This window comes from Bufo bufo, chromosome 6, assembly GCF_905171765.1.
Source record: "Bufo bufo chromosome 6, aBufBuf1.1, whole genome shotgun sequence".
NCBI lineage: Eukaryota > Metazoa > Chordata > Amphibia > Anura > Bufonidae > Bufo > Bufo bufo.
In genome coordinates this window covers 355,444,367-355,588,545 of record NC_053394.1, presented here as the reverse complement: position 1 = coordinate 355,588,545, position 144,179 = coordinate 355,444,367, and the positions used below count along the sequence as shown (strand labels likewise).

The window sequence follows — 144,179 nt, the reverse complement described above, 5'->3', positions numbered from 1 at the left end:
CCTCTGCCCTCGCAAGGACTTCTTTTTCGGTGAAGGAACGCCTCACTTTGGATTGCTCTGCATTTATGCGGGCCTCTAGTAATCTTTCGCTCAGGGTGGAGCTTCTAGAGCATGATGATCTGTAGGACCGCGAGGAATGTTTGGATGAATGCGATCTGTGTGATCTAGTTTCTTGCAAATGAGAGATACGGAGTTCCACTTTATCTTTAGCATCCAGCACCATGGCGTCTCTTTGTCTGTCTATTGATTCTGCCTTGCACAATTCTGACGGGGCTTCTTCAATATTAGAGTCTTTTAGAAAGGTTATATACCTTGTGGACAGTCTCTTGTATCTTTCATGGGCTGCGTTCAGCCGCCCGACGGCAACTTGTAAGCTGGTGGCATCGCCTGAGGAGGACTTAAGTCCTGATATGAGGGAGGAAACTCGTTCCCATAGCTCTTCCAGGTTGTCACATAGCTCATCTTTCCTGGTGTGATAATTTTCTGTGATCTTTATAGTTGGTTTGAGAGAGCGCCTTGGTCGCGTGACTTGGTCTGCTGGAAGTGTGGTTTCTACCTCGAGCTCTTCATAATGATCAGTATCAGGTAGCATTTGTTTTGTTTCATCACTGGGGAACTGTACGAGGTCCTTTTCGGCCATTTTTATTTAAGGTGCGCTGTCTCTTTAAGAAAATGAACTTTTGAATTGGGGGCTGAAAATTGCTGTGCGGCTCAGATGAGGCACCCCGATGAGTTTCCCAAGGTGTTTTAAGTGAATGGCGGGGTTTTGGTTTGAGGGAGGCCCCGCGAGTGTGAACAGTCCTTATATCGTGGGAGCAAGGGTTAATATAGGATGTAGAAAGTGGCTTGGCGAGTAGTGGAGGACTTCCAGGCGAGAGTATATCTACTGCGGACACGCCGTGCTTCCCCTTAGACTTATGGGACGTTCACTGTTGCCGGGCAGATTTGCTGGGAGTGGGCCTGTTGCAGGGGAGGTTCCTGAGTGTGGCGCTGGGCTCTGAGGGAACCTGTAGCCGGCATTGGACATTCAGACGGGTATTTACTGGGGTATAAGGCTTTAAGGCAGTTTTTGACTGTTCTGTCCCCACATGAAGGCGATTGAAGGTGTAACTGATAATGACTTTGTGACTGTCCTACCTTCGTATCCAAGCAGTGGAGCAGACCGGACCGGCAGATGCTCAGGTTAGATGATCCAGACGTAGACATGAGGATGCAATCAAACGTGGGTTTATTTGATCCAGAGCAGTGTCATACAGTGATACAATACAGGAATGCAGTAGATGCTGTGATGTGGATGTCTTTTCTGAGGCTAACTGCTGAGGCAACTGCTGGTCAAAAACTGATGCCTTCACAAGCCGAGGTGTGTGTCTCCAGTCACAAAGGATGCAGCGCTGAAAAAAGGCTACAGGAAGTGACCAGGCCCAAGGCTGCTAAAACCACGCCCAGAGAAAACTTTATAGACAACGAACGAAGCGTGCAGCATACAAATTCCGGCCAGCAGATGGCAGCAGAGAACAATAGATTTAAACAACATAGGTAAAACAAGAAATAATACAGTGCAGAAATTCAATATGAAAGGAACAGCACAAATATCTTGGTCAAATGCCAACTTTGTATAAAAAAATGGGAAAAGTTGTCTTTTGCCGAGATATTTCTCTCACCCAGCATGAGTATATGTAAAAATACACCCCAAAACACATTGCCCAACTTCTCCTGAATACGGCGATACCACATGTGTGACACTTTTTTGCAGCCTAGGTGGGCAAAGGGGCCCACATTCCAAAGAGCACCTTTAGGATTTCACAGGTCATTTACCTACTTACCACACATTAGGGCCCCTGGAAAATGCCAGGGCAGTATAACTACCCCACAAGTGACCCCATTTTGGAAAGAAGACACCCCAAGGTATTCAATGAGGGGCATGGCGAGTTCCTAGAATTTTATATTTTTTGTCAAAAGTTAGCGGAAAATGATGATTTATTTTTTATTTATTTTTTTCCTTACAAAGTCTCATATTCCACTAACTTGTGACTAAAAATAAAAACTTCCATGAACTCACTATGCCCATCATGAAATACCTTGGGGTGTCTTCTTTCCAAAATGGGGTCACTTGTGGGGTAGTTATACTGCCCTGGCATTTTAGGGGCCGAATGCGTGAGAAGTGGCTTGAAATCAAAATCTGTAAAAAAATGGCCGGTGAAATCCGAAAGGTGCTCTTTGGAATGTGGGCCCCTTTGCGCACCTAGGCTGCAAAAAAAGTGTCACACATGTGGTATCTCCGTACTCAGGAGAAGTTGGGGAATGTGTTTTGGGGTGTCATTTTACATATACCCATGCTGGGTGAGAGAAATATCTTGGCAAAAGACAACTTTTCCAATTTTTTTATACAAAGTTGGCATTTGACCAAGATATTTATCTCACCCAGCATGGGTATATGTAAAATGACACCCCAAAACACATTCCCCAACTTCTCCTGAGTACGGCGATACCACATGTGTGGCACTTTTTTGCAGCCTAGGTGGGCAAAGGGGCCCACATTCCAAAGAGCGCCTTTCGGGTTTCACAGGTCATTTACATACTTACCACACATTAGGTCCCCTGGAAAATGCCAGGGCAGTATAACTACCCCCCAAGTGACCCCATTTTGGAAAGAAGACACCCCAAGGTATTCCGTGAGGGGCATGGCGAGTTCCTAGAATGTTATATTTTTTGTCACAAGTTCCCCAACTTCTCCTCAGTACGGTGATACCACATGTTTGGCACTTTTTTGCAGCCTAGGTGGGCAAAGGGGCCCACATTCCAAAGAGCACCTTTCGGATTTCACCGGTCATTTTTTACACATTTTGATTTCAAACTACTTACCACACATTTGGGCCCCTAGAATGCCAGGGCAGTATAACTAACCCACAAGTGACCCCATTTTGGAAAGAAGACACCCCAAGGTATTCGCTGATGGGCATAGTGAGTTCATAGAAGTTTTTTTTTTTGTCACAAGTTAGTGGAATATGAGACTTTGTAAGAAAAAATCATCATTTTCCACTAACTTGTGACAAAAAATAAAAAGTTCTATGAACTCACTATGCCCATCAGCGAATACCTTAGGGTGTCTACTTTCCGAAATGGGGTCATTTGTGGGGTGTTTGTACTGTCTGACCATTGTAGAACCTCAGGAAACATGACAGGTGCTCAGAAAGTCAGAGCTGCTTCAAAAAGCGGAAATTCACATTTTTATACCATAGTTTGTAAACGCTATAACTTTTACCCAAACCATATTTTTTTTACCCAAACATTTTTTTTTTATCAAAGACATGTAGAACAATAAATTTAGAGCAAAATTTATATATGGATGTCGTTTTTTTTGCAAAATTTTACAACTGAGAGTGAAAAATTTCATTTTTTTGCAAAAAAATCGTTAAATTTTGATTAATAACAAAAAAAGTAAAAATGTCAGCAGCAATGAAATACCACCAAATGAAATCTCTATTAGTGAGAAGAAAAGGAGGTAAAATTCATTTGGGTGGTAAGACCGAGCAATAAACCGCTAAAGTTGTGGAGTGCCGATTTGTAAAAAAGGGCCTGGTCTTTAGGGGGGTATAAACCTGTGGTCCTTAAGTGGTTAAAGGTTACCACCATTCCATATAATTTTTCTACTGAATATCCAGGTCCTCAATCTTTCCGCAAAGGTTTTTTCCCAGTGACAACTAGATGTTTTATCCAGGGGTCTCTCATTTTCCCCGTCTTGTCAGGCAGCTATTTACTGCACCATTATAGATTTGAATAGATTTGTACGGGGTTTGACTGTGAAGAAATACTTTGCGGACTGTCAGGATTCCACCCCAGCCCTCTCCAATGAGTCCACCTTGCCTGTGTGTGATACTGGTGTAGATGGTTTTGATGAGTTATGCCATTCATCTGTGTCCTCTTTTTCTTTTCAAGAATTGTCTAACTTATCCTTTTTACAGCAATCCCGTACTATTCCTGACTCTGATCCGGACAGTGATTTTGCACATAAGTTTACCACTCATAATTCTGGGTTCTATCCCATCCATTCACGCACTCCTGCCCTGGATCATTATCAGGAATCAATTATACGGGATTTATTTGCTCTACAAGGGGACACGCAATCACCTGGGGACACGCAATCACCTAGGGCAACTGTTTTCAACAACTTGTCATATATGGAGCGACAAGCCTTGTCCGAACTCGAGTCAATGCCCGACATTTCTATCAAATCGGCCGATAAGGGGGGAGCGGTGGTCATCTTGGATAAAGCTATCTATAAATCACAAAATATATTAATGTTAGAAGACAACTCTGTTTATGAAGAGCTTCCAGATGACCCCACTCCCCTCTTCCAGCAACAAATACAATGCCTCTTGGAGAAGGGTTTGGAGAGTGGTTATTTGAATCAACGTCAAAGAGACTTTATTGTTGTCCAATTTCCAGTGATCCCCATTTTCCACTCCCTTCCCAAGATACACAAGGGAGGCTTCCCTCCTTCAATGCGTCCTATTGTGTCGGGCATTGGCTCGTTTTCAGAACACCTCTCAGCCTGGGTTGATTCTTTGCTTCAGCCTCTGGTGCAGGAAATACCAGGTTTCCTGCAGGATACAAGGAGTGTTCTACAGGCTTTTTACAGCCTGAAGTGGGAGTCACGTTTTGCATGGATCACTGCAGACGTGATTTCCTTATACACCGTTATTCCACATGATTTGGCCATTAAGGCACTAAGTTGGTTTCTTGCTGTGTATTCAAATTTTTCTATTTCTTTTCAGGGCTACGTGTGCGATGTGTTTTTTTTTCTTTTAAAACATAATTTTTTTATGTTTAATGATAGGTTTTTCCTGCAATTATCGGGAGTTTCTATGGGAGCTAAATTCTCCCCTTCCCTGGCCAATGTGTATATGGCCTGGTGGGAACAGGCATTTCTATTCTCCCCGATTAATCCCTGGGCACCCTCTCTGGAGTGGTATGGCCGTTACATCGACGACCTGTTGTTTATATGGTCGGGCGATGTGGCGGCCATACCACTCTTTGAGGAATTTTTAAATTGCAACATGTGCAATTTGAAATTCACCCTGCATTCCCATGCTACTTGTATTTCCTTTTTGGATTTGTCTCTTGAGGGCGACGTGCGCACCAACTTAATTAATACCCGCACTTTCCGCAAAAAAACTGCGGGCAACACAATTCTCCATGCGGCGTCTTGCCATCCTCCTCATGTTGCTAAAAATATTCCCAAGGGTGAGTTTATTTGCATCAGACGAAACTGCACGAGCACGAGGGGGGCACGAGCCTCTCCAGTGTGGCTGCGGTGCCTTGGCAGCTATAAATGTGGGCATAAAATTTGTACGTGTTGCTCTTATATGCGACCTGGCAAGGAAGTTTTTTCCTATACCATGAATCAATGTTTTTCCATCAAACAATACATCAACTGTAACACCACTTATGTGGTGTATTGTATCTCATGCACTCTCTGTTCCCTCCAGTATATTGGTTGCACCACTAATGGCCTCAAGGTTAGACTGTGCAGGCACATCTCTGACATTCCTCATTCACATGCCAGAAATGTTTCAGCCTGCATTTCTGAGCGGTGCATGGCGGCGATACAGAGGGTTTAATTGTGCAAGGCCTGGAGAGGGTTACTCCACCATCAAGGGGTGGCAATTACAAAAAGAAGCTTTTGAATCGTGAGTCTTTCTGGATCTTCAAAATGGGGTCCATCGTACCAAGTGGACTCCATCGGAAACACGATTTGATGTTACATTATTGAATTTTTGATCCATGAACCATGTGTGTTCTTTTGTTTTACAAACCGATTCCAAAAAAGTTGGGACACTATACAAATCGTGAATAAAAACTGAATGCAATGATGTGGAGGTGCCAACTTCTAATATTTTATTCAGAATAGAACATAAATCACGGCACAAAAGTTTAAACTGAGAAAATGTACCATTTTAAGGGAAAAATATGTTGAATCAGAATTTCATGGTGTCAACAAATCCCCAAAAAGTTGGGACAAGGCCATTTTCACCACTGTGTGGCATCTCCCCTTCTTCTTACAACACTCAACAGACGTCTGGGGACCGAGGAGACCAGTTTCTCAAGTTTAGAAATAGGAATGCTCTCCCATTCTTGTCTAATACAGGCCTCTAACTGTTCAATCGTCTTGGGCCTTCTTTGTTGCACCTTCCTCTTTATGATGCGCCAAATGTTCTCTATAGGTGAAAGATCTGGACTGCAGACTGGCCATTTCAGTACCCGGATCCTTCTCCTACGCAGCCATGATGTTGTGATTGATGCAGAATGTGGTCTGGCATTATCTTGTTGAAAAATGCAGGGTCTTCCCTGAAAGAGATAACGTCTGGATGGGAGCATATGTTGTTCTAGAACCTGAATATATTTTTCTGCATTGATGGTGCCTTTCCAGACATGCAAGCTGCCCATGCCACACGCACTCATGCAACCCCATGCCATCAGAGATGCAGGTTTCTGAACTGAGCGTTGATAACAACTTGGGTTGTCCTTGTCCTCTTTGGTCCGGATGACATGGCGTCCCAGATTTCCAAAAAGAACTTCAAATTGTGACTCGTCTGACCACAGAACAGTCTTCCATTTTGCCACACTCCATTTTAAATGATCTCTGGCCCAGTGAAAACGCCTGAACTTGTGGATCTTGCTTAGAAATGGCTTCTTCTTTGCACTGTAGAGTTTCAGCTGGCAACGGCGGATGGCACGGTGGATTGTGTTCACTGACAATGGTTTCTGGAAGTATTCCTGAGCCCATTCTGTGATTTCCTTTACAGTAGCATTCCTGTTTGTGGTGCAGTGTCGTTTAAGGGCCCGGAGATCACGGGCATCCAGTATGGTTTTACGGCCTTGACTCTTACGCACAGAGATTGTTCCAGATTCTCTGAATCTTCGGATGATGTTATGCACAGTTGATGATGATAGATGCAAAGTCTTTGCAATTTTTCGCTGGGTAACACCTTTCTGATATTGCTCCACTATCTTTCTGCGCAACATTGTGGAAATTGGTGATCCTCTACCCATCTTGGCTTCTGAGAGACACTGCCACTCTGAGAAGCTCTTTTTATACCCAATCATGTTGCCAATTGACCTAATTAGTGTTAATTGGTCTTCCAGCTCTTCGTTATGCTCAAATTTACTTTTTCCAGCCTCTTATTGCTACTTGTCCCAACTTTTTTGGGATTTGTTGACACTGTGAAAATTGGAATCAACGTATTTTTCCTTTAAAATGATACATTTACTCGGATTAAACGTTTGATCTGTCATCTACGTTCTATTACAAATAAAATATTGACATTTGCCATCTCCACATCATTGCATTCAGTTTTTATTCACAATTTGTTTAGTGTCCCAACTTTTTCGGTTTGTAATTTATTATGCCTTTTAGCATGTGTTGTCAATTTAATTTAAAGGAGGAGCTTGTAGTTTGGGTGTCCACCTGTTCCTAGGTGGAGGCACTATATATCCAACCTCCTCCTCAGTATGTGTATGTCATGAGGAAGGATCGCTATTGTCCTTGATCCGAAACATGTAGACTGGAGTGTAACTGGCTTTTATCTGCACTGAAAAATAAAGGTAACATTTTAATCGAGCTGGACCTCTTTTTCTCCTTTCACCAGAGGTGGATGAAGAGGCCGCGACTGCAGCAGAAGAGGAAGCAGGAGGAGCCAGAGACCTTTCTTGGTTTTTGAGGTGTCTACTCAACTGCAGCTCGTGCTTTGCACTTAAATGCCTGGTCATGCAGGTTGTGCTCAGGTTGAGAATGTTTATGCCTCGCTCAGGGGCGGACCAAGAACCCTCAGGGCCCCCGGGCCAAATAAATCAAGGGCCCCCTTCCAGGCCCCACCCATGTTCCACCTTCAGCCACGCCCATGTCCCACCTCCAGCCACGCACTACACAAAGAACAAAAGTGCAATAATAATCAGTGCTGAGGGATATTGGCGCAAGGATCAATTAAGTAAATAAAGGGTCTTTATTTAACAGGGAGGGGGGTACGAGGCAGAGGCAAGGATCGTGGGCCATCGAGGGCGGCCTTTCTAGTAGAGGCTGTCAGTGTCCTTTAGAGAGTGTGTTAGAAAGAATCCCCCCCAGGCCCCATTACAATGGAGTCAGTCTAATAGACTTGGATGGGGGTCTTTCTAACAGAGGCCATCTCAGTGTCCATTAGAAAGAATCCCCTCCAGCCCCCATTAGAGACTACAACAGAGGGGACTCTTTCTAATGGGCCATCAAGGGCGGCCTTTCTGGCAGAGGACATCTCAGAGAGTGTTTTAGAAAGAGTCCCCCCCAGGTCACATTAGAGACTACAATGGCGTCTAATGGGTCCTGGAGGGGGGGTCTCTCCAACACTATGGTTCCCATTCACAATATAACAACACAACATAGCTCACTGATACCTAGGCCAAGTTGGCTCCTACCTTAATTACGGTTGGTGGCTGGCAGGCTGTGGCTTGCTGATTGGAAGGCTCTGGGCTTGCTGGCTGTGGGCTCACTGGTTGGCAGGCTGTGGGCTTGCTGGCTGTAGGCCTGTGGCTGGCTGGCTCTGGGCCTGGCTGGCTCTGACTGGGCCTGAGGCCTGGCTGGCTCTGGGCCTAGCTGGCTCTGACTGGGCCTGAGGCCTGGCTGGCTCTGGGGTTGACTGGCTCTGGGGCTGGGGCTGGCTATAATTAAAAATATAAATACCTAAATAACAATAAAATATAAACATCATGGGTATCACCCCGACCGAAAATGCCCATACTATTAAAATAGAACAAAAAAATTGGAACTTGGTCTAGGGTCTTCACTCACAGAGGTCAGCAGGGAGACCATGACCGGTCTGTGGGCTATATAGCCCCATCTTCAGCAAGTCATGATGCCTTGTGTGTTCTTAGGCGGCCGTGGCCTAAAAAAGAACACATCACAAGGCATCATGACTTGCTGTATGGGGCTGTATAGCCCACAGACCGGTCATGGTCTCCCTGCTGACCTCTGCAAGAGCGCGCATGGCCGGCTCTACACTGCGTGCAGAATTATTAGGCAAATGAGTATTTTGACCACATCATCCTTTTTATGCATGTTGTCTTACTCCAAGCTGTATAGGCTCGAAAGCCTACTACCAATTAAGCATATTAGGTGATGTGCATCTCTGTAATGAGAAGGGGTGTGGTCTAATGACATCAACACCCTATATTAGGTGTGCATAATTATTAGGCAACTTCCTTTCCTTTGGCAAAATGGGTCAAAAGAAGGACTTGACAGGCTCAGAAAAGTCAAAAATAGTGAGATATCTTGCAGAGGGATGCAGCACTCTTAAAATTGCAAAGCTTCTGAAGCGTGATCATCGAACAATCAAGCGTTTCATTCAAAATAGTCAACAGGGTCGCAAGAAGCGTGTGGAAAAACCAAGGTGCAAAATAACTGCCCATGAACTGAGAAAAGTCAAGCGTGCAGCTGCCAAGATGCCACTTGCCACCAGTTTGGCCATATTTCAGAGCTACAACATCACTGGAGTGCCCAAAAGCACAAGGTGTGCAATACTCAGAGACATGGCCAAGGTAAGAAAGGCTGAAAGACGACCACCACTGAACAAGACACACAAGCTGAAACGTCAAGAAATATATCAAGACTGATTTTTCTAAGGTTTTATGGACTGATGAAATGAGAGTGAGTCTTGATGGGCCAGATGGATGGGCCCGTGGCTGGATTAGTAAAGGGCAGAGAGCTCCAGTCCGACTCAGACGCCAGCAAGGTGGAGGTGGAGTACTGGTTTGGGCTGGTATCATCAAAGATGAGCTTGTGGGGCCTTTTCAGGTTGAGGATGGAGTCAAGCTCAACTCCCAGTCCTACTGCCAGTTTCTGGAAGACACCTTCTTCAAGCAGTGGTACAGGAAGAAGTCTGCATCCTTCAAGAAAAACATGATTTTCATGCAGGACAATGCTCCATCACACGCGTCCAAGTACTCCACAGCGTGGCTGGCAAGAAAGGGTATAAAAGAAGAAAATCTAATGACATGGCCTCCTTGTTCACCTGATCTGAACCCCATTGAGAACCTGTGGTCCATCATCAAATGTGAGATTTACAAGGAGGGAAAACAGTACACCTCTCTGAACAGTGTCTGGGAGGCTGTGGTTGCTGCTGCACGCAATGTTGATGGTGAACAGATCAAAACACTGACAGAATCCATGGATGGCAGGCTTTTGAGTGTCCTTGCAAAGAAAGGTGGCTATATTGGTCACTGATTTGTTTTTGTTTTGTTTTTGAATGTCAGAAAAGTATATTTGTGAATGTTGAGATGTTATATTGGTTTCACTGGTAAAAATAAATAATTGAAATGGGTATATATTTGTTTTTTGTTAAGTTGCCTAATAATTATGCACAGTAATAGTCACCTGCACACACAGATATCCCCCTAAAATAGCTAAAACTAAAAACAAACTAAAAACTACTTCCAAAAATATTCAGCTTTGATATTAATGAGTTTTTTGGGTTCATTGAGAACATGGTTGTTGTTCAATAATAAAATTAATCCTCAAAAATACAACTTGCCTAATAATTCTGCACTCCCTGTATATAGAGAATGCCTATTCTTTTGCGGACAAGTATAAGACATGCTGTCCGCATCTTTTGCAGCCCCATTGAAATGAATGGGTCTGTACCCGTTCCGCAAAATTGCAGAACGGGTACGGATCCGTTCATACGGCCGTCTGAATGGGCCCTTAAATGCAGGCAGTGGCCTAGCTAGCAGCCATGAAAATGTATCAAGGGCAGGCACAGCAGCATCCAACTTAGCTAGGCCACTTAGTTGGATGCTGCTGTGCTTGCCCTTGGTACATTTTTATCATGGCTGCTAGCTAGGCCCCCCTGCCTACATTTAATGGATGCTGCTGTGCCTGCCCATGGCCTTAGTACATTTTCATGGCTGCTAGCTAGGCCACTGCCTGCCTGCATTTAATGGAAGACTTCTCTCATCATTTACAACTTAGAAGATCACCGACAGACTCCAGTCCAGAGTTCAGACATCTGAGACACTGTATGATTCATCATCATCACACCACGTCACCACCTACCCTAACAGCTGTCCTGAGTTGACTCTCCTGTCCAGCTGTCTCCTGCTGCTGGCTGTGTGACCTGCGTTCAGCGTCTTCAATCTGGGGCTCTGGCTGAGGGCGGCTGACACACAGTCAGTCAGCTCACCTCTAGGTAGGACCTGCGGCTGCACTCCTGTCTCCTGCTTCCCGCCGCCACGGCACTGCTCGTCACGCACCCGTGGCCTGCCCTGAGCCCATGTTGCTGAGGCAGAGGGCAGTGCCAGTGGCGGCCAGGCTACCTATCACAAGCAGCAGACTGGGGATGGGCGGGACTCGGGAAGCTGCAGGCGCGCCGTGCAAGTGAGGTAAAGAAAATAAAAGAAAAAAAAGAAAAAAGATCATTCATTTTTTTCTGCCCTCCGCACACCCCAAAGGCCAGCCGGCGGGCCCCCTTCCCGGCCGGGCCTGTAAGGAAATATTCTTATCTTTCCCTTATATTGTACCTGAGGTACAAGACTTCGGTATTCAGCTTGATTTGATTCTTGTATCTGACGTCAGAGAGAGTGATAATGAAGCAAGACACACTGCTGTGTAGTTTCTAAATGACTCTTAGAATTTATTGATTTCGTGAGACTTATATAGTCCTAAATGACATGATGTTTAAGTTAAACAGTAACACATGTTTTTAGCCAGCTACACATTTATCTTATCTCTTTACCAGAGTCCAAGGCTATTCATAACATTCAAGCAAAAACCACTTAGTAATAGCTTTCATATGGACTTTCACCTGCCTGCGTTCGTAATATATTAATGTATAGAACATGATGTAATATAAGCTTATATAAAAAATATATGGTTTGGACTGAAATAGAACCCTTCAACCCCCTCTTAAAACCTATTTACATATATCTATATAATGTGGGTTTTTTATTTTGTTCCTTTCTAGTTTTTCCTTAGTTTGCTTGTAAGGCTTTAGGTATTTCATATACCCTTCAGGAGTATAATCCTCAGGCTTTTTTTGGGGTTGTGTTTAACTTTTCTATCTCTACCGGAGTATAGAGGAATGTTGGGTGTACCCCTCTTTCGGCCACATTGTTACATACGGCCAGAAGGGAGGGCACACACTGTAGACAACAGCAGAGACACTATTGCAGCGACCACGGCGAGTGCCACTCCTAAAACACACCTTATTTGACCAAAGTCAGGTATCCAACCAAAAAGCCAGTCCCACCAACCTTGGTCAACATCTTGTTTTATATGTTTTATCATCTCTTCTAGTTGGCCTATTTTATCTTTTATTCCACGGGAGTGATCTGATAAATTGAAACAACACATCCCTGGAACGCTGAGCATCCTATACCATGTTGAAGCAATAAATAGTCAATAGTTGCCCTATTCTACAAGATAGCCTTTTTCTATGATTGTATATCCAGCAGCATATCTTGCAGAATTGTACTAGTGACATTTATCTGTTTTACCATACAACAGGCAAGTTTTGATATTGTCCTGTGGTTATAAATGGCCAACCCTGGTACCCCTATCAAAGATACCCCTTAACTCATGTATTCTGCTCTAGAGAGGAGATTCACATTATAATCACAATTTTCTGGTAGCTGTAGAGAAGTTTCTCTCGTGTGTCGTGTCTGCATTGCTGGGAATAGTGGTATCATTGCTAATGTCAACCTAGCTATTGTACAGGGTCCCTCTGTAATATTGGCCGGTATATATGTGTGACTAGTATTTCCACAGGCCAATACCCATCCTGTTGGTAGAGGTACATGTTTGTCTAGGGATGGTACTGTTTTTGTAATAATACATTGCATATTTTTTTCTGATACTATCTTTTTACAACTTTCTAGATTTCTATCATATTACTTTGCAGAGTCTCATATGTAGGACAGTTATAACGAGCATGATAAGGATTTACATATCCATATTTAACATCATGATCCTGCAAATCTGTGTCATTCGATTGGGAACATAGGAGCCCTGTCCATACAGCTACTGGGGTGGGGACTGCAATTATCAAGGCACTACATTTCAGCCATCTCGAGGAATTTCCCGACTGCGTCATCTCGTTGGGGGTCAAGGCTGTCTGCCTCCGTTAGTACCCCTTCTGTATCTTCTTCGAGGTCGAGGTCAAGGCTGTCTGCCTCCGTTAGTACCTCTGGGTCTCGTTGGAGGTCAGGGCTGTCTGCCCCCGTTAGTACCTCCTGTCCTTCTTCAAGGCCAAGGCTGTCTGCCTCCGTTCCTGCCTCCTCTCTTTCTCTCACAAGCTTCACTCGGGTGGCGTGGATTCAAATTGGAGATTGTTCAGTCGGCACAGCTGTTCTGGTTACTGCAACCATGGTAGTAGGTGGGCCATATATGAAATCACCTTGAGCTCTTCCTTTCTTCAGTGTTTCGACCACCATCTCATCCCCCACCCTGTATGGGTGGGTGGGTTCCTGTGGAAAAGAGGGAGACTTACAAGCAACTTTGTCCTCAGTTTTGTTAAGTACCTGTATCAATTTGGTGACATAGTCTTCCCTAATCTGGTCTATGTCGCCTTCCTGTACCACTAGGGGGTGACTTGCCAAAGGAGTTGGAAAGGGCCTACCCATAAGGATTTCAATGCTGTTATGTCCCACTCCGTAGAAATGTGCTATTAAGATGGAAGCACTGTATTGGGGGAATGCATAACTTCCCCTCTTTGCAGACTAATTCTAATCCTATCTTAGGATTTTTCTGCAATACTGGATAACACCAGTCTTGCTGTTCCTGTTCAGTGGCATACCACTGAAGATCAGTAAGCATTTGCAACATCTCAGGGGTTGGAGGTGCCAGACATGGCATCTCCCAATGGTTACACAAACCTGTGGGGTTGCATTTGGCCACTCGTTTCGCCACCTTATCTGCCAGCGCATTGCCCTGTGAGACATGATCCTTACCATCTGCTGCCGTGAATCCTCTCCTCTGCCAAATCATACCATGGTCCCACACTACCTTATGTGCGCACCTACTCTCAGTATAGATGGTGACAGGTCTATCAGTATGTAGAATACATGACCTAGTGAGTGCAATGAGCTCAGCTGCCTGCTGTGTTGAGTGTGGATGTCCTTGAGTAGGCCTACAACATCATGAGTGGTGTGCAAAATGGTGTAATGTCACATTGTGAAAGGAGTTGCCAACTCTACCATCATAGCACAGGCTGCAAGAGAACACAGACATGCCGGCATCCCTTGAACAGAGGTGGGCATTACCTTTGAGAAAAATACACCAGGACGTAACTTGCCTCCGTTTTCTTGTGTCAGTACACCCGCCATGGTTTTACAATTTTGGCGTGCAAACATGTGGAAGGGCATATTATAGTCAGGTAGGCCCAGCCCTGGACTCGACATGAGTAAACATTTCAGATAATCAAATGCATTGTACATTTCAGAAGACCATTTAATCAAATCTGGATTTTCTTCCAGAGTGGCTTGCCTCAAAACATTGTCAATAGTGGGAGCAATCAGGAATCCATTGTCTACAGTAATTTATCATACCAAGGAAAGATAACATTTCTTTCTTGGTGTGCGGGGCAACCAAACCCGCAATAGACTGGACTCTTTCTGCGCCGATTCTCCTTTCACCTTTTGTGAGTACAAAGCCCAAGTATTCAACCTGCATTTTACACCATTGCATTTTCTTAAGTGTCACTTTGTGACCACATCCTGACAACCATTGTAAACCATCCTGAATGCTGGGCTCCGCTGACATGCTACACAGTAACAAATCATCGACATATTGCAGCAGCACAGAACCTTGGGGGGATGTACCATGGCTCTAACATTGCTTGGAGGACTATGCTGTACACTACAGGTGAATCAGCATATCCCTGGGGTCTGCACCAGGTCAGTTGGCGTCCGTCAAAGGAAAAAGCAAAAAGTAGTCTGGTTATCTTATCAACTGGGATAGAAAAGAATGCATTTTTCAGATCTATCACACAGCAAACAGCGTCTGCTGGAATGGCAGATAATGATTAAGTGACATCAGGTACAACAGGGGCTATAGGCACAATGATGTTGTTGATGGCCCTTAAATCCTGTACAAAGCGGGTAGCACCATCTGCCTTTGTCACTGGATTCACGGGCGTGCTGTAGGGTGAAATCACCTCTTCCAGGATTCCCTTTTGTAGGAATTCTTTTATCATTGGTCTAAGTCCATCAAGTTTCTCTTTTAACAGCGGGTATTGTTTCTGGAACACTGAGATGACACCTGGTTTCGCAGTAGCTTCGTAAGGTGTGCAATCTATGAATCCTGTGTCATATTCATTTGAATACCATAATGCAGGGTTAATGTTAAGTTCTGGGTGGTCCTGTATGTTTGCAAGAATCAGTGGCACTGGTGTAGAGATTGGAATGAGATCTGAGTGTACTCTTATGCCCTGATTCTTTGCTGATACCTGCAAGTCAAGCTTAATGAACAAATCTCTCCCTAATAGGCTGACTGGGCAATCTGGTATAATGCTGAATACATGATCTGTGATGTATTCCCTGTCCATGGTCTCGAGTGGTAGTGAGTCAGTTTTGAAAGGTTTTGTCAAAACCCCATTAATTCACATAGGAGGCTCACACTTCCTTCCTCCCACTCTTAGTCATCTAAGTCCACCCCTTTTAGTCGGACGCTGTGGTCCTCCTTTTTGTCTGTCATTAGTATCCTAGCTGTCCAAAAGAACAGAGCTCAGATGTTTAGCACAACACTTAACATGTAACACGTAACTTCAAACATTGAAACAAACAGATCTGACAATACAGACATGAACACACAAAGGCCCCATAAAAAATTTTCATTGACTTCAATAAAAAAATGTACAGCTTGATCAATGCTGTTGGCACCAATAAAAACCAAAAACTTCCAAAAAATAAATAAAAATTAAATTCTCAATGCGCATATTATATAAAAACAAAATACCGTATTCCATACACATTCACATACATTTTCATGTACTTAAAACAGCTCATAACCTCGCCCTCATACATAAAAACTGAATTGCACGCGCAGCTCTCAGGCTTCTTACATTTTTTAACTCCACTACAACTCAAAGCCATACCCATTCACATTCCACTGAATCATGTATCTTCCGACACAGTTAAAAAATGTCTTTGTTTCATTCCAAAACTTGCAGCACAGGCAAATACAGCTTTCCTGGAAACAGATATCCACACCACACACAGTTTGTTGCTGCGTTTTCCAATCTCTTCTGATTTTCCCTCTTTGATTAATCAACTCTTATAAACATAGAAACATAGAATGTGTCGGCAGATAAGAACCATTTGGCCCATCTAGTCTGCCCAATATATCTGAATCCTATGAATAGTCCCTGGCCCTATCTTATATGAAGGATAGCCTTATGCCTATCCCATGCATGCTTAAACCCCTTCACTGTATTTGCAGCTACCACTTCTGCAGGAAGGCTATTCCATGCATCCACTACTCTCTCTGTAAAGTAATACTTCCTTATATTACTTTTAAACCTTTGCCCCTCTAATTTAAAACTGTGTCCTCTTGTGGTAGTTTTTCTTCTTTTAAATATGCTCTCCTCCTTTACCGAGTTGATTCCCTTTATGTATTTAAAAGTTTCTATCATATCCCCTCTGTCTCTTCTTTCTTCCAAGCTATACATATTAAGGTCCTTTAACCTTTCCTGGTAAGTTTTATCCTGCAATCCATGTACTAGTTTAGTAGCTCTTCTCTGAACTCTCTCTAGAGTATCTATATCCTTCTGGAGATATGGCCTCCAGTACTGCGCACAATACTCCAAGTGAGGTCTCACCAGTGTTCTGTACAGCAGCATAAGCACTTCACTCTTTCTACTGTTTGTACCTCTCCCTATACATCCAAGCATTCTGCTGGCATTTCGTGCTGCTCTATTACATTGTCTTCCCACCTTTAAGTCTTCTGAAATAATTACTCCTAAATCCCTTTCCTGAGATACTGAGGTCAGGACTGTGTCAAATATTCTATATTCTGCCCTTGGGTTTTTACGCCCCAGGTGCATTATCTTGCACTTATCCACATTAAATTTCAGTTGCCAGAGTTCTGACCATTCTTCTAGTTTTCCTAAATCCTTTTCCATTTGGCGTTTCCCTCCAGGAACATCAACCCTGTTACATATCTTTGTGTCATCAGCAAAAAGACAAACCTTACCATCGAGGCCTTTTGCAATATCACTTATGAAGATATTAAACAAAATTGGTCCCAGTACAGATCCCTGTGGAACCCCACTGGTAACATGACCTTGTTTTGAATGTTCTCCATTGACTACAACCCTCTGTTGTCTGTCACTCAGCCACTGCCTAATCCACTCAACAATATGAGAGTCCATGCTCAATGACTGCAGTTTATTGATAAGTCTTTTATGTGGGACAGTGTCAAAAGCCTTACTAAAATCTAGATATGCGATGTCTACTGCACCTCCACCGTCTATTATTTTATTCACCCAGTCAAAAAAATCTATAAGATTTGTTTGACATGATCTCCCTGAAGTAAACCCATGTTGTTTTTCATCTTGCAATCCATGGGATTTTAGATGTTCCACAATCCTATCCTTTAATAGGGTTTCCATTAATTTGCCTACTATTGATGTCAGACTCACTGGTCTATAGTTGCTCGATTCCTCCCTACTACCTTTCTTGTGAATGGGCACGACATTTGCCAATTTCCAATCTTCCGGGACGACTCCTGTTACTAATGATTGGTTAAATAAATCTGTTAACGGTTTTGCCAGCTCACCACTAAGCTCTTTTAATAATTTTGGGTGTATCTCATCAGGCCCCTGTGACTTATTTGTCTTCACCTTAGACAGCAAACTTAGAACATCTTCCTCTGTAAAGATGTTCATTGCTCTGGGGTTTTTTATAATTACAAAATGCTAGCTTTTTATTTTTAATGATTTGGGCCACTTCTGCTGAGTACCACAGTGGTCTCTTCCTTTTTTTGCTTTTACTGACAAGTCTAATGCAATTTTCTGTTGCCTTCAATAATGCACCTTTTAAGTAGTCCCATTTCTCCTGGACTCCATGTAATCCGTTCCAGTCTGATAAGACTGGAACGGACAATATACATGTTATAATCACAGTCATTTTGTTAAAAGCCGGATTCCCACATTACACTGCTTGGGGAAGAAAATGACCAAACAATTCTTCATCTTGTATAATATATTACAGATTACTTACTCTGCCCGCTTCCCTTATCTCAGGAATGTGTTTGTGTGAAGGCGGGGGAAGTGGATTTCTGTAGCTAGATACATACAATACTTATCCATTAACTGATGCTGTCTGAAGTCCACGTGGAGATGTTCCGTTTAATGGTAAGCATTAGTCTATCAGATTGTTAATAAATGTGGAAATAATTAGACTGTCATTCTGGAGAACCAGTAGCCCTGCCTCCAATTTCCAGCAATCCACAAATCTCCAGAAATCAATAACGCTTTCTGAGGGTTTTTGCTTACATGCTACGGCTACTGGGAGTGAAGACTTTTGTTTAAATACCTCTATCATGTGTTTTTCTATCTCCTTTCATATAATCCATATCCCATGAAGGGTTAGGTTCAAAATACGGTCAGGCGGCAGTGTCGCCTAAGCATAGACCCTTGACCATGTCCATGTGATATATGCTATTGTCTCCTTCCCTGGGAAAGGGGTCTACCGCTTCCATTGCCTCTGTCCATTCTGCCAAATTATCTACCCATGAGTTAACAAGGTAATAATTTGTAGGACTGACTCGGGCAACATATTATTTACATGTTTCTCCTGGTTCTGGTTTAGGGTATTCTATCTTAGATTTTTGACTACCCATCATTAAAACTTATTTTCTTACAAAAAGAATTCAAAACACAGAATGTTAGTCTTGGGACGACAGCTGTACACTTACGACCCAGCTTGTCACTTCCTCTTATATAACTATTAGACAAAACAACTTATCATGCAAAACTTCTACAATTATCAAACAACTTATCATGCAAAAACTTCTACAATTATCTTATTAAGAATCAAATCAAGCTGTTAGACCTTCTGTTCCCTGAACAGATCTTTTACGGGACTCCCTGAGCCCTCTGAAGTGCACTTGTCTTGTTACTGGATTCCCTGAATCCTAAGGCAAAAACTCCCTGAGTTATGCTTACTGTATCCCTGACACAGTACTTCGAAGTCTAGCTAAGGGTCCCTTATGTACTTACTTGAATCAAGACGTGGTCAGTGCCCAGGGAATGGCCTAAAGGACAAAAATCAGTGTCTCTTCTTACCAAACATCAGGGATGACCTTCCCACTCCCGGACGAGCCCCCAAATTGTAAGGAAATATTCTTATCTTTCCCTTATATTGTACCTCAGGTACAAGACTTCGGTATTCAGCTTGATTTGATTCTTGTATCTGACGTCAGAGAGAGTGATAACGAAGCAAGACACACTGCTGTGTAGTTTCAAAATGACTCTGAGAATTTATTGATTTCGTGAGACTTATATAGTCCTAAATGACATGATGTTTAAGTTAAACAGTAACACGTGTTTTTAGCCAGCTACACATTTATCTTATCTCTTTACCAGAGTCCAAGGCTATTCATAACATTCAAGCAAAAACCACTTAGTAATAGCTTTCATATGGACTTTCACCTGCCTGCGTTCGTAATATATTAATGAATAGAACATGATGTAATATAAGCTTATATAAAAAATATATGGTTTGGACTGAAATAGAACCCTTCAGGGCCCTCCGCTCATTCCGCCCCTGGCCTCGTTTCAGGCTCTGATTGCACAGCGCGCAAACCACTCGTGTCTTGTCGCCAGCACATTGTCTGAAGAACTGCCACGCCAGGGAACTCCTTGGAGCTGGCTTTGGTGTGCTCGGTCCCTTGCTGCGGTGGGCAGTAGGAGGCGTACTGTCTAGAGGATGGCCGCTCCGCTTTTGCACCCTGCTCCCTCTTCTGTTGTGCTGGTGGCTCTGTGCGACCACCGCCTCTTCCTCCAAACTACATCGGTCACTCGCATGACCTTGATTCCATGTGGGGTCGAGGACCTCATCGTCCTCCACATCATCTTCCACCCAGTCTTCACCCCTGACTTCCTTGTCGGTCTTCACGCTTTTGAAAGCCCCAGCAGTTGGCACCTGTGTTTTGTCATCATCCGAGACGTGCTGCGATGGTCCTCCCATGTACTCATCTTGAAAAATAAGTGGTTAGGCATCGGCGCACTCAGTCTCTTCCACTTCTGGGGCAGGGCTAGGTGGATGGCCCTGGGAAACCCTGCTAACAGAGCAGGGCCGACGCCACCACCCGGCAAACCCGGGCAAATGCCGAGGCCCCCTGCTCCTGGAGGGGGCCCACTGTGCCCGCTCACTCCTGCAGCTTTGTCCTGCCTGTTTTGAATTCTAGGGCAGCTTACCCCAGCAATGCAGACAATTTTCGCCATGTGCACTGCTGGGGTAAGCGGCCCCAGAACTCAGAACAGGGTAGATGGAGTTTCGGTAGATGATTGATCCTATGCTAGAATGTAGTTGGTCACTGGTCACATGCTCCTTCATGGTCACATGACAAACCCTGACGGCAGCAGCAGCTTGTGGAAGGAGGAGGGGCTGTGCCTGCCTGCAAGATGCAGAGTGAGGGAGGATGTGCTGCTGGAGAACCAGAACTTGTGAGGGGAAGCATATGGAGCTCATATATGAGGGGGCAGGTGGAGCACTCAGGGGCAGTGGGGTTCAAGTGGAGTGGAATCTGGTGCAATTAAGGGGGTTTATCATACAGATCCAGGTGTATTCTGAGGGCCATGATGTGTGTGTCTGTCTGTCCCTGTGTGTGTGTCTGTCAGTCTGTCTGTCCCTGTGTGTGTGCCCCTTTCTGTGTCTATGGCCTCATGCACACCGGCCGTGGGCATCACTTGAATGGGTCTGCAATCGCTCAATGGGAAGCACTACGGAGTGCTTCTGTGGTGTTTCCGTCCGTGCCTCCGCACCGCAAAAAAATAGAACATGTTGTGCGGTGCGGCCGGATCATGGACCCATTCAGGTTGAATAGGTCTCAATCAGTCCCGGCCGCCGCACGGACGTTGCCAGTTCATTGGGGACCACAAATTGTGGTCCCCAATGCACGGAACGGAAGCATAACAGCAGTGTGCATGAGGCCTGAGGCATTGCTTAGACTCCATCCCACAGTCTAGCCAGTGCCTAATGGGTTACGTTTTAGACCACCTTGTGGTACATGTTGATAATTCCCTTTTAAACCTCAGTCCATGTTCCCTCAGTACTGGGAATCAGTGGGGGTCATATTAGAAGGTAACAAAAGGTTGGAGCATAACTAAAGGTGGAATTCCCTTTTAGATAGAAGTTGGTTGATGATTACACAGGTGTCTGTCCCTGTGTGTGTGTGTGTGTGTCTGTCCCTGTGTGTCTGTCCCTGTGTGTGTGTGTCTGTCCCTGTGTGTGTCTGTCCCTGTGTGTGTGTGTCTGTCCCTGTGTGTGTGCGTGTCTGTCCCTGTGTGTGCGTGTCTGTCCCTGTGTGTGTGTGTCTGTCCCTGTGTGTGTGTGTGTCTGTCCCTGTGTGTGTGTCTGTCCCTGTGTGTGTGTCTGTCCCTGTGTGTATTTGCGTGTCTGTCCCTGTGTGTGTTCGCGTGTCTGTCCCTGTGTGTGTGTGTGTTTCTGTCCCTGTGTGTGTGTGTTTCTGTCCCTGTGTGTGTGTGTGTGTGCGTGTCTGTCCCTGTGTGTGCGTGTCTGTCCCTGTGTGTGCGTGTCTGTCCCTGTGTGTGCGTGTGTCTGTCCCCGTGCGTGTGTGTGTCTGTCCCTGTGTGTGTGTGTCTGTCCCTGTGTGTGTGTGTCTGTCCCTGTGTGTGTGTCTGTCCCTGTGTGTGTGTGTGTCTGTCCCTGTGTGTGTGTGTCTGTCCCTGTGTGTGTGTGTGTGTCTGTCCCTGTGTGTGTCTGTGTGTGTGTGTCTGTCCCTGTGTGTGTGTGTGTCTGTCCCTGTGTGTGTGTGTGTGTGTGTCTGTCCCTGTGTGTGTGTGTCTGTCCCTGTGTGTGTGTCTGTCCCTGTGTGTGTGTGTCTGTCCCTGTGTGTGTGTGTGTGTGTCTGTCCCTGTGTGTGTGTCTGTCCCTGTGTATGTGTGTGTGTCTGTCCCTGTGTGTGTGTGTCTGTCCCTGTGTGTGTGTCTGTCCCTGTGTGTGTCTGTCCCTGTGTGTGTGTGTCTGTCCCTGTGTGTGTGTCACCATCACCATGCCCACAGTGTTCCCTTTGTCTTGACGCAGCTGCATCAGGACATTCTGTGCGGGGCAAGATGAAGATGGAAGAGGAGGCAGCACCGCCAGCATGGAGTCTGTGGTAGAGGCACACTAAGGACGCAGGTAACACTACTACATGATCTACACTAGTGTTATCTGTGGTTTACATAGGACTACAGGTAACACTATCACATTATCAGCACTAGTGTTATCTGTGGTTTTACATAGGACTGCATGTAACACTACTACATTTTCTGTACTCAGATAGCCATGACTGTGTTATCTATGCTGTTACATAGGACTGCAGGTGATATCTACTGTATTATCTGTACTCCGAGAGTTACCACTGTGTAAGGGGGCCCACTGAGACTTTATCGCCCAAGGGCCCACATGATCCTGGAGCCGGCCCTGTAACAGAGTCATCAAAAAGCAGAAGAGACTGCTGCATGACTTGGGGCTCAGACTGCTTAGCTGATTTGCAAAGGGGTGAGGTGAAAGACTGATGGACATCGGCTGCAGGTGCCAACTGTGGTCTTTCAGCAGGAGACTGGGTGGGAGACAATGTGAAGGAACTGGATCCACTGTCAGCAACCCAATCTACTATGGCCTGTACTTGTTCAGGCATCACCATTCGTAGAGCAGCATTAGGCCCGACCAAATACCGCTGCAGGTTTTGTCGCCTACTCGCACATGAGGAAGGGGTTTCACTTTTGCTTGTAGCTGGCACAGATCGACCACGTCCTCTCCCTGCAACAGGAGCTCCACCAGCAGCACCATGACCTGGGCCACGTCCCTTATTTGACGCTCTCCTCATATTTTTTGAATTTATGATCTTACCCTAAATGGGTGTTTAATTAATAGTAAAAAAGAATGACAGTATGTAATGGGTGTATCTCACAGGGCCTGAACCAGACTAGGCCTCAATGAAAGATTTCTTTGCCCAAAATGGCTGTATTTCGAATGGCTGAATTTCAAATGGCTAATTCAAACCCCTGTATGTAGAGGTAGTATCTCAGAGGGCCTGAACCTCTGTAGGCCTGAAGTAAATATATCTTTGCACAAAAAGGCTGTATTCCAAATGGCTGTATTTCAAATGCCTAATTCAAACCCCTGTATGTAGGGGGGTATCTCACACGGTCTGAACCTGGGTAGACCTGAAGTAAATATATCTTTGCAAAAAAGAGGCTGTATTTCAAATGCCTAATTCAAACCCCTGTATGTATAGAGGGGATCTCACACGCCCTGAATCAGTGTAGGCCTGAAGTAAATATATCTTTGCACAAAAAGGCTGTATTCCAAATGGCTGTATTTCAAATGCCTAATTCAAACCCCTGTATGTAGGGGGGTATCTCACACGGTCTGGACCTCTGTAGGCCTGAAGTAAATATATCTTTGCACAAAAAGGCTGTATTTCAAATGGCTGTATTTCAAATGCCTAATTCAAACCCCTGTATGTATAGAGGGGATCTCACACGCCCTGAATCAGTGTAGGCCTGAAGTAAATATATCTTTGCACAAAAAGGCTGTATTTCAAATGCCTAATTCAAACCCCTGTACGTAGGGGGGTATCTCACACGGTCTGATACCTTTGTAGGCCTGAAGTAAATATATCTTTGCACAAAAAGGCTGTATTTCAAATGGCTGTATTTCAAATGCCTAATTCAAATGCCTAAATTTTTGGAGCCCAAATGACTGTTTGTTTAACAACTGAATTTGACAGCAGTATATAAGACTGTAATTTCACACATGCTGATGCTGCAAGGCCTGAAAATAGTGTTTTTTGTCAATTAAGTGTGTTTTTCAAACCCCAGAAAATGATGGGTGTATTTCTAGCTTAAATTGCACACTGACTAATACAGATGTTGTAGATTGCCCAAAAAGTCTTTTTTTGCTAACAGAATATGAATGTGGAATATATTAAATTTGAATTTAACACTTGCAGATCTGGCAAATACTGTTTTTTGGGGAAGAAAGTGTGTTTTTCAAACCCCAGAAAATTATGAGTGTATTTCTAGCTTAAATTGCACACTGACTAATACAGATGTTGTAGATTGCACAAAAAGTATTTTTTTGCTAACAGAATATGAATGCTTTATATATTAAACTTGAATTTAACACTTGCAGATCTGGAAAATACTGTTTTTTGAGAAAAAAAAGTGTGTTTTTCAAACCCCAGAAAATGATGGGTGTATTTCTACCTTAAATTGCACACTGACTAATCCAGATGTTGTAGTTTGCCCCAAAAAAATGGTGATTTGTAATGTCCCAAAAGCTCAGATGCAGTGCTGGTGCACTGAGCATGCATAAAATGGCCGCCGCCACCCACCTAACTAACAGAATTCTAAAAGTTAGTATTTTTGGTCAATGAGCTCAGGGCAGGGTAAAACGATAGTGCCCTGCACCCACACAACTATTTGTCTGTAGATCGCTGAGTTAGATTCTCTTCTATGCTTTCCCTGAAATCACAAGTCCAGCAGCATCCTCTCCCTACACTTGTAACAGCAGAGTGACGTGCAGCGCTACGTGACCCAAGCTTATATAGAGCCTGGGTCACATGCTGCTCTGGCCAATCACAGCCATGCCATTAGTAGGCATGGCTGTGGTGGCCTCTTGGGGCAAGTAGTATGACGCTTGTTGATTGGCTGCTGTGCATAGAAACATAGAAACATAGAATGTGTCGGCAGATAAGAACCATTTGGCCCATCTAGTCTGCCCAATATACTGAATACTATGGATAGCCCCCGGCCCTATCTTATATGAAGGATGGCCTTATGCCTATCCCATGCATGCTTAAACCCCTTCACTGTATTTGCAGCTACCACTTCTGCAGGAAGGCTATTCCATGCATCCACTACTCTCTCAGTAAAGTAATACTTCCTTATATTACTTTTAAACCTTTGCCCCTCTAATTTAAAACTGTGTCCTCTTGTGGTAGTTTTTCTTCTTTTAAATATGCTCTCTTCCTTTACCGAGTTGATTCCCTTTATGTATTTAAAAGTTTCTATCATATCCCCTCTGTCTCTTCTTTCTTCCAAGCTATATATATTAAGGTCCTTTAACCTTTCCTGGTAAGTTTTATCCTGCAATCCATGTACTAGTTTAGTAGCTCTTCTCTGAACTCTCTCTAGAGTATCTATATCCTTCTGGAGATATGGCCTCCAGTACTGCGCACAATACTCCAAGTGAGGTCTCACCAGTGTTCTGTACAGCGGCATAAGCACTTCACTCTTTCTACTGCTTATACCTCTCCCTATACATCCAAGCATTCTGCTGGCATTTCGTGCTGCTCTATTACATTGTCTTCCCACCTTTAAGTCTTCTGAAATAATTACTCCTAAATCCCTTTCCTCAGATACTGAGGTCAGGACTGTGTCAAATATTCTATATTCTGCCCTTGGGTTTTTACGCCCCAGGTGCATTATCTTGCACTTATCCACATTAAATTTCAGTTTCCAGAGTTCTGACCATTCTTCTAGTTTTCCTAAATCCTTTTCCATTTGGCGTTTCCCTCCAGGAACATCAACCCTGTTACATATCTTTGTGTCATCAGCAAAAAGACAAACCTTACCAGCGAGGCCTTTTGCAATATCACTTATGAAGCTATTAAACAAAATCGGTCCCAGTACAGATCCCTGTGGAACCCCACTGGTAACATTACCTTGTTTTGAATGTTCTCCATTGACTACAACCCTCTGTTGTCTGTCACTCAGCCACTGCCTAATCCACTCTACAATATGGGAGTCCATGCTCAATGACTGCAGTTTATTGATAAGTCTTCTATGTGGGACAGTGTCAAAAGCCTTACTAAAATCTAGATATGCGATGTCTACTGCACCTCCACCGTCTATTATTTTATTCACCCAGTCAAAAAAATCTATAAGATTTGTTTGACATGATCTCCCTGAAGTAAACCCATGTTGTTTTTCATCTTGCAATCCATGGGATTTTAGATGTTCCACAATCCTATCCTTTAATAGGGTTTCCATTAATTTGCCTACTATTGATGTCAGACTCACTGGTCTATAGTTGCTCGATTCCTCCCTACTACCTTTCTTGTGAATGGGCACGACATTTGCCAATTTCCAATCTTCCGGGATGACTCCTGTTACTAATGATTGGTTAAATAAATCTGTTAACGGTTTTGCCAGCTCACCACTAAGCTCTTTTAATAATTTTGGGTGTATCTCATCAGGCCCCTGTGACTTATCTGTCTTCACCTTAGACAGCAAACTTAGAACATCTTCCTCTGTAAAGATACATGCATCAAACGATTTAATAGTCATTCTTTCTAGTGGAGGTCCTTCTCCTTTTTCTTTTGTAAAAACTGAACAGAAGTATTCATTAAGGCAGTCGGCTAGCCCTTTATTCTCTTCTACATACCTTCCGTCCTTTGTTTTTAATTTAGTTATTCCTTGTTTTAATTTCCTTTTTTCATTTATATATCTGAAGAATGTCTTATCCTCTTTTTTCATAGACTGAGCTAGTTTTTCTTCTGCCTGCGCTTTAGAAGTTCTTATAACTTGCTTGGCCTCTCTCTGCCTAATCTTGTAGATTTCCTTATCTTCATTGCTCTGGTTTTTTTTTCTAATTACAAAATGCTAGCTTTTTATTTTTAATGATTTGGGCCACTTCTGCTGAGTACCACATTGGTCTCCTCCTTTTTTTGCTTTTACTGACGAGTCTAATGCAATTTTCTGTTGCCTTCAATAATGCACCTTTTAAGTAGTCCCATTTCTCCTGGACTCCATGTAATCCGTTCCAGTCTGATAAGGACTCATTTATGACTAATTTCATTTTTGAAAAGTCTGTTTTTCTAAAATCTAAAACTTTTGTTTTTGTGTGGTGGGACTCTTTCACAGTTCTTATATTAAACCACACTGACTGGTGATCACTAGATCCCAAGGTTTCGCCTACAATGACATCATATACCGAATCCCCGTTTGTGAATACCAAATCCAAAATGGCCTCCCTCCGGGTTGGCTCCTCAACCACTTGTTGTAGAGATAACCCCAGTAGGGAATTTAGAATATCTGTACTCCTGGTAGAACTTGCTATTTTGGTTTTCCAGTTTATATCTGGAAGATTGAAATCTCCCATAATGATAACTTCTCCTTTCATTGTCATTTTAGCTATTTCTTCAACTAGTAGATCATCTAGTTCTTTAACTTGACCAGGTGGTCTATATATCACACCTACACGAGTTACTGCATGGTTAGCACACTGCAACGTAACCCAAACTGACTCTATGTTGGCCTCACCAACTTGTATTAGGTTAGATTTAATGCTATCTTTCACATACAGGGCCACTCCTCCTCCTTTCTTGCCTTCTCTGTCTCTTCTGTATAAAGAGTACCCTGGTATGGTTATGTCCCAGTCATTTCTTTCATTAAACCATGTCTCCGTAACAGCCACTAAATCTACATTCTCAGATGCCATTATTGACCCAAGTTCATTGATTTTTTTACCTAAACTGCGAGCATTTGTAGACAGGACTCTGAGCTTATCATTTCTTAACCTCTGTGCTTCTGACCTGTTCTGGCATTGTTTCGGGGGGCAATTGGACTCTTTTATTTTCACTCTTTTGCCCCCCCTTCCTAGTTTAAATACTCTTTCGCAAATTCTTGGAGCTGTTCACTAAGTACATTTGTTCCTTTGAGAGAAAGATGCAAACCATCTTTTTTGTACAGTTCCTTTCTATTCCAAGTAGAGCTATCATGAGAAACAAAGCCAAATCCTTGCTCTTGACACCATTTACCAAGCCATATGTTGAACTCCTTTATGCGCCTCTGCCTATCATTCTGAACATTATGCACAGGCAGAACTTCAGAAAATGAAATGGTGGATGCAAAATCCTGTACGTCATTACCAAGTGTGATAAAAGATTTTTTAACCTCTGACACTTCATTGCAAGCCAGGTCATTTGTCCCTAGATGGACAAGAACATCCACGTCCCCTTCCTGCTTTGCTTGCTTAACAATATTAATAATACGTCTTCTATCTCTTCTAGCAGTAGCCCCAGGGAGACATCTCACAAAACCATTTTCTTTAAGCTCCACACTTCTTATGATTGAATCACCCAGCAACAGCTGCATCCTTTGAGACTTCACTTTATCTTTTTTGTTGCATACATTAGACATAGGAGTCGATGGTTTCTCACCCTCTGTGCTTGAGTCCATATCCATGTTGTCCTTACATTCTGAGAGTGCTGCAAATGAATTATGGAGAACCACCGACTGTGGGACATGTCTTCTATCCACCACTCTAAGACTTCCAGAACCTACATTAACCCATCTGCCATTTCTGGGGGTCCTCTGTGGCAGTGGCATTGCAGCAGTCCTAGCTGGAGTTTGTTTAACAGATAATTTAAATATTTCAGCTTTCAAAAATGCAATTTCCTGCTGCAGTAAGGAGAACTGTCTACAGCCTTTCAACTGTCTGCAGCCTTTCAAAAAGCGCGAAGAAAGCGCCGAACACCGAACCCGAACCCGAACTTTTACGAAAATGTTCGGGTTCCGGTCCGGTGTCCAAAAATCCTAAAGTTTGGTACGAACCCGAACTTTACAGTTCGGGTTCGCTCAACCCTAGTTATCACTCATAAATGCTATTCTCTGCTACCCTCTGTATTGTAAGACACACGTGCTATTTCCTAAAGTTAAACAAAAAAATTAATAAATGTAAATGTGGAGATGCCCTGGTACAGAATTTGGACTAGTATTTCAGGTGTTTTCTCTGAGATTTCAAATGCTACATCTATTGTCTGGTTGGTAATACACGTGTTTTGAAATTATTCCCCCCACCCAACCCCTGCGCTGTTTTACTAGATTTGTTTAATACAAAACTAAAAAGGTTCAGGTTTGTCTGCTGGCTGAAATTTGACAAAATTTGTAACGAACCCGATTTGTTGCGAACTGGTACGTTCATCTCTACCCTGAGAAAGTGCACAACTCCTGAGCTGCCAGCTTGAAATAAATCAGAGCAAGTGGGGCAATGAATGGGCAGATCTCTGGATCCATGTGAGGTACAGGGCTGGTCTTAAGTTAGAAAGAAATCGTCATGTACTATATGATGTCTGATTTGCATTTTTTACATTGCTCATGGGATAACATATGAGCTACAACAAAATCTGACTAAGCCCTCACACTGATGTTAAAAATGAGACTTTAGCCAATATATCCTTATATGAAGGACATTCCGGAGCCCGTGCACCACGTCATGGTATCTCAGGTGGCACGGAACCTAACGCTAACCTACCTGTGCCATATGGGCAGTACCAGGGGCCAGTGGGCAAATTATAGAAGTGTAAGGTCCGAATCACAGCAAACAGCTCCCCTGGTACTGCCCATATGGCATAGGTAGGATAGCGTGAGGTCCCGTTCCACGTGAGATACCTTGATGTGTATGTCCTTCATATAAGGATATATTGGCTAAAGTCTCATTTTTAACATTAGTATGAGGGTTTAGTCAGATTTTGTTGATTGAATCCACCACAGTAGTGCACCTATTCTTCTAAATGTTTATTTGATATAGTCAACTACATCCACACATTTTGCACAAACCATGTGCAATGAGCTGGACCGGGGTATGCACTCCGACGCCAAATTATGCAATGGCTGGGTCAGATGTAGGTGATCGTCTATAGTTTTGTTCGTGACGCCAATTGCAGTGTGCGCAAGGTACTGTCGCAGGGCCCTTTAAGGTGTTGTAACTCACGCACCAGGTTAGGAATGCCAGAGTGGTGTAATGTCTCTGTATGGTAGTGGGTATAGTATCAACGGTGTCTCCTACCTGAGTACGGCTGGACTCCTGGATCCTGGATCACTTGCAATAAATTGAGTGTGGTGCTAGTAGGAGTAATAGAGGGATTTGCAGCAGTAATTGAGATCCAGACCTTTGGTAAAGTTCAAACTTGTCTTTACTGATGGTAACTTTCATCCAAGCAAGATACAGCTTTAGTCTTAGGTCCCAGCAGGTATTGGCAATGGTTGGCAGGAATTTATGCTTCTGCTCTCTCATGTACCCAGAGCTTGCAGGAAAGGACGTCTGCTTGTTAGCTCTATACTGTGGCAAGAATTTGGCTTCTACACTTTCTATCTTCTGCTTTATGGGGACTGACTAGCTGAGGAGGAATAGGGCTTCTCCTGGGTCTCTGGACTGTACTCACAGTTATCTTCACATCGTATGCTTTCTTCCTGGAATTCTGGAGTTGTCTGCTTGCTTCTTCCAGCTGAGGCTGCAAGGCTCAGGCTGGGGATGATGATCAATGTCTTAGCCGAGACAAGATCCTGGCTTTATTCCCTATATCTGGGAGCTCCTACACGCACAGCTTTACCCTAGCAGTGGTGAGTGGCACACTGACTTAACTTCCTTCCCTCACCATGAGGCAGGATATGGACACATTACTACACAACAAGGTCTGCAGCTAGTATGGGCAAACATGACCGGAATGCTCAATATTTCAATACAACAACAACCAAGAGAGTATATATAATTCCATCAATATAAAATATATATTTATTGATAATTTTTAAAAGAGTGTACAAAACACTGTCATAAACAACATAAAGTACGAGTTTCCAAAGTTGTAGTACCACATCTATAGCATCAAATTACTTGTGCAATAAAGCCACAACTTTGGATACTCGTACTTTATGTTGTTTATGACAGTGTTTTGTACACTCTTTTAAAAATTATCAATAAATATTTATTTTATATTGATGGAATTATGAATTATATATACTCTCTTGGTTGTTGTTGTAAGGATATGGACACAGTCCACTCTGCTTACAGAGGGGGGAGCCAAGCTGGAATGAACTATTCCAGCTCAGAAATACTAAACTGAACCTAGCTACTTGCCAGAACATTGCTGCCACCTGCTGGTAAACATGAAGAATGACAACAATATACATTTAACAAGGCTTATAATGCACAGTTGTGAGGTTATTATGTAAAATTACATCAGATGACAAAGTTAATTCTCTTAGCAGATTGTAGTGGGGTAAAAGAGTTTCGTAACACAACTCTGGGGAGTTACACATGGGGATAGTTTAATGAATCATAAAATAGTGTCCTGCATTTTGGAATACAGTATGAAGGCCTCACGTGTCCCGTGATGTGGATAGCCACTCTATAGGTATTCTAGACGGCTGTATGGGGAATTTAGGCAAGACGGCATCTGGATGGTGTAGCCCCCAACTTTGCAGTAAATGGAGTCCTTTTTCCAGGGAGGTGATGAGGTGCTGATCTCCATTTTTGGTCATGATAAACTTCTTTGGGAAGCCCCACTACGGAATCTCGTGGTGACAAAGGCTTTTGGTGAGGGGTAGTAGTTTTCTCCTTGCTGCCAAGATGGGCTGCGAGAGGTCTGCAAAGAGTGTTAGCTCTTGGAAGGGGTCAGGTAGCTTGCCTTTCTTTCTCACCGCCTGCATGAGCTGCTCCTTTATGTGATAAAAGTGGATACGTGAAATTGTATCCCTTGGTACTGAGTCAGGGAGAGATTTAGGCTTTGGTAGCCTGTGGGCCCTTTCAATAATTACATCCGTATCTGTAGCATGGAGTGTAGTGATGATCAGTTTCTGGAGAAATTTGACCAAGTTGGCTGGTGATACGGATTCTGGAATGCCGCAGAATTTTACATTGTTAAGCCGGTTCCGGTCTTCTTGGTCCGCCATTTTGGATTTCATGGACTCCATTTCCGCCTGTCTCGCGGTGGTGGGATTGAGAGCGCCATTGTTTGCCGTCGAAAAAAAGCTATAAGAAGCTTAGGAGCTTCTTTCTTACCCCGCTTGGGCATCTTTTGTGGAGTGGGGTTCTTAAAGGGGTTGATGGTTGCCAAGTTTTTGGTGAGCCACTGCTTTATAAGTCACTTTTGCAGGATGCCTGAAGGGAGCTCTTGAGCTAAGCAGTTATTGCGCTCCCAGTCCAGGCCACGCCCCCCCATATATATATATATATATTTAACGTGTATAAATATATATATTTACAGTTCATGTGTATAAATATATACATAGTAGAAAATAATAGACTGTAAACTTTGTATTGTTTTAATAAATTGATTTAATCATAATACCGTATATAGAGTTTTCAGTCGCCGCCACTGTAGTTCAGTACAGACACACAGTTCAGAAAGGTAAAGGAACAGAGAGATAGAGATAGGAAGTAGGCAAAGTCAGTAGTAGTTGCCTATTTTTTTATATTAATTATTAATATTAAATCCCAAATATTAATAATTGATATGTCCTATAACAGGGGCACTGTAGGGTGCTCTATTACTAATGAAGGGAATTATTATTGGTGGGGCTTTGAGGAGCACAATTACTATAGGGGGAACTATGTCTTTGGCACTATTATTTCTTCTGGATAGTATTTGGGGGTATTGGGGAGCACAGAGAGCAGCAAGATAAATCTTGTGGGACTTGAGGATGGGAAGAATGATAGAAAAGTGAGGAACCTAAGATGTCTATGCGTTAATCTCTGCAGAGATGGGGCACGGCTGAAATAAGTTGTGTAGGAGAAGATGAAAGAAAACATCTACATCAGAGTAGACGTCACCTGGGAGGCTCTGGATGTGAGAAGTATGTGCTGCTGTATAGTCCTGTATGTTTGATAGTGTCTATGCAGCAAGTAAAGCAATTAAGGCTACTTTCACACTTGCGGTAGCAGGGTCCGGCATTCTGTTCCAGTGGGGGAACAGCCTGCCGGATCCGTGCTAACGCTAGCCCACCATGCCACCAGAAGTCTGCTCCGGCCCCAATCACTATAATGCCTGCCGGACCCTGCTATCGCTAGTGTGAAAGTAGCTTAAAATCTTTAGTGCTAGTGCGAGCGGTGGGGTGTCGACTAGAGCCATATGCATTGGGGCTTGGGCCCTGGATCTTTTGAGACCCCAGCAATGCCACTGATTGGTGGTGTTTTATAATTTTTATACATTTTATTTTTTAAGATTTCTTTTAATTGCTGATTTCTCCTGTAACAGAGGCCAACATATTAGCCCCAGCTAAGGGGGAATACTGCTCCTGCAGCTGCATGATGTCCTTGCAACTGCTAAGGCTACTTTCACATCTGCATTTTTGCTGGATCCATCATGGATCAGCAAAAACACTTCCGTCGCGATAATACAACCTTCTGCATCCATTACGAACGGATCCGATTGTATTATCTCTAAAATAGCCATGACGGATCCGTCTCTAAAACCATTGTAAGTCAAGGGGGGGGCGGATAGTTTTTTGTGTCAGAGAAAACAAATCTGTCACAATTGAGAGTCATGACGGATCCGTCTTGCTCTGCATCCCAGGACGCACTCAAAAGCTCTGCTTGCAGTGTTTTTGTGTGCGTCATTGGAACACAATGAAACAGAACGGAATGCATTTTGGTGCACTCTGTTCCCTTCAGTTCAGTTTTGTCCCCATTGACAATGAATGGGGACAAAACTGAAGCGTTTTCCCCACTTTTGAGATCCTATGACGGATCTCAATAGCTGAAAGTGAAAGTGCAGATGTGAAAGTATCCTAACTTTGCAAGGACACCCAGAAATGTCCTTGTGTAGTTAAATGCAACACCCCCCCAGATGTATATAAATGGGCAGTCAACAACTGGTTAACATTGCCCAGTTTAATGAAGGCATTCTTCATAAGACAATTAACACGATCATCTAGTTCAAGTAGAATTGCCTCTCCACTCATTTTAAGGGTCCCCGCAGGGGATTACAATAAAGTAATATGGCAATATATTATAAGATTACAATATAGTCACATACAGCATGCAAAGAGCATGTAGTATTGAACATGGTAAACAACTTATTAAAATGCGAGCAGTCAAATTCAAGAGATATGTGTCCTTGTCTTCTGTCTTCTTGGAATGTGGGGGTGTTGATGGTAGGCTCGACGGGTCCTCAAGATATGAGGTCTTCTTGTTAAAAAAGTTTTTATGCGTATGTGTTAAGGCTGGGAGGGGGCCGGTACCTGTCTTAAGCAGTCCGGCTCTCCCAGGCAGCACGTCGGCATTCGGACGTCTGCTACTTCCCGGTGGGACGTCATCCGCAAGCGTCCTGCACGAGTCGGATCTCAGAGAAGCCGGGTGTACCTTTCCCTTCAGTCTGCAAGCTGTTCGGATCGTTTTCCAAGATAACTGGTTTGTTTGGGGAGCGTGGCAACGTGGAGGAGGGTAGGAGGGTGTGTAGAGAGGGGGAAGTGTGCCGGAGGATCGCTTCTCCTCAGTGCGTTCAGGCACATGCAATTCAAGTTTTGGCACCAGGGGGCAGCATTGTCACATAGTTGGAGCTCATTGCCTGTTCAGCACTCTCAGCATAACCTGTATCTAAGTTCATACAGGGGCTGCGAGTCATCTGGGCTCAGCAGGTCAAACTCTGGCAGCTGGGTCCTGGTGCCATTAACTGAGTTGATTACTTACAAGGTTGCTGCTTGTGCACATGTTTGACACTCATCACATACACTACATACATACCTTAGACACATAGTTCGCACATCAGGCAGTTTGACGAAAAAAAAAAAAAAAAAAAGGGTACAAGTGGATTGTTACATAAAGTAAAAAAAAAAAAGTCGGTTGTTCAAATAAAGAAAACAACAAAAAAAAAAAAGGGTACAAGTGGATTGTTGATTGTTGCATAAAGTAAAAAAAAAAAAAAAAAAAAGAGTGGGTTGTTCAAATAGAGAGAAAAAAAAAAAAAAAGTTAATTTTTTGGGATTTAAAACCTTTATCCACCAAGCTTCATCCATACACCTCTAGCATAGGTACATCCGCCAATACAGCTACACGCTCGCACGACATACACACCCCGTTTCATCTCGTAGACTAGTGTCATACGTCATACGGTCTGTTTTCCACAAATCCTATACTTACATACATCACCTACCACGTCTGTAGGTTCGTTAGCCCGCAGTATTCGTTTTTAATTAATCTGCCACGTCACAGATTCACACAAACTCGGGTTCGCTTCATACATCAGTGGAAATGACTATCATACTCCCTGTCAGCCTCGAAGGCTTTTCGTTCAATCGTTTCACGCTGCTGGGGGGGGGGGGGAGGGGAGGGGCTTAGATTTCGTCATCTTGTCTGTCAGCTTACGGGCAGCAGGTCGTAGGGTTAACAGGTTGTTTTATTTTTTCTCTTCTCTTTTTCTTTCTTCGTTTTTTTTTTTTTGTTGTTGTTTTGTGGTGTTTGTTGTGTTGTTTGCAGTGGTCTACGCCATCTGCAACTTCAGCCAGTGCAGGCTCCTGCATGTCTGTGTCACATGTTTTAGGGCACATCCGGTCACGGTCTGCACATTGAAGCCGGCGTGACTGAGCCGGGTGAATGTGGAGGCACTAGACCAGCTGCTGCGGCTTCATCCGGTTCAGCCGTTCCGTACATTCCTGGTGGAAGGGTTTTCACGGGGGTTTCACACTGGGCTCATCACCTTGCCCCAGCAGACTCATGAATGCCCCAACTTGCAGTCGCCTTCTAAACATGCTGGTCTGGTGGATTCACTCTTTGCAGTTGAGCTGGACAAGGGTTTCATCATTGGTCCTTTCCAGTCCCCTCCTTTCTGCACTGGAGGGTGAGCCCGGTGGGGGTGGTGCAGGGAAAATATTCCAATAAATTTCGTTTGATTTATGATTTGTCTGCTCCACATTCTTCCCACGTTCCAAGTCTCAACTCGTTGATTCCGTCCGAGGAATTTCCTTGAAGTATACTTCCGTAGACCAGGCTATCCAGGTCATTCTTCAGACAGGCATGGGGGCTTGGCTGTCCAAAGCAGATGTCTCTGATGCGTTCAAACTGCTGCCCATTAGCCCATCTCTCTGGCAGTGGCATGGCATCAAATGGAGAGATGCGTACTGGATTCACGCGCCATGTCAGCCAGTCTGCCACAAGACAAACTCGACAGAATCAAATCAGGTGTCCGTTCCTTGCTCATGTCTCAGGTTTGCACCAAGAGAGAATTGCAGTCTCTGTTGGGCATGTTAAACTTTGCCATGAGGATCATTCCTCAGGGTAGATCATTCATTTCAAGATTGCTAGTCTTATTACAACAGACCAGTGATTTGGACGCATCAGTGCATCTTAATGCGAATGCCCGAGCAGATCTGTTCATGTGGGACAGATTTCTCAGCGGGTGGAACGGCATTTCCATGTTTATTCCGAGGGCCACTTCTGATTCTCCACACGTATTTTCAGACGCGGCTGCCTCGGTAGGTTTCGCGGCCATATTTGGCTCACATTGGTTCGCCGGCTCATGGCCCACACACGTGCTACAGTTGCCGGGGTTTTCTCAGACGTCGGCATTGTTTGAGATCTATCCTATTGTAGCAGCTGCTATAGTCTGGGGGCATAGGTGGTCGGGTCACACGGTGGTTTTCCACACTGACAACATGGCGACCGCAGAGATCATTAACAAGGGCAGATCTAAATCGTTACTCATTATGTCTTTCATGCGTAGATTGACCTGGATAGCTCTGGAACAGGGGTTTCATTTTCATGCCCTGTTTTTGGACGGGGTCAGCAATGTTGCAGCTGATGCTTTATCTCGTTTAGATTTTTCTCGCTTTTTCTTACAGAACCCAGAAGCAGACTCAGTGGGCACCCCGGTACCGGACTGGCGGCTGCTGGTCTTGGATTAGACTCTCTGATGGTGGTCGCCAGTTCACTCATTACCAAGTCTTTGTCGGCCAGTACGTTGCGGTCGTACCGCCAAGCGTGGGTGGTTTTTTCGAACTTTCAGTTGGCATATCCTAGAGGTGACACAGGTCAGGTCAAGTATATGGTGGCTTTCGTGTCTTATTGTCATTCGGTATTGGCTTTATCCTACAACACCATTAGGCTATATTTGCCTGGGGTGCAGCATTTTTTGGCACTTCAAGAGCCAGACCGACCCTCTATATTTTCAGCTCACCCGATCAAGGCCATCCTCAGAGGCATTCAAAAAAGCCAGGTCACGGTCAAGTCAGTCCGTCGACCTATTACGGGGGACACGTTTCGTAGCCTGTCGGAAGTTCTCACATTGTCACCATTTAGAGTCCTTCCCAGCCTGGTGATCAAGGCGGCGATGTACTTGGCGTTTTACAGGTTTTTAAGACCAGGTGAAGTGACACAGGCCAGACAAGGGGCGGTGGCTCTCCGCAAGGGAGATTTAGTCACGATGGGCAGTAACTTTCATTTGCAGTTGCCTCACAACAAAACAAGGCAGGTAGGTCCCGGCCATGTAGTTAAGTTCTTCCAGACCACAAACGCATGGTGTCCAGTGACAGTCTTGGACAACCTCTTGCTGGCCCTTAGTCTTCACAGCCCCACCGACCCATTACTTCCATTCCCTGTTGGTCCACTGACGTCCAGCCAGTTCATCAAACATATTCGCATCCTGTTGACCAGTGTAGAATTGAATCCGGCTCAATTCTCGGGGCATTCTTTCCGCATCGGTGCGGCATCCACAGCGTCCAAGCATGGAGTCCCTGTGCATATCATCAAACACTTGGGGCGCTGGCGCTCGGGGTGCTTTGTACGGTATATCCCGGAGCCACAAGTGGAGCTGGTCCAAGCATTCAGTACATTGGCAGAGTAGCACCTCAGGCCAATCCTTCCCTCACTGGTGGGTTTTGCCCCCTTTTTCAGGCATACCGACCTAGTGAGGCCAAGGCACACCTCAGGCCAATTAGGTAGGGGGGTGGTGGTTGGGCATCTTCCACTCGTTTAGGTCCTGACCACAAGTGTTAAGGCTGGCCGCAGGCTAGCCTGGATTTGTGGGAGGGGCCGGTACCTGTCTTAAGCAGTCCGGCTCTCCCAGGCAGCACGTCGGCATTCGGACGTCCCCTGCCCTCCCATTCTTCATTCAGTCATTCAACCATCACATTCAGGGTATGCCCCCTTTTTCAGGCATACCGACCTAGTGAGGCCAAGGCACACCTCAGGCCAATTAGGTAGGGGGGTGGTGGTTGAGCATCTTCCACTCGTTTAGGTCCTGACCACAAATAAGTATAATTTTCTCAAGCACAACAGAATATATTATTAATATGAATGAAATTAGATTACAGGCAGGCAGGGTATCAGAAATGATTTATTTCTTTAAGGTTTTTCAGCATTTTGATCATTACATTATCACACATATGTATTTCTCAATGATTTATTAGCTAACTATCTATCCTACCTGTCTAGAAAAGGCCCCTTAGACTGCCTGTACTGCATGAAGTATACAGATAAGCTGCATAGATCATGGGATGTTAGACATCCATTCCTGGCCGCCTCATAGTAGCCATTTCATCTGAACATTCACACATCTTTATGGAGTTGTTGACAACACACACACACACATAATTATCTACCTAAAAGGATGACGACAGCCAGCCAGAGGTGCATCCCAACACAAGGACCACCCTGGAGTAATCCCCGGTGAAATCACGCTTTTAGGGCATTGACTCTTCTTGTAAGAGTGGTGCTCAAACTGCTAGGGTGCATCTGTGGGACCCTCTTTCAGAGATGATGTCCTCCACCCAACTCTCAAAAAGCTGAGGGGTCTTCAGGAGAGGTGGGCAGTCGAGCTGGGCTATCAGACGGTCAACTCTGTAGCTGTGATGTCATCCTTCCTACAAAATGGACATATCCACGCCCTCAACTAGGAATATAACATATTAATCATTTCCAGTCAATATTTGAATGTTATATCAATAGAGGAGAAGCAGGAAAGTGGAAAGAAAGCAGACATGAACCAAAACTCTGATAATGATTGATACAAGAAATCTGAGTTAATTCATTCCTGCCACATTTTCACCTCTTTTGATCATTACATTATCACCCATATATGCATTTATCATTGATTTGTTAGCTAACTATCTGTCCTAGCCGTCTAGAAAAGGCCCCTTAAACTGCATGTACTGCATGAAGTATTTAGGTAAGCTGTATACATCATGGGATGTTAGATATCCCTTTCTGAAAACCTCATAGTAGCCATTTCATCTGAACATTCCACTTTTTTATGGGGTTATTGACAGCACACACTTCATTTTCTACCTAAAAGGATGACGACAGCCAGCCAGAGGTGCATCCCAACACAAGGACCACCCTGGAGTAATCCCCGGTGAAATCACGCTTTTAGGGCATTGACTCTTCTTGTAAGAGTGGTGCTCAAACTGCTAGGGTGCATCTGTGGGACCCTTTTTCAGAGATGATGTCCTCCACCCAACTCTCAAAAAGCTGAGGGGTCTTCAGGAGAGGTGGGCAGTCGAGCTGGGCTATCAGACGGTCAACTCTGTAGCTGTGATGTCATCCTTCCTACAAAATGGACATATCCACGCCCTCAACTAGGAATTTAACATATTAATCATTTCCAGTCAATATTTGAATGTTATATCAATAGAGGAGAAGCAGGAAAGTGGAAAGAAAGCAGACATGAACCAAAACTCTGATAATGATTGATACAAGAAATCTGAGTTAATTCATTCCTGCCACATTTTCACCTCTTTTGATCATTACATTATCACCCATATATGCATTTATCATTGATTTGTTAGCTAACTATCTGTCCTAGCCGTCTAGAAAAGGCCCCTTAAACTGCATGTACTGCGTGAAGTATTTAGGTAAGCTGTATACATCATGGGATGTTAGATATCCCTTTCTGAAAACCTCATAGTAGCCATTTCATCTGAACATTCCACTTTTTTATGGGGTTATTGACAGCACACACTTCATTTTCTACCTAAAAGGATGACGACAGCCAGCCAGAGGTGCATCCCAACACAAGGACCACCCTGGAGTAATCCCCGGTGAAATCACGCTTTTAGGGCATTGACTCTTCTTGTAAGAGTGGTGCTCAAACTGCTAGGGTGCATCTGTGGGACCCTCTTTCAGAGATGATGTCCTCCACCCAACTCTCAAAAAGCTGAGGGGTCTTCAGGAGAGGTGGGCAGTCGAGCTGGGCTATCAGACGGTCAACTCTGTAGCTGTGATGTCATCCTTCCTACAAAATGGACATATCCACGCCCTCAAATAGGAATATAACATATTAATCATTTCCAGTCAATATTTGAATGTTATATCAATAGAGGAGAAGCAGGAAAGTGGAAAGAAAGCAGACATGAACCAAAACTCTGATAATGATTGATACAAGAAATCTGAGTTAATTCATTCCTGCCACATTTTCACCTCTTTTGATCATTACATTATCACCCATATATGCATTTATCATTGATTTGTTAGCTAACTATCTGTCCTAGCCGTCTAGAAAAGGCCCCTTAAACTGCATGTACTGCATGAAGTATTTAGGTAAGCTGTATACATCATGGGATGTTAGATATCCCTTTCTGAAAACCTCATAGTAGCCATTTCATCTGAACATTCCACTTTTTTATGGGGTTATTGACAGCACACACTTCATTTTCTACCTAAAAGGATGACGACAGCCAGCCAGAGGTGCATCCCAACACAAGGACCACCCTGGAGTAATCCCCGGTGAAATCACGCTTTTAGGGCATTGACTCTTCTTGTAAGAGTGGTGCTCAAACTGCTAGGGTGCATCTGTGGGACCCTCTTTCAGAGATGATGTCCTCCACCCAACTCTCAAAAAGCTGAGGGGTCTTCAGGAGAGGTGGGCAGTCGAGCTGGGCTATCAGACGGTCAACTCTGTAGCTGTGATGTCATCCTTCCTACAAAATGGACATATCCACGCCCTCAACTAGGAATTTAACATATTAATCATTTCCAGTCAATATTTGAATGTTATATCAATAGAGGAGAAGCAGGAAAGTGGAAAGAAAGCAGACATGAACCAAAACTCTGATAATGATTGATACAAGAAATCTGAGTTAATTCATTCCTGCCACATTTTCACCTCTTTTGATCATTACATTATCACCCATATATGCATTTATCATTGATTTGTTAGCTAACTATCTGTCCTAGCCGTCTAGAAAAGGCCCCTTAAACTGCATGTACTGCGTGAAGTATTTAGGTAAGCTGTATACATCATGGGATGTTAGATATCCCTTTCTGAAAACCTCATAGTAGCCATTTCATCTGAACATTCCACTTTTTTATGGGGTTATTGACAGCACACACTTCATTTTCTACCTAAAAGGATGACGACAGCCAGCCAGAGGTGCATCCCAACACAAGGACCACCCTGGAGTAATCCCCGGTGAAATCACGCTTTTAGGGCATTGACTCTTCTTGTAAGAGTGGTGCTCAAACTGCTAGGGTGCATCTGTGGGACCCTCTTTCAGAGATGATGTCCTCCACCCAACTCTCAAAAAGCTGAGGGGTCTTCAGGAGAGGTGGGCAGTCGAGCTGGGCTATCAGACTGTCAACTCTGTAGCTGTGATATCATCCTTCCTACAAAATGGACATATCCACGCCCTCAACTAGGAATATAACATATTAATCATTTCCAGTCAATAATTGAATGTTATATCAATAGAGGAGAAGCAGGAAAGTGGAAAGAAAGCAGACATGAACCAAAACTCTGATAATGATTGATACAAGAAATCTGAGTTAATTCTTTCCTGACACATTTTCTCCTCTTTTGATCATTACATTATCACTCATATATGCATTTCTCATTGATTTGTTAGCTAACTATCTGTCCTAGCCGTCTACAAAAGGCCCCTTAAACTGCATGTACTGCATGAAGTATTTAGGTAAGCTGTATACATCATGGGATGTTAGATATCCCTTCCTGAAAACCTCATAGTAGCCATTTCATCTGAACATTCCGCTTCTTTATGGGGTTATTGACAGCACACACTTCATTATCTACCTAAAAGGATGACGACAGCCAGCCAGAGATGTATCCCAACACAAGGACCACCCTGGAGTAATCCCCGGTGAAATCACGCTTTTAGGGCATTGACTCTTCTTGTAAGAGTGGTGCTCAAACTGCTAGGGTGCATCTGTGGGACCCTCTTTCAGAGATGATGTCCTCCACCCAACTCTCAAAAAGCTGAGGGGTCTTCAGGAGAGGTGGGCAGTCGAGCTGGGCTATCAGACGGTCAACTCTGTAGCTGTGATGTCATCCTTCCTACAAAATAGACATATCCACGCCCTCAACTAGGAATATAACATATGAATCATTTCCAGGCAATAATTGAATGTTATATAATAGAGGAGAAGCAGGAAAGTGGAAAGAAACCAGACAAGAACCAAAACTCTGATAATGATTGATACAAGAAATTTAGAGTTAATTCTTTCTTGCCACATTTTTTCCTCTTTTGATCATTATATTATCACTCATATATGCATTTCTCATTTGTTAGCTAACTATCTTTCCTACCTGTCCATAAATGGCCACTTAGACTTCCCGTACTGCATGAAGTATCCAGATAAGCTGCATAGATCATGGGATGTTAGACATCCATTCCTGGTTGTCTGACAGTAGCCATTTAATCTAAACATTCACAAATCTTTATGGGGTTATTGACAGCACACACCTACATCATTATCTTATAGAATGATGATAGTCAGCCAGAGTTGCATCCCAACACAAGTACCACCCTGGAGTAATTCCCCAGTGAAATCACTCAGGGCATTGACTCTTGTAGGAGTGGTGCTCAAACTGCTAGGATGCATCTGTGGGACCCTCTTTCAGAGATGATGTCCTCCACTCGACTGAGGGTGTCTTCAGGAGAGGTGGGCAGTCAAGCTAGGCTATCAGACGGTCAACTCTGTAGCTGTGATGTCATCCTTCCTACAAAATGGACATGTGCACACCTGCAAGGAAGAATACAACATATAAATCATTTCCAGGCAATTGTGGAGGCAATAGAGAAGAAATATAAAATTTGATGTACACTAGAAATAAAACAAAACCCTGATAACGATTGATGCAAGAAATTATTTCAACTTCTAGAACAATAGTCTCCAACCTCTGGCTCAGCAAGTGCTGCTGTAGAAATACAACTCCCATCATCCCATAATAGCCAGCAATTGTCAGAACATGTTTGGAGTTGTTTTCCACTCACTAAACATCTCAGGGGAAATTTATCAAGAGCAGGGGGGATGCATTTAACCACTTCAGCCCCCCTAGCTTAAACACCCTTAATGACCAGGCCACTTTTTACACTTCTGACCTACCCTACTTTCACCGTTTATTGCTCGGTCATGCAGCTTACCACCCAAATGAATTTTACCTCCTTTTCTTCTCACTAATAGAGCTTTCATTTGGTGGTATTTCATTGCTGCTGACATTTTTACTTTTTTTGTTATTAATCGAAAATGACATTTTTCACTTTCAGTTGTAAAATTTTGCAAAAAAAACAACATCCATATATAAATTTTTCTCTAAATTTATTGTTCTACATGTCTTTGATAAAAAAAAAATGTTTGGGTAAAAAAAAAAAGGTTTGGGTAAAAGTTATAGCGTTTACAAACTATGGTACAAAAATGTGAATTTCTGCTTTTTGAAGCAGCTCTGACTTTCTGAGCACCTGTCATGTTTCCTGAGGTTCTACAATGGCCAGACAGTACAAACACCCCACAAATGACCCCATTTCGGAAAGTAGACACCCTAAGGTATTCGCTGATGGGCATAGTGAGTTCATAGAACTTTTTATTTTTTGTCACAAGTTAGCGGAAAATGATGATTTATTTACTTATTTATTTTTTTATTACAAAGTCTCATATTCCACTAACTTCTGACAAAAAATAAAAACTTTTATGAACTCACTATGCCCATCAGCGAATACCTTGGGGTGTCTTCTTTCCAAAATGGGGTCACTTGTGGGGTAGTTATACTGCCCTGGCATTCTAGGGGCCCTAATGTGTGGTAAGTAGTTTGAAATCAAAATCTGTAAAAAATGGCCGGTGAAATCCGAAAGGTGCTCTTTGGAATGTGGGCCCCTTTGCCCACCTAGGCTGCAAAAAAGTGTCACACATGTGGTATCTACGTACTCAGGAGAAGTTGGGCAATGTGTTTTGGGGTGTCATTTTACATATACCCATGCTGGGTGAGAGAAATATCTTGGCAAAAGACAACTTTTCCCATTTTTTATACAAAGTTGGCATTTGACCAAGATATTTATCTCACCCAGCATGGGTATATGTAAAAATTATACGGACGTCTGAATGGAGCCTTACAGGGGGGTGATCAATGACAGGGGGGTGATCAATGACAGGGGGTGATCCGGGAGTGTATATGAGGTGATCACCCCCCTGTCATTGATCACCCCCCTGTAAGGCTCCATTCAGACGTCCGTATGTGTTTTGCGGATCCGATCCATGTATCCGTGGATCCGTAAAAATCATACGGACGTCTGAATGGAGCCTTACAGGGGGGTGATCAATAACAGGGGGGTGATCAGGGAGTCTATATGGGGTGATCACCCCCCTGTCATTGCTCACCCCCCCTGTAAGGCTCCATTCAGATGTCCGTATGTGTTTTGCGGATCCGATCCATGTATCAGTGGATCCGTAAAAATCATACGGACGTCCGAATGGAGCCTTACAGGGGGGTGATCAATGACAGGGGGGTGATCAATGACAGGGGGTGATCAGGGAGTCTATATGGGTGCAATTGTAACAGAAAAACTGCAGCACTCTCCAGCCTTGATCCTTAATGCTTTATTTCACCAACAAAATGCGACGTTTCGATCAGTGTGATCTTTCTCAAGCAATGATTGCTTGAGAAAGATCACACTGATCGAAACGTCGCATTTTGTTGGTGAAATAAAGCATTAAGGATCAAGGCTGGAGAGTGCTGCAGTTTTTCTGTTACAATTGCATCTGGATCTGGGGAAGCTAAGGACTGGCTTCTGACACAGCGAGCACCACCACAGTAAGGAACATTCTATATTTTTCGTAGTGCTGCTGCACATTTTTTCTTTTTTGCCAAACGGAGTCTATGGGGTGATCAGTGGTTCATAAGGGGTTAATAAGTGACAGGGGGGGGGTGTAGTGTAGTTGTGTTTGGTGCTACTTTACTGAGCTACCTGTGTCCTCTGGTGGTCGATCCAAACAAAAGGGACCACCAGAGGACCAGGTAGCAGGTATATTAGACGCTGTTATCAAAACAGCGTCTAATATACCTGTTAGGGGTTAAAAAAATCGCATCTCCAGCCTGCCAGCGAACGATCGCCGCTGGCAGGCTGGAGATCCACTCTCTTACCTTCCGATCCTGTGAACTCGCGCGCCTGTGTGCTCGCGTTCACAGGAAATCTCGGCTCACGCGAGATGACGTTAGGCGGTCCGGAGGCGGTTAATTTATCATGAAGTTCACGCCTGGTTACAAATTAAGTGCATCCTCTGACAGTCTATGCGCCCTGAATGAATTCTTGACCAGCTCACAGCTGCCATAGATTTCGGTCATCATTTACAGCAGAAAACTATCATACATCAAGTAAATCTTCTGGGGCTAATGTCTAAGTCCACCCATTTCAAAAAATGAAGAGGCTGGCAGTAAAACGCCATTTACAAACATCATAAGCAGTAAGATAGGACAGAGACCAGTAAGATAGGATGAATAATAACCAGTAAGATAGGGTAATGACCAGTGGAAATGTCAGACTATTAAGATCACTGATACATACGATAATGGGCGATACAGTAATTAATAATGGGTAAATTGTGAGAGTCACCTACAATAAATATCATCCATAACCCCAATTGTAGTATCAAAAAACAGATTTTACTGATTCATGACCATACCCAAAAACAGGACATTGAGATAACCCATATTTCCCAACATATCTTCTTTGGTGTTCTACATCATTAATCTCAGTGAATTGAAGATAAGACAGTTAGCAGTAAAATAGGGCGGATAGAGACCAGTAAGGTAGGGTAATAACCAGTAAGTTAGGACAGTGACCAGTAATATATGGAAGTGAATTGTAAGATAAGGCAGTGATCTGTAAATTAGGGTGGGAAGTGACCAGTACGATAAAGGGGGCAGTGAATAGATGAACCAAAGGCACTTTCCAAATGGTCTGAAAGCTGGAACCTTATTGGCTTCTATGAACAAGCTCCACTCGTCTTATACAGAGGTTTAGATGAACCTCTTCATACACATAAATCATCCCATACAGTTCCCTGGTACAGTTATGATCCCCCTCCTGCAATGTCAGAACTTACCATGATCTAAAGAGGGGTCGCAGACTTCACTACAGACACACGGATGCTTCTCTCTTGCAGACAGAGGGGGATGTGATGCAGCAGAGCTGGGAGAGATCTTCCTCCTCCTGCAGCCGGTGACCAGGAATGACAGTTGGTAACAGCAATTATCAGTCATATTTCTGAGGGGAAGTGCTGATTGGTTGATCAGATTCTAATCCACCAATCAGCAGCTCTCTGTTCTCTACAGCCTGGAACTGGAGGAGCACACAACAGCCCGAGCCCTGAGTGCAGCACAACTGATGTGTGCGACTGCGAGGTGGACCAATTATTACCCCCATAGCAAAGTGTTGGTAGGGTTGATGCAAATTAAATTTCTCATTAGTGTCCATACTTTTGCTCTTTTTCCCCTGAAATGCTTCAACTTTTTTGTGTATAGCAGGGTACATATGGTTAAAGGAAAACATTTTTTTGTTTCACTATGCCGTAAATAAGCATTATTATTAATCCCACTAGATGGATTTCATCCCGTTCCTGTTATTTTTCACCTTCCTGACAGAGCCTAGTTTCAAAAATCTGTAACTTTGGGATGCTTTAATTATCCAAGCCATTAAGAGACTCTTTTTCTAATTTTTCGAAATTTTTATTTCTCTGCTTTTGTATTTAACTTTTTTTGCGATATGTTTAATTTAATTCTGTATTTGAGATAAAAAGAAAAAAGAAAAGAAAAAAGGAGAATATCCAGGAGGCTCCTGAAAAATGGAGAGATCTATTGCATGAGTTGGCAAATCTCCTGGGCATCACGAAAGACTTCTGGCACTTCCCGTACTACAGTCCTCCATGAACCTGTGTGTGGGATCAGATGCAGCTCTGGCACCCAAATGTACACCGAGGGGGCAGTGCCATGTCATGAAAAGGATGTGTGGCCTATTAGAATTGGGCATGGTCTGCAGAAAGGGGCTGTGCATTGTGCCTGTGTATACTATGAAGGGGACATGGCAGACTCCAAGAAATCAAGCACTGATGGCCTCACCTAAGGAAAGGGCATCAGAATTAAAGTTGCAATGAAAACTTGCTCTGCTATATGGCTGCCCAACTGCGGTGTACAGTACATTACACACCGATCAGCCATAACATTATAACCACATACCGTAGGTGAACTGAATAACATTATATTGTGTCAATATCAATTGTGGATTATACATATAAGGTGACAAGTGAACATTCAGTTCCTGAAGTTGATGTACTGGAAGCAGGAAAAAGCAGTCAGAGCACACTGTGCATTACAGCTTGCTGTATATGTAATTGAGACCCCAGACCTGACCTCTGAATTAATTCAGACCCGAACCAAGCCAAAAAATATATTCTAACCTCTGACCAGAACGTTAAATTATTTCAGACCTCGTAGCAAACCCCTAAGTTAAAGGAGCTGTCACTCCTTCACTCCTTGTTCACTGAAAATGTGGCCGCTGGAGTCATCAGCTGATGTTCTCTCAACATCTCCAGAAAACAGCTGATTTTGCTGGGGGAAGCCTCGACCATCCACATCCAGCCAGGTATTTCATTTCAGATGAATGGCTGTCCCTGTAATAGAAGGGTGACCTAAGTCAGGGATGCTTATACAAAGCATCTCTCAGTTTTAGCTCTTAGAGGGGAGTCCCAAGCCCTAATACAATGTCCTGATGCCAGGTTTCCTTGTTACACCAGAAGAACGTGAATTCCAGGCCCAAATACAACGTTCTGATGCCAGTTTCTTTTGCTAGTCAGGAAGAACGAACTGCAGCGTGTAACACCTATCAGTTGTGAGACACTGAGTAAGAGGATGGAAAGCTGGCAGGGAGTGGGCCCCTGTGTTAGGTGCCAAGGATGGGCCCCATCAAGCCTGGGAATTTAGGTACAGGGCTATGCAGTGAACTGAATCTTTGTGAAGGAATGATTCTGGAGTCTTGGATGAGGGCGACAGGGCAGACACGCATCTCTAGGCATGTTACTACACAAATCAGCATTGAAAAGTATTGGTAGAACGATGGTTCTGCTGTCCTGTGGCCAAATGTGCTTGAAGTTTATAGTCAGGGAACAGCTCCTTCTGCTTACAGAGAAATGACATTTTCTTTAGTTTTTAATCTTCTCTAAGTAAATGACAATAATTATTGACTAATTCAAGACCATTTATCCCGCTCCCCTAACAGACACATCTTTCAATTATTTAGTACATGTGTCTTTAAATGCCATAACTTATCTTTTCCTATTTGGTCATTTAGATAATGTCTGCGTTTTTTTAAAATGTTTTTTTTTGTGATAAGTGAGACATTTTATGTCATTTTTTATAATTTTTTGTTTTTGGGAAAATATTTTTTTAAGTGTTTCTGGTAGTATTCCCACGGTGCCAACCACCAGAGAGGCTGACACATTTCTTTGTTTGACTCCTGGGTCCCGCCGCCTACTAGGGAAGTGCCACTTTGTCACGCATTATGCTGCGCCTTTTTGTCAGAGTAGTTCCCCCTGAAAGAGGCGACCTTGGTGTGGTGAGTGGGCTTATGCTTTTTGATCAAAATGTACACTAATGCCTCTTGTACAGCATGTAGTATGGGGGCTGTACACTTCAATATGGCGCTGAGTAGCGAGTTTATTTAGATCAAAGCATAGCATTGTGGATGTGCGATCCAGTTCTGTTTTCTCCCCCTGATATATATATATTATTTTTTTTTTCGGAAAATGAAAAAAGAAAAAATTGTCTGTTTTCATATTTTCATATTTTCTTAAGTGTTTCTGTAAGTATTCCCACGGTCCCAACCACCAGAGAGGCTGACACTTTTTCCTATGGTGTGCAAGCACGACCACCGCTGATGAATTGCAGGGTGGTCATGATGCCTGGATATGAGCAGTGTATAATGTGATTGAAAATTGAATCAAGCCAGCAAAGGAAGCAATATAGACAATCACAATACATTAGTAAGTGCCTTTCATTAATATTGTTTACGTAATATATGACATTTGTCATATTGAATTAAAAAACTTGAAAACAAACTTTTCCCCCCTTTGACGGGATCACATGTCTGGTGTATGGGAAATAGACAGTTCACAGTGAGCAGGCTAAACTCCATGTCTGAAGAGGACCTCACCAGCAGGAAAACCTCTCTGTATATAACACATAGAAAAGGTCCGTCTGGTGTATGGGAAATAGACAGTTCACAGTGAGCAGGCTAAACTCCATGTCTGAAGAGGACCTCACCAGCAGGAGAACCTCTCTGTATATAACACATAGAAAAGGTCCGTCTGGTGTATGGGAAATAGACAGTTCACTGTGAGCAGGCTAAACTCCATGCCTGAAGAGGACCTCACCAGCAGGAGAACCTCTCTGTATATAACACATAGAAAAGGTCCGTCTGGTGTATGGGAAATAGACAGTTCACAGTGAGCAGGCTAAACTCCATGCCTGAAGAGGACCTCACCAGCAGGAAAACCTCTCTGTATATAACACATAGAAAAGGTCCGTCTGGTGTATGGGAAATAGACAGTTCACTGTGAGCAGGCTAAACTCCATGCCTGAAGAGGACCTCACCAGCAGGAGAACCTCTCTGTATATAACACATAGAAAAGGTCCGTCTGGTGTATGGAAAATAGACAGTTCACTGTTAGCAGGCTAAACTCCATACCTGAAGAGGACCTCACCAGCAGGAGAACCTCTCTATATATAACACATAGAAAAGGTCCGTCTGGTGTATGGGAAATAGACAGTTCACAGTGAGCAGGCTAAACTCCATGCCTGAAGAGGACCTCACCAACAGGAGAACCTCTCTGTATATAACACATAGAAAAGGTCCGTCTGGTGTATGGGAAATAGACAGTTCACTGTTAGAAGGCTAAACCCCATGTCTGAAGAGGACCTCACCAGCAGGAGAACCTCTCTATATATAACACATAGAAAAGGTCCGTCTGGTGTATGGGAAATAGACAGTTCACTGTTAGAAGGCTAAACACCATGTCTGAAGAGGACCTCACCAGCAGGAGATCTGATGGGGCCACATGCTGAGCTTTCCTTTGACCATGATGATGGTGAAATCACAGGTTACCGCCAGACTCTTGCGATCTGAATACTTTGATGGGAACATTTCACAGATAACTCTTGATGAGCAGAAAATTTGAGCCGATACTTTAGTTTTCTCGTACACTGGAAGGCGGACATTTCTCAGTGATTAGAGGCTCCTCTGCAGCATCATCTGAGCTCAAACCCTGTTCTCACAGGACTCGGGGTGAAGTGCGTCCATGATACGGATTCATGTTTTATGGTGATATTAAACAGTTAGGCCTCCTGCACACAAACGTTTTTTGTTTCCGTTTGGCAGAACGCTTTTTCAATCCCATATATGGAACCATTAATTTCAATGGGTACGCAAAAAAACGAAATGTACTCCGTATGCATTAAGTTTCCGTTTTTCAGTTCAAAGATAGAACAGGTCATATTATTGCCCGCAAATCATGTCCCGTGGCTCCATTCAAGTCAATGGGGCTGTAAGATGAACGGATACAGAATGCATCCATATGTTTTCCGTATTTGTTCAATTTTTGGCGGAACCGTCTATTGAAAATGTTATGCCTAGCCGAACTTTAGAATGTAATTACTGTATATGCCTTGTTTAAGTTCCTCAAAAAACGCAAACCAAACGGAAAAACGTAACGGAAACTGAGACAGTACTGAAACAAATTTTTTTTTTAAAGCGGATCCTTTTAAAACGGAACGCAAAACCATCCGGTCTTCTGCAGGAGGCCTTATAAGGATTAAAAATTAAAAAAGAGATTTTCTACCACTCATCTGTTCAACTTTATTTGGCAAAATTAATTGTAATGGATCACATACCACAAAGGGTTAAGAAGGTCCTTACGGAGTATGGAGTTTAGCCAATTCACTTTGCATCTGCTAAATCCCATCATAGTTCCGTATGGAGTTTAGCAAAATCAATGTGAGCTGGCTAAACACTAGCTCTGTTCCGGACCCGTCCACTAGGGGGCTAACAGGTCCGTACCGTGCATGGAGTTTAGACGGCTCTTAGAGGGCTGGCTATTTCCCATACTGCAAAAGGACCAGGTCCGTTTGGTGTCTGGAGTTTAGACACAACCATTATTTTCCTCCTCAGTCCCTCCCGTTCCCTGTTTGGAGCGTCTAACCTGCGCGGTCACATGACGCGCTGACGTAACGGTCATGTGATCGTGACGTCATCGGGTCCTTGTGTGTCAGGAAGGGTGGAGGGGACGTCCTGCGCTCCTGTCTCTGACATATCGGATAATAATCTGACGCGATGATCCCCAACGAGGACGCGTCCTCCAGGAAGAGGGAGATAGAGGAGAAGCTGAAGCAGGTGATGCGTGCGGCTGCATACACCTCCGTCGAGCAGAGGATGGCGCTGCAGCGAGCTTCACTCAGTGCGCATGCGCGGCCAGGACAACCTTTCCCTGTCCAGTAGGGCCCCTTGACTTGCATTGTCCTGCAGGATTTTCACATCCATAACCCCTAATATTTACTGTGACCCTCATTATGGTGAACTGCCCTCCCCAGTTGGTGACATTCTGTACCTCTGTTATTCCTCCTTGAAATGTAAGAACAAGTTGACAGCTGGCTGTGGGGCCACAGCCTATAGTGGTGGGATTAGTGTACAGCTAACCGTGTCTTCTGACCTTTATTGCAGGAAGAGGAAATGCTGACCTTCATCAAAGAGAGTCTGGATAAGAGCGACCAGCTGACCAACAATATGGTGAGTGCCCAGTATGGCCGTCATAGACGTGTGCAGAATCGGGTGGCGCCTGTGTGCTCCTTGCTTTTCTCGCACACCCATTTGCTTGAACGCACGAAAAAATGGCTCTCACTGGTGCACGGCGCGATTTGCCGTGAACAGACCGACGATCCGTGGAGAAAACCAGACGTGTGAATCGAGGCCAGTGTCCTGGAGCCCCAGGGGGGGTTTCTGCATGGATTTCTGCAAGATGGAACGGTCTCCAAAGGCTCTGCAGCAAATCTGCCATGTGTGAATGTAGCCAGAAGCCCCCTTTACACTGCCTGATGTTCGGGCGGATTATCACTGAAGGACGTTTGTACCATTACTCGTTAGCAAAACAATTGTTCATCATGTAGTCGGATCTTTCATGCGGTCACCTAAATCATGGCTTGCCGGCAGCAGATTGTGCATCTACACAGTGATTCTGTACGGGGATGAGCGATGGCATTAGTGATTACCTCCCCCCCCCCCCATGCTGTGGAGGAGATCGCTGCATGTAAATATGGTCTCCACTGACGAGCAGGCAATTGCCAGGAAGGAACGCCCCCTTCCAACAACCGCCAGCCTCATCTCTCAGTGTAAGGGCTTGTTCACACGACCGTGCCGTTTTTTGCGGTCCGCAAAAAAAACGGATGCCGCCCATGTGCCTTCCGCAATTTGCAGAACGGAATAGGCGGCCCATTATAGAAATGCCTATTCTTGTCCGCAAAATAGACAAGAATAGGACAGGACTCATCATGTTTGCGGGGCTAGGGAACGGGGGAACGGAGCAACGGATACGGACAGCACACAGAATGCTGTCTTTTGCGGACCCATTGAAATGTATGGTTCCGTATACGGAACGCAAAATACGTTCGTGTGAACGAGCCCTAAAGGGGCCTTAAAGAGGACCTGTCCCCTCTCCTGACCTGTCAGTTTTAGTAACTACATGCATCCCCATGTATTAACAATTCTGGAGCATCTATTCTTATACCTATGTTGTGCCATTCCTGTATTATTCCTGCTGGAAGTTTACAAATAAATTGCTAGCAGTCTGCAGTAAGGGTACTGCTTGGTGTTACCAATAAATTGTGTGTCTGACTCTGTCCAATGAGTGCTGCCAGTGTCAGACTGTGCAGGGACACCCCCCCCCCCCAACTGGTAACACCCATCTGTACCCTTACGTCAAGTTGCCGGATTTTTTTAAAAATAATTTCTAGTAGAAATAATAAAGGAATGACACAACATACAGACATAAGAACAGATGCTCCAGAATTGTTATTACATGGGGAATGCAAGTAGTTACTAAACCAGACCTGTCAGGAGAGGGGACGGGTCCTCTTTTCCTTTTTAAGGGTATATGTACACGGTGGCAAAATCTGTACCAGAAAATGCATGACCGTCACGTTCAGGCTGTAGTTCATACAGCGCAGATTTGAAATGTGCGTAGTGGATGCAAGAACGTACTATGGTGGGCGGCCACACGTAGATTAACTCCATTGAATGTGACATATCAAAAGTTTTCATCGGTGGGCGTCTGAGTGCTGAGACCCCGACCGATCACTATAAAGGGGAGAGAGACGCAATCGCATATCGCGCTGTCTCTCCTCGCTGCAGGAGACAGAATCGAGACAGGCCTATAGACTTGTAGTAAGGAGAGAGAGCGTGATACGTGAGCACATCTTTCTCCCCATTATAGAGATTGGCGGGGGTCTCGGCACTCAGACAGACCCCCCCCCCCCACCGATCAAGACCTTTGATATGCCTCTATGACATATCAAAAGTTTTACTGAAACTGAGTGACCCATTGACTCTGCAGATGTGCAGCAAGGTCAGGCTCAGATCTCTGCTCTGTTGTGTGAATCAGCCCTGGCACCTCACAGCCCCTCTGCCAGCCTCTCCAGTTCTGTACAAGGACTCATTGCCTCAGTAGTAGACAGTCACTGGAGCCATGATGTAGTCCATCGAGACAGGAGATGTTAGATGCCTCCATGTTGTCTTGCAGGCTCCCGATAGAGTGTGGTCTGGTCTCTGATAAGGGTGGGAGTCCTGCTGAAGTAGTCGCAGACCGCTCTGCCGCTCGTTGACTGCTCACATGCCAGTCCCTGGGCATAATGGATGCCACGGTTATTGGGGACACTCTTTGTCTCACTCACTCTCGATCATCAGGCAATCCAAATATGCCATCGCTCCTCCCTATGCTGCGGAGGAGATCGCCGCATGTAATAGCGAGCAGGCGATCGCCGGGAGGGAACGCTTCCCATCCTACAGTCGTCTGCCACGCTGGGGTGTGTAATACATACAGCCTTAGGGCATGCCGCAAAGTAAACAAAGACCAGTGGAGACGAGCAGAACAACAAGGGATTTATCAGGTGAGTAATGGTTATTTTATTTATTTTTTATTTTGTCACATTTACAGGAAAAGTTTTTTTCAGGAGAACACTTTTAATTATAATCTTAAAGGGGTTGTCCCAGGGCAACAAATTATCCCGTGGACAGTGATTAGTGTCAGATTGTGTCGGACCAAATTCTGCTACCCCTGTCAATCACAAGAACGGGTGTCCCCTCTTTAAATGAAGCAGTGGTCGAACATGGACACTGCTCTCCATTCAAAGTCTACCGGACTGATGAAGATTGTTATTTCTCACCCGTATTATTGGGGGACACAGTCTTGACCATGGGTATAGCTATTGCCACTAGGAGGCGACACTAAGCAAAAAAAAGTGTTTGTTACATGGTAGCATACCCTCCTTCCATAGGCGGAGTAATTGCATTTGCACTGGATACCGGCCAGCCTGTAAAAAAGGCAGAGTAATTGCACTTGCACTGGAGGCTGTACTGCCTGTAGTATTGCCTCCTGCCATAGGCGGAGTAATTGCACTTACACTGGATGTGGTACTGCCTGTAGTATTGTCTCCTTCCATAGGCGGAGTAATTGCACTTACACTGGATGCTGTACTGCCTGTACCATTACCCTCCTTCCATAGGCGGAGTAATTGCACTTACACTGGATGTGGTACTGCCTGTAGCATTACCCTCCTTCCCTAGGCAGTGTAATTGCACCTACACTGGATGCTGTACAGCCTGTAGCACAGGCATGCTCAACCTGCGGCCCTCCAGCTGTTGCAAAACTACAACTCCTATCATTCCCGGATAGCCTACAGCTATCAGCCTACAGAAGGACATGGTGGGAGTTGTAGTTTTACAACAGCTGGAGGGCCGCAGGTTGAGCATGCCTGCTGTAGCATTACTCTCCTTCCATAGGTGGAGTAATTGCACTTGCACTGGATACTGGGCAGCTTATAGTATTACCTCCTTCCAGAGGCAGAGTAATTGCACTTACTGGGTGCTGTACTGCCTGTAGCATTACCTCCTTTCATAAGGCGGAGTAATTGCTTTTGCACTGGATACCGTGCAGCTTATAGCATCACCCTCCTTCCATAGGTGGAGTAATTATTTACATTGGGTGCTGTACTGCCTGTTGCATTACGCTTCTTTCATAGGCGGAGTAATTTGCACTGGATACCGTACAGTCGGTAGCGTTGCGCTTCCTTCTTAGGCGGAGTACTTGCATTTCCATTGGGTACTGTATAGCCTGTACCATTACCCTCCCATAGACAGGGTAATAGCACTTCCATGGGGTACCGTACAGTCCGTTCCATTATTCTCTTTCCATAGGCAGAGTAGTGCCACTAACTCTGGACACGGTACAGCCGGTAGCTTTACCCTCCTCTCATGGGCGGAGTAATTGCCATTCCAGTGGGTGCCGTTCGGCCGGTAGCATTACCCTCCCTTTTTTTTTAAAGGACGAAGTGTTTGCACATTTTTAGGCAGAGTATTGGCACCTTCGGTGGGCTCCTGTACATCAGGTAGCATTGTTCTCCTTCCATAGGCGGACTATTTACACCACCACGGGATACCAGAAGTCCTGTAGCACTACCCTCCTTCCATGGCGGGGGAAGTTGCACTATCACTGGATCCTATGCTTCCGCTAGCATTCCTCTCCTTCCGTAATAGGAGTATTTGCAGTTACTCTGTATACTGTACATTTTGTGGTATTGCCCTCTTTGTATAGAGTAGTTGCTCTACCACCGGTTCCTATACAGGCTATTGCATTACCCTCCTTCATTGGGCGGGTAACTGCACTTCCGCTGGATACCATACGTCCTGTTGCACGTCCTGCACTGTAGATCCGGTAGCATTACCCTCCTTCTATTGGTGGAGAAGTTGCACAGCCAGTAGTGCTTACACTACCAAACATTGTGTCAGGTTTTCCTCTTCAGTCAGCGGAGTGATGCTCTATCGCATTTTCCATCTTTCTTAGGTGGGACGGTAGCTGACAGGCTGTGGACTCCACGATCGACATCCATTCTCTGTCAGTAGATGGAGCAGATGTGTTGCTTGTCAGTTTCCTTGCCCCTCAATTGAAGGATGACGCTAGCACCATATTCTGGGTGTTTACTGCTGTTTGTCCTCATTCTCAGGGGGAGCCTCTCCTCTGGTCCTGGAAACCATAGTTGGGCTATTGCCTCCCTCCTATGAGGCAGCCTTGCACTGGCCATAGATTTTATGGGTACTCTTGTTCCGTGCCCCTGCTGTGGGACTCCGTCCCAGGGGGAGTATTTCTGTTCATCGTCTCCCTTCTAGGGGTGGAACCTTCTCGCTAGTTGTAGCTGTGATTGTGCCTACGTTTCCTTCTCACAGGTGGCACTGTGCTCATGTTCTGCCATCACCAGGTGCGATAGATCCTCCAGGCCTTATATGTATGGGGTTCCTAAAGGCGCTGGCTGTCAGGTATTCGTATTCCCTATAGTGCGGTCATTTGCCCATACCATGACAGGTTTCAGCTGGTGGGGTTGCTCACTTCTCGTAGGTATTAGTACGGCTTTCGGTGCATGGTATAACCTGCCGATTTCTAGGGCACGGGCTTCGAGCCTTTACAGGCATCGGTGACAGCATCAGCGTTGCCTCCGTGTGGTTTTGGGTATGCACTTATTCACATATGTGTATTGTTTTCATGTCTCCCCTCCCCGGGTAGAGCGGTCATACTGTCCTTGTTGTCACCCCTAGATGCTGGTTCCCTACTGAGCCGCATTAGCCTTCTCTACTTCTCTCCTTTCGTAGGGCGAGTAGTTGCACTTTCTCCACATACTGTTACTGCTTGCTCGGCTAGTGTTCATAGCCATTGGCCTGCGCGAGTGGTGCTGGTCCAGGTTCTCTAGCCCTGATTTTTTTGTCATGGTCCCGTTGGAGTGTTCTTCTTTTCTGGCACTCCGGTATGGTGTGTGCGCCCCCTTACTGGCTTCCGTTGAATCCTTGGGACCTTAATCTGGTGCTCAGTGCTCTTCAGTCCTCTCAGTTTGAACCATTGCAGCAGGTGTCCCTTTGCTTACTGTCCTGCAAGGTGGCCTTTTTGGTGGCAGTCTTTTCCATCCGTAGGGTGTTGGATCTAGTGGCTATTGCCTGTCGGTTGCCCTTCATCATCAGCAGGCATCTGGTTTGGATTTGCATCTCTCTGTTTCAGACGTCCTCTTTCCGACGGACGGATTCATTATTCGTCATTCCGGAGGGACCGAGACGAGGGCTGGCTGTCTCCAAAGTTTCCATTTCCTGATAGATTCGTTTGGCCATGGTGGAAGCGTACCGCTTCAGTGGCCGGGGTCCACCTTTCCGGGTTACTGCTCATTCTGCTCAGGCAATGGTTGGGCAGTACATTATAGGGCTTCGGCCTTTCAGGGGTGCAGGGTGGCTGCCTGGTCACACTTTTTCAAATTTTACAGAGTGCACACCTTTGCATCTTCTGACGCTTCTCTGGGACATAGAGTTTTGCAGAAAGCGGTCCTCGGATTGGCCGGATGGCTTATTTGTTTATGACCCATCCTGGGGACTGCTCTGAAACGTCCCAAGGTCAAGACTGTGTCCCCCAATGATACGGATGAGAAAACTCGATTTTTGTACTTAATGTAGAATCTGTTTCTCTTCCGTTCATTGGGGGACACAGCTCCCACCCTGTATGTACATTACTGGTTCTCCTAGATGGGTCCTTCTGGTTCTTCAGGATGACCCATCTCCGGGGTCACTTTTTTTGCTTAGTGTCGCCTCCTAGTGGCAATACCCAAGGTCAAGACTGTGTCCCCCCAATGACAAAAATCGAGTTTTCCGGCACTCTCGTAGGGTGTGTATGGAGTGGCATTTCATATGCTTGACCGCCGCTCCATTCTACAGAAAACATGGAAGCCTCGTTCTTAGGATCAGTGGAGATCTGAGTGGTCGGACCCTCTCTGAACAGGTACTTATCACCTATAAATGAACAGCCCCTTTAAGCTGACCTCTGTAACCTATCTGTGAAGAATAACTAATTCCATTCAATTTGTGACTTATCCCAGAAGGTGCGGGCCTTCAGTGACATGGCCAGTTATCACAGCTTCTTCTTCTCTCGCAGGTGTCCATCCTTTCTTCCTTCGAGAGCCGACTTATGAAGTTGGAAAATTCCATCATCCCCGTCCACAAGCAAACAGAGACGCTACAGCGGCTGCAGGAGAATGTGGACAGCACTCTTTCCTGCCTCGATCACGTGATTAGTTATTACCATGTGGCCACAGAAACAGAAAAGGTCATCAAAGACGGGTAAGAAGTGGACCAGGGTCTTCTGAGAGGAACACCCAAGCTGCTCACACTTAGCAGTTAATGGAGAGAGCCAGGCACTTGCAGTGTGCTCTTCATTCACGTCGGGGTCCCGCTCTTGAGATAGGAGCAGATCCCAGAGTGGGGACCTGTACCTATTGGACATTTATGGCCTATCCTATAAATGTTGAGACCCAACATTTAAGGACATTACTTGTGCTCTTTAGGTCTGATTTTTAGTGCATAGAGGGAGGTTAGCTTCTTGTCTTTTCTGGTTCATTTGTTTTCCCCTCTAAGGCTATGAACCTATGTCACCACTGTCTTGCAGCCTCTGAATCTGACCGGTGGAGCTGAGGGTGAAGATGGTGACCATGTGATAAGGGAAGCAATGATTGGGTCTTAGGCCACAGAGCACTCATGTCATAGCCATAGCATTGCCCCTGGTCTCAGGGGATGATTCTTTCTCGCATATATCTACCTCTTTTTTGTATTGTCTTGCACCCCCAAATAAAAAATAAAAAAAATGTCATACAAGCCAGCGCCAAGGGGTGATCCTTACCTGATTTTCATTTTCATTTAATTTTCTATCGAGTATGACCACTTTTTAGCTCTAGATTAGGATCACTAATTGCAGTTGAGCTATGGAAAGTGTACCTGCTCTTACCAGGGGTTCATGGTATTGCTCTGTGCTTTCCCTGTACTTTACACTGCTGCTCTGCGTCTGTTGGACTGTGTAAGTCCCAACGCAAGCTTGCTAGTGAGTTAGTATTTGGACGGCAATTTTTTTGACTACAGGACACGAAAAAAACTAAAAGCAACCAATGGCAATAAGGCTGGGTTCACATCACGTTTTTCCCAGCCATTTAACGTATACAAAAACGTATACAAAAACGTCTGATGCAATTCAGTGGCATCCGTTCACCATAGAGTTCTATTGTAAAAAAAAAATTTTTTTACCGGACTCTGCAGGATATAAAAACGTGGTGTGCTACGTTTTTGTATCCTTTTTTTTCTAATGTATATGTCAAATGGAGGCATAATACGTGATGTGAAGCCAACCTATCAAAGCCACTTAGATACTCCGTTCCTTCATAAATTATAATGAAAATGTGGCAAACAGCTTAGTCGTTGTCACTCGTCTTTTCTGCTGTGTAGTAAAATGTGAGTGTGAACCCTATTCACCGATCTCTACAAATATATACATATAGTCAAATGTATACATGACCAAAAAATAAGTATCCCGCTCTCCCTACTGGTGAACCCCTTGTTGCGCTCATTCGCTTCCCTTGCTCATCTAAGTTTACATTGTATGTAATATTTTCCCTTTTTTTTATTTTTCCTCAGACCATCAGGACGACTAGAGGAATACCTTAGCTGTATCGCCAAAATTCAGAAGGCAGTAGAATATTTTCAAGACAACAATCCAGACAGCCCTGAGCTAAACCGAGTGGTACGTCAAGTGCAGCTGACCCCCTTAGGCGTGTGCTTGCAGTATTGTGCTAAAAGAGGTGCTGTCACCTCTCCTCTCCTGGTGGGGGGGACGGGGTCTCTGTACAGTCTGACACTATCCAGTCAGGGCGCTTTAAACTGCGCAGGGACACACCTGTCCTGGTAACGCCCAGTTTTAACTTCATTCATAAACTTCTAGCAGGAATAGTAGAGGCATGACACCACGTACGGTTATAAGAAAAGATGCAAGAATTGTCATTTTGTGTGGCATACCAATAAGTTACTAAAACGGACAACTCAGGAGAGGTGACAGCTCCTCTTTTCATTTTCATTTTTTTTAGGGGTTATGCGGCACGAATAGGACCCCCACAGAGGGCAAGATGGTAATAGATTTGTCCTAGTCCAGTGATGATGCACAAATTTATTCTAGGGAGAGAACTACATATTAAAGGGGTTCTCCAAGAGGTGTTAAAATTCATCAGGAGCAGGAAAACAAAACTCGTATTCCCCTTTAAAATGTCCTGCCGGTCCCTCGTTGCTGCTTAAATCTCCACTGGGCCCACAGGGGTTATACATCTGTGTCATACATCTTTCCAGTGACGGCTGCATCCCGTCACTGGCCTTGTTGAATGTGACCCCTTTACTACAGGCCCAGTGGGGACCAGAGCGGTGGCACAGAATATTTTAAAAGTAATTTTTTTTTTTTTGTTTTTTTTTTAGTTTTAAAAAGTTCCCTGCCAAATTTGAACAAATTTTGGGGAAACCCTATAAAGCATAGATCAGATGTGACTGTAGTAACCCACAATATCGCAGTAACGAGAGTATGGGAGGCTGAGATATGGAGCCTTGTTTGATGGATCGTCACAGCTGCTTTAGCTGTCCATGTGCCTGCATGGACCCCACCAAGCAATATATCTCTAAGGGCCCTTGCACACGACCCTATGCCCTTCGAGATATACGGTCCGTGAGCGGGCCATATGTCGCGGAGCGGCATTGATCGGGAGCACACAGCATCATAGATTACAATGATGCTGTGCATGTCGGGCCGCCCGCGGGGCTATTGTCCTGCACTCATATGATCATATAGTGCGGGACAATAGCCCCAAGGGCGGCCCAACGTGAATAGCATTATTGTAATCTATGATGCTGTGCGCATGCTCAATGCCGCTCCAGGACATATGGCCCGCTCACGGACCGTAAATCTCGGAGGGCATATGGTCGTGTGCAAGGGCCCTAACTCAGTTTCTGAGTTTTCTAACGCTTTATCATGATCAAGAGCTTGTAAATTATCTGAAGTTCGTTGGCGAGGAAAATAAATCACTTTAACCACTTCACATCCGCCTATAGGATATAAACGTCATATGGGTGGATGTTCTTGAATGTCTATTCAGAGATGGCAGCTGCACGCTAATCGTACAGCTGCCGAGCGGGGGGCCGCTGTCAGTGACAGCAGGGCAACCCAGAGAGAAGGCAAAGACAGTTCCTAGGTGTCCCTGCCTTCTAAATCACTGTATACACAGCGCTCAAGGAGAAATAGTAAAAAAATAAACAAGTGAAGTTAAATGTCCCCCAGAGGTCTTGTATGACCTTATGGGGAACGCAAAGTGGGAAATAAAAATAAAAAAAGGTTTCACATGTAAAAAATAATAATAAAATGTTAAAAATAGAAAAAAATTAAATAAAATAGACATATTTGGTATTGCTGCGTCTGTAACGGCCGGCTCTATAAATATATCACATGATCCACCCAGTCCAATAAACACCATAAAAAACTAAAATAAAAACTGTTAAAAAAAGCAATTTTTGTCATTTTACATTTTGGTTACCTTGCTTTACAAAAAAAATTAATATAGAGCAATTAAAAATCATATGTACCCTGAAATAGTACCAATAAAACTGGCACCTTAGCCCCTAGTTTCCAAAATGGGGTCACTTTTTGGAAGTTTCTACTGTAGGGGTGCATCAGGTGGGCTTCAAATGGGACACGGCAGCTAAAAACCAGTTCAGCAAAATCTGCCTTTCAAAAACCATACAGCATTCCTTTTCTTCTGCTCCCTGCCGTGTGCCGTTACATCAGTTTACGACCACATGTGGGGTGTTTCTGTAAACAGCAGAATCGGGGTACTAAATATTGAGTTTTGTTCGGCTGTTAACCCTCGATGTGTTAAAGAAAAAAAATGGATTAAAATGTAAAATATGCCAAAAAAGTGACATTTTGAAACTTCATCTCCTTTTTACTTTAATTCTTGTGGAACACCTAAAGGGTTAACAAAGTTTGTAAAATCAGTTTTGTGTAACTTGAGGGGGCGTAGTTTGTACAATAGGGTCATTTATGGTCACCAGCGCTTCCTGAGGTTCGCGATAGGAAACTGTCATTACCAGTTTGTCGCCCTCCCGTTCGGGCTGGCAACTGCGCCTCGGGTCTTCACAAAGATTCTGGTCCCTCTTCTCGCCCTGCTCCGTTCCAGAGGCATCTTCCTTATGCCTTATCTGGACGACATTCTCATCAAAGCCCCTTACTTTGCTCAGGCATCCAACAGCTTACAGATCACGCTAGAAGCCCTGGCGCGTTTCAGGTGGTTGGTCAACCTGCAGAAGTCATCTCTGACGCCCTCCAGGCAATTGGTCTTCCTGGGTATGCTTCTGGACACTGACACGGCCATGGCACGGGTTAGCCTTCCCCTGGACAAGCAACTGGCCTTGCACAGTTCCGTGAGGAGACGTGGGGAACGCAAAGTGGGAAATAAAAATAAAAAAGGTTTCACATGTAAAAAATAATAATAAAATGTTAAAAATAGAAAAAATAAAATAAAATAGACATATTTGGTATTGCTGCGTCTGTAACGGCCGGCTCTATAAATATATCACATGATCCACCCAGTCCAATAAACACCATAAAAAACTAAAATAAAAACTGTTAAAAAAAGCAATTTTTGTCATTTTACATCACAAAAAGTGCAACTCCAGGTGATCAAAAAGGGCTATGTCCCACAACATGGTACAAATAAAACAGTCACTTCATCCCGCAAAAGATGAGCCCCTACATAAGAAAATCGCTCAAGAAATAAAAAGAACTATAGCTCTCAGAACATGGAGACTTTAAAACATAATTTTTTGTTTAAAAAATGCTATTATTGTGTTAAAGTGAAATAAAAAATAATAATATACATATTAGATATCGCCGCGTCCGTAACAACCAGCATTATAAAATATCACATGACCTAACCCCTCAGGTGAACACCGTAAAAAAATAAAAACAGTGCCAAAAAAGCCACATAATAAATGATCAAAAAATCATATGTACCCAAAAATGGTACAAATAAAAACGTCAACCCTTCCTGCAAAAAACGAGCCCCTGCACAAGACAATTGACAGAAAATTTAAAAAAATATGACGTTCATAAAATATAGACACAAAAACATAATTTTTTTTCAAAAATGCTTTATTATGTAAAACTGAAAAAAAACAACAAAGAAAGTAGACATATTTGATATCATTGTGTCCGTAACAAACTGCTCTATAAAAATAGCAGATGATCTACCCTGTCAGATGAATGTTGTAAAAAATAAAAACAGTGCAATTTTTTTGGTTACCTTGCTTTACAAAAAAAATTAATATAGAGCAATTAAAAATCATATGTACCCTGAAATAGTACCAATAAAACTGGCACCTTATCCCCTAGTTTCCAAAATGGGGTCACTTTTTGGAAGTTTCTACTGTAGGGGTGCATCAGGTGGGCTTCAAATGGGACACAGCAGCTAAAAACCAGTTCAGCAAAATATGCCTTTCAAAAACCATACAGCATTCCTTTTCTTCTGCTCCCTGCCGTGTGCCGTTACATCAGTTTACGACCACATGTGGGGTGTTTCTGTAAACAGCAGAATCGGGGTACTAAATATTGAGTTTTGTTCGGCTGTTAACCCTCGATGTGTTAAAGAAAAAAAATGGATTAAAATGTAAAATATGCCAAAAAAGTGACATTTTGAAACTTCATCTCCTTTTTACTTTAATTCTTGTGGAACACCTAAAGGGTTAACAAAGTTTGTAAAATCAGTTTTGTGTAACTTGAGGGGGCGTAGTTTGTACAATAGGGTAATTTATGGGGGGTTTCTACTATGTAAGCCTCACAAAGTGACTTCAGACCTGAACTGGTCCTTAAAATGTGGGTTTTGGAATTGCTTCTAAAATTCTAAGCCTTCTAACGTCCTAAGAAAATAAAATGACATTTACAAAAAATGATGCCAACATAAAGGAGACATATGGGGAATGTTAAGTAATAAATATTTTATCACTGTCTGTTTTAAAAGCAGAGAAATCAGAAATTTTGAAAATTGTGAATGTTTCTAAATTTTTGGTAAATTTTGGATTATTTTATAAATGTGAAATATATCGACTCAAATTTATGACTGTCATGAAGTACAATGTGTCACGAGAAAACAATCTCAGAATGGCTTGGATAAGTAAAAGTGTTCCAAAGCTATTACCACATAAAGTGACACATGTCAGATTTGCAAAATTAGGCTCTGTCAGGAAGGGGGCAAATGGCCCGGGTGTGAAGTGGTTAAAGGAGTTTTCTCGCCCATATTCATTGGGGGACACAGGAACCGTGGTATAGCTATGTCCTCTAGGAGGCGTTGACACTAGTAAAAGCTGTTAGCTCCTCCCCTGGCAGCTATACCCCCTCCAGCCTGGAGAGAGAGCTTCAGTTTTTTCTAGTGTCAATAGGAGGCAAGACCTCCCTGCTCCTGAAGAATTTTTATTTTAGTTTTATTTTATTTATTTTTTTGGTGGGAAACAGTGGATGCCTTGCCTCCCTGTTCTCCCGGAGGGAGCACGCCAGCGTTGGTTCGCCATGCTGCCTCCTCCCCCCACAAGAAGACAAGGTGGACCAGGGCAGCCTCGCTCCCCTGCATCCCGCTAGCCAAGGGGTCACCCGTCCAAGTCCCTTAATTCCAGCTTCCTGCCACTTCGGTGCCAGTGGCTGAAGGGGTGACCCTGCTGGACCAGGAAGGGTGAAGATGGCGGCTGGACAGTTAAGTAGAGCCTCGTTCCGCCCGCCCGTCGCCCCCAGACTGTCAGTCAACTGCCTCTGCAGGCTGCATGTATCCACTCTGGGCCACACACTGGGCTGTGACTTTGCTTTTTACCACCTCATGTGCCTCCCTGAACGGTCGGCTGCCTTGGTGGAGTAGTGCTGTAGCGCTGGGGCACAGACATGGGCCGCTCTCGCAGGCAGTCGGCTTACAGCGGCTCAGGCTCACAGTGATCCTGTTCTTCACGGATCTGGCGGACGCATATTAATAGCGCTGCCTTAGCAGAGCAGGGGGACAGGGGGATCGCTACAGAAGAGCGATTTCTACAAATGGGGGTTAATGAGCGCACGCATAAGAGCGGCTCTCTGGAGGGATGCAGGACCCGAGGGGGAGGGGCCTATCTTCCCGCCACAGCGCTCGGCCAGTTTCCGGTCTCTCTCTCTCTGTCTACATCTCTGGTCCTGGTAAGAGCTGTCCCCCCCCCCCCCCCCCCCCCCTCCTCAGGTCACTGTATCCCTCCAGCCTCTGATATCTTTGATATCTTGCGGTTTTCGCCATGTCTGATCCACCTGGGGTTCTTCTGCGGCCAGTGGCTATTCACTATGCCTGCTCTTTATGTCAGGTTAAATTCTCTGGCGGGCAACAGGATTCGGTCTGCACTGCTTGTCAGATGCTCAGGCAGGGCCCCCCCATCCCCCCCTTCAGCCCATACCGCTGCTCCCCCTCTGGCATCTGAGTTACCCGACTGGGCCAAAACGCTCTCTCAACGCTCAAATCTCCCAATCCACCCTATCTATAGTGGGTCACTTAGTTGAGAATCCGCCAACGACGCATACTGCAGATGCACCCTCCAGAGTTTCCGGCTCAGACGACCCCCCCCCCCGAGGTCTCTTCCTCCCGGTGATTCCGTCAGCGCACGGCATTCACAAAAGCGTCCTAGAATACGCCAGATTTCTTCCTCTGACGCATCTCCCTCTTCACCACGTGTACGGTCTCACTCTGGGTTTTCTTCTCCTGGAGAAGTGCCGTCCGATAGTGAGATTGGGTATTGGATTTGGATTTCGATGCGGAGCAGTCTTCTAAGTTGGCCTCCACTGTGGATAGCCTCATTGCTGCCATCCGGGTGCAGGACGACCCCCCCCCCCCCCACTGACCAGCAGGGGGTGTCCTTCTTCCGTCCGCAACAGGACTCAAAGGTGTTTCCTCGCCATAAGGATTTTTCGGCAGTGGTTTCCCAAGCTTGGGATCACCCAGATATGCGTTTTTACGCCCCCAAAAAACTGAACGTCCTATATCCTTTTCCAGCGGACTGTGTTTCCACGTGGATATCCCCTCCTAAGGTGGACCCACCCGTAGCACGGCTAGCCAAAAATACCGCTATTCCGATAGCTGATGGATCCTCTCTCCAGTCCGCTGAAGATCGTCGGATGGAATTCTTGACGAAGTCCATTTTTGCAGCCACGGGGTCAGCCCTCAGGCCAGTGTTCGCCTCCGCATGGGTGGCAAAGGCAATTTCCGAGTGGGGCAGCCAGCTGGAACAGGACTTAGTATCCGAGGTCCCTGCTCAGGACCTCCGATCCTTGGCGCAGCTGATCATTCAGGCAGGGAAGTTCCTCTGCGAGGCGTCCCTGGACGCTGGCGCCCTCATTGCGCGCTCTTCGGCGCTTGCAGTCACCTTACGCCGCGAGCTGTGGCTGAAGGTGTGGGCAGCGGACGCGACTTCTAAGCATTCTTTGGTCGGTCTCCCCTTTGCTGGCACCCGTCTCTTTGGTTCTCGGCTGGACGAAATCTTCCACAGCCTAGGGCCAAGTGGACCTCTCACGTTAGGTCAGGTTCCTCACGTGGTAGACTTTTTCGTAGATTTGCTAGTTCCCGCCCCGCAGTGAGTTTCTCCGCTGGGGGCGGCGGCTTTCCTTCACAGGATCGACGCAAGAAGCCGTCCTTTCGGGCACAGCCCTCCTGGCGTCCCAGACCTCAGGCCGCTCGACCCCCTGCGGCTAAGCAGGCCTCAGCCTGAAGGTGCACCCCCGCCCAACCGGGTGGGGGGCCACCTCCTCCTCTTCCAGGACGTCTGGCGGACCCACGTGTCCGACGCCTGGGCGCTCGAAATTGTATCCTCGGGATACCTGATTGAGTTCCTGTCCCTTCCCCCAGACAGGTTTTTTCAATCCCGTCTTCCACAGGACCCCGAGCGGGCAGCTGCCTTCTCCCAGGCCATTCAGTCCCTCCTGGACTGGGGAGTCATCTCTCCCGCTTCCCCAGCAGAGAGGTTCAAGGGGTTCTATTCGAACCTTTTCGTGGTTCCCAAAAAGGAGGGCTCGGCGCGTCCGATCCTGGACTTCAAACTGCTAAACAAGTTCCTTCGCCTTCAGCATTTTCGGATGGAATCCCTTCGTTCTGTAATTGCTTCTTTAGAGCAGGGGGAATTCCTTTCGGCCATAGATATTCAAGATGCATACCTCCACGTCCCCATCGCGCGGAGTCACCAGCGCTTCCTGAGGTTCGCGATAGGAAACTGTCATTACCAGTTTGTCGCCCTCCCGTTCGGGCTGGCAACTGCGCCTCGGGTCTTCACAAAGATTCTGGTCCCTCTTCTCGCCCTGCTCCGTTCCAGAGGCATCTTCCTTATGCCTTATCTGGACGACATTCTCATCAAAGCCCCTTACTTTGCTCAGGCATCCAACAGCTTACAGATCACGCCAGAAGCTCTGGCGCGTTTCAGGTGTTGGTCAACCTGCAGAAGTCATCTCTGACGCCCTCCAGGCAATTGGTCTTCCTGGGTATGCTTCTGGACACGGACACGGCCATGGCACGGGTTAGCCTTCCCCTGGACAAGCAACTGGCCTTGCACAGTTCCGTGAGGAGACTTCTCGACTGCAGACTTCCGTCCATTCGGCTCTGCATGAGGACGTTAGGGAAGATGGTCGCCTGTTTCGAGGCGATTCCCTTTGCCCAGTTCCACTCTCGCATGTTCCAGAGAGCGATCCTGTCCTCCTGGGACAAAGAGAGTCTGGACTATCCCATCCGCCTCTCTCCTCAGGTGCGGTCGTCCCTTTGTTGGTGGCTGTCTGTTCCAGTCCAGGGAAGGTCCTTCCTTCCGATCTCCTGGACGGTTGTTACCACCGACGCCAGTCTCCTGGGTTGGGGAGGAGTATTCCCTCCCAGGACAGTCCAAGGCACATGGTCTCGGTCAGAGTCCAAGCTCCCGATCAATGTCCTGGAACTTAGGGCGATTCTTCTGTCCCTCCGGCACTGGACCCACCTCTTGAAGGGGCGCCCAGTCAGAATCCAGTCGGACCATGCCACGGCTGTCGCGTACATCAACCACCAGGGGGGTACACGCAGCCTCGCGGTGATGCGGGAATCTGCCGAGATCTTACGGTTGGCGGAAGCCCATGTATTGGCAATTTCAGCGATCTACATCCCGGGGGTGGAAAACTGGACTGCGGATTTCCTCAGCAGGACCACGATAGATCTGGGCGAGTGGTCCCTCCACCCGGAAGTATTCGAGGCGGTCTGTCTCCGATGGGGTCGCCCCGACGTTGACTTGATGGCCTCAAGGCTCAATCGGAAACTTCCAACCTTCCTTTCCCGCGCAAGGGATCCAGAAGCTTACGGCGCGGACGCTCTGATCTCCTCTTGGCAGGGGTTCTCCCTCCTTTATGTGTTTCCCCTCCTGCCCAGGGTTCTACGGAAAATCAGGATGGAGAGTGTGGCGGAACTCGCCTCCCCACTGGGCATTGGAGAGGCCTGGCTACCCGCCTCCTACCTACTGACTATGGCCCCTGGTGAATTTGTACGTTAAATGCAATTTGGGCATGTGGTATTGTATATTGCTGCTACTGGCCCTTTGGGGGGCCATCCGTGGACATGTTATGACTTTTGGGAGCGTTGCCCTTTGGGACTGTGTAGCAGATTGCATTCAGGCTGTCTTAAATATTATGTGTGTTATTATGGGTTCGGTTAAATTGTATTGCTGTGTGTTGTGGACTGTATATATCTTGCTCTGGCTGTAATGTTTGCTATGTTACAGGCATGGCTGTTCTGTGCCTCTTCTCCTCCCCCTTTTTCCTGTCCCATTGTTTCCCCAGCAATGTGTTTGTCGCAGGGACACTGGGAGACCAGTTTAAACCAGCTGCTCTGTCCCTCCTCAATCTCCCATCAGCCCTTGCTATTGTCTGGCCCCACCCTTCCTTGTACCAGAGTCCTCCTAGGTGCCCTATTGTATGTAAATGACGCTGTTGGGGGGTTTAAAGTAGGTGTGCTGTGTCTAAATAAAGTCAGTTCCTGTTTTAACCCTCAAGGTGAAGTGTTGTCTCATTCTTGGGGGAGGATTTATTGCATGCTGTCCCAGTTTGACTGCTAGGAGTGTAAACCTATTCGTATGGTTTCCTATTCAACTGTCTACAGCATTCATATGCTTGAGAGGATTTATATGCTTCTTCGGTTCGGTGATTGTGGTGTCTGCCAGAGTGCTTGGAAACCTCAGGAAAACGCTAGGAGCATCCGTCAACGGAGGTACTCAGTCGGGGTGCCAGGTGATCCGTTACAGAGGGCATTCCGACGATCCTCATCCCCCCAGATTGGCCCCGTCGCGCGTGGTATGCAGACCTCGTTCTTTTTCTGGGAGACGTCCCTTGGTCTCTGCCGCTCAGAGACGACCTGCTTTCGCAGGGACCGGTCTTCCATCAGCATTTAAGGTCTCTTCGTTTGACGGAGTGGCCATTGAGACCGCCATTCTAAAGCGAAGAGGTTTTTCAGGTGGATGTTATCCGCACTATGATTCAGGCTAGGAAGCCTGCTTCTTCCAGGATCTATTACAGGACCTGGAGGTCCTTCCTGGGTTTCTGTGAAAACCGAACCATTCCTCCTCTTCGTTTTTCTCTCCCCGCGATCCTGTCCTTTCTTCAATCAGGGTTGGACCTTGGTTTGAGCCTTAGCTCTTTGAAGGGTCAGGTCTCGGCGCTTTCTATTTTTTTTCCATCACCCTCTGGCCCCCCTCGGGCCTGTAAGGACTTTTCTTCAGGGAGTGGCACATACGGTTCCTCCGTACCGTCCTCCGTTGCCACCTTGGGATCTGAATTTAGTCCTCCTAGAGCTCCAGGCTTCCCCCTTTGAGCCTCTACGGGAGATTTCTCTCCGACTCCTGTCCTGGAAGGTGGTTTTCCTTGTGGCTATTACTTCCATCAGACGGGTGTCTGAGTTGGCGGCCCTTTCTTGTAGAGAACCCTTCCTGGTTCTTCATAAGGATAAAGCGGTTCTCCGGCCTGTTCCTTCCTTTCTTCCGAAGGTGGTCTCCAACTTCCATATGAACGAGGAGATTGTCCTTCCCTCTCCTCGCACCCTAAGGAACGGGAGTTGCATCACTGAGATGTTGTCAGAGCTCTTAGGATCTATTTAGCATCCTCCGCTCCCTTCCGCCGTACGGACTCCCTTTTTGTCATTCCGGAGGGTCCTCGCAGAGGGTTGGCGGCCTCCAAGGTGACCATCGCACGTTGGTTTCGGGCTGTGATTGCGGAGGCTTACCGCGCCCGAGACAGAGTTCCGCCCTTAGGTGTCACGGCTCACTCCACCAGAGCGGTGGGCGCATCTTGGGCTCGGAGGAATCGCACTTCGGTTGCACAGTTGTGTAAGGCGGCTACTTGCTCCTCCTTACATACCTTTACAAGATTTTACAAGGTGCATACTTATGCATCGGCGGACGCTGACTTGGGCCACTTGGTCTTGCAGGCGGCAGTTTCCTAGATGCCTCCAGGGACGATGTTTCCATGGGGCTGTGGTTTTTTCCCTCCCTTTGGACTGCTTGTGGACGTCCCACGGTTCCTGTGTCCCCAATGAATATGGGTGAGAAAAGGAGATTTTTGTATAACTTACCAGTAAAATCTCTATCTCGCTCTTCATTGGGGGACAAAGCACCCACCCAGTATTGTTGTTTGACCATAGTTGTGGCTGTTCTGGTTGGAACCCCATTGGGTTTTCGACATGGTTGGTGTCCCATATTTTTTCTTAGTTGGCTTGCTTTTCTCCTACTGCTTGTACACAAACTGAAGCTCTCTCTCCAGGCTGGAGGGGGTATAGCTGCCAGGGGAGGAGCTAACAGCTTTATCTAGTGTCAACGCCTCCTAGAGGACATAGCTATACCCACGGTTCCTGTGTCCCCCAATGAAGAGCGAGAAAGAGATTTTACTGGTAAGTTATACAAAAATCTCCTTTTCTGAGACCTTTTTACTGATGACCTAGTAGCGGCACGGCTTTCTTGCGGCTTTTCCTAGGCAACGTCGGTCACATGGCCTACAGTGTTGAGTTTTGGAGTACCGCACTCCGTTTTGGTTCACTGGTGCCTGCAAGGACTTGTTTAGTCACACTCCAATAATAGAAAAATTGCAGCACACAGTTTTTCTTGTTGCTTATTAAATTTTAATTTTTATCACATGATCAAAATTCCAGTGCAAATTTCACAGCTTTAATGTATAGAAGAAAATGACCAGAGGTTTCGGCCTGTCACGGCCTTCTTCAGTGGTCTTAAATCTACAAAAATAATAATGTATATTTGTATGAGTCACAAAATACATGCATCGAGATCTTGGTTAGGTGAAAAAAATTGTAAGAGAGAATTTTTGTATATACATGTACATTGAACATAGGGGAAGAAATTATATACAAAGAGCATAATATAAAAACAATTGACAGTTTGTTGCAATCTGAGAGTGAACACAATGTTGCTAGCGATTATGGTTTGAATCAATAGAATTTAAAACGGTGCTATAGGTAAATAGGTTTGTGCATGTAATACATTCCAGTGCCATAATTGCACACATGGGATATCGCCCAACCTAGGACACATTTGCACTAGTGACCAGACATGTAGGATTAATGATCCACCTAGTGGGTCAGGGGATCATATAGAGTATGTGTATATATGAATATATGGGGTCAGTGCATTGTGTCATCGGCTGGGCAGCCCCCTGGGTGCAAATAGTTTGACCATTATAGAAAGATCATACGATAGATAATACTACTGCCGGGTATATCCTGAGCAACCTAATCAAGCATAGAAAAACATAATATTGGACCTCATATTGTAGAAAACAAACACCGGGTTAAGATCCTGTAATTACCTTAGGTGCTGTGTTTCAGGGGGTATTGCGCTGGATGCACCGGACGCACGCTGGCTGAGCGCCTTTTAAAGTGGCGAAGGACGCCACTACTCTATTGGTCACGAGGTGTATCCGGGTCACGTGACGCTGGTGGAGCGTGCGTGCGTTCCATCTGCGTGTCAGGTACGCAGGCTGGCCGTCCACTCTTTATAACAGAGAATGTATTACATGCACAAACCCCTTTTTACCTATAGCACCGTTTTAAATTCTATTGATTCAAACCATAATCGCTGGCAACATCGTGTTCACTCTCAGATTGCAACAAACTGTCAATTGTTTTTATATTATGCTCTTTGTATATAATTTCTTCCCCTATGTTCAATGTACATGTATATACTAAAATTTTCTCTTACAATTTTTTTCACCTAACCAAGATCTCGATGCATGTATTTTGTGACTCATACAAATATACATTATTATTTTTGTAGATTTAAGACCACTGAAGAAGGCCGTGACAGGCCGAAACGTCTGGTCATTTTCTTCTATACATTAAAGCTGTGAAATTTGCACTGGAATTTTGATCATGTGATAAAAATTAAAATTTAATAAGCAACAAGAAAAACTGTGTGCTGCAATTTTTCTATTATTGGTCACATGGCCTAGGCACAGCTTAGCCCCATTGACGTGAAAGAGACTCTGCTATGTACGACATTGTGCTTGGTGAGCTGAAAGAAGCTGGTGAACTGTGAGCGCCGGTGCCTTCTCGAACAGGGTGTCGGACCTCCACTGATCAGATACTGATGGCCTATTTAGAGGATAAGCTAAGAGCTGACTCTTAGCTTAGTGAAGCAGGCACAAGCAGGAGCCCACTCTGCTCAGCTAATCCTGGCATAGCACATTGTTACAGGGTACCCATGTGCTATACCAGGATGTAATAAACCTCGGGGTGCACAGGCAGGTGCGTTGTGTCCTCATTGAGAAAATGTGTTCTCCGTACACCGCTGAGAAGTCAGTGGTGTGGAGAAAAGTAGATTTTAAGAGCACAGTACGTGCGCTTTAGGGAGGGAAGAATGTAATAAAAATACAAAAAACATTAATAAAGTATATTAGAAAAAGTATTATTATGGCATTAGGGACATGTTAACAAAAAATGTATTCAAAAGTTTAGTTACTATTGAACTTTTTTCTGTACTGGTGACACAGCTTGCTAACCTTTGCAGAAATCGCTATTTGAAAAAGGTAAAGATTCCCTGGACGGCGAGTTCCGGAACCTCCTGCAGAGGCACAGTAAGCCGGTTCCTCCTATTCTTATCCTGGACCTGATCGGTACAGATGAGGAGATTGAGGGACAGGAGGAAGGGGTGCTGGAGCACCTTCCAGAGGGGATCCTGCAGGACGTTATACGCATCTCTCAGTGGTTGGTGGAATACGGGAGGAACCAAGGTGAGGAAATGGTTCTGTGTATAGTGACCCTTGACATTTTTAGGTGATTATTTTTTTCTTTTTCTTCCTACAATGTCTGTTAGATTAATGTTTTAAAACCTAATGGTTGTTCTGAGGTAGAGATGCATTTACCTGCAGCAATTATCCCTTCCGCATCGATCGTTCATCAAAAAATACAGATTTATTGTTTGCTGGTGGCACATCCATGTTTACACAGGACTACGTGCTGCCAACAAATGATTTTATGTGCCTCCTAAAATATGCGATCACTTGATGAAAGAGCAGGGGATTGCTGACACCTTTATACAGGGTAATTATCAGGACTGAGCATTCATACAAGCGCTCGTTTACAATAATTATCCCAATCCTCGGCCCTTGTAAAAGGTCCTTTAGCCTATGTTTATAGGTACCACTTATATTTAGGCTTTGGATAGTATAATTATATGCACTGTATGGGGCTGACACCACACAGAACAGCACATGTCAGGCTGCCCTGATGGATATGCCCTATGGTTGTGATGTGGAGGAATTAGGATAACACCACCACTTACTGCTGTCATATTTTCCAGTTTTGAGTGTATGATAAAAAAAATATATTTATGTCTCATTCTTCTTCCAGACTTCATGAATGTATATTGCCAGATTCGCTCCAGCCAACTGGACCGATCTATTAAAGGTCTCAAAGAGCATTTCCGAAAGAACAGCTCTTCCTCTGGCGTTCCTTATTCTCCCGCTGTGCAAAACAAGAGGAAGGACACTCCGACCAAGAAACCGGCCAAGAGACCAGGTCAGACCGGAAATCTACAATGCTGGGAAGTTAGTGGTCAAAGGGGTTGTCCGGGTTTAAAGGTGACTTATCCCCTTCTTCACCCAGGCAGCCCCTCTGAGTCGAGCATCGGAGCATTTCATTCTCTGATGCTCTCCCTTGCCCTGTGCTAAATCGCGCAAAGCAAGGGCTTTTTCAGTAGATCCGGGGACGTACCAGGTCTCTGCTAGGCGGAGGCTTCCGCCTAGCAGTGAGTCGGGAGAAGTCACTGGCCCTAATGGGTGTGCTTTAGTGGTGCCCTAGCCTGTAAAACAGGCTAGGGCAGCACTAAAGTCCACCCATTAGTGACGGTGATGTCACCGGTACCACTGCTAGGCAGAAGCCTCCAACTAGCAGTCTAAGCTTGTAAACAAAAAAGCTTTTGCCCTATACATCGCAGGGCAAGGGAGCACATCGGAGCATGGGTGAAGAAGGAGATATGTCTGAGTTCAGCTCTGAACCTGGACAACCCCTTTAAATCCCTCTGTGCAGGATTGGGCAGCATAGTCGGAATGATTGGCATATCTACTAAGGAGACTGGTGATCCATCCCTTGCCAGAGCTGAACTCTTATGCATGTAGGTCCCCGATGAGCTATACTACCCTTCTCGTTCTATCCCATTAATCTGATGACATTCTCTGCCCTTTCCTAGGCTCGCTCATTTCTGTGCCCACTTGTGTAGGTTCACACTGAATATAAGACCAGCAGGGTTTATCACCATTACTAGAATACCTTGATCTTACTCATCACAGAAAATATAATTAAAGGGGTATTTCCTCTTAAGCATTTGTGGCATATCCACAGAATGTACAATAAATACCTGATGCTGTGCGCATCCGTATGTCCGTTCCACGGCCCTGTAGAAAAAAAAAGTCCTATTCTTGTCGGTTTTGCAGCCAAGTGTAGTATATTTCTGCAGGAGTAACAAAAAAAATGGCGGCAGACACTCTGCTGGAATACTTGTTTTGGGGATCCGCGATTTGTGGGTCGCAAAACATGTATGTACATGAGCCTTAAAGGGTTTCTATCACCTCGTTTTGACATAATTAGCTATCAGACACTAGCGATCCGCTAGTGTCTGCTCTACCAAACAATGCTATTATAATACCTATGTGTGCAGCCGTTTGCCTAAAAAACAAACTTTTATTAATATGCTAATGAGCCTCTAGCTGCTATGGGGGCGACTTTTCAGCACCTAGAGGCTCGGTCTACTCACATTGTATGCCGCCCCGCTCGTCCGTTAAGCCCGCCCATCTCCTCTTGAATGCCATCCTCCATCTGAGCCAGCGGACGAATTCTCGCGCCTGCGCCGTGCGCGTCTGTATTCGGCGCAGGCGCAGTGAATGTCTGGCCGCTGCCTGCACAGACATCTCGGTCATCGGCGCAGGCGCAGTGGAGATGTCTGTGCAGGGAGCGGTCAGACATTCACTGCGCCTGCGCTGAATACAGACTCGCACGGCGCAGGCGCGAGAATTCGTCCGCTGGCTCAGGCGCGAGAATTCGTCCGCTGGCTCAGAGGGAGGATGGCATTCAAGAGGAGATGGGCGGGCTGGAGGGACGCGCTGGGCGGCATTTTGTGTGAGTAGACCGAGCCTCTAGGTGCTGAAAAGACGCCCCCATAGCATCTAGAGGCTCATTAGCATATTAATTTATATAATTAATATTAGTTTGTTTTTTAGGCAAACGGCTGCACACAAAGGTATTATAATAGCATTGTTTGGTAGAGCAGACACTAGCGGATCGCTAGTGTCTGATAGCTAATTATGTCAAAATGAGGTGATAGAAACCCTTTAAAGGGGTATTCCAGTAACAACAAGTTAGTTCCTATTCATTAGATATGAGATAACTGTTAGATTGGTGGGGGTCTGACCACTGGGACCTCCACTGATCCATGACTGAGGTCCTGTGTCCCCCTGTATGAATGGAATGGTTGTCAAGCATGCAAGCTGCCGCTCTGACAGTCTCATAGAGATTGGATGGAGCATCAGTGCACCTGCTTGACTGTCGCCCTATTTAAACAGGGGACATGGGACGCCCATTCTCATTATTGGGTGGGTCCCAGTGGTCAGACCCCCGCTGATCTAACAGTTCCAATGCATAGGGGATAACTTATTGTAACTGGAATACCCCTTTAATGCTCAAGATGAAAATACCTCTTGCATGTGGTTTATCCTTCCTGAACCCTATCATTTACGTCTTCATACAAGTTTCAGTTCACCATCAATAAGAAGTATTTCCCATCTTTTCCCCCTGCTGGGGTATAATGACTCGGTTATTTCCTCTCTTGTATGTCCCGACGACAAGCAGTCTTCATGCCAGGTAAAAAGAAGCCGTGCACAAGCGCCAGCATTAACACGCATCACACATACGTGAAGGTGTTTGCAGTCTCTTAACACGCTAGAGATGATGTATAACTCTGCTTCCAGCCCGCTTCTCTGTCTAAATAATCCGAGCGTCGCTGCTGCCTTTATGTTGCTGCATACCATGGTAGTCAGCCATGGGTACAAAGCTATTACGGGCATCAGATGGCATCCAGCTGGATGGCAGTGGTACAGTACCTATTGGATGCTGTCATGTCATGCAGTTCCCTGCAGAATACTGTTACCTCAGTGCAATGTCTCATGTATACTGTCATTAATGTTACATCTTGTGTTGTCTGCCTGCAGCCTCCCCAGAGTAACGGCTGCTCCGTGTGTCCGGGGTTCAGGGTGGGAGACAAGTATTTCCCTTTCCTGTCTTGCTGTCCATTACTTGGTGGTGGATCTGCTGCAAATCTAATGAACTCTGGGTGTATTCTGTGTCCAAGGCATGCTGGTAATCTGCCGCAAGACTAAGCGTATCAGAAATGTCGGCCAACGCCATTTTCTGTGCCGTCAAATCTAATCTAAGAAAATAACAGCATTGGTCTTAAGGGTGTCATCAAGCCAAAATATCGGAAAAGGTATAGTGACTCCAATTTCCTACCTAACACTCGAGAGAGTTGCATTTGTTGCTACTTATGCAACTCCCTAGAGGTGGTGATACACATTAGACGAAGCTTGGGGGGTTCCGACCCCCTCTATGCCTGAGAATGAAGTGGACACAGCGCTGCGGCGCTCTCCCAGCCTTTCTCTGCACAGTGGTGCTTGACCATCTGCTGCTGCACAGCTCCATTGAAGTGAATGAGGCTGGGTGCAGCCGGGTGGCCCGGAGCGCAGCCGTGCAGGGGACAACAGGGGCGAGAGTACTCCCTACAGCTCCTTCATTCTCAGTGTTAGTGGGGATCCCAATACCCACTGATCATAAAGCGATGCCATATCCTAGCAATATGGCATCACTTTAGGAGACGGGCACACTTTGGATCTGATATATTTCGGCTTGAAAACAATAAAAATGTTTAAATCTTCTTGTTTGTAGATGTATCAGCATGCTGTGGGGAGCAGTCCCTCTAACACCATTGTACATGATCCTAACTCGCAGGGTGAACGCACCTTTCTAATCTCCCCAACCCCAGAGCTTTTTCATCTGTGTTTTGGTGTTTGGATATCTTCTGCTCATTCTCCAAGATTTTTTCCCTCCCCTGTTGCTCTTCTCTTCTTCCCGCTCTCCTCTTGGTGACAGGCACTATCCGAAAGGCTCAAAATCTCCTCAAACAGTACTCCCAGTACGGGCTTGATGGGAAAAAGGGAGGGTCCGGCCTCGGCGTCCTTGAAGGTAAATGCAGATGATCAAAATCTTACTTACTTTACTTTTCTTGGTGTGACTCTTAAATTGGTGGCAGGAACCCAAAGTGCTTCTCCACGGGATCTGACATCTCTCCTCACAAGTGTGTTTTCAGTCACGCATTTTCCCAAAAATTACAATTCAGGGGCTGATTTTCAGGGGACTCTGTTGTGCTGTTCCTCTGTTGCATCTCCTGGAAGTGTATGCATCAACGGACAACCTTCTCCTTGCCAATCTGGCACGTCTCTATAAAGTCTGACGTGCTCAGTACTGATTGGACTGTGTAGGGTTATGCCCCATTGACAAGGAGAAAGGCAGCGGCCGTTTGTAAATGTATTCATAGATTTCCAGGAGGGATAACGGAGAAGCAACACTATAGAGAGTTCTAAGAAAAGATGCTCCAGAATAGTGTTGAGCGAACTTGTGTTTTAAGTTCGGCGTCTAAAGTTCGGCTTATCGAAGTATCTCGTTATGGATTCCGCTACCACGGACCATAACGGAATTTAGAATCCATAACGGGATACTTCGATAACCCGAACCCGAACTTTAGACGCCGAACTTAAAACACAAGTTCGCTCAACACTACTCCAGAATTGTTATTGGATGGGGAATGCAAGTATGTACTAAAACAGAAATGTCAGGAGAGGGGATGGCTGCTAACTAAATGCAGGCTACATCCTTCTGACAAAACCTGTACTATTTTATTTTTCTACTACGTAATGGAGTATATTATTACTTCGTGGATTATGTCTCACATCGGATGGCATTAGCTCTTGAGGTTAGAATATAAGCTGGATAGAAGAATGTAGCCTGTATGTCTTTGGGTTGCACTTGGTTTGTGTGAGGAGCATCTATAGATCCTTCCCCTTGCTGGACCTTTTTCTCTTTCGGACACCGGACAACCACTCTGCGTGGCACAGGCCTCAGCGTGGAGTACTGGTAACGCTCTCCCCCTAAATACGTATTAGGTAATGAACAAGATTCACGTAGCAGATACCACGGAGATGCTGTGGGGGAGAAACACGGTACAACGTTAGGTGAGTACTGGCTCCCTTGGTGATGGGTATTCCTTTACGTCTGAAATAGATTTATGCCGCAGAATACAGTAGCAGCAAAAGTGGAATTTTTCCATGCAGAGATGAGATCGAGTTGCAATGTGGATTTTTAGAGACGTCTTAATCTTTGCCGGGGATTTTGACCCCTTGTAGAGTGGTGAAATCCGCCGCAGAGCTACAGCACAATCCGCATGTCGCACTTTTGCTGTCGATTCACTGCGGAATTTTCTGCTGCCTTTGGACCAACCTTTGGGCAGGTCCTTAGGGGATTGAATTGATGCGCATTTTACCGTGGATTTACACAGGTAAAACCTACAGTGGATTACATTACCAAGCAAGTGGATGAGATTTTTAAAAAACGTATTGGAAATTTTCTGCATGGAAATTGACCCTGGGGTGAAGATTTTAAAGGCTACCGAGGCATTGTTTATTTATGATTGTGTTTTACTCATTTTGGGCTAAAAATCTTTTTCTCGCCCATATTCCTTGGGGGACACAGGAAACCATGGGTATAGCTCTGCTCTCTAGGAGGCGTGACACTAAGTGAAAGCTGTAAGCCCCTCCTCCATCAGCTATACCCTTCAGCCTGGAGAAGAGACTGCCAGTTTTTGCTTAGTGTCCAAGGAGGCAAGACACCCCCTGCTTATGCAGGGTTGTTTTCCTATGATTTTTTTTTTTTGCGTTATTTGTTGTTTTTAATTCGATTTTTTTTCTACCTACAGGGACAACAGAGGCGTATTAGACCCCTCTGTTTCTCCCGGGGTTGAGTTGCGCCAGTGCCGGTAATTCCGCACTGCCGCCTCCCCCACAGAAGACAAGGTGGACCAGGGCAGCCTCGCTCCCCTGCGTCTCGCCAGCTCAGGGTCGCCCGCACGCCAAGTCCCTCCCCCGGCTTCCTGCCACTGCGGTGCCAGGAGCTGAAGGGGCGACCCCCGCTGGATGGACTGAGGGCGAAGACAGCGTATGGTGAGAGTGGCTGCTCCAGCCTCCCCTTCCTCCCTCCCACCGCTGCTACATCCCCCATGGCCGCTGCTACATCCCCCATGGCCACTGCTACATGGCCACTGCTACATCGCCCGCCCCCCCCCCCGGGCATATCGGGACCGTTACCGGGCAGGGGAGTTTATCTGGGCAAGTCCTTGGCAGGGCGCGGCGGGGGCCGCTTACTTGGCGTGAACGGCGCCATTTCATCTTGGCCGGCACTTCATCACCTTGGGGGTTAAAATCATTTTGCCGCGCGCGGCTCTGCTTCTTCTTCAGCGCGGCAGAGGGGGGGCGGAGCTTCCTACATGCGCTACGCTACTTCCGGTTTCATCGGGCTCCACTTCTCAGTGCTGCGTGGAATCCTCTCTGCCGTGCGATCCTGAAGCCATTCATCTCCGTGCTGCTGCCTCTCCTCCACAGCCTCCTCAGTCTGTTCCCCTTACCGCTGCCGCTTCCATCATCCGGGTCTGGTAGGACTGTTAACCCCCTCCGTGCCACCACTTTTCTTTGGGGTCTCCCACTTTAAGTGCAACATCTTTTTTCCACCATGTCAGACCCTTCTGCAGCCGCCAAGCCTTGGTACCATGCCTGTACTGCTTGTAGGGAACCCTTTCCCCGGGGGCAGTCTGATCCGCACTGTACTGCATGCCGAGCTCCACCGCAGCCTCAGTCGCCCGCTGTGTCGCTCCCTGCTTCCTCTGACCCGCCTGACTGGGCTAGATCCCTGTCCCAGGCCGTGGAAAGCCTCACTCATGTCGTGGGCCGCCTAATAGACAGGCCACCTACCCCCCAGGACGCCTCTGTCGCGCCCTCCGGTCCACTGCTTCTGCCGCTGCAGCGGGTTCACTCTCTCTTAGTGACCCCTCCCGAGCTAGGCACTCTCAGAAGCGTATTAGAGTAGAGCGAGCCTCCTCCTCTGAGGCCTCACTCTCCCCGCCACGCGTGCGCACCCAGACGGGCCTCTCCTCTCCAAAGGATTCGCTCTCTGAAGGTGAATTGGCGGTTTCAGATTTGGAAATGGACTCGGCCCTGCCGTCCAAGCTAGCCTCAGCGATGGGTCAACTCATCTCTGATATTCGTGACACCTTTAAGGTGCAGGATGACCCCCCTAGCTCTGACGCAGCTAGCGTCTCCTTTATCAGACCCAGGCAGGCCTCAAAAGTCTTTCCAATCCACTCTGATTTCTCCTCTGTGGTGTCTAAGGCTTGGGCTCGCCCGGACGCCCGTTTTGTCAACCCCAAGAAGCTGGACATTTGCTATCCTTTTCCAGCCGATGTCGTGGCCACATGGTCTTCCCCACCCAAGGTGGACCCCCCTGTGGCCCGGCTGTCAAAGAACACGGCCATCCCTGTTCCCGACGGGTCCTCTCTTCAGTCAGCGGAGGACCGTCGCATGGAGACCCTTTCCAAGGGCATTTTTGCTGCCTCCGGTTCTGCTCTCAGACCGGTTTTTGCCTCTGCTTGGGCAGGGAAAGCAATCTCTGCTTGGGGTGCGCAGCTGGAACAGGAGTTGGACTCGGACGTCCCCATCCAGGACCTACGTTCCTTGGCCCAGCTTATTATTCGGGCCGGGAATTTTGTTTGTGAGGCCTCCCTTGATGCGGGAGCCCTTATTGCACGCTCCTCCGCCCTGGCAGTTTCCGTCAGGAGGGAGCTCTGGCTGAAGGTTTGGAAAGCGGACGCTGCCTCCAAACGTTCCTTGGCGGGGCTACCGTTTGCGGGTTCCCGCCTTTTCGGGGTCCGCCTAGACGAACTTATTTCGGAGGCCATCTTCCCATCTTCCTCAACCCCAAGCCAGGGGCGCCCCCCGCGGACGCCCTGGTGCGTCTCGTTTTCGGTCCTCCCGCAGGGCCTCTGGGGCTCCCACCACAGCTGCCGCTTCGGCTCCTCCCCAGGATAAGCGTAGGAAGCCGTTTTTTCGGGCGCAGCCCTCCTGGCGCAAGCCGCAGGCTGCCCGCACACCCGCAGCAAAGCAGTCCTCTGCCTGAAGGCGCGCCCCCACCCACCCGGGTGGGGGGCCGGCTCCTCCTTTTCAGGGACGTCTGGATGGCTCACGTCTCCGACGCCTGGGCCCTCGAAATTGTGTCCTCCGGATACAAAATCGAATTTGCATCCTTCCCTCCAGATCGGTTCTTTCGCTCCCGCCCGCCGCGGGACCCGAAAAGCGCGGCTGCGTTCTCCGCGGCCGTTCAAGCCTTACTGGACAGGTGGGTGATTACCCCCGTTCCTCTAGAGGAAAGGTTCCAAGGGTTCTACTCGAACCTCTTTGTAGTTCCCAAGAAGGGAGGTTCGGTGCGGCCCATTTTGGACCTCAAAAAGCTCAACTGTTATCTCCTCCTTCGACGGTTTCGGATGGAGTCCCTCCGTTCCGCGGTGGCTTCCCTGGAGCAGGGAGATTTCATGTCTTCCATCGATATACAGGATGCCTACCTCCATGTTCCGGTAGCCCGGTGTCACCATCGCTTCCTCCGATTCGCCGTGGGGGACCTCCACTTCCAATTTGTCGCCCTTCCCTTTGGGCTGGCAACAGCCCCCCGGGTGTTCACCAAGGTCCTGGCCCCGGTTTTGGCCTTACTCCGTTCCAGGGGTGTTTTTCTGCTACCGTACTTGGACGATATCCTCATCAAGGCTCCGTCCCTTTCTCAAGCGGTTGCCAGCGTGGATCTCACTCTAGAGACTCTGGCGAGGTTCGGTTGGGTCATCAACTTCCCCAAGTCCTCCCTTCCCCCCTCCAGACAACTAGTATTCCTGGGAATGCTTTTAGACACAGGAGCGGCGGAGGTACGTCTTCCCTCGGAAAAACGTCTGATCCTCCGTGGGGCGGTTCGGGGTCTCCTTCTCCACCGTCGACCGTCCTTCCGCTTCTGCATGCGGGTCTTGGGGCAGATGGTTGCCTGCTTCGAGGCGATCCCATTTGCGCAGTTTCACTCCCGCCCTCTCCAACGGGCGATCCTCTCCTCCTGGGACAAATCGCCGGAGTCTCTGGATCATCCCTTCCATCTATCGCCTCCGGTGCGGTCTTCTCTCCGCTGGTGGTTACAGTCCCCTCTTCTGGGCAGGTCCTTTCTGCCACTCAACTGGTTGGTGGTTACAACCGATGCCAGTCTCTTGGGCTGGGGAGGCGTGTTTCCTCCCCGATCCGTCCAGGGCATTTGGTCTCCATCGGAGTCCAAACTCTCGATCAATGTCCTGGAGCTGAGAGCGGCCCTTCTGTCTCTACGACACTGGACTCATCTGCTGAAGGGTCATCCAGTTCGTGTACAATCGGACAACGCCACGGCTGTGGCGTACATAAACCACCAGGGGGGCACTCGCAGCGCTGCAGCAATGCGGGAGGTCACCAGCATTCTCCGTTGGGCGGAAGCCCACGTCCCGGCCCTATCTGCAATTTTTATTCCAGGGGTGGACAATTGGGCGGCGGACTTCCTCAGTCGCACCACCGTCGACCCCGGCGAGTGGTCTCTTCACCCGGAGGTATTCGAGGCCATTTGCCTTCGTTGGGGCATACCGGACGTGGACCTCATGGCCTCAAAATTCAATCACAAGGTCCCCGCCTATCTGTCCAGGGCCAGGGATCCGGGAGCTTGCGGAGCCGACGCCCTCGTTCTTCCTTGGCGAGGCTTCGCGCGCCCATACATATTCCCTCCCATCCCTCTCCTGCCCAAGGTCCTTCGGAAGATCGCGGCGGAAGGCGTCTCGGTGATTCTGGTCGCTCCGGACTGGCCCCGCTGGTCTTGGTATGCCGACCTCATGCTGCTCCTGGCAGACGCGCCCTGGCCGCTGCCCGCCAGGGAAGATCTTCTCTCTCAGGGACCGATCTTCCACCCGCGTTTAGGGTCCCTACGTTTGACGGCGTGGTTGTTGAGACCACCGTCCTGACACGTAGGGGTTTTTCTGCGGACGTCGTCCGCACCATGATCCGCGCCCGTAAGCCGTCCTCTTCTAGGATCTATTATAGGACCTGGAGGACCTTTTTGGGTTCTGTGCCGATCTGGGGATTCCTCCGCTCCGCTTTTCTCTCCCCACCGTTTTGTCCTTCCTGCAGAGCGGACTGGCCCAAGGTCTGGGCCTTAGTTCTTTGAAGGGTCAAGTGTCTGCGCTGTCCATTTTGTTTCAGCGCCCACTGGCCCCCCTTGGTCCTGTCAAGACCTTCCTTCAGGGCGTGGCTCACGCGGTTCCCCCGTACCGCCCTCCGGTACCGCCCTGGGACCTGAACCTGGTTCTCTCAGCGCTCCAGGCTTCCCCTTTCGAGCCTCTGTGGACGGTTTCCTTGCGACTTCTGTCCTGCAAGGTTATTTTCCTTGTAGCCGTCACCTCTCTACGGAGGGTGTCCGAATTGGCTGCACTCTCCTGTCTGGAACCTTTCCTAGTGTTCCACCAGGACAAGGTGGTTCTTCGTCCGGTCCCTTCCTTCCTTCCTTCCTAAGGTGGTCTCCGCCTTTCATCTGAACGAGGACATCGTTCTCCCCTCTTTGTGTCCTTCCCCTTCCCACCCGCGGGAGAGGAAGCTTCATCGCCTGGACGTTGTCAGGGCGCTCAAGGTTTACCTGGAGGTAACCAGCTCTTTCAGGCGTACTGACTCGCTCTTTGTGGTCCCGGAGGGGTCGCGCAGAGGGATGGCGGCATCCAAAGTTGCTATCGCCCGTTTTGTCAAGATGGCTGTTACTGAGGCTTATCTCGCCAAGGGCAACCCCTTGGTGTTACCGCTCACTCCACTAGAGCGGTCGGGGCTTCCTGGGCTCAGAGGAATCGGGCTTCTACGGAGCAGATTTGCAAGGCGGCCACTTGGTCCTCCTTGCACACCTTCACCAAGTTCTACAGGGTGCATACTCATGCGTCGGCTGACGCTGCTTTAGGCCGTCTGGTGTTGCAGGCGGCAGTTGATTGATGCCTCTGGTGTTGGTTGAGTTTGTTCTGGTCCCTCCCTTCTGGGACTGCTCTGGAACGTCCCATGGTTTCCTGTGTCCCCCAAGGAATATGGGCGAGAAAAGGAGACTTTTGTATTACTTACCAGTAAAGTCTCTTTCTCGCTCTTCCTTGGGGGACACAGCACCCGCCCTTCATTTAGGTTACAGTTGTGGTTCCGGCTTGGTTGCCCCCGTTGGGGCTCGACAGTTCTTTTTCCGGTTGGTGGTTATCTTTCACTACTTGGACACGCAACTGGCAGTCTCTTCTCCAGGCTGAAGGGTATAGCTGATGGAGGAGGGGCTTACAGCTTTCACTTAGTGTCACGCCTCCTAGAGAGCAGAGCTATACCCATGGTTTCCTGTGTCCCCCAAGGAAGAGCGAGAAAGAGACTTTACTGGTAAGTAATACAAAAGTCTCTTTTTTTTAAAATTGGTCTTTATTGAAAGTATTGGGCCATTCTGTCACAAAGGGTTAACTGTTTGTCTAGCTGTGTGAATTGTACTTTTCACGTTTGGTCATCTAATATACCTTATCTTTTAATTACTAAAAGGTTGTAAACACTTATTTAAGCCACATTATTATCTGTAAGATAAGAATTGAGCTATAAAGAAAGTTTGTGAGGTCAGAGAAAAGGAGCCGTCAGCTGAGCTGCCTGACGGTACAGAGTAAAAACACAAAGCATGCTACTAGAGAAACCTAAGGCTGCACAGAGACAGAGGTTAAACATTTTTTTTTTTTAATAAAGACTAATTGAAAAAAAGATTTTTAGCTCAAAATGAGTAAAATGCAATAATAAAAAAATTACCCCCCCAAATGTGTACATAACCTTTTAAAGGGCATCTGTCAGCAGATTTGTACCTATGACACTGGCTCACCTGTTACATGTGCGCTTGGCAGCTGAAGACATCTGTGTTAGTCCCATGTTCATATGTGCTCTCATTGCTGAGAAAAATTAAGTTTTAATATAGGCAAATGAATCTTTAGGAGCAAAGGGGGCGTTGCCATTACACCTAGAGGCTTGACTTTCTCTGCAACTGCCACGCCCTTTGCACTTTGACAGGGCCAGGTGTGATGACGTTTTCACTTCTTGGTCCTGTCAATGAAAGTGCAGAGGGAGCGGCAGTTGCAGAGATTTCAGAGGCTCTAGGTGTAATGGCAACGCCCTCGTTGCTCCTAGAGTCTCATTTGCATATAATAAAACTTCATTTTTCTCAGCAATGTGGGCACATATGAATATGGGACCAACACAGATGCCCTCAGCTGCCAAGCGCACATGTAACAGGCCAGCCAGTTTCATAGGTATAAATCAGCTGACAGATGCCCTTTAAAACCCACAATATGTCAACTTTTACTGTGTTTATCCTATTTATTTTTATGGGTGAAGTCAAAATCTGCACCAAAATCCATACTATTCCATGCAGATTTGCCTTGTGGGTTTGCTGTGGAAGTAATCAGCAGCAAATCCTTACAAAAACTTTGAGGTTCACTTGAGGCTTTCATACCTGTGGCATACAGTAGATCCAAGGCCGTTTCTAGCATTATAACAGACTTTTCTTTGTTGCCTCTTCCAGGGAAGGACGATGTGCTGGATTTTGAGATAGATACTTACGTTTACTGCATCAGTTCCTTTGTGCGTCTGGCACAGAGCGAGTACCAGCTTCTGCTTGATATCATTCCTGAGCACCATCAGAAGAAAACCTTTGATTCTCTCATTCAGGTCAGCCATGCTTTCATTGAGATCAGAGTGGTTGTAGGGCTCTTCCACATTCTCTTATCCATCTCCATTTATTTAGGAGACGCTGGATAATCTTATTCTGGAAGGGGAAAATATTGTATTGGCCGCCAAGAAAGCCAATTCCAGGCATGACTTCACCTCCGTGTTGAGTATATTCCCCATATTACGTCACCTCAAACTCACCAAGCCAGAGTTTGACAAAGTTCTTCAGGTAAGTGCAATCCGTTCCTCCATTTTTCCACTTAAAGGGGTTTTCCGGGGAGAAAACCACTTTAACTCGCCTCAACCAATCCACCGCTGCTCCAGTCCTAGCTCCTCTACACTTCTTTTTTTTTTTTTACTCGTTTTATTGAAGTATAACAAGTAAGACATGTTACAGATACAGATCAAGCATCATCATGGTTAGAAGTATTTTCCATACATTGAATGAGGTCCATTATACATATCAGTTACATTGTATTATTTATGCACGTATAAACATTTAGATTTTATGGTTTCCATCCAATAAAATGAACGTGACTTTCATTGATGTGTTTCTTATACTCCATCCTACATTTATCATGTGAGTTAGTCACTAGTATACATATGATGGTTAGTAACTGTCAGTAGCGAGGAGCACCAATTACCCCACACCTTCTGGAATTTTTCAGGACATTTTCTATTTTGGAATAGTATGTTCTCTAAAGGAATAATTTGGTTCACCAGGGATTTCCATTGGCTGACTGTGGGTGTCCTATCCACCATCCACCTCAGCGCTATCGCTTTTCTAGCAAGAAACAAGGTTTCTCTGAGGAAAATGCAAGTATGGCGTGTCCATATTTCATCTTCTATTATTCCCAAAAGGCACATTTTAGGGCACACCATCAACGGGCCTGCGACCATGGTAGAAAGAACGTTTATGGCCTCCGTCCAAAACTTTTGCACATCTGTGGCATTTACTATGAGATAATCTGCCCATTTTATGCAGTCTAGTAGGGGTTAAATAGCTCCTATGTAGTATGAACAGCTGTATCAATCTGTTATTGAGTGAAGGTGATACTCTTATAGGTGCTTTCAGCGACTCCCTCCACCTAGCCTCTGAGTTCAATAGGTTCAGAGCCACTCGATTACTCAGAAGATAAGTATAGAGGGCGGATAGAACACCCCTCGAACCCTGAGTGTTGAGTACACCTATCAATGGGTGTTTAGAGATAGATCGCTTGATGCTATGAAGTTGTTCCTGAAGGGCATGTCTCTTCTGTAGATATCTAAAAAATGTGGACGAGTAATACCATATTTATCCTGCAACTGAGTGAAAGAATATAATGTCCCATTGTCATATATGTCTTTTAGAGTGAGTATCCCATATTCTTTCCAGAATGAGGTCCCTTCAAGTGATATTAAATGTTGAAACATCGGATTATCCCACAGCGGAATAACGTCCGCTAGATCCCCGTATTGTCTAAACTTTGCCGCATTCCAGACCTGATGTGCCAATCTGGGTATCTGTAGAGCCCGTTTGTGGAATATCTTGATATCCTCCAAAATCGGCCACATACCGGTGAGATGTAGATGGTGTTCAGCGTTTGGCAAGGTGGACATGCTTTTAAGAATCTTAATTGTTCAGCCAAAAAATATAAATGGAAGTCCGGTAGAGCTGCACCCCCCTGTTGCCATGTTCTCTTAAGTGTGCCTAATGCCAGTTTCCGTCTGTCCTTACCCCCATCAGAGCATTCAGTCTGTCAAAGAAACCCCGGGGGATAGAAGTGCATATAGGCCTTTGGGAAGCAAAATCATTTTTATCAGGTTTAATCTCCCCATGGTCGAGATAGGTAGATCTCTCCACACCTTAAATTTGGTAATAAACAAGGGCTCTAAGGGGGCAATGTTTTTAGCATATGACATAAGGGGATCCTTGGTAATATGCCCAGGTATTTGAAGTGTTCTACCACCGTGAGGTTATTGTATATTGAGGGCCGCTCTGTCAACCACAACGGCATAAGGGCAGACTTTGTCCAGTTTATTTGAAGGCCAGAAAAGTGGCCAAATTTCTCAATTAAATCTATTGCTCTGGGGAGGGAATTCTCTACGTCATCCATGTATAATATAACGTCGTCCGCATATAACCCTATTTTATCCTCCCTTCCTCCCATGGCTATTCCTTTAATTATGGGATCCTGGCGTATTTTAATAGCCAGATACTCTATTGCTACCGCAAATAAAAGGGGGCATTGGGGGCTTCCCTGTCGTGTTCCCCTATTTAGTTGAAACATAGGAGTCAGAGATCCGTTCACTAGTACATTAGCTTTGGGTTTTTGATAAAGTATATGTATCAATTTGATGAATATAGGGCCAAATCCAAAACTTTTTAGTACTTCTATTAAGTAAGGCCACTCAACAGAGTCAAACGCCTTGGCGTGTCTAAGGAGGCCAGGGTCCATTGTTTATTCTTTTCCCTTCCTATTTGTGCTATAACTTGTGCCCTCCTTATGTTACTTGATGTGGATCTGCCCGGGATGAAACCGGTCTGATCTTCGTGTACTATAGAAGTTATCACTTTATTCAACCTGTTGGCTAATATTTTGGTAAGAATCTTGTAATCAATGTTTCATAGGGAAATAGGTCTATATGATCCACACTCTAGGGCAGTGATGGTGAACCTTTTACAGATCGAGTGCCCAAACTGTAAACCAAAACCCACATATTTATCGCAAAGTGCCAACACGGCAATTTAACCTGAGCACTACAATCCAATATAGTATATCTTTCATGTACTTTATCATTTAGTTATAATTGTCGGCCTACATTAAATGTGTCCTGGCAGGAAAAGTCTAAGGCGTATTGGTACCCACTTTTTCCAGGGTGTGGGTGCCCACAGAGAGGGCGCTAAGTGCCACCTCTGGCACCCGTGCCATAGGTTCGCCACCACTGCTCTAGGGGATTCTTGTCAGGTTTTAGTAGCACTAGTATTGTGGCATCATACAGTGACTCGGGGAGATGTCCCTGTCTTAGTGACGCTTCATACATTTTGAGTAGTTGTGGTCCCAATATGTCTATATACTTGGAGTACACCTCCAGCGGGATGCCATCAGGACCAGGTGATTTCCCCAGGTTCAACCCTTTAATGGCCTCTTCATCTAAGAGATCCCTGTCTTGGATTTCTAATTGTGGACACCTTATCTCCCTCAGGTAGCTATCCAAATCACACTGGTTATATGAATTGTGGACATATATAGGTCCTGATAGAATGCTTTGAATCTGTTTAGTATACCATGAGCATCCTCCACTAATCCGCCATCCGTGGTTTGTATACGCACCACTAATGGCGCCGCCGCATGGCTCCAGACTAAAAAAAATATCAAGGAGCCATTGGTTCCTAACATAAAAAAATTTAGGAGCCAAACTAAAAATTTTTGTTGCCAAACTTAAAATGCATATAATTACGGTATAATAAAAAAAAAAATCCCACACGTCTTACCTAGGGTTGTCACGATACCAAAATTTTGACTCTATTTCGATACCATAAAAAAGTATTGCGATACTCGATACCATGTAAAAAAAATAAAACACCAAAAAAGCCGCGTGCATTCCGCATTTTATGGAACGTCTGGACCATAATAGAACAGTCCTAACCTAATTTTTGTTGGGACAAGATGACAAAAAAAATGGCAAATTGCAAATTTTTTTTTTCTGTTACGGCGTTCACCGCATTGGAGATATTTTTAAATATTTTAATAGTTCACACTTTTTTGGGGCGTGGCGATATGTAATTTTTTTTATTGTTTATATATTTTATATGTAAAATTGGACAAGGGGGTGATTTAAACTTACGGTAATATTTTGGTGTTTAGTTTTTTTAACTTTTTTTTTATTTTTTATTTATTTTTTTATTTAATACCTATTTACCCCCTTAGGGGCTAGAACCTGGGATCTTTTCATCCCTTGTCCTATTCACCCTGATAGAGCTCTATCAGGATAAATAGGACATCACACTGTCCCTGCTGCCCTGTGCATAGTACACACAGCAGCATGGAGCTGACTATGGCAGTCAGGGCTTCAATAGCGTCCTGGCTGCCATGGTAACCGATCTGAGCCCCAGGATTACATTGCTGGGGCTCCGATCGGAACTGCCACTGCCACCAATGATTATAATACTTGGGGGATGGGGGCACACTGCACCACCAATGATTTTACTTTATAATACTGGGGCTGGGGGGGGGGGGTGTTCGGTGCACTGCACCACCAATGAATATCGTTTATGCGGGACCTTTCATTACGATAAAAAATCTAAACGAAGCATACAGACATGGAGAGCGGCGCCCAGGGATCTCCCTGCACTTACTATTATCCCTGGGCGCCGCTCCGTTCTCCGGTATAGGCTCCGGTATCTTCAGATTTTCGGCTCAACCGGGAGGAGCCTGCTCTTGTTCTCCTGGGCGTCTCCTTCTCCCAGGCTGTAGTGCTGGCCAATCGCAGTGCTCAGCTCATAGCCTGAGATGTTTTTTTCTCCCAGGCTATGAGCTGAGTGCTGCGATTGGCCAGCACTCCAGCCTGGGAAAAGGAGACGCCCCGGAGAACAAGAGCAGGCTCCTCCCAGTTGAGCCAAAAATCTGAAGATACCGGAGCCTATACTGGGAGAACGGAGCGGCGCCCAGGGATAATAGTAAGTGCAGGGAGATCCCTGGTCGTCGCTCTCCATGTCATCATACTTAGTTTAGATTTTTTATTGTTATGAAAGGTCCTCTTTAATACAAACGCAGGCTGCAGGTGCCGGACATATCCCATACCCGGCACCCAGCCTCTATGACTGCGCGCTGCGATCTGCCGCTATTAACCCCTCAGATGCTGCACCTGAGGGGTTAATAGCGGCGGATCGCAGCGCGCAGACAGAGGCTGGGTGCCGGGTATGGGATATGTCCGGCACCCGCAGGCTGCGTTTGTATTAAGCATAAACGATATTCATTGGTGGCGCAGTGGCCATAGCCCCTCCCCTCCTCCTCCCTGCTATCAGCCCATTGGTGGTGGCGGCAGCAGCGGTACAGGGGGGAGGGACTGCCTCCTTCTCCCCTGTGCTGTTGAGAAGAACATGTCAGAGCCATGTCAGTAATGTGAAAGCAGCAGAGGTCTAGGCGCAAATGGCGACAAGACTACAAAGTCTTGTCACCATTTAGCAATTCTAGGTCACATTTGCAACCATTTTGGTCGCCATCTGGAGCCCTGCGCCGTGTTCTTGTGTACTACATGTGCCAGTACTTTCCCTGCTTTATTACCTAACTCAAATGATTGCTGTTTGAGAAAAAACATTTTCCGTTTGCTTTTTTCTTTAAGGTATTTCATGTACTGTCTCCCTTTTTGCATCCACTTCCTTCTATTGTTATCTGCGGGGTCAGAAGTGAAACGAGACTCTGCTTCCTTACACTGAGTGTTCAATTCATTCTCTTTACGCTGAGTAGCTTTTTTGATGTAGGATCTAGATGATTTCAGACATCCTCTCAAATAAGCTTTCAGAGTTTCCCATACTAGCAACTCACTTGTTTCATCTACATGTATTTCCAGGAACACATTCATTTGGTCAGGTACTCTGTCATTATTCGCCATTAATGTCAACCAAAATGGATGGATGCGCATCTTATAACTTCTGGTTACTGCATAAGGTAGCGCGAGTTTCATCGTAACCGGTGCATGAGCCGACAGGCCCTGCGGTTCCTACTGTATGTCTATGAAGTCTAAATATGTATTTTCAGTGCCAAATATGTAGTCTAATCTCGAAAGTGCACCCCTTGACGGAGTAGAACAAGAATACCCCTCACGTGCAGGATTTTTCTCTCTCTTCATATCCACCCATCCCCTTTCATTAGTGAACCTGGCCAAGATGGTGACAAACGATCTCACACTGGGGCGGACAGCTGGATCGTGAAATCTATCCAGACGTTCGTCCATCACCATGTAGTAATCCCCGAAACATATCATCCTGACGTTGGGATATTGCGCAGCAAAACACGCCGCTGCCTGCAAAACAGAGATATTGGCAGGTGGAGGATTATATATATTCATTATAACATATGGGATACCATTGATCTGAGCAAAGACAAAGATATAACGCCCTTCAGAGTCTGTCATTTTTTGGTGCCCTTCCCACCGAATGGCTCGGTGTATCGGCAAAGATTCCCCTCTAGAATATGAGTTCCCATACGAGTTTTCTTTCCATTGCACCCACGGCTTCCCCATTCTCTCCCCAGTGTCAACCGTTAGATGTGTCTCCTGCAACACTAAAATGTGAGGGTGACCCCTACGAATATGTGCAAATACTGCCATTCTTTTCCTGGGACCAGCCAAACCTCTCACATTCCAGGACATCACGGTTAGGGCTGACATGGCCTTTGTTTAATTTTAGTGACAGGATCAACCCCTTTTGAACCACTAATGGGAATCATTACAATGTCCCATATCAATTGCGGATGTAATCGGGAACCTCTGTCTTCAGTATGTCCGCACCATGTCTCACAGAACCATAAACTAAACATGTAAAACGTAACTTTTTCAGTAGCTATGTAATCGGGGACCTGCATAGTGCAGTATGATGTTATACCTATGCAGGTGCCTGAGCAAACTCCCTTGACAATGGTAATATTTTCAGCAACTAAAACATAAAGAGAGTGCAATGATCAGTGCTAGCTATATACTTGGTAATGCAAACACAACTCAACACCCTGAGTCACTTATATTGTGAGAGACAACACCCTTGGTGTTTGAGAGTCCTCCACTAGACGACCAAAGACAAGGCAGTGTTCACCTATAATTTGGATGACTCTCAGTTAGGAAGTGGTCATCTTGGATGCTTAGTAAGCCATTCTGCAGCCTCTTGCGGGTCAGTGAAGAATATGGTTTTCCCGCCATCCGCCACTCTCAAGCGTGCCGGGTACGCCATCGAATATTGAAGATTAGCTTCCCTCATGCGTCGTTTAACTGCAACAAAGGTAGCCCTTTTTTTCTGTAACTCGGCTGAAAAATCCGGGAACAGTGAGATGGTAGCATTACCCACTGTGATGGTGGATTTGTTTCTTGCTTGGCTTAAGATAAGGTCTCTATCTTTCCAGTTGAGCAAAAGGGGTCTAGGAGGTGCCCCTGGTGGTGGGGGCCGCGCTGGGACACGACGGGCTCTTTCCACAGCATAACCCATTGAGAAATTAGCATCTGGGAATATGGATTTAAACCACTGCTCCAGAAACATGGCTGGATCGGATCCCTCTGTTCTTTCCGGCATACCAAGGATCCTTACATTGTTTCTCCTCGCTCTGTTTTCTAAATCGGCACATGTTTGCCTCCAAAGCTCCACTGAGCTCTCTATAGCTTGCACTTTGGCAGTGAGGGGCCTTGTATGATCCTCCAGTTCAGAGACTCTCTCTTCTGTGTGGCGCACTCTCTCCCTCAACTGCTGGACATCATGGCGCAGCAGTCCCAGGTCCACTCTGACTTCATCGATTTCACCAGTAAGTGATGACTGGCATGCAACAATCGCCGCCATTAGCTGTTCATGAGCCGTTTTTAGTGTAAACTCTTGCTCCGCAGCTTCTTCCATTTGTGACTGCAGCGCCTGGCCGCTTCGGTGAGGTGCACGAGGTGAGGCGGATGTAGCGGCGCCATGCTGGGGCTACCGCTGACTGGGCTTTGCTCGGTCCCTTATTATTCCTTCTCCCTCTCTTCCGACCGCAATGCACTGATCGGGGTAAATTAAGAGGTCGCTGGGTGTCGGGATGGCTCAGGATTATGAACGGGAGTCGGAGCAGATCTCGAGTGCGACCGTCCATGCCGGCAGTTGGCCACACCCCAGCTGCTCTACACTTTAAAGGCTTTTTTTTATTATTGTTTTGTACTCCTTTTGAGCTAAAAAAAAAAAATTCAATTGGTCTTTATTAAAAATGTTGAACCCCTTTCTCTGTACAGCCTTGAGATTCTCTAGTAGCAGATGTATTTTTACTCTTTTGGTCAGGTAGCTCAGTTGACGGCTGCTTTATCTCTGATCTCTCACCTTATAAACACTCATAGCTCAATTATTATCTTACTAATACGAGTGTGGCTTAAAGAGGACCTTTCACCGATTCTTACCCTATGAACTAACTATACAGATATGTAGAGCGGCGCCCGGGGATCTCACTGCACTTACTATTATCCCCGGGCGCCGCTCCATTCTCCTGCTATGCCCTCCGGTATCTCCGCTCACTAAGTTATAGTAGGCGGAGATACCAGTCCCTAAGTTATGGAAGGCGGAGTCTGCCCTAGCGCTGGCCAATCGCAGCGCAGAGCTCACAGCCTGGGAGGTTATTTTCTCCCAGGCTGTGAGCTCTGCAATGCGATTGGCCAGCGCTAGGGCAGACTCCGCCTACCATAACTTAGGGAACGGAGATACCGGAGGGCATAGCAGGAGAACGGAGCGGCGCCCGGGGATAATAGTAAGTGCAGAGAGATCCCCGGGCGCTGCTCCACATGTCTGTATACTTAGTTCATAGGGTAAGAATCGGTGAAAGGTCCTCTTTAACTAAGTGTATGTGACCTTTTAGTAATTTAGAGAGAAGGTTTTATTTGATGTCCGGCACAAAGTGATTCAGAACTGCTGAATATTTTTTTTAAAATGATTTTTAGCCCAAAATGACTATAATGCAATCATTTAAAAAAAATTGCCCCCGAAGTGTATTAGCTTTTAAGTCTCACATTGACACAGCCAGAAACATAGGGAAAGGCCTGCTCAGCCAATCGCTGGTCTCAGTGGTGACCTGCCTCAGCCAATAGTATGCTTTGAGGGCCTCTCCTAGCATTTCTGGGTTTGTGAGGTCAGGACAGGAAAAGCAGGACAAACGCCCAGTGGGTAACACCCAGTTTCCAAGTTATTCATACATTTTCAGGAAGAATAACCGAGGAGCAGCACAGATTTCTAAGAAAAGTTGCTCCAGAATTGTTATTTTATGAATAAGTATTTACTAAAACAAGCATGCCATGAGAACTGTTGAATCCTCTGTATGTTCCTTTTCTAGGGTACGGCTGCCAGCACCAAGAACAAACTTCCAAACCTTATTACTTCTATAGAGACGACTGGTGCCAAAGCTCTGGAGGATTTTGCAGACAGTATTAAGGTAATTTGGATTGTAATTCCATCTCTAGGACATGGACTAAGAATTGTCAAATGCCCAATGCCTATCTATGGGGTGATCATTCACATTATATTAACTCCGACTGAACCAGCCGACCATCTAATGTGTTTGGTGTGTCCAGACTATCCCCCGATGTTGGGGGGGAAGAAGGGTCAGACATGTTGGATTTCTACTTGCCTGATCCTTTTTTTTGTCCAAAAGAGAGCTACGCCTTGACCAGTGTTAGAGGACCAACCTCCAGAAAAGATGACAAAGGTTGGTTGACAGCACTCTTGTAGATTAAATCCTTAAAAGGGTTATCAAGGAATAAATATTGATGACCTATGCTCAGGATAGGTCATTAATATTAGATCGGCGGGGGGCCGACTCCCTTCCCCCTCCTCGATCAGCTGTTAGAAGAGGCCAGGCACTCTGTGACCACTGCGGTGTATTCCTAGGCCAGTGGTGGTAAACCTATGGCACGGGTGACAGAGGCTCGGCTCAGAGCCCTCTCTTTGGGCACCCACACCCTGGAAAAAGTCTATGATGATCCAATATGCCTTAGACTTTTCCTGCCTTTCATCAGCGCAGGGCGCACTATTAACAGCACAGGCAGCGCATTGAATGTAGGCAGGCTATTATAGCTAAATGATAAAGTACAGGGAACATAGTATTCAGGTTACATTGCCGTGTTGGCACTTTGCGATAAACAAGGGGGTTTGGGCAGTTGGTCTCTAAAAGGTTCACCATCACTGTTCTAGGCCATGTGACATTGTGGTTGTGCTTGGTATTGTATCTCAGCCCCATTGACCTTGAATAGGGGTTAACCTGCAACTAGGCCAAGTGACTGATGTATGGTGATGTCACATGGCCTAGTTGCAAGTTAACCCCTATTTAAGTCATTAGGGCTGAGATGCAATGCCAAGCACAACCACAATGTCACATGGCCTAGAACAATGATCGTGAACCCCTATTCAAGTCAATGGGGCTGAGATGCAATACCAAGCACAACCACAATACAATGTACGGCGCTGTGCTTGGTAAACTGCAGGGAGGCCATTGTGCTCACCAGAGCTACGTTGACCACCAAGGCTCCCTGAAGCAGCTGAACGGCGGGGGTGCCGGGATTCGGACCCCTGCTGATGTAACAGCATTCATCTATGTTTTATTTTTGAACCACGTATTAACCAAGCTGATGTGTGAGATTTTTTTATTTTTATTTTTTATCTTAGAATGATCCGGATAAGGAGAACAGCATGTCTAAAGATGGCACCGTGCATGAACTTACCAGCAATGTGAGTAGCGGCTGTTGTGCACATATTAGTGAGTGCACTATTATTATTATTATTTTATTTTTTTCCAAAAATGTTTCATTCAATTTTTGCAAACCAAAGGTTCATCATTTTACTGGTATTAATCTTGCAAAAGAATATAGGACACGTGCAGTAATTTCCCAGCATCACCTTCTGTGTTTTGTGTGGAGCTTGCTCCAGTGATTTGCATTCTATGTATAGTTTTTCCATAAGGCACTAAACAGTAATTTGTGAACTAACCCTCCCAAATATTGAGAACATGGCAGTAGAGGAGGTCGGCCTAGCTGTAAGTTATGAGGTAGAATTGTGAGCGCAGCTCTGGAGCATAATACAGGGCAATCCAATGATTTTCCTTGTCCTTTACCTTTCTGTGGAAGGTAAGAAGACGCTAAGTGAGTGGTGGTGGTGGTGGTGATGCTTCTGAGGGGCAGCTTTGCAAATGCAAAAATGGTATAATTTAGGTGTGCCTCCAATTATATGGGAAAAGGATTATAGCACAGGAGGGTCCACGTGTTCCTCATAACTGTATAATATTAGGATGCTCCTAGACTCCCATATCTGTACAGAGAACCGCACTGTAGGACGTAATAGGATTCTACAGCACTGGCTCCTGTACGGTATACTGAGCCTCGCAGACTCCGTTGGGTAGAAGTGTTCACACTCTTCTGCATTGTCTTCCATCCAGGCCATTCTCTTCCTACAACAGCTTCTAGAGTTCCAGGAGACTGCAGGAGCCATGCTTGCTTCACAAGGTAACAGAATTCAGCGTCTGAGGGGTCACGTCCATGACATTTCACAAGCGCCAGCATATATATGAAAACCATAAAAGCGAACATTGCTTCACCGCCATTTTCTTTGCCCAAACTTCCCTCCCTCCATGGTAAAACATGTTCACGTTATTTGTCTTAGGTGATCTACAGCTACTCCACTTTACTCCTTGTTTTCTCCATTTCTGTATATTTCTCATGTAAAGTGTGTATGTCAGTGCCTCGTGCCTCTGTGATGCCTCTGGTAAAGGGAACCGGTCATCAACTTTATGCTGCCCATACTAACAGCAGTATAAAGTTGAGACCTGTGAATTGATTTCAGTGTTCGGTCATTTAAAAGTAAGAAGTAAGTGGTTGCCGAGAACCAACATCACAATCATTGCAGACTGGGCCTGGAAAAGAGTCCCGGCCACCTGAGAAGAGTCCTGGTTATTCATGAGTTCCTGCCCTCCTGCCCACCTGCTGATGACTGACCGTCTTCTACCTCGTTTTCTCCCTTTCTATCTAGGAGAGAACTGCCAATCATTAGCAGATGGGTGAGAGAGCAGGAGATTATGAATAACCAGGACTCTTCTCAGGTAGATTTGACTCTTTTCAAGGCCCGGGCTGCAATGATTATGATGCTGGTTCTCGGTAACCACTTACTTTTAGCTGAAATCAGCATTTCTGTCACTATTTTATGCTACCCTTAGTGAGGCCAGCATAAAGTTGATGACGGGTTCACTTTAAAGTGGTTGTCTCACTTTAGTAAATGGCATTTATCATGTAGAAAAAGTTAGCAAAGGAGGCAATATGGACAATCAGAATACATTAGTGCCTTGTGTTAACTTCCTGTACATAATAAATGCTATTTGCTGAAGTGAGACGGCCCCTTTAAGCTGGCCAGACACTTGAGATTGCAGCCGAACGCTCGTCCAGCCAGCACACTACCCCACATTGGCACACGGTCTTTATTTTTTTGTTCAGCTAAGCATGCATGTGTTCTTAGTGGGGGTAAAAAAACCTTCTGCCTGATACCTCTGGTGGTGGTTTATCTCCCTTAGAACAAAATAATAGGTCATGTTGAAATCCAGCTGCCTGATCCCCCCCCCCCCTGCCATTGGGGGAATGTCATGTCAGGACACATTAGATGGTCGGCTGGTCTCTCTGAAATTGACGGGTTTGGTTGACATAAATGTGTATGGCCAGCTTTACTGTATTTCAGAGTATGAGGTGATGAGTACACTTTTTAAATCGGCCATGATGAATGCTTCCCTATCGCTAGCTCTGTGCCTACCACTCGCTGCATTCTCCTATTCTTTATGTCTATGACCCCCCCCCCCCCCCCCCCCAATCTCCATTTGCCTCTGTTTTCACCTCTTTCTTAGCTGCCACCATGATCCTTTCCACATGTTTTAGAATTTCTATCTTTGATTTCCTTCCGATTTTAGATTTGTAACTTTTACTTAGTGATTTAATCTTCTCCTTTTAGTGCACTAAACTGATGTTCTGTTCCCTCCTGTTCTTTGGACCTTCTCTCCTTCTTGCTTCTTTTTTTTTTCTCTTCCTCCCTTCCCCTGCTAATAGTTCTTGGGGACACTTACAATATTCCTATCGATCCCAGAGGTAAGCAGTGCAAGACTTCCCAGGGGTTCCCCCGTTCATACTTGTCGACGGCCATACATGTCATTTCTCGCTGCATGACTATCCAGTTCCATTACCACGGTTCTTGGGAAGTCGGTATCCATTGTTATTAACATTTCAGTGTGGGGTTAGGATCATATGGCCCCGTGCATGTATCAGTGACGTTACCTTCAGACCATGCTGCAAAATCCAGATGAAGCTTCTAATCATTACTGTCTTTGGGTTGACGTTTGCAATATTGGCCCCCAGAAATCATAGGAACACATAGCAAAACTTTAGGGCCCCACTGAGAGCTCCGACAAGTGTGCTTGTTTCCTTTTATTAAAGGGGTATTCCCATCTGAGTCATTTATGACCTATCACTAGGATATGCTATAAATGTGTGATAGGTGTGGGTCCCACCTCTGGGATCTTCTATCTCCAGAATAGGGCCCCAAAGTGAAGGGAGAGCAAGCTGTGCGTGTGCTGCAACTCTTTATTCACCCCTGGCCTGGCTATTTTTCGAAGTCTCATAGTGGTGAATGGAGTTGGGGACGCACATGTGCGGCTTGCTTTACCTCCACTTTGAGGCCCTGTTCTGGAGACAGAGGTGGGACCCACACCTATCTGACATTCATGGCGTATCAACCCCTTTAAAGGGAACCTGTCACATTGAAAATGCAACGTAAGCTGCAGGCATTATGTTATAGAGCAGGAGGAGCTGAGCAGATTGATATATAGTTTTGTGGGAATATATTCAACTTAATTTGTATTTTAATCATTTAAAGTCCTGCTCATTCTGCGTTTTGACGTCCAGGGGGCGGTCCCATTGGTGATTGACAGCTATCTGTGTATACACAATCACTGATAGGACTGCCTCCTGGACTTCAGAGATAGCTGTCAATCACTGATAGGACCGCCTCATGGACTTCAAAGCCCAGAATGAGCAGGAATATAAATGATTAAAATACATATTATATTAAATATATTCCAATAAAACTATATATCAGTCTGCTCAGCTCCTCCTGCTGTATAACATGATACCTTTGGCTCACACACCATGTTCTACGTGACAGTTTCCCTTTAAGCTAATGTTTATAAGAAGTTTGTAACCAATCTTTATGGTGGGTTCCATTAGTAATGATGTAGAGTGCAAGCGGCTTGATGGTATACCCTTAAAGGGAACCTGTCACCGGGATTTTGTGTATAGAGCTGAGGACATGGGTTGCTAGATCGCCGCTAGGACATCTGCAATACCCAGTCCCCATAGCTCTGTGTGCTTTTATTGTTTAAAAAAAACGATTTGATACATATGCAAATCAACCTGAGATGAGTCCAGTACGTGAGATGAGTCAGGGGCAGGACTCATCTCAGGTTAATTTGCATATTTCTCAAATCGTTTTTTTTACACAATAAAAGCACACAGAGCTATGGGGACTGGGTATTGCGGATGTGCTAGCGGCCATCTAGCAACCCATTTCCTCAGCTCTATACCCAAAATCCAGGTGACGGGTTCCCTTTAAGTAACTAATTTATAGGGCACATGTCGATGGATTTGGTTTAGGGTCCATTCACATAATCCTCTCCGTTTTGAGGTCCGCAAATTGCGTATCCCCAAAATACGGATGTGGTCTCTGTGCATCCTGCACTTTTTGCAGACCCCATTGTGTAACAATGCTTACTCTTGTCCGCAAAACGGACATACGGATGAGGACAGCACGCGGTGTAATGAAAATGCGGATCAGAGGCAGACCTAAAATACTGTTGTGTGAATGGGGCCTTAGTCTAAAAACACCAGACTGTACATTTTCTAACACTTTTCTAAGTAGACGAGTGGAGAGATTTTTAATAAATAAGCCGCAATAAGCTGCTTTACCCAACCTGTATTTATTATCAGGTACTTCTTAAATATGACGCCAATTGTCTGAAGCAAATATGGTATTACCAACCCCAAATGCACAGCTTCCCCTCGCACAGTATATTATAGAACTGGCTACTTGCAGCCACCACTAGGGGGAGCTCAGTGCACAATTTATTCAGCTGCCAATGAACTCAAGGGGAGCTGTAAAAATCTTTATGCAGTGAGGTCCACCGAGTGGTGATTGCAGGAAGGCTCTATGTCTGAGACAGGCCCCATAGCAGGAGCCGAATTTGCTTCTAGTGAGACAAGGGCATATGACCATAGAGGCAGCCATTTTTTTCTTCAGTGTAACTCGCACAGGGTCCCGTTCAGATTGACTTTTACACTAGGCCTGTGATGGCTAACCTCCGGCCCTCCAGCCGTGGTACAACTATGACTCCCAAGATGCACACTTGCTTGGCTGTTCTCAGAACCCCATAGAAATGAATGGAGCATGCTGGGAGTCGTAGTTACACTGCAGCTGGAGTGACGGAGGTTAGCCATCACTGCACTAGGCTGTCCAGTTGCATTGCAAGAGGTAATGGGATAATCAAAGGGGGGAGAGCAGGGACTTGGTTGAGGGGGCGTGATGCACCAATTATAGGCCCATTTTGATTTTGGCAATCAGACCCTTTCTCCTGCAGGATGTAATCGGGAGAACAGAAGCAAATAGGAGACCACAGCCTGAGATTTGGTGCATCCACACACCTCCAAATCTATCTGCTAGACGAATTCTGCTTCCGTTGTCAGCTATTTTCCATCCAGGCATTTAGCTCTCCCTTTTCTTTGACAGACGTGCACCATGTGTGTTCCGAGACGTCTTTATATAACCCTTCTATTTGTGGAGCATGTATCTGGGTCAGGGAGGAATGTGTAGACCGCCTGCATCCGTAATTGTTTTCTTTACTGATGGGCATTGCTACTTATGTCCAATATTGTCAGACAACACTTCAGATGTGCGCAAATCCACCAGGACCATGACTCCTATAGCCCTTCATGATGTACGTCAGTCCTGTAACCATGGCAACATCATTAAAGACTATTAATCGAGAGCCAGTGATGTCTCCGATACCCGTAGGCAGCCGCCCTATAAATTACCTGGAGTGCGCTGTAGATAAATGGAGATCTCAGCAGAGGGAAATGGAAGTGGTTACTGGATATTGGCGGCATGTGGAAATTGTAAATGTTGTGTACGCGGAGTCTTCTGACACTTGTTGAGTATTTTATTTTTATTTTTTCGGATCACAAGTCACGATTTCATATTCCATTGAGACCCAAATGGGTTTTCCGGGGATCGCTTTCAACTATTTCTCAATGTAAAACCAGAGTAGTGCCCATGTCAGGGGTGTTTACTGGTGGAAGGCCGGGCACTAGTCCCTGGTGCAGTTAGGCAGGTATATAGAAGGGGTCCCAGGGCGAACATGTCTGGAGATCCTGCTTTCCTCTACCTCCTGCCTGTCTTTTTTTTTTTTTTTTTAAGGGCATCTGTCAGAAGATTTGTCCCTATGACACTGGCTGACCTGTTACATGTGCACTTGTCAGCTGAAGACATCTGTGTTGGTCCCATGTTCATATGTGTCCGCATTGCTGAGAAAAATTATGTTTTATTATATGCGAATGAACCTCTAGGAGCAATGGGGGCGTTCTCATTACACCTAGAGGCTCCGCTCTCTCTGCAACTGCCACGCCCTCTGCCCAGGCAGTGAACACATCATCACACCTGGCCCTGTTAATCACAGTGGAGAAGGTGCAGCAGCTGCAGAGAGAGCAGAGCCTCTAGGTGTAACGGCAACGCCCCCGTTGCTCCTAGAGGTTTATTTGTATACCACCGTTAAATGTTCTATTACTATAATTCAGCATGAAATACTAGCTAGTCTTTTAATTTGTTACAAAAATGCCTCAGTTGCTAGACATTGTCTTAACTATAATGGCACCCCCTGGTTTCAATCTGCACAGTAATTTCCTTTTCCTCTTACTGATCTGAGCAAACATGGTCACACATGCTCAGTTCATTGCATCAACTGTCACCAGCCTTGTCTACTGATAGAAGCTGTGACAGTAACAGCGAGAGAACTGCAGCTGAAAGGACATGCCCCCTGAGCTGTGATAGGGGGAGAGCTGCAGCCAAAAGGACATGCCCCCTGAGCTGTGATGGAGGGAGATCTGCAGCTGAAAGGATACGCCCACTGAGCTGTGATAGGGGGAGATTTGCAGTAGAAAGGACATGCCCCCTGAGCTGTGATGGAGGGAGATCTGCAGCTGAAAGGATACGCCCACTGAGCTGTGATAGGGGGAGATTTGCAGTAGAAAGGACATGCCCCCTGAGCTGTGATGGAGGGAGATGTTCAGCCAAAAGGACATGCCTCCCGAGTTGTGATAGGGGGAGAGCTGCAGCAGAGAAGATATAAATCTAGCAGATCAATGAATGGGGAGATCTCTGGATCCATGTGAGGTACAGGGCTGGTTCTAGCTTTGTTAGAAAGAGACTGTCAGGTCCTATATGATGTCTGATTATCATTTTTTTTACATCAATCATGGCATAACCCTTTTAAGTTACAGCGTCCGGAGATTCTTACTGGCTGTTGTAACTTGATTCAGGCAGCAGCTGAGTTGAAACTGACAGAAGAGGGATGGGGAGGGAATGCAGAGAGCAGCTCAGGCAGGATTTAGTCTCTGCTCTGCTTCAACTCCTCTCCAGAACTGGGATGTTACAACTCTGCATGCACATGTGTGTCATGTATGAATGTGTGTGTAATGTGCATTAAAGTGGTTTTCCAACACATCATTTATTGCCTATCCCAGGCTAGGTGATAAATATATAATCGCTGGGAGCCGGACCATAGTCCCCTCTGTGAATGCAGCAGTAGTGAGCATGTATGAGCAATACACCATTAAAGGGTTTCTACCACCAGATTTTGAGATTTTTTGCTGACTGACACTAGCGATCTGCTAGTGTCTGCACTACCTAACAGTGCTCTTGTATTACCTTTGTCTGCTGCCGTTAAGCTTAAAAACATACTTTTATTGATATGCAAATGAGCCTCTAGGTGCTATGGGGGCGTCTTTTCAGCACCTAGAGGCTCCGTCTACTCACTATTTCTGCCGCCCACCGCGTCCCTCCAGCCCGCCTCACTCCTCTTGATTGACAGCCAGAGGGACGCGGTGGGCGGCAGAAATAGTGAGTAGACGGAGCTTCTAGGTGCTGAAAAGACGCCCCCATAGCACCTAGAGGCTCATTTGCATATCAATAAAAGTATGTTTTTAAGCTTAACGGCAGCAGACAAAGGTAATACAAGAGCACTGTTAGGTAGTGCAGACACTAGCAGATCGCTAGTGTCAGTCAGCGAAAAATGTCAAACTCTGGTGGTAGAAACCCTTTAACTATGCGACTTCCAAGTAAACTGGTCGCCTATCTTCCTCAGGCCCATAGAAGTAAATGGAGCGGTGGGCATGCATGCACGTCATTTATCACTTATCTTGCGGATAGGTGATACATTATGTTTTGAGGGAAAACTCCTTTAAAGGTGGTATCCAAAGTATAATACATGCCTGGGCCCCTCATATAGATTATACTTACCCCGCTCCCCGGCACCCACATCGTTCCTGATCCCTGCACAGCTGTCGCTGCATCTCCCCTAGCATCGCGGGTGACGCTAGGGGGACGCATCCCTGTCGCAGCCTGCTATTGGCTGCTTCCCCCTGTCGCCGGATGTTGATCCATGCGATGAGAAGATGTAGTGGCGGAGCAACGCGGATCCACGGGAGCTGGGTAAGCATAATCTGTATGAGCGGCCCGGGCATTGGGGGGCATGTTTTATACTTTGGATAACCCCTTTAATATAAGTACCGTATTTTCCGGCGTATAAGACGACCCCCAACTTTTCCAGTTAAAATATAGGGTTTGGGCTATACCTGCCGTATAAGACTACCCTTCCATTGCTATTTACTTTGGCATCAAGATCTGCAGGCCTTCTTTTGCCTCAGTACCATATTATGCCTTTCCAAGAATCTAGTACACCAGGTTACAGTGGCCCTAAATCTGTTGGCCCACTGAAGTGCAAGCAAACGTATTTTATTTCATGTCACTACATAACCGTTTTGGCAATGCTCATTCACCATTTCTGCTACATGTTTTTTGAGTTCTGGTCAATGTGGGGTGCCTCTTCTTAACCCCTTAGGGACCTATGATGTACCGGTACGGCATAGTTCCCGAGTCCTTAAGGACCCATGACGTACTGGTACGTCATCTATAGTTCCGATCACCGCCGCCCGGTGGGCGGTGATCGGAGCACGGTGCATGCTCAAATTATTGAGCAGGCGCCACGGCTAAATGTGCGGGGGGGTCCCGTCCCGTCAATTCAGACCTGCGGCTTTTTATTGTGCCGGCGGCGGTAGTCGGCGGTGCCATCGGGTCCCCATGGGGCTGTGGGGGGGACCCGATGGCATGGAAGGCAGCGCGATGCCTTCCGGTGAAGAGCCTGTGAGATCCAGCCCCCTGGATCTCACAGGCCGGAAGCTGTATGCATGTTTTAGTTCCAATGCATTCCAATACAGAAGTATTGGAATGCATTGTAAAGGATTAGACCCCCAAAAGTTCAAGTCCCAAAGTGGGACAAAAAATAAAGTTTCCCCCCCCCCAAAAAATTTAAAGTTTCAAGTAAAAATAAACAAAAACTTCATTTTCCCCAAATAAAGTTAAAAAAAATTGGTAAAAAAAATGTACAACATCAAGCGTTTGCCCACCAAAATAGTACCAATCTAACCGTCACCTCATCCCGCAAAAAATTAGACCCTACCTAAGATAATCGGCCAAAAAATAAAAAAACTATGGCTCAGAATATGGAGACACTAAAACATCATTTTTTTTTTGTTTTAAAAAAGCTATTATTGTGTAAAACTTACATAAATAAAATAAAAAGTATACATATTTGGTATCGCCGCGTTCGTATCGACCGGCTCTATAAAAATATCACATGACCTAACCCCTCAGATTAACACCGTAAAAAATAAAAACTGTGTTAAATAAACCATTTTTTGTCACCTTACATCACAAAAAGTGTAATAGCAAGCAATCAAAAAGTCATATGCACCCCAAAATAGTGCCAATAAAACCGTCATCTCATCCTGCAAAAAATTAGACCCTACCTAAGATAATCGCCCAAAAACTGAAAATGGCTCTCAGAATATGGAGACACGAAAACATGATTTTTTTTGGTTCAAAAATATTATTGTGTAAAACTTACATAAATAAAAAAAAAAGTATACATATTAGGTATCGCCGCATCCGTGACAACCTGGTCTATAAAAATATCACATGATCTACCCTGTCAGATGAATGTTGTAAATAACAAAAAATTAAAACTGTGCCAAAACAGCTATTTCTTGTTATCTTGCCTCACAAAAAGTGTAATATAGAGCAACCAAAAATCATATGTACCCTAAACTAGTACCAACAATACTGCCACCCTATCCCGTAGTTTCTAAAATGGGGCCATTTTTTTTGGAGTTTCTACTCTAGGGGTGCATCAGGGGGGCTTCAAATGGGACATGGTGTCAAAAAAAACAGTCCAGCAAAATCTGCCTTCCAAAAACCGTATGGCATTCCTTTCCTTCTGCGCCCTGCCGTGTGCCCGTACAGCTGTTTACAACCACATATGGGGTGTTTCTGTAAACTACAGAATCGGGGCCATAAACATTGAGTTTTGTTTGGCTGTTAACCCTTGCTTTGTTACTGGGAAAAATGGATTAAAATGGAAGATTAGACAAAAAATTGAAATTCTGAAATTTCATCTCCATTTGCCAATAACTCTTGTGGAACACCTAAAGGGTTAACCACGTTTGTAAAATCTGATTTGAATACCTTGAGGGGTGTAGTTTCTTAGATGGTGTCACTTTTATGGAGTTTCTACTCTAGGGGTGCATCAGGGGGGCTTCAAATGGGACATGGTGTAAAAAAAAACAGTCCAGCAAAATCTGCCTTCCAAAAACCGTATGGCATTCCTTTCCTTCTGCGCCCTGCCGTGTGCCCGTACAGCTGTTTACAACCACATATGGGGTGTTTCTGTAAACTACAGAATCGTTTGGCTGTTAACCCTTGCTTTGTTACTGGGAAAAATGGATTAAAATGGAAGATTAGACAAAAAATTGAAATTCTGAAATTTCATCTCCATTTGCCAATAACTCTTGTGGAACACCTAAAGGGTTAACCACGTTTGTAAAATCTGATTTGAATACCTTGAGGGGTGTAGTTTCTTAGATGGTGTCACTTTTATGGAGTTTCTACTCTAGGGGTGCATCAGGGGGGCTTCAAATGGGAAATGGTGTAAAAACAAACAGTCCAGCAAAATCTGCCTTCCAAAAACCATATGGCACTCCTTTCCTTCTGCGCCCTACTGTGTGCCTGTACAGTAGTTTACGACCACATATAGGGTGTTTCTGTAAACTACAGAATCAGGGCCAATTATATTGAGTTTGGTTTGGCTGTTAACCCTTGCTTTGTAACTGGAAAAAAATTATTAAAATGGAAAATCTGCCAAAAAAGTGAAATTTTGAAATTGTATCTCTATTTTCCATTAATTCTTGTGGAACACCTAAAGGGTTTACAAAGTTTGTAAAATCAGTTTTGAATACTTTGAGGGGTGTAGTTTCTAGAATGGGGTCATTTTTGGGTGGTTTCTATTATGTAAGCCTCGCAAAGTGACTTCAGACCTGAACTGGTCCCTAAAAATTGGGTTTTTGAAAATTTCTGAAAAATTTCAAGATTTGCTTCTAAACTTCTAAGCCTTGTAACATCCCCAAAAAATAAAATATCATTCCCAAAATGATCCAAACATGAAGTAGACATATGAGGAATGTAAAGTAATAACTATTTTGGAGGTATTACTATGTATTATAGAAGTAGAGAAATTGAAACTTGGAAATTTGCAATTTTTTACACATTTTTGGTAAATTTGGTATTTTGTTTATAAATAAAAATGATTTTTTTTTTTTTACTTTATTTTACCAGTGTCATGAAGTACAATATGTGACGAAAAAACTATCTCAGAACGGCCTGGATAAGTCAAAGCGTTTTAAAGTTATCAGCACTTAAAGTGACACTGGTCAGATTTGCAAAGAATGGCCAAGTCCGTAAGGTGAAATAGGGCCGAGTCCTTAAGGGGTTAATGCACACTTACCCCTTGGCATACTCTTTAATGCTTTTCCATTTGCTTTCCAGTCCCAAACCATCTTTTCTGTTACTCCATATTGTCTTGCAGCAGCGCAGTTATTATGTTCCATGGCAAAGTTTACAACTTTAAGTTTGAAACTGGCTTCATATTTCTTTCTTCTTGCTGGTAGAGCCATGATGGGGTCTTGACTGTTAGCCATTTGTATACTGTACTGTATATACTGGTGCTGTACTCTATGAACCGGTACAGATACTGGTGCTGTACTGTATGTACAGATACTGGTGCTGTACTATATGAACCGGTACAGATACTGGTGCTGTACTGTATGTACAGATACTGGTGCTGTACTGTATGTACAGATACTGGTGCTGTACTGTATGTACAGATACTGGTGCTGTACTGTATGTACAGATACTGGTGCTGTACTGTATGTACAGATACTGGTGCTGTACTGTATGTACAGATACTGGTGCTGTACTGTATGTACAGATACTGGTGCTGTACTGTGTGTACAGATACTGGTGCTGTACTGTGTGTACAGATACTGGTGCTGTACTGTGTGTACAGATACTGGTGCTGTACTGTGTGTACAGATACTGGTGCTGTACTGTGTGTACAGATACTGGTGCTGTACTGTGTGTACAGATACTGGTGCTGTACTGTATGTACAGATACTGGTGCTGTACTGTATGTACAGATACTGGTGCTGTACTGTATGTACAGATACTGGTGCTGTACTGTATGTACAGATACTGGTGCTGTACTGTATGTACAGATACTGGTGCTGTACTGTATGTACAGATACTGGTGCTGTACTGTATGTACAGATACTGGTGCTGTACTGTATGTACAGATACTGGTGCTGTACTGTATGTACAGATACTGGTGCTGTACTGTATGTACAGATACTGGTGCTGTACTGTATGTACAGATACTGGTGCTGTACTGTATGTACAGATACTGGTGCTGTACTGTATGTACAGATACTGGTGCTGTACTGTATGTACAGATACTGGTGCTGTACTGTATGTACAGATACTGGTGCTGTACTGTATGTACAGATACTGGTGCTGTACTGTATGTACAGATACTGGTGCTGTACTGTATGTACAGATACTGGTGCTGTACTGTATGTACAGATACTGGTGCTGTACTGTATGTACAGATACTGGTGCTGTACTGTATGTACAGATACTGGTGCTGTACTGTATGTACAGATACTGGTGCTGTACTGTATGTACAGATACTGGTGCTGTACTGTATGTACAGATACTGGTGCTGTACTGTATGTACAGATACTGGTGCTGTACTGTATGTACAGATACTGGTGCTGTATGTACAGATACTGGTGCTGTATGTACAGATACTGGTGCTGTATGTACAGATACTGGTGCTGTATGTACAGATACTGGTGCTGTATGTACAGATACTGGTGCTGTATGTACAGATACTGGTGCTGTATGTACAGATACTGGTGCTGTATGTACAGATACTGGTGCTGTATGTACAGATACTGGTGCTGTATGTACAGATACTGGTGCTGTATGTACAGATACTGGTGCTGTACTGTATGTACAGATACTGGTGCTGTACTGTATGTACAGATACTGGTGCTGTACTGTATGTACAGATACTGGTGCTGTATGTACAGATACTGGTGCTGTATGTACAGATACTGGTGCTGTATGTACAGATACTGGTGCTGTATGTACAGATACTGGTGCTGTATGTACAGATACTGGTGCTGTATGTACAGATACTGGTGCTGTATGTACAGATACTGGTGCTGTATGTGCAGATACTGGTGCTGTATGTGCAGATACTGGTGCTGTATGTGCAGATACTGGGGCTGTACTGTATGTGCAGATACTGGGGCTGTACTGTATTCACCACCACATGTATCTGCTCCCCAGATAGACAGTTTTTTCACCACAGATGAGATGCACACCAAACTTCATTAGAGATCTGCCGTTCCAATATTACAATTGGCTGAAGTGCAGATGCTCCTGCTTCCCCCTGCCTTCCCTCAGAATCGCTAATCCAACCCAGTATACAACAACCAGCCAATCACGGCAAGCGATGAACCAGTATTTTCTGTGCACACTGCATACAAAGCCTGCTTGGATTGGGTGGGTCAGCTCTCCCTGCCTGCCCAGTCCTCCCTGTCTTCAAGAGGATCTGAGCGGTAGTATGCAATGTGATACTGCCGGCATGAGAAAACCACTGAGAGCAGGGAGAGGGGGCTGCTTCAGGAGCGGCTGGCCGGGATGCAGTGCAAGATGGCTCAGCTAGAGGGCGCCTGTCCCTGAAGCTGGAGAAGGACAGCTTCTCCAGTCCGGCTAGGAAGTAAGTTTCAGCACGCGGTATACTGGCATATAAGACGACCCCCGACTTTTGAGAAGACTTTCATGTGTTAAAAAGTAGTCTTATATGCAGGAAAATACAGGTATATAAGTATGTAATGTCTATTATGTGACTAATGTATATCTAGGTTTGGGTGTGTGTCTGTAATGTGTATGTATATATGTGTTTGTAATGTGTGTAGGTATTATATGTATATATGTGGTATGGCAGTACTATTTATGGATGCAGTATAGTGGTACTATATATGTGGAGCTCCAAAAAAACTTTGCAAGTCCAGCTTCAGTATGCAAGGTAAGAAAACTTTACTTCAGCGGTTTAAAACTTCTAATACACGGATATACTTGTAACGCGTTTCAGACCACTCTCGATATAGGTCCTTCATCATGACAAGTGTGGAGCGCCACACTGAATCTATGTCCCCCTTGAAGTAATGTCTAGCTACATCTCTGGCTCATTTAGCGTTTCGGTTCAGTTGTTTCAGTTCATAAGGTAGTACCAGACATGGTGGTCATGTAGTAGTGTCATCCATAATGCAGAAATGTATGGGGTTAGCAGAGAGAGAAAAACCTGCGGGTATCCAAGTAGCACTGCTGAACTAAAGATGGACTTCGGGGGAGTCGTTAAAGAAGGTGTATTGGTAACAAAGCAACGCGTTTCAGGTTCCCCTTGCTGTAACTTGCCTGACAAAGGTTTCTCTCCGACCCTGAAACGCGTTGATTTGTTACTAATAACCCTTCTTTAACAACTCCCCTGGAGTCCATCTTCAGTTTGGCAGCGCCGCTTTGATACCTGCAAGTTTTTCTTTCTCCGCTACCCTGTATTCAGCTGGGCTCGTCCGGAAGGGTGAAAGTGTGCAACAGCCGGATCAGCTCCCTTTTAGTGCTACAGGCTGTTGTGCCCTCTGCATATCCGCATCAGGTGAGCCGCTCTCCCTTACAGGGGGGGCATCCGTTCTCACTCGTTCTCACGCATATCGCTCGCTCTCTCTCTCTCCAATTCTAATGGGAGCCATAATGGATGCGTATTGCCATGTAATGGTGCTAGCTGCCGTTAGGTTATCTGCGCCTCTAGTAAATGCAGTATTCACTCGTCCTGTACCTGTGGAATCCGCTCTGTCTTTAATGTCACCTAACCTCCATCATTGTAGCCGCACGCCATGTTTCACGTTATTCCAGGTGTCATTATCTGCTAATTCGTCTGCTCCGTTTGGGTCTGATACTTTTATAATATAATGATTTGCTGTTCTCTGCATTGAATGTGTTATAGAGACCAGCTCGGCGGCCAGCAACTACAGCTCCGAATTCAGCCGACGTCTCCTCAGTACTTATATCTGTGAGTACGGGCACCTTCTTGGGTATCTCATCAGGTGGCATTAGGGTACTTTCACACTAGCGTTACTCTTTTCCAGTATTGAAATCCGGTAAAGGGTCTCAATACCGGAAAAAAACGCATCCGTTTTGTCCTAATGCATTCTGAATGGAAAGCAATCCGTTCAGTATGCATCAGGATGTCTTCCGTTCCGTCCCTTGTACGGTATTTGACCGGAAAAAATCCCGGAACACTACCGCACTTGCCGGATCCGGCATTCATTTCCATAGAGATGTATTAATGCCGGATCCGGTACCAAGTGATCCGTAAATTGCCAGATCCCGTCTTCCGGTCTGCGCATGCGCCGGAATATAGGAGGAGCTAGTTTCGCTTTTGATCTTTGAAAAAATGTAAATACCAGATCCGTTATTCCGGATGAGACGGATCCGTAAAAAAAAGCTGTTTGTATACGGCTTGCCGGATCCGTTGCCGACACTGCCTGCCGGATTCTAACAACGCTAGTGTGAAAGTACCCTTAGATAGTTCTGTATGACATGTTTTAGTGGGGGATTGGGGGAGGGCTGGCTATTTAAAAATCTGTTCATATTAGTAAAGGGTACATTCGCTGTTGATTACCTGTGCCCCAAGATTTAAACTTATCCTGTATCCACAGGATAGGGATTAAGGGGCACATTTCTTTAATAGACGCCGGTCTTAATAAAGCCCTGCACTGGTGGTGGATCCGCCACAGTTATTTGGAGGCACCGGCCTCTACATAACTTCGGCATATCCACCGCTGCTTCTAAATGTAAGACAGCTTCCTAGCTGTCTTACATTTAGACCATTTTCTACGTCTTCCATGCCAGGAAAAGTTGCAGATTGCAGCGCAAAGGGCCTAATATAGGCGTATCTTTGTTTAATAAATGACCCCCTAAATGTCTGGTCACTGTAGTCTGCTATCTCCAGCAGTTCCATAGAGAATGAATGGAGCGACAGCACATAGGCCTGATTGCCTCGGCATTCATACAGGGGGACATAGGACCCCCATTCTCGTGATTGGTGGAGGTTGCAGCATCTGGAACCCCACCGATCAAACACTTGTCCCCCATCCTGTGGATAAGGCGTAGTTTTAATCTTAAGGCAGATCCCTTTAAAATAAAGATAAAAAGGCAAGCAATATACTTCCTTCTAATCCCCTGGTGCTCCCGTTTTGACTTTTGCATGGTCCTCCACCAGTTTTCTCGCCTCCCTGAATTATGCTACTGCGTTAGCTAGGACTACATATCAGTGCTCGCTGCTGTGTGTACAGGGACTGGTAGGGGAACCAGAGAAGTCTTGTCACAGAGGCTCAACTGTGAAAATGGCACCAAAATTTGTACGGATTTGTCATGCGGCTTCCTGCAGCGAATCCAGTACGCGTGAACCTGCTCTTATATAAGATGCGACGTTACCTTACATTCCTCTCTCCCAGGTAAAGTTCTCGGAAACTTGCAGCTAAAGCTCCTGTCCAAATCAAAGATGTACGAGGACCTGGCTCTGGGGGCTATATTTCTGCACAACAATTATAACTACATCCTGAAGTCACTGGAAAAGTAAGGAGGAAATGTCTCGCTAAAGCTTCATGATTAGCAGGACGACAGGTTCAAGTGTGCATTTGACTAGGGAGGCAAGACGTTTCGACCATCATTTATGGCAGGGATCAGCAACCTCCAGCTGTTTTAAAATTACAACTCCTTTCACTTCTATGAGAACAGCCAAGGACGTGTGCCTGCTGGGAGTTGTAGTTTCACAGCAGCTGTAATGCTGAAGGTTGCTGACCCCTGATCTATGACTTGTAAAACATACATTCTTACTTTCTAGTTTTAGTTTATCGTCTGCCTCTGATAAAAGCAGTATAGAAATATGGCGTCTGGTTAGACAATGTGAAGGTTTTAATAGACCGTTCCAACATTATATCCATCCCCTTCTTTCTACAGGTCGGAGCTCATGCAGTTGGTGTCTGTGACCCAGAAGGATCCTGACAATCTGTATCGTGAGCACATAGAACAACAGATCCAGATCTACCAGCGAAGGTTCCTGTCCCTTTATAAAAGTGTTTGTAATGTACCTTCACTTGCATTTGAGAATGGCCGTTTAGGTATAAAATGACTGAATTAGGGTGAGATCAGGTTGAGCTGCGGTACCAGGACTTGTAAAGTAAGGGTCCATTCACACATCCGTAGTGCATTGCGGATCCGCAATACACCCGGCCGGCACCCCCATAGAAATGCCTATTCTTGTCCGCAATTGCGGACAAGAATAGAACATGTTCTATTTTTTTTTCGGGAGCCGCGGACCGGACATAGTATGCTCTCCGCATCCATTCCGTCCCCATAGAGAATGAATGGGTCCACACCCGTTCCGCAATTTGCTGAACGGATGCGGACCCATTATTACAGATGTGTGAATGGAGCCTAATGTTTACTTTTGGATATGCTGTCACTTTGTGATCAGTGGAGGCCAGCAGCGCTGCGTCCTGTTCGCTGTTTTTCCCTGCACACCGGCACCCATTTCAGGTGAATGGGACCTGTGGCAGTTCCCTGTACAGCCAAGTGGCAGGGAGTGCTGCTGTTCAAGGGTTAAAGGGGTTGTCTCATCTGAGACAATGGGGGCATATCGCTAGACTATGCCTCCATTGTCTGACAGGTGCGGGTCCCACCGCTGGGACCCGCACCTATCTCCTAAACAGAGCCCCGGAAGTGGTGCAGGGTGCATTGCGCATGCGCAGCAGCCCTCCATTCATTTCTATGGGTCTGCCGAAAATAGCCAAGCGCTGGCTCGGCTATTTCCGTCGGGCCCATAGAAGTGAATGCGAGTGGTGGGCCGGTCATACGCGGTGCACTCCTATTCACATCTATGGGAGAGCGCTTGGTGGTGGCCAGACCAGAGTCCTCCTGCCACCACTTTGCGGCGCTCCATTCTCGATATAGTTTCAGGTCCCAGTGGTGGGACCCACACTTTTTAGTCAATGGGGGCATGTCCTAGCAATATGCCCCCATTGTCTCAGATGAAACAACCCCTTTAACTTAGACTTAGGCCCCTTTATTTTCAGGATGTGTGGGGTTCTCAAAGGTCAGGCGCCCACAGTCATAAAGTAATGACGCTATACAACCACCAGGTAATTATTATTCTGGATTCGTTCTGCAAGTATTCTTAATTAAAGGGGTTGTCCCACAAATTATTTTGTAATTGCATGCATTTAAACACTTAGCATAGCCATTGAGTAGTGTTGAGCGAACTTGTGTTTTAAGTTCGGCGTCTAAAGTTCGGGTTCAGGTTATCTAAGAATCGCGTTATGGATTCTAAATTCCGTTATGGTTTGTGGTATCCATAACGCAAATCTTCGATAACCCGAACTTTAGACGCCAAACTTAAAACACAAGTTCGCTCAACACTACCATTGAGTTATTCAATAAAATGTATCTGTATAGCGCCACCTGCTGTTTTTTAATTTCTTTTTTTCTTTGTCCACTTTGCTGAGGTGGTCGCGCATGCAAAGTTCCATCCTTCAGCTGTCACCAGCCAAATCTCCTGTTAGAAGCTGTGACATTTACAGGGAGAGAGTTGCAGCATAAAGGACACACCCCCTGAGAAATCGCACACCCCAGGAGCTGCCAGCTTGAAGTAAACCTAGCAGAGCAATTAGAACAGTGACTGGGGAGATCGCCGGATCCATGTGCGGTACAGGGCTGGTTCTAGCTTGGTTAGAAAGAGGTTGTCATGTACTATATCATGTCTAATTTTCATTTTTTTTACATTGATCATGGGATAACCCCTTTAAATGAATCCTCCCATTTGGTGTATACAGTTTTTCTACAGATTTGAGTGCCTCCATGGTTTCCGACTACAAAGCAATTCTGTTTGTAGTCTGATCCTGAAATCGGGTGTGCTCCTTCCTCTTGCTAACTGTCAGACCGCAGATGAGTGGCAGATGGAACAGAGTAATGGCATTCTTACACGGCCCGATTGTCGGGGACAAACTTTTTTAGGAAGGCTCATTCCCGTTAATCTGCCGTCTAAAAGTGCAGCCGATCACCCAATGAACGAGCGAAACGCTCATTTATTGGGTGAAACTGTTGTTCCTGCAGGGAAGTAAATTATGGTTTCTGGGCGATTGTCTAAACAGCGATCTGCTGCCCAGAAACAATGCAGCTGTATGAGCACGAGCAAGAACAGTAGCCATAGCTCGTTCTCATACTGTGGAGGTGATCGCTTCATGTAAGTGCAGTTCTTCACCCCCGCTGAGCGAGCAGCCAGGTGTCGGGAAGGAACGCTTCCGTCCCGAAAATCGGCTGCTCCTCGGAGCTTGTAATCTCGCCTTAAGGGTCCATTCACACGTCCACAATTTCGTTCCGCATTTTGCGGAACGGAATTGCAGACCCATTCATTTCGATGTGCTGCCCGGATACGGAATTGCGGACCCGTACTTCCGGGTCTGCAATTCCGTTCCCGAAAAAAAAATAGAACATGGACTAGATAGGCATATTCTATTAGTGCCGGCAAGGTGCGGTCCGCAAAATGCGGAACGCACATTGCCGCTGTCTGTGTTTTGTGGATCTGCAAAACACACACGGATGTGTGAATGGACCCTAACACATGATACAAGTTTGTCTGTTTCCATTGGTTCGACCAGGAGCTATGTGTTTCCCACATCAGAACTAATGTTCTGTCAGAGGGACAACAAAGCCCATTTGTTTTGTTCAGGGCTAACGCGTTTTGTTTCCATTGTAGCTGGCTCAAGGTAACTGACTACATCAATGACAGGAACATGCCAGCACTTCAAGGAACGAAGGTGATGTGATCTAAAAACATCTGTGTGTTTCATTGTAAACTTGTCCATGCACAATGGTGTAACGCCAATAGCGGCAGCCCACGCAGCTGCTATGGGGCCCGGAGTTCATACAAGGCCCTGCCCCCTACAATGTCTGCAGTTATGTATTATGCCGCTCCAGCGGGACCTGCTTCCCCTCTTCTCAGGCTCCCCTCCCCCACTGTGTGCGCACACAGTGCACGTACCAGCACAGATGTCCCTGGCCATGCCAGCGCTGCAGCCAGGCTAGCGCTCGCTCTATTCTAGCGCTTCACTGGCCAATTAGCATTTAGCAGGCTAAGCTCCTGCTGCTGATTGGTTAGTGTATCGCTCGCACCAGCAGGCGGGACGTGGCAGTGACTTGCTCACGTGCTGCTGCCTCCTTCAGCTTTCAGCCTGCCACCATACTCCAGCCTTGCCTGCCCCTGTGTGCCACTGCCTGTGCTGTGCCTCTGTGCATAAAAACTTTTATGGTGGGGGCATAGTTAGTGAGGGGAACAGGGGGTCCTGCAGCAGCAAGCAGAGCCTTTCGGGGGGGAGGGGGGGCAGACTGTGTTCTGTATGTCATTTATAAGGCTTATCATGTCGAGGACAGTGTGCTCCAGCCTTCCCCCCACCCCATGAACTTGATGCTCATATAGAGAACAGGGCACACTAAGCATCTGCAGCAAAAAGAGTTTAGATGTGAGGGGATTGGCTATGTCAGGCTTCAGCACAGCGGGCACAGGCAGGAGGAGCGATCTGTATGTGAGCCCTGCCCTGCACTTGCTCAGCTGTGCTCACATACATATGGCGCCCTGTGCCCACTCTGCTAAAGCCTGACATACAGTAGCCCATCTATGCCCGGCTTTACCAAAGCAGACAGGCAGGAGCAGTGGTGTGTGCTGTACATGGCTCCCTGCAGCCCCAGTGAGATCCTTACTCCCATACAGCACTGTCATACCTGCGGAATATAAACCGCTATAGGCACCAGAATTCAGTGTCTATTTCTCAGAGAAAAAAAAAGTCTTTGAAAATGTCATTTTAAAGCACTTACAATAGGGGTTAATAATTCTTTAAGGCTACTTTCACACTCGCGTTTGGTGCGGATCCGTCATGGATCTGCACAAACGCATCCGTTCAGATAATACAACTGCCTGCATCCGTTCAGAACGGATCCGTTTGTATTATCTATAACATAGCCAAAACCGATCAGTCTTGAACACCATTGAAAGTCAATGGGGGACGGATCCGTTTTCTATTGTGCCAGAGAAAACTGATCCGTCCCCATTGACTTACATTGTGGCTCAGTTTCGTCAGACGTACACCAAAACGCTGCAAGCAGTGTTTTGGTGTCCGCCTCCAAAGCGGAACGGAGGCAAACTGATGCATTCTGAGCGGATCCTTATCCATTCGGAATGCATTAAGGGCAAAACTGATCCGTTTTGGACCGCGTGTAAGAGCCCTGAACGGATCTCGCAAACGGAAACTAAAACGCCAGTGTGAAAGTAGCTTAACTCTTTAATGACCAGGAAATTTTCCGGGACGGAGTTAGGGGGCCCATATCAGATTCCTGCTATGGGGCCCAATAATTTCTATGTACACCCCTGTCCATGTACTTAACGTTACACTCTCTTACTTATCACAGCTGAAGGACAAAGAGAGACAGATGATAAAGGAACGCTTTAAGGTAAATGATTCTGGATTTGTTAAACATGGTGACTTCTTACATAAAGACTTCACTGGCCATTAAGTCAATGTGATCAAGAGTGGCCTTAAGCTGGCCAAATAGCTGACAGCCAACAGCTAGCTCTCCCTACCGGCTTCCCCATACACATACATGTTCAGCTCGACCAAATGTGTCTGTGTATGCTATGGGAGAGGGGAGAAAGCCACTGTGCTATACTTCTGGCTGCGACTTATCTCCCCAGAGAACAAAATAATAAGATGAAAATATTCATTTTGCCTGATCCTTGTCTCCCCCAACATAATCTGTAGGGGTAGAGTCGCAATCTCCCCACACACATTAGAGTGTCAGCCGAACCCTCCATTCTCGGCAGGTTCAGCTGACAACAGTATAATTTGTATGGCCAGCTTTACACTTTGCGGCTAGGCCTCTGGTGCCACAACACAGTTCCTGCTAATTATCTGGGCTGTCCCTGTGCTTGCTGGGGTATCAAGTTGCAAGTACAGATGCAGCCCGGCAGTTACTGGTAGCCGCAGCTCAGCCGCATATGTAATAACATCCAAATAAAGACTAATTGCCAGCTTTTCTTGTGACCACGCAAGGATGCAACATTGCAAGTAGTCAAAGATTTCCTTCAGTTCTGCATGTACAGCTCCTATGCAGACCAATATGCCTCTATGGTTGCAGACAACAAACAATCCCTGTGCAGTCTGACCCTTGTAAGTAAAAGTGAGTGTGACTACTAGATAAGACTACACAGATTGTGTCTCGGTAAGGACTCATGCACACAACAGTGGTTCGGTTCTGCATATAAGCCGCATGTTTTGCAGATCGGATGCGGACCCATTCATTTCAGTGGGGCAGCAAAAGATGCGTATAGCACTCCGTGTGCTGTCCGCGTCCGTGCCTCCGTTCCGCGGCCCTGCAAAAAAAAACACAAATAGAACATGTCCTATTCTTGTCCATATCACGGACAAGGATAGGACTGGTCTATTGAGGGACAGACCTTCCGTTCTGCAAAATGCTAAACGCACACGGCCAGTCTTCATCAATCACGTACATTTATGGCTGATTAAAACGAGTGAATATTCAGGCAATTGACAACACGCGTTACCTACCTACACAATGCTAATGATAACGACAAGCATTTAGATGCAGAGAGTATCAGGTACAAATTCCTTCATATTCAATCGTACACTTGCTTAAACGATGATTGTTTACTGTGTTCGGCAGAAAGTCATGCGATGCACATTTACCACAATTAATTAAAGGATAACTGTCATATATTCAGCAGCATTATGCATAAAGCAATCTTTAGTTTCTTCACTTACCACTGTTTTCCTTGAGTTTTCCCCTTAGTTATGGCTGTTTTGAATCCTTCATTATGAGGATCTTCTCAAGATAACTCCTCTGCCAGTTCTCTGAGGCCAAAACTGCATTCCCTCAGGTCACATACAAACTTGCTGTAGCCAGCAGCTCCCTGCCAGCCAATCAGATTGGATTACTGAGAGACACGCCTCCCCACTCTGAAGCCTAATGCAGGCATGTAGTGTGAAGGACCGCCCCTCTGTCTTCCTAGCCGGAGACAGATGAGCCATAGCAGTCTTTTAAGGGAGCAGTGGAAAGGGACAGAGGACATTCATGAAAGCTGTTATTATAAGGTAATTACAGATCTTTTGACAATCATTGACAGACTAACTCAGGTATACATGCCTAGCTCTAATAAACTGGCAAATAAGAAAAATATATGACAGTTACCCTTTAATGACAAACGATAATTTATTAATCTCACAAGCCCCGAACAAGCTTTTTTAGTAAAATCTTTCAGGTGCTTCATACATTTACATTACATGAATATCGTCCAACGTAAATCACTAGCGTTTAGAATTGAGTGGCAGCTTGCATGTGTGACTGCTGCTCCAATGAAACTGGGGACACAGGACCCCATTCTTGTGAATGGTGGGGGGCCTAGGGTGGGGAACCCCAGCGATCAGAAACTTCTAGGTGATGAATTGTGATTCTGAGAAAACCCCTTGATCTATGCTGACATTATAATACTGTGTAATGAGACCTATCAGTTTTCACTCCCCCTACAATTCTTGTGTCTTATTTTACCTGCTCAAAATCAGGGGTTTAATGAAGGCCTGGAAGAAATCTGCAAGATCCAGAAGTCATGGGCTATTCCAGACAAAAAACAGCGTGAGCGGATCCGACAGTCACAGAAGAAAATTGTGCAGGAGGCGTACGGAGCGTTCTTACACAAGTGAGTTGTGATCTATGATTGTTCCCCTCCCCTACAGTGTCCTGATCCGTTACTACATCATACCATGCCCTCTAATACCCCTTTTTCTCTTCTAGGTATGGCACTGGTGTCAATTTCACCAAGAATCCAGATAAATACATAAAATACTCTGTAGAACATGTAGGGGATATGATTGAGAGACTTTTTGACACATCGGCATGAAGAATGCCTCTCACTCGAGCCTGTGTATATATTTTATGTCACAGTACTGTATATAACTGAGAACCTAACGTAATAAACGCTAATACTGGTGTGTAGATATGCTGTATATATATTTCTCAATGGATCCACATGCAATCCCTGAAAAATGTGGATGGGACGCGGACCAAAGATACGGTCGTGTGCATGAGGCCTTATTATCTCTCTAACATGCTGTCTTTTTAAAAAGTTAAAAACTTGCAAATGCAACGCAAGAAACGCCATGCAAGAATAAAATGCTTTGTCTGTAGTGAATTTCACTATAAATTTAAACGGAAGATCTCGACACAAAAAAAGAGCAAAAACACAAAATGCTATGAAATAGTCTTTGTTGTCCATGGCAGCTGATCACCGCACACCCCCAACGCCATTTATAGCTGTGTATCTCTCTATGTATCTCTATGTGCCGGTCTTCAGCTAGCCCCTCATTTAACGATTGGTGGGGCTCTCAGCCCTAGAACCCCCACTAGTGATATATCAAAAGTTTTACTTTAACCCTTTTTTTACTCTCTAATCCCTTGACTGTACGCAGCTGGTCGTAATTTACAGCTAGGATCCCACTGTAACGGCCAATATTGGAGCTAGCTCCAATCCTAGCCGTTTAACACATTAGATGCCACAGTCAATCCCTCTGTCACTCCATTCATTGCCCCTCCTCCCCGGGGGTGCCAATGTTTGTTGTGGCAGCCAGGGGGCCTAACAGTGGCTCCCAGCTCTGCCATGTTTAGCACATATGCCTATTGGACCGAGTAGGCTACCTGTCAGTATTAGGCCTCTTGCACACGAACGTGTGCGCCCCGTGGTCGTGCTGCGGCCCACAATGCACGAACACCGTCCGTGGGTCAGCCGCAGCGGATCTCAGACCCATTCACTTTAATGGGTCCGCGATCTAGCCGTTCAGCAAAAAGAACATGTCCTATCTTTTTGCGGAACGGAAGTACGGGACGAAACCCCACGGAAGCACTCTGTAGTGCTTCCGTAGGATTCCGTTCCGCACCATTCCGCATCTCCGGATTTGCGGACCCATTCAAGTGAATAGGTCCGCATCCGTGATGCGGAATGCTCACGAAACAGCACCCGTCTATTGAGGATCCGCAAATGCTGTCCGCAATACAGCAACACGGCGCACACGTTCGTGTGCAAGAGGCCTTATACTGACTGGCAAACAAAATGCACATAAAGAGTGCAATGTATTGTGTATGTGATCAAAGGATTGCTGTTATAAGTCTAAGTGTACAAAAAGTTTTAAAAAAACAACACCACCAAAATTGCATTTTATCAATAAAAGTATTATGGAAAAACAAAAAACCCTATACAAATTTGGTGTTGCTGCGTGAAATTTTAATATCATTTGACCCCCACAGTAAACACCATAAAAAAAAGAACCTTCCAAAAAAAAAAAAAAATATTAAGATAAAAAAAAGCCATTGAAAACTTGTACCCCAAAATGGTACCAATAAAAACTACAGGTCATCCCACAAATAAAAGCCTTTACACGGCTCCATCAGTAGAATATGGAGACGCATAAAATGTTGATTTGTTTTAGTATAAAAGTGGTAAAACATAAAAAAAACTATATAAATTTAGTATCATTATACATTATTATGCATGAGCTGAACTCATAGATCTGAAACATTTTCTACATACACAAAAGACCCATTACTCTCAAATATTGTTCACAAATCTGTCTAAATCTGTGTTAGTGAGCACTTCTCCTTTGCCGAGATAATCCATCCCACCTCACAGGTGTGGCATATCAAGGTGCTGATTAGACAGCATGAATATTGCACAGGTGTGTCTTAGACTGCCCACAATAAAAGACCACTCTGAAATGTGCGGTTTGATCACACAGCACAATGCCACAGATGTCGCAACGTTTGAGGGAGCGTGCAATTGGCATGCTGACTGCAGGAATGTCTACCAGAGCTGTTGCCCGTGCAACGAATGTTCATTTCTCTACCATAAGCCGTCTCCAAAGGCATTTCAGAGAATTTGGCAGTACATCCAACCGGCCTCACAACCGCAGACCATGTCTAACCACACCAGCCCAGGACCTCCACATCCAGCATGTTCATCTCCATGATCGTCTGAGACCAGCCACCCGGACAGCTGCAGCAACAATCGGTTTGCATAACCCAAGAATTTCTGCACAAACTGTTAGAAACCGTCTGGACCTGACTGCAGTTTGTCGTCGTAACCGACTTGAGTGGGTAAATGCTCACATTCAATGGCGTCTGGCACGTTGGAGAGGCGTTCTGTTCACGGATGAGTCCCGGTTTTCACTGTTCAGGGAAGATGGCAGACAGCGTGTGGGGCGTTGTGTGGGTGAGCAGTTTGCTGACGTCAACGTTGCGGATCGAGTGGCCCATGGTGGCGGTGGGGTTATGGTATGGGCAGGCGTATGTTATGGACAACGAACAGAGGTGCATTTTATTGATGGCATTTTAAATGCACAGAGATACAGTGACGAGATCCTGAGGCCCATTGTTGTGCCATTCACCCACGACCATCACCTCATGATAATGCACGGCCCCATATTGCAAGGATCTGTACACAATTCCTGGAAGCTGAAAACATCCCATTTTCCTATCGCCCATGACAGCACCACCGGAGAGAGGAGGATCCGCCCCACAGAGACAGGAAACCTGCAGAATAAAACGGGCGGGCCTACTCCTCCTCTTCAGTGTGGTTTCCTGTCTCTGGTGGGAAGCCTGCAGCATGGATGCAACAAGCCCTCTCTCTGGTGGCGCTCCGCTACTGACGTGCGGTCCCTGGAAGTTGGCGGCATCGAGGTGCGCTGGGGGCCGAGCAGAGGCACAGCTGACTCCAGAGGGGGTACTCAGTGTGCTGGAGCTGGGGGAAAGCCGGCACCTCCATGGAGGTGCCGCGAAGATTGAACGCCGGCCACCAGGGGGAGGAAGAGGAGCGGCTTTGGCAGTGAGTGCCGGATAGCGCTCCTGTAGTCATGTGACCGGCGTAAGCGTCGGCGGTGACGTAATCTGCCTGCGCCCTAGGGAAAGGAGTGCGATTGTCGTTGCCGGTGTCTGTTTACAACCGGGCTGGCTGCCTGCAATGGAGGAAGACAAGCCCTCTGAGGAGCCTGCTGTCCCTCCTGCTCCGGTACCTCTGAAGGGGTGAGTGTGGGTCTTATGACCTAGATACTTTTATACTGATAGGCATTACTGTTTATTTACAGGTTAAGCCTAGGAAAGTGGTGGCCAAAAGAAAATAGATGTGTGTTGTATAAAGTGGGGTTTCCCTCCGGCGGGAGAAAATGGGCCAGACCTGTATAGACAAAATGGTGGCAGAAGAATCTCCTTCCTTTTATAAATGTCTACAGGCTGTGGTTCGGTCAGAGGTTAACTCCTCCTTAAAACCGCTAAAAAGGAGCAGAGGCCTATTCGTAAAGAGACCCGGCGAAATCCAATTTTTTCAGAAGAAGAGGACTATTTTCCTTCTTCAGTAATGAGGTTGACTTTTTGGCGGATGCGTCTACTGACTCGGTCAGACTAGCCGCTAAGTCAGCAGCCCTATCCAATTCGGCTCGGTGAGCACTGTGGATAAAAAATTGGAGTGGCGATTCTGCCTCCAAGACAAAGCTCTGCGGAGTTCCGTGTGAGGGGGAGTACCTCTTTGGTCCTAGTTAGATGACCTCCTGCATAAGGCAGCTGTCAAAAGAGAAAGTTTCCCGGATTTCAGAGTTCTTTCCCCAGTAAAAGCAGGTTTAGTCGCTCCTTTCGACCCTTTAAGGGAAACCAGGAACAAGATAGAAAATCTAGAGAAGACCGGTTTAGGGGTCAAAGGAAGAGCAGGAATTTATTCTTTAGCCAGCCCTCCTCGGATAAAAAGAAGTCAGGCCAACAATGACGCCAGCACTCCGGTAGGGGGCAGACTGAAGGATTGCGCATTAGAATGGAGGAAGATTCCTTGAGCCCTTGGATGCTCGATACCATATCCAGAGGCCTTTATCTGGAATTCCTTCAGTCTCCTCCTGCCAGATTCTTACCATACAAGGAAGATCCATTAGGGAAAAAGAGGAGGAAAAGGGTTCTATTCACCGCTTTTTCTGGTCAAAAAAAAAAAAAAAGTTCCTGGAGAACCATTATAAATGGGCTTAATTTTGGACTCTTCTCTCCAGAGATGTTTTTTGGCCTATAGAGGAGATACAAACCGTTCAAAGCAAGATTACAAGTCTAACCCAAAGACCGGTGACCTCCATAAGGAAGGCAATGTCAGTCCTGGGCTCCCTCACGTCTTGTATTCCAGCAGTAAGGTGGGCACAATTTCATTCCAGGGCTTACAGTGGGAGATTCTGGCCAGTTGGGAGAAGAGCAAATCACTGGACGCCAGTTGGAAGTCTCTTCCCAGACTATCCAGGAACTAGCCTGGTGGTTAGAAAAAGAAAATCTCACAAAGGGGGCCCCGTGGAAGATCAAAAAATTGGTTGCCTGACTACGGACGCAAGTCCTTGGGGGCTGATGGCGGTAGGCTTAGCTATGAGGAATTCACTTTCAAAAATAAAAGGAAGGAATTTAAGAATTCTTTCAGACATCAGGACGGTAGTATCCTATTTAAACAAACAAGGAGGAACGAGATGCAGAGCCAAAAAAAAAAAAAATAATAATATTTAAAAAATTAAATACAAAATAAAATAAAAATATAAATAAAAAAAATAAATAAAAATATTTAAAAAAATAAAAATAAAAAATCTGGGCAGTATCAGAGACCCGGGTTATCCTGAACAGGTTAGGGTGGATAATAATCGGTCAAGACCCCGTCCATCGAGGAGGCAGACCTTCTTAGGCCTAATACTGGACTCTTCTCTCCAGAAAACCTTCTTACCTACAAGCAAGGTAGTAGTTGTCCAGAACAAGATCCGAAATCTAACCCGGAGACCGGTTACTTCAGTAAGGACAGCAATGTCGGTCCTCGGCTCCCTCACATCCTGTATTCCGGGAGTAAGGTGGGCTCAGCTGCACTCCAGAGCTTTACAGTGGGAAATCCTGTCTGCTTAGAAGGAAAGCCGGTCCTTAAATGCAAAAATGGAGGTCTCAGTCCAAACCTTAATTAGTGTGCCTGACTACAGATGCAAGCCCTTGGGGGTGGGGTGCCCACATTCAAGGAACTTCCTTCCAGGGTCGTTGGGACCCCCTACAAAAAAGTAGAGTCCTCCAACCTGAAAGAATTGATGGCAGTCGGCCTTGCGATGAGGGCCTCCCTTCATAAAAGGGAAGGACCTAAGGATCCTTTCGGACAACAGGACTGTAGTCTCCTATTTGAACAGGCAGGGAGGGACAAGATGCAGGGCTCTTATGGAGGAAGCTTATGTCACTCTGAGTCTGGCAGAAAGGGTATGTACCTCGATTTCAGCGGTCCACATCAGAAGGGTGGAGAACAGACAGGCGGATTTTCTGAGCCGTCATACCCTGTCCCAGGGGGAATGGTCCCTAGACCCCATGGTTTTCCAGAGGATAGTAGATCTTTGGGGGTTTCCCGAAATCGACTTATTGCCACGTATTCTAAGAAGAAGGTGGCTAAATTCTATTCTCTAAGCAGAGCGGGATCCCCCTGTGGGATAGACGCCCGGTCACAGGAGTGGAATTTCCGCCTAGCTTATGCCTTCCCCCTCTTCCCCCTGATTCCCTGAGTTTTACGGAGAATCAGGGAGGAGCGGGCCGCAGTAATCCTGATTGCGCCCTTCTGGCCCGGGAGGTCCTGGTTCTCGGGACTCCGAACCATGTCGATTGCCGATCCCTGGGTGCTTCCGACGGTCCGGGGCCTTCTGGGCCAGGGACCTGTGAGACATCCAGCTGTAGACAGCCTACATTTAACGGCCTGGATTTTGAAAGGTGGTTATTAGAAAAGGAAGGGTTTTCTAATGCCTTGGTTTCTACCCTGCTAAAAAGTAAAAGGAAGTTACTATAAAGATCTATAGCAGAGTCTGGCACAGGTTCTTAAATTTTGCCCAGATCCAGTTAAGGAGCCTACCTAGGGTTGATCCCTTGCTTTCTATTCTTGAGTTTCTCCAGAAAGGTCTAGAGATGGGTCTATCAGTCAGTACCCTGAGAGTTCAGGTCTCTGCCCTGTCGATTCTTTTTTATCAGAACATAGCTAGTAGCCCTTGGGTTGCCAGGTTTTTTAGAGCTGTGGAGAGGTCTTCCTTGGTGGTAGTTCCAAAAGCCCCCCCCCCCCCTGGAGTCTGGAGGTGGTATTAAAAGCTTTGTCTGGGCCCCCCTTTGAGCCCATTGATTCTATTTCAATTAAACACCTTACCTTAAAGCTATCCGTTCTGATAGCCTTGACTTCTGCTCGGAGGATTGGTGAGATCCAGGCCATCTCCATCAACCCTCCGTATACCTTGATTTAGAAGACAAAGTTATCATCCGTCCTGACCCGGCTTTTCTTCCAAAAGTCGCCACCAAACTCCACCGCTCTCAGGAGATTGTTCTTCCCACTCTCTGTCAAAATCCTTCCTCTGAGGAAGAAGAATCTCTCCACTGTCTGGATGTCAAGAGAGCTCTTTGGCCTATCTGTCCTCTACCTCTTCCTGGCGGAAATCTTCCTCACTCTTCTTACAGTTTCAAGGGAGATACAAAGGTTCTGCTGCCTCAAAGAGTTCCATATCTCGGTGGGTCGTGTCAGCCATCTCCTTATCCTACCTTTCATCGGGGTTGTCTCCCCCGGGGGGCCGAAGGGCCCACTCGACCAGGGCGGTGGCTGCCTCCTGAGCTGAGAGGTCTTCTGTTCCAATAGAGAAAATTTGTGTGGCAGCAACCTGGTCTTCCCCTTTTGACCTTTTTTAGGCACTATAGGTTGGACGTAAACTCTTCTGGTAATCCTTCCTTGGTAAAGGGATTCTTCTTTCTACTTCCCACCCTTATGGATTACTCTAGTAAATCTCCGGTGGTGCTGTCATGGGCGATAGGAAAAAATGGTATTACTTACCGGTAATTTGATTTTACAGAGCCCATGACAGCACCCTGGGTTTCCCTCCCTGGTGGTTCTTCTTTATTACACGGGTGTTAAAAAAAAAAATATATATATATATATATATAATATATGTTCCCTGTATACAAATTGCATGTCTAATTCATGTGGCGGTCTTCCTCCGATACTTGGAAAACTCACTGAAGAGGAGGAGTAGGCCCGCCCGTTTTATTCTGCAGGTTTCCTGTCTCTGTGGGGCGGATCCTCCTCTCTCCGGTGGTGCTGTCATGGGCTCTGTAAAATCAAATTACCGGTAAGTAATACCATTTTTCTTGCATGTCCAGCATACTCACCGGACATGTCACCCATTGAGCATGTTTGGGATGCTCTGGATCGGCGTATACGACAGCGTGTCCCAGTTCCTGACAATATTCTGCAACTTTGCACAGCTATTGAAGAGGAGTGGACCAACATTCCACAGGCCACAATCAACTATCTGATCAACTCTATGTGACGGAGATGTGTTGCACTGTGTGAGGCAAATGGTGGCCACACCATATACTGACTGGTTTTCTGATTATTTGAGAGTAATGGGTCTTTTGTGTATGTAGAAAATGTTTCAGATCTTTGAGTTCAGCTCATGCAAAATGGGAGCAAAACCGAAAGTGTTGCGTTTATATTTTTGCTCAGTGTAATTATATTGACCTGCAGAAATAAACTAAGCATGTCCATTATACTAAACAGAATTGCATTTTTTTTTTTTTTTCCTTCTAGAAAGGCAGTATAAAAAAAATTAGCAAAAAGTAATATGTTCCCCCAAAAGGTACCAATAAACACTACAGGTCATTCCACAAAAAAAAACAAGCCTTCACCCAGCGCCAAAAAAAAAAGTTCTGGCTCACATACTTTGGTAACAAAAAAATAAAAATTTACAAGAGTAGTAAAACATAAAACCAATAGCAGGCTACGACGGGGATGAGCCTCCCTAGCATTGCGGGTGACGCTAGGACGGCTCGTCCCTGTCGCGGCCTGCTATTGGCTGAGTTCACCCATCGCTGCCAAATGTTTTGATATGCAACGAGATATCGCCCATCAAAAGAGTATGGTCTTGCTAGGCATCTCGCTCAGCCAGACAGAATCCTACTCTGTACTGATGAGGGACAAACAGCTGCCTGCAGGTGGATATTTGGTTCGGCTAATTTCCCTTTGTCATGTCCCAAGGCTTGTTAAAAAGTCGGGCGTTGATAGGAGCCACTTCCAAAAGGTGGCGCTAGCAAGACGGTGGAGATACCTCTTTGCATACTATTTCTGTGCAGTATTACCTAATACTTTTGCCATCTGTCTGTTACAAAGCGTTCAGCAAGAGCAGGGCTTCTCCAGTTTTTTCCAGCTTACTCGAAAAGAATGTGGGGGCCGAAGATGCACCATTTTGCACCAAAATTGTACCACAGTTTTGGGTGGGTAGAGTGTTAGACAAAAGTTTCTATATCGCATTTATCATCCTGCCTGAGCTACTGTGATGAATGTGGGGCAGGTCCAGACAGACGGTCTAAGTATACGCCATCTACAGGATTAGTAAATCTGCCCCAATGTGTCTGCAGCAAATGAGACACTAGATCTGATGACCTCAGAGATCTTCTTCATAAGGTTCTGGTGAATGGGGCTGATCTGTTATTACTTGCACACTCAATGGGAAAAGTACTGCTGTTTTAGAATTATGGACAACCCCTGTAACATGTTCTTTCCCCTTTAATGATCGTATGGTTATATATCATATAAGTCAGAGGTTCCTTAGGGAACCCCAATCAAGCTAGAGAACCTGCTATAGTACTGTCAGGTAAGTATGATTCATGTCGGGACGTGGCCATGTCGGGACGAAAGGTCCCCAAGGATGAAGACTCCTTTTAAGGGTGCATTCACACGACCGTAAGTGTTTTGCTGTCTGCAAATTGCGGATTCAGCAAAACACGGACCGCACATGGCCGACGCTATATAGAAAATGCCTATTCTTGTCCACGGACAAGAGTAGGACTCGCTCTATATTTTTTGCGGGGCTGCGAAACGGAACATGGTGTGCTGTCTGCATCTTTTGCAGCCCTATTGAAATGAATGGGAATTGCACCAGTTCTGCAAACGCATGCTCACCCAGAATTACGGTCGTGTAAATGCACCCTAAGGGCTCATGCACACAGACGTATTTTGTTTCCGTGTCCGTTCAGTTTTTTTTTTTGTGGATAGGAATTCATTTCAATGAGTCCGCAATAAATGTGGAAGCACACCGTGTGTCGTCCGCATCCGTATGTCTGTTCCATAGCCGCGCAAAAAAAGATAGAACATGTCCGTTTTGCGGACAAGGATAGGCATTGTTACAATGGATCTACAAAAAACACGGATGCAATACGGATGTCACAGGGATGTCATCCGTATATTTTGCGGATCACAAAATACATATGGTTGTGTGCATGAGCCCGAAGTCTGTTATTGCCTGTTCACCTGTCCTACACCTTACAGGGGATACTTGGTACACCTCACATAAATATTAGATGGTCGCCTATACCGCCAAAGTTGGTAGGTTTCGGACATTTATCTAATGGGTTTGTGAGCCCTTTTTGACCATCGCCTCTGGACACTGCCTTAAAGGTCAAGCTACCCCTGTCCAGTTGTGGACGGCTTAAAGTATCGGATCAGAAAGTCCTGGACCTGGTTTAGTAATAACCGGTAAGTCAGCTTGTGCCTGGAAAGAAAATCATTTTCTCATATAGCATAAATACTTCCACCCAGCGTGGCCTACATATGAATGTTTATCTCCTCGCCATGCCCCAGGGAGAGCGGAGCGTAGGTCTGTTTTACAGGCGTGTGGTTGCCATGGATACAGGTTGTTTGGCACAAACACTTGGCTTCCCACCTGGGTGGTTGTCACTGCACTTGGAGGGTCTCAATGTGTTCAGGAGTTAGATAACATAACAGCTTGTAACGAAGTGCTAACATCTTTATCGACCAAACTGTGTCAGCGCCGTGAGATCGGAGCTTGTGCAGGTTTATTCGCATTGAAGAAATTAACACGTGAAATGCTGAACCTGCCAGGAGCATCCTCTTGATCTGGAGGACCCAGCAAATCCATGCAGTACTGGGACAGTCCATTGATCTCAATGAACCTTGTGTTTTAGAACTGCAGGGAAACCGAACACTTTTAGTTAGGTTTCACTGCAGACGACAGTTGAAGGGGGTATTCCGGTTCTAAAAAATTAACCCCTATCTGTAGCATAAGGGGATAACTATTAGATTGGTGGAAGTCTGACTGCTGGGACCTTCACAGATCATGAGAATGGGGGCCAGTAGCACCAAATGAATGGAGTGGCTGGTGGTGCAGGCGCCATGCTCGTCCATTCATTCTCTATAGGACTGCCAGAAATAGCTGAATGCTGTGGTTGAACATAGTAAAGCTGGGTTCGTAAGGGGACCACACCCTAAAAGACTAGCAAACTTTTAAAAGTAGAAGGGGTTATCCGAGTTATGGAAACAAAAAACTTATAAAACTCATCAGGACATACATATGCATTAGTTAAGCTTGATTTCTTAAAGGGGTTATCTGAGTTATGGGGAAAAAAATTAAAACCTCATCAGGACATACATATACATTGGTTAAGCTTGATTTCTTAAGAGAAAAACCCCATACTTACACCTTTTCATGGTTCTGTCATTGCTGTGTTTACATGCTGAAGTACATGCTGAGGGGCGTTCAACAACAAAGCCTCAGCTCTGCCTCATGAATATTTGTGGGTGTGAATAATCTGACCTTCCCCCGCCCTCTGCTCTGCACTTTGCATAAAACACAGTCACATGATCATCTCCTAGCTCACACAGGCAGATCTTCCTGTCACATTGCAGATACACAGATATATACGGTATGTATCTAAGCTATATGTATCTGAGCTATATGAGAGCTATATGTATCTAAGCTATATCACAAGGAAAAATAAGAGTTGGGCAGCACAGCTATATCCAAAGTACAGCGGCTGAGGAGGCGATCCCCCTCCAAATACTAGGCTGAAGAAATTCCACGGCACATCCAAGGCGTAAAAAATAAGTAGAAGACTTTATTCACCAGACACGCAACGTTTCGTTTCGCTTCCTGGGATCTTTCTCAAGCAGTGACAACATATGGCAGTGCAATGTGCATATTTATACAGCTTCACATAATCAATCGATGATTGTCTTAATTGATCCAATCAGTTAAAAAACATCTCAAAATATCATAAAAAACATCATGTGTCAACATTACATAATATACATAACAAAATCATGACTCCAATGAATACAGTGCAGTGATTTGGGCATTATTACCAAGCAAATAGCAATCATAAATTCATATATTCCTAAATCATCCACATGATTATAATCAAATACATCTGTGACAAACATAATATTCAAATACCTTAGTGCAGGTGTATTTTAAAAGCAATCATGAAGAGGAAGGTCCTAGAGAGAGCGGGGGATGCGGTCCACATGGATGTCGGCGTGTAGGTTTCTCTAATGCGCATAGCAAAGGACCTTTTGAAACTTCGCAGTCACGTGATCGTATGTCCGATCACGTGATCGAGACTCTGTTATCAGGTGGCTTCACTGTTGTTCTCGCGAGAGTCTACACAGTGGAGTGTCTTGCGTTCCATCATAGTGTGAACCGCAAGCCTCACTATGGAGACCGAAAGGCCAATCATATGCCGATCCACAGTAAGTCACACACCCCGGTTCAAGAAGCGTTCAATGTGACTCGTGTAATAGGTCATGTGGGTAAACGGTAATCGTACACAAGGAGATCACAAGGGGTCGATATAGTGAAGGTGATGTCACAGTCCTCATTAAAGCTCCTCTGTATAGACATGAAAAGCATAGCGGAAGTACCGCATGTAGCACATCGCATTATTTGTTGAGAGACTGAATCCAAATTGGCAATCAGTATTTCTCCAGACAATGCAAAGGATCCAAATAGATCAGTAGAACAGTATTTATGTTAAATTAAAAAATAAATCAGGATATCCTCCATCACTAATGGCATCCTGCCCCCTAACAGTGGCGTTGCTAGGGCTGGTGTCACCCGGTGCGGTAGAAAATGGTGTCACAAACCCCCCTCCCACCGAAGCAATAATTTTTTAGCCATATATGGGGGCTATGGTGGTGCTACTGCCATAGGGGGCATCCGTTAGCTCAGCAGACCCTCCCTAGCAGTCAGAGCCTGGTCTCGGGAGGGGCACTTCCAGATTATTTTCTGTCCGCCGCCACAAAACAATGGTGCTTATAGAACAGACTACACAGTGTAGCGGTATACTGTATATTGTGTGGCACAGTGTATGCTATATGTGTATAACATAAACATATTTCACATGAACACTTAGTTACTTGGCTTGACCCTTGGGGATCTTGGACACCACTTTGTCCGGGGGCTCGGTGGAGCTGATGTGTTTTTTCCTAATGAGAAAGATTTCATAATAAGGATTTGGAGAAGGGGAAGAGGGAGAGCAGAGCAGAGAGAGGCTGGTGCTGCTACTAGGGGGTCATACCATGGGGGAGTAATAAAGCCCACCATAATGCCCCCCCCTAGTAAAAATAATTCTCCTTTTAATGTGACAGTGCAAAAAATACCACCTTGTAATGCCCCCAGTTGAGCTAATGTCCCCATAGTGCCCCCATAATGTCCCAGTATAAAATACCCCTATATAATGCCCCCAGTAAATTCCCTCATAGTGCTCCTCTCCCCCCTTCCTGCTAGTGCCCCCCATAATGTACCAGTATAAAATTCCCCATATATAGTGCCCCAGTAGATGCCCTCAGTGTCCGGCCTCTGATAGGCTGCCGGCCTAGTGTCCCCCATAATGCCCCCCAATAATGTGCCAGTAAGTGTCCCCATAGATGCCCCCCCATCATGTGCCAGTATCAAGTGCCTCTCTCCTCCGCCCCCCACATGTCCCAGTATCATAGTGCCATCTCCCCCCCCCCTAATGTGCCAGTATCAAGTGCCTCTCTCCTTCCCACCCCCCATGTGCCAGTATCATAGTGCCAAACCCCCCATGTCCCAGTATCATAGTGCCATCTCCCCCCCAATGTGCCAGTATCAAGTGCCTCCCCCCCATGTCCCAGTATCATAGTGCCATCTCCCCCCCAATGTGCCAGTATTAAGTGCCTCTCTCCTCCCTCCATGTGCCAGTATCATAGTGCCATCTCCCCCCCCCAAAAGTGCCAGTATCAAGTGCCTCTCTCCTTCCCACCCCCCATGTGCCAGTATCATAGTGCCATCTCCCCCCCAATGTGCCAGTATTAAGTGCCTCTCTCCTTCCCACCCCCCATGTGCCAGTATCATAGTGCCAAACCCCCCCATGTGCCAGTATCAAGTGCCAACCCCCCCATGTGCCAGTATCAGGTGCCAACCCCCAACCCCCCTCCCCCCATGTGCCAGTATCAGGTGCCTCTCTACTTCCCCCATGTGCCAGTATCATAGTGCCAACCCCCCCATGTGCCAGTATCAGGTGCCAACCCCCCTCCCCCCCATGTGCCAGTATCAGGTGCCTCTCTCCTTCCCCCCATGTGCCAGTATCATAGTGCCAACCCCCCCCCATGTGCCAGTATCAGGTGCCAACCCCCCTCCCCCATGTGCCAGTATCAAGTGCCTCCCGCTCCCCCCATGGCAGTAACAGTCGGGTATTAAAAAAAAAAACACTTATACGTACCTCCATGCCAGCGATGCGATGCAGCATCTTCCTGTATGTCCATATATGGAGTCAGTGCTTGTGTATTCTAATTTAGCCTGTATTTCAGAAAAGTTTCTGCTGGGATTCGAACCCACGACCTTCTGTATCAAAGGCAAAGCACTTACCCACACAGCCATAAAAGCTGCATTGCCACTGACTGAAAAAATATGAGACTTCTACTATTATAGCTGGCTAAGTGTACATCTATACACATGACAGCTGCCCTAACACACCCAGCACTGCTACATCTAATACACATGACAGCTGCACCAGCACAATCAGCTCTACTATATCTCTATATATGACAGCTGACCCAGCAAACCCAGCTCTGCTACATCTATACACATGACAGCTGCGCAAGCACACCCAGCTCTGCTACATTTATACACATGACAGCTGATCCAGCAGACTCAGCTCTGCTATATCTCTATATATCTATCTACTGTATAGCAATACTTATATATATATATATAGATGGGTTTGCTGGGTCAGCTGTCATATATAGAGATATAGTAGAGCTGAGTGTGCTGGTGCAGCTGTCATGTGTATTAGATGTAGCAGAGCTGGGTGTGCAGGGGGAGCTATCATATATAGAGATATAGCAGAGCTGAGTGTGCTGGGACAGCTGTCATGTGTATATAGATGTACACTTAGCCAGCTATAACAGTAGAAGTCTCATATTTTTTTCAGTAAGTGGCAATGCAGCTCTTATGGCTGTGTGGGTAAGTGCTTTGCCTCTGATACAGAAGGTCGTGGGTTCGAATCCCAGACACATCTCTCCCTCTCCTGAGGACGGCAATACAAATGATTATGCCTGGGATTGGTAAATGAGAAGTGTGCAAGTTGTGACACAAGGCAGGGCCCTGCTGGTGTCACCTGGTGCGGCCCGCACCCCCCTTGCAACGCCACTGTCCCCTAGTCATATGAGGAGTCCAAAATGCACGTCGTGTGCTGATTACACACAGCATCAAGTCGGAACCCCACCACTGTCAATGGGCAGCCATTCCTGGATGTCCAACCAGACATTGTGGGGTAACATCCTCCTGATTCCAGGGGCAATGTCATTGTGTCTCATATACTCATATTTCGGACATGTATCACCCCCCATCGATCACTGGTACTATACAACATTAAGCACTCAGCTAATAAAAAGAAGTATAAATACCCACAGGACATTGGGTGCTAAATTGAGGCCTCAGTGGTAGACATATCAAATGAATCTCATACAATTAGTGTGAAAAACTACATATCGTCAATGTCACTAAAGGCAACAAATCATGATAAAATAAATTGTTCAATATCATTAGGGCACTAAAATAAAGTGCTATTCGTTCCACATAACCAATTAATCATGTTTAAATAGATAAGCATGCCATCCCAGTTGACCAACATTCCACCGCTTCCTCTTCACAAAGAAACCAACTCCTCCCCATATATCTGCAAGAGATGAAAACAAATATTAAAATCACCCTGTTAATAACAAGGGGCACCAGCAACATAACCCAGTAAAGAGAGAAACAGAATCCACATAATGTTCACTCAGGACAATAACCAAGGCCTGTAGTCTACATTTAACCCATGAGGGCTCAATGTGTTCAATGTAGAGATCCAACAAATCTCACATTTTTTCAAAAGTAAATGCCTATTTCCACCACTCCTAGGGGTAGGGACATGGGGCCAGATTTATCATTCCTCTGACAGCTCACTCCACTTTAACATATGGCTAAAGTCAGTTTTAGCCAAGTCAGATTTATGATCGGCCCTTTAAGACTGTAATAAATGTGGTTTGACGGTAGCAGTTTATCCGTCAGTAAGCAGCTTTACAAAAGTCGCACATCTTTACGAAAAAGTCGCACGTTTTTATGAAAAAGTCGCATGTTCTATTAAAAAGTCTCATAAGATAAGCATGGTCCTCACTGGAGTGAAATTGGGACTTTTTTGCGACTTTTTTGCGACTTTTTTAAATAGTCCCAATAGTAAATCTGTCTAGAGATTCATTTACATAAGAAAACACGCCCACTTTCAGAAAACTGGCGAGCATAGTGCAGAGCAGAAAAAAGTCGCAAATTTGTGCGCAGTTTTAGCGTTTGGGACTTTTTTGGGACTTTTTCACTCCATTATTCTGACCTGAGCTAATGATAAATCTGGCCCATGGTCTATTAACATACATCTCAAATCTCCTTCTTTATGACCCAGGTCCACAAAATGTTTAGGGACTGGGAGATCCATACGTTTCTTCCGGATCGTGTATCTGTGTTGGTTTATTCTGGTTTTGAAATTCAGAGAGGTCTCACCTACATATAGCATCTGACATAAAAACCATAGAATATACACGACAAATGTAGATTCACAAGTCAAAAAATGTTTATTTAAGTATCTCTTCTGTGTCATAGGATGTGAAAAAAAGCTTCCTTTCTGTATATATCGACAATTAACGCAGTTTAAGCACGGGAAACACCACTGCGTAAAAATGTTTGGCCTGAGGTCTTTTGTGGGCCTATATCAGTATGTATAAGTTTATCTTTCAAATTTCTCGCTCTTTTATATGACATGAGGGGATGAAGTTTAAATTCCTCAATCTCCCCATGTCCGCTCCTCAGAATAGGCCAATGTCTAGAGATGATCTGTCTAATCCGTGTACTATCTTCCGTATAAGTAGTTACCAGTGGAATTCTATTTGTGTGTTCCCTATTTCCTCTTTTCTTCTTAAGGAGTTCAGTGCGAGGCTTATCTTGTATTGTTTTCAAATGTTCCTCTAATAAAGGTAGAGGAAAACCTCTGTCCTTGAATGACTTGGACATCTGATTCAGTGTACCTGGTAAGTCATGGTCATTACTCACTATGCGTTTTGCACGTAAGTATTGACTCAAGGGCGGCAATAATTAATCATTGCCCTTGGATGTGCACTATTGTAGCACTCTAATGTGTTCCGATCTGTTGGTTTGGAATACAGCTTAGTGGACAACGAATGATCTGTCACTGTTATGAGGGTTGATCCTCAGATCCAGTCCAAATTAGAAAAACATCATCTATGTATCGCCACCACCTCAGGACGTGTCGGAAGTGGGGCGATACATAGATGTATATCTCTTCAAGGAAGGAGACTGCCATGTTGGCATAAGTGGGGGCCACATTGGACCCCATGGTGGTCCCCTTCCTCTGAAGATAAAAGTAATCCCAAAAAGAAAATAATTGCATGTCAGGACTGTGTGGAGTAACTGTAGAATAAAGTCCTGACACCCCGCAGAAAATGCAGAACCTGTCAAGGCATTTTTTACTACCTCTATCCCAAAACTGTGTCTAATTGATGTATATAATGTCGCAAAACCTTATCTAGAAAGCTAGAAATGTTGCAGAGTAGTGATCCCCTCCCTGAGACGATCGGTCTCCCTGGCGGGTTTTTAAGGTCTTTGTGTATCTTTGGCAGTAAGTAAAGAAAAGGTGTCATTGGATGTGTAACTGAAAGGAACTCCTTTAATTTCATATCGATAAAACCAGCTGTTAATGCTTCTTGAAGAAAGATCCCAGGAAGCGGATCGAAACATTGCATGTCTGGTGAATAAAGTCTTCTACTTATTTTTACGCCTTGGATGTGCCATGGACTTTCTTCAGCCTAAGCTATATCACAGCTATATATATCTAAGCTATATGACAGCCATATGTATCTAAGCTGTATGACAGCCATATGTATCTAAGCTATATGACAGCTATATGTATCTAAGCTATATGACAGCCATATGTATCTGTAGAGGGAAGTCAGGTGGGCGTATGTATATGGATATATATATATGTATCTGCCCCGTAATTGATATGTGTCGTTATGTATGTATATGGTCCCCCTTATATGGCCAATAGGGATATATATTTCCTGTATGGCCGTGTATATATTCCCTCTTATGTAGATATATATATATGAGGGTGTGTGTATGCAGTGCATACATCTGTATATGTGTATCTGCCATGGCTCTCCCCCAGGTATATATATATGTATATGTGTGTGTGTGTGTATATATATATATATATATATATATATATATGGGCCTATAACTGCCCATGTATGCCCCAGGTTTATAATGAGTGCAGTACAGACCAAAGGTTTGGACACACCTTCTCATTCAAAGAGTTTTCTTTATTTTCATAACTATGAAAATTGTAGATTCACACTGAAGGCATACAAACTATGAATTAACACATGTGGAATTATATACATAACAAACACGTGTGAAACAACTGAAAATATGTCATATTCTAGGTTCTTCAAAGTAGCCACCTTTTGCTTTGATTACTGCTTTGCACACTCTTGGCATTCTCTTGATGAGCTTCAAGAGGTAGTCCCCTGAAATGGTTTTCACTTCACAGGTGTGCCCTGTCAGGTTTAATAAGTGTTCTTTTTATTGAGCAAGCGGTACAACGCGTTTCGGGGATATACCCCTTCTTCAGGTACAATTGACTTGCAAGTCAATTGTACCTGAAGAAGGGGTATATCCCCGAAACGCGTTGTACCGCTTGCTCAATAAAAAGAACCCTCATTCTAATCCAACCACTGGGTGGTTTTTGCGCCGTGGGATATTCCTTTTCTCTATTTGAACTACTGGCTTTCTGAGGGATTCCAGGCATTCCTGAACAGAAGTATTCATCCCGGGCTGCATACCATCCGTTGTGAGGGGCTTGTGCCAACCTGATACATGTCTACATTAGAGTTGTGCCTAATATAGCACAACTCTACCAGGTGAGCCTCCATTTATTGGAGATACTACTTTTTACCCATTTAAGACGTTATTACCCTATGGTGCGCCATTTTTTTGTTCTACAGTGGAACGAAGCCTGCTTTTATTAAGGTTTAATAAGTGGGATTTCTTGCCTTATTAATGGGGTTGGGACCATCAGTTGCGTTGAGGAGAAGTCAGGTGGATACACAGCTGATAGTCCTACTGAATAGACTGTTAGAATTTGTATTATGGCAAGAAAAAAGCAGCTAAGTAAAGAAAAACGAGTGGCCATCATTACTTTAAGAAATGAAGGTCAGTCAGTCAGCCGAAAAATTGGGAAAACTTTGAAAGCAAGGGCTATTTGACCATGAAGGAGAGTGATGGGGTGCTGCGCCAGATGACCTGGCCTCCACAGTCACCGGACCTGAACCCAATCAAGATGGTTTGGGGTGAGCTGGACCGCAGAGTGAAGGCAAAAGGGCCAACAAGTGCTAAGCATCTCTGGGAACTCCTTCAAGACTGTTGGAAGACCATTTCAGGGGACTAGCTCTTGAAGCACATCAAGAGAATGCCAAGAGTGTGCAAAGCAGTAATCAAAGCAAAAGGTGGCTACTTTGAAGAACCTAGAATATTACATATTTTCAGTTGTTTCACACTTGTTTGTTATGTATATAATTCCACATGTGTTAATTCATAGTTTTGATGCCTTCATAGTCATGAAAATAAAGAAAACTCTTTGAATGAGAAGGTGTGTCCAAACTTTTGGTCTGTACTGTATATATATGTATATAAATGCGCCCCAAGTATCTATATACATATATATATACTTAAATGCGGCCAATTTTATGCATCCAGGTGGCTGGTGACTTCAAAGGCTAAGGGATCAATACAGTTGTGTTCAAAATTATTCAACCCCCAATGCTGTGAAGGGTTTTAGGGAATTTAGTGTACATTTGTAATTGTGTTCAGAATGAAATCTTACAAGGACTTTTTAAAGAACCAAATGCAACTAAAATGACATCAATTGTTTTTGTAATACAGTATTAAATGTTTTTTTTTGTGATTTCTTCATTGACACAATTATTCAACCCCTTAAAGACTACCATTTTTAAGAACAGAGGTTCATTCAAGTGTTTTCGATCAGGTATTGAAAACACCTGTGGATGTCAAGGAGCAGCAATCAAGCATAATAAGCACCAATTAGGCAGATTTAAAAGGACTGTGATACTCAGCTCCTTCTAGACATTTACTGGTGTGTTTACAAACATGGTGAAGTCAAGAGAATGGTCCAGGAAGACAAGAGAAGAGGTGATTTCTCTTCACAGGAAGGGCAATGGCTATAAGAAGATTGCAAAGATGTTAAACATACCAAGAGACACTATAGGAGGCATCATTCGTAAATTCAAGACAAAGGGCACTGTTGAAACGCTACCTGGTCGTGGCAGAAAGAAGATGCTGACTTCGACTGCTGTGCGCTACCTGAAGCGCAAAGTGGAGAAAAGTCCCCGTGTGACTGCTGAGGAACTGAAAAAAGATTTGTCAGATGTGGGTACTGAAGTTTCAGCTCAGACAATAAGGTGCACACTGCGTAATGAAGGCCTCCATGCCAGAACTCCCAGGCGCACCCCCTTGCTCCAAAGAATAAGAAGAGTCGACTGCAGTATGCCAAAAGTCATGTGGACAAACCACAAAAGTTTTGGGATAGTGTTCTGTGGACTGATGAAACAAAATTAGAACTGTTTGGGCCCATGGATCAACACTATGTTTGGAGGAGGAAGAACAAGGCCTATGAAGAAAAGAACACCTTGCCTACTGTGAAGCATGGTGGGGGGTCAATCATGCTTTGGGCTGTTTTGCTTCTACAGGTACAGGGAAGCTTCAGCGTGTGCAAGGTACCATGAATTCTCTTCAGTACCAGGAGATATTGGATGAAAATGTGATGCAGTCCGTCACAAACCTGAGGCTTGGGAGACGTTGGACCTTTCAACAGGACAATGATCCCAAGCATACCTCCAAGTCCACTAGAGCATGGTTGCAGATTAAAGGCTGGAACATTTTGAAGTGGCCATTGCAGTCACCAGACTTAAATCCGATTGAGAACCTCTGGTGGGACTTAAAGAAAGCAGTTGCAGCGCGCAAGCCTAAGAATGTGACTGAACTGGAGGCTTTTGCCCATGAAGAATGGGTGAAGATACCCGTAGATCGCTGCAAGACACTTGTGTCAAGCTATGCTTCACGTTTAAAAGCTGTTATAACTGGAAAAGGATGTTGTACTAAGTACTGAGATTGAATGTCACTTGGGGGTTGAATAAAACTGATAATGATGTGAGCACAGAAAATACATTTGTGGTTATTTCATTATAAATGTTATGTTATATTTGTCTGACTTACAAGTGCCTCTTTGATTTAATTGTAAACAAGATGACTGAAATGATCAAAATCAATGTCAAACTGGCCAAAACACTCAATTTCAGTGGGGGGTTGAATAATTTTGAACACAACTGTAGATCTGAGGCCTTTTGTTAAGTTTCTCCAGCTTACTATGCTCTCCCCTACCTGGTGTTTATGACATGGGTGTGTGTGTGGTGCCATGGTGTCTTTGACTGTACAGATTCTGAGCCTCAGGGCCAGTCAGTTATCTGCTGCAGTCTGAGTGCATGCATTCCGTCACACACACACGATGATGTCATATCCCTGCTCCTTGGATGGAGGAGGGGGGGGGGGTGGGGGGGTGAGAGTGACTTATATATATGAGTCCAAGACAAAGGGAAGGGCTCTCGGAACTGGACTACAAGTGAGACACATGGGAGAGAGCAGCTCCATGACGTGCCCCTGGAGAAGGCCTAGTAACCCTGAAAGGGCTAAGTATTAACCCCTACCTATCTAGCCCCTACCTACCCCTCACACACCCCCTACCCCTTTTACCCCTGCTGCTGATTTCCTGCAGCATTAACCTCAGTGCAGCATTTCAGCTCTGTCAATGGAGCCTTTGTCAAGCTAATGATAGTAGTGCCTAAACACATATAAATACAGCTGAATACACAAGTGTTATATGATTGCCAATAAACATATTAACTGGATAACAAAGTGAATACATGATTGTGAATTAAATTTCATATAGTTAAAAATAGATAAAAACATCAAGTGCTTCCAATGATAACTGTGACAATTAAATACATAATCTTAATATCGCAATATCAAGCATAAACCGTGATTACACATAATCAATTCATTAGTGATCGATAAGGTGCTCCTGTGCTCTATAAATAATAAAAAAAATTAAAAAGGAACAAACCCTAACATGATCGGCTCTATGCGTCACCCTGTTGGCGTCCCACGATGTGCATTGCGCGTGCGTTCGCAGGTGTCCAGCTCTCGCGAGACTTCCACCTGTTTCACGCTTGCGCACAATACTTGTACTTCCGTGACTTCCGAACAGGTATTGCGCATGCGCCAGCACGGATCCTGTAAAATCGGATCCCTGTACCGTGCGCCTGCGGCCTGCAACCAGGATCTCTATCCACAGGATGCATCACGCACCGTGCGAAGAGATCCACTCAACACTAATACAGGACTGGCTGTCTTGTTTCTACTTAAAACATACAGTATATAAATCATAGAGTGGTGACATTCTAAATAAAGAGGCACAGCTTAATTACACTATGGGGAATATTAGGTCAATGCTCCCAGTGTCAACTGGATCGCATTAGCCATTATAGTACAGGGAGGGGGAACAAATCAATGTCCACTCCTCCCCATGATAAGCTATATGACAGCTATATGTATCTAAGCTATATGACAGCGATATGTATCTAAGCTATATGACAGCTATATGTATCTAAGCTGTAGGTGTTATATAGCTTAGATACATATAGCTGTCATATAGCTTAGATACATATAGCTTAGATACATCTAGCTGTCATATAGCTTAGATACATATAGCTCTCATATAGCTTAGATACATATAGCTGTGATATAGCTTAGATACATATAGCTGTCCTATAGCTTAGATACATATAGCTGTCCTATAGCTTAGATACATATAGCTGTCCTATAGCTTATGTAAAAAAGGCCAAGACAGCACTCAAGTATCCGTGAAAAAAGGGTATTTTAATCACCCATGTGAAGGACAGCAACGTTTCAGCTCACTCCATGGAGGCTTTGTCAAGCCATAATACATAGTGCAAAATCAAGTGCTTATATAGCGTGCATAATAAACAAAGTGATTACATGATTATACATCCATTTTTACAGAAACACTATTAAGAACAATGTAAATCAAGTGTACATAATTATATCTCACTAAAAACAGGTCATATATCATAAAGTGCTATGTGTCAAGAATTCTGATCATAAATTCATCTGGTTACAGTGCATAACATCATTAATCGATA

At 45.4% G+C, this 144,179-nt stretch overlaps 1 protein-coding gene across 8 annotated transcripts; it reads left to right on the top strand.

Annotated features, from left to right (window-relative positions):
- The first annotated feature begins 51,500 nt into the window (after window positions 1-51,500).
- Window positions 51,501-121,467, top strand: EXOC7 (exocyst complex component 7). Of its 8 annotated transcripts, XM_040434665.1 has the most exons (21): window positions 51,501-51,638; window positions 51,966-52,031; window positions 58,474-58,658; window positions 60,000-60,105; window positions 73,455-73,677; window positions 74,297-74,464; window positions 76,790-76,801; window positions 78,083-78,175; window positions 79,153-79,221; window positions 86,702-86,847; window positions 86,924-87,076; window positions 95,874-95,972; window positions 97,202-97,264; window positions 97,968-98,034; window positions 112,350-112,415; window positions 113,863-113,983; window positions 114,368-114,463; window positions 117,162-117,222; window positions 118,868-118,909; window positions 121,036-121,169; window positions 121,265-121,467. In XM_040434665.1, exons 1-21 carry the CDS (start codon window positions 51,579-51,581, stop codon window positions 121,368-121,370), a joined length of 2,136 nt encoding a protein of 711 aa, XP_040290599.1. In that variant the 5' UTR covers window positions 51,501-51,578; the 3' UTR covers window positions 121,371-121,467. The 8 variants fall into 8 exon arrangements, with proteins under 8 accessions (XP_040290599.1, XP_040290598.1, XP_040290596.1 ...); XM_040434664.1 differs by lacking the exon at window positions 76,790-76,801; XM_040434662.1 differs by lacking the exon at window positions 78,083-78,175.
- The last annotated feature ends 22,712 nt before the right edge of the window (window positions 121,468-144,179 follow it).

Bases quoted from the DNA above. Each gene is read 5' to 3' on its own strand.
- EXOC7 (XM_040434665.1), top strand. From the start codon at position 51,579: ATGATCCCCAACGAGGACGCGTCCTCCAGGAAGAGGGAGATAGAGGAG. The intron at 113,984-114,367 runs GTAAGGAGGAAA...TTCTTTCTACAG, and splicing joins ATCCTGAAGTCACTGGAAAA to GTCGGAGCTCATGCAGTTGG. The intron at 114,464-117,161 runs GTTCCTGTCCCT...TTTCCATTGTAG, and splicing joins ATCCAGATCTACCAGCGAAG to CTGGCTCAAGGTAACTGACT.